The 143,826-nt window shown below is 48.6% G+C and overlaps 1 protein-coding gene across 1 annotated transcript; it reads left to right on the top strand.

The window, feature by feature from the left end:
• Positions 1-71,478: 71,478 nt before the first annotated feature.
• On the top strand, positions 71,479-118,755 carry LOC130475851 (carcinoembryonic antigen-related cell adhesion molecule 1-like). Its single transcript, XM_056847747.1, has 11 exons — positions 71,479-71,563; positions 77,369-77,722; positions 91,440-91,706; positions 96,128-96,385; positions 100,496-100,771; positions 101,055-101,312; positions 110,646-110,909; positions 112,946-113,066; positions 116,291-116,343; positions 117,742-117,773; positions 118,633-118,755. The coding sequence occupies exons 1-11, from the start codon at positions 71,479-71,481 to the stop codon at positions 118,753-118,755; spliced, it is 2,091 nt and encodes a 696-aa protein (XP_056703725.1).
• Positions 118,756-143,826: the final 25,071 nt, after the last annotated feature.

The following is a 143,826-nucleotide window of genomic DNA, read 5'->3' as shown; positions in this document are numbered from 1 at the left end:
AATGTTTACATATGATCCCTTATTTCCACCACAGAGCTCAGAATGAAATAAATGGAACGGTTCTGTTTTAGTTTCATCACAGTGATTGAAGCTAGGAAAGGCCAAGGGCATTGGCACTAGCCAGGTGACCTTCATAATAGCTGTGTAGGGATTTGAACCCAGCTGTTCCCTACTGCTTCAAATATTTGGATTGTTTTGGCAAGGAAGGAAGTTGTATTAATTTGTGGGGCTGGCCCCTGGATTAGGGACCATTTCTGGCCATTGAAGAGGCAGGCATTCAATAGGTGAAGCTTTTCCATCAGGGAGATGCAATCATGATAAAAGCTTTGTTTGATTTCTGCCTGTCAGACTGCTGTTAAAGGTACAGTGTCTCTGATCACAAAACAGGGATCCTTCTCATATGGTTGGTAAGCAAGGAGACAAAAAAAAAAAAGGCTTTTGAGAGGTTTTCCACTGCTGTGTTTTGATTCTCTCCCCAGACGCTGCAAGTACAATGTGGAAGCCAGGATGTGTACCACGATTTGAGAAAACCACATCCTCCTCCTCCTGGGTCTTCCTCCTGGCCTTACATCCCCTCCTGATGGTCTTGTATGGTTCAGATATTCCCTCCAGTCTCCATCCATTGACACTAGAGACCCGCATCCTCCATCCTTCCAGAACATCTGAGCTGGACTCTATATTCAAAGAAGTCTCACAAAGGATGGGAAAACCTGAGACAGGTGCATGATGGGAATATCTCCTTGCAGCATCCAAGGAGGAAGGGGCCAAGTCTGGCCATCCTGGTGCAAGATTCACATGCGGGCCACAAAATTTTCCTGGTTTACAAAGGGATACCAGGGTGTGTTGCCAAAGAATGGAAAACTTTCTACAGGAGCTTGCAGGTGCCCAGACAACCACTAGAGGGCAATATAATCAGAAACTGCTCTTACTACGAACCAGGTGTGGTGTTTCCCTTGAACTCTTACTTCAGTGTGAGCCGCAGCCGCAGAACGCGGCTTTCGTTATGATGTGGTTTGTTTTCCTCGTGTGCCATTCATGGAATGCAGAACCGAGTAAATGATTTACTACTGCGGTGCTCCCGTTTGGTTCCTCGGGCTAGAAAGCCGGGGAATGCAACAGCAATAAATAAGTATAACCCAATAACTCTACAGTCTGTTATTTGAAGGCATCTAATCTGGTCAGATCTCAGAAGCTAAGCAGGGTCGGCCCTGGTTAACATACCAGGGTTGTGACAGGGAGGCAGGCAATGGCAAACCACCTCCCAACATCTCATGCCTTGAAAACCCCAGGAGGGTTCGCCATAAGTCAGCTGTGACTTGAGGGCGCGTATGCACATGTGCGTCAGCTTTGGGGAGGCAGATGTGACACGTGGTGACAGACATGCACACATGTTCCCCGTGGCCTGACTCCTTCCCTGGGTGTCTTCTGAGCCTCTCTGCTGGACTCTTCTCACCTCTTGGCACAGGGGTCGGGTTCACTTTGCAGCACAAAGTCCCATGTGTGAATGGACGGGCCATGGTTCCCAGGCAAAGCGTGCACTTTGCGTGGAGGAAGTCCCCAGTTCAACACTGGGCAGTTCCAGTTGGGAAAGGGTCTGAGAGCTGGGGGCTTGAAAGTCGCTGGGGAAGCTTCACGCCTTTCCTGCTCCCCTGCAGACACCCCACAGAGTCCCCCCCTTCCCAAGCATTTAGCTCCACCTTACTTGGGGTTTGGGGGGGGAGGGGAGCACAACTTGCCCGGCAGGCTGCAGTGAATTCCCGCCCCTCGAGAAGGGAAGGGCTCTCGGTCCAATGGGGGCTCTCAGCAGATGCAGCAAGAAGCCAGGAGAGGGATCAACGGGACCCAGGCATCCGGGACTGTGCTGCTGAGTGAGGGAGGTAAACGGGAGCGGTGGCCCTAGCTGGCAAGAGCGATCAGGGTCCTGGAAGGGGGAGGGAGATGCACTGGTAGGGAAATAGAATCATAGAGTTGGAAGGGACCACCAGGGTCATCTAGTCCAACCCCTCGCACAATGCAGGAAATTCACAACTACCTCCACCCCCAGTGACCCCCACTCCGTGCCCAGAAGATGCCCAAGATGCCCCCCTTTCATCATCTGCTTAAGGTTATAGAATCAGCATTGCTGACAGATGGCCATCTAACCTCTTCTTAAAAACCTCCAAGGAAGGAGCCCTTACCACCCCCCGAGGAAGCCTGTTCCACTGAGGTATTGCTCTAACTGTTAGAAAATTCTTCCTAATGTCTAGATGGAAACTCTTTTGATTTAATTTCAACCCTTTGTTTCTGGGGCAACAGAAAACCACTCGGCACCCTACTTCAGCTTTTGCCTCGCTTTGTGTAGTGTTGGGGGAGCGTCTGCGGTTTTGCCCTTGACTACTCCGGAATTAGGGCTGTTGAAAAAAAAATTCGATATAGTTTGGATTCGGCTGAATTCGGCCCGTGTGGATTCGGGATATGCCGAAGTCTGAACTCCCCTGCTTCAGGTCCGTGCAATTCGGCGCAAATTCAAAGTTCAGGGGAAAAAATCGGCCAAATAAAGCCATTAAAAACACAACTGTACCTTTCCGCTGCTCCAGGGGGGGCATTTTGGGGGGTAGAGGTCCCAACCTTTCAGCGGAGCTTCAAAGGACCCTTCTTGCAAGACCCCCCAAGTTTTGTAAAGATTGGGTCGGGGGGCTGAGATATGGGCCCCGAAAGGGGTCTCCCCCACCCTTAATGTGCATCTCTGAGCAGAGCTTGCTGCCCACGCACAAAGCTCCCAGCCCCGACAACAGCTGAGAGCAAGGGCGGGGCAGGTGCTAAGAAGTTTGCAAAGCAACACAACTGCAAAGCAACACTGCAAAGCAACACAACTGCAAAGCAACACCTTTGCAAACATGCAAAGCAACACCTGACACCTGGGAGTTTGCAAACCATGGAAAGGGACAGAGGCAGCTAGCTATGCATAATGAGCAGGAGGGGGTGGAATTTCCCCTTTTGCATGGGACTCAGGACCAGGGAAATGCATTCTTTAAGTCACCATTTGAAAACCAGTTTTGAGCAAGCATCAAAATAGACCTAACCGATCGTATGAATGAGGGAAAACCTGAGGACACACAACTGAAGCCCCCCCTCAAACCAGGGAGAGAGAGACTCGAGGGGGCACCCCCCCCAGGCAGAATGGGCGAAAGCCCCCTTTGGCTCCCCACCCACCCACAGAAACTGCTCCCTCCCCCCCCACACACACACAGGAGAAAAATTATAGATTAAAGCCCCCAAAGGGGTCTTACTGTGGCTGTCTTCTGTTCCATCAGGAGGGGCTGGGAGGAGTGGGTAATCCAATATGATTCTATTTAAGCACGGGAGGTTTGCCTTGGATTTGCCTCTGGAGATGCATACAAGATCGGTGTGAGGAACTGTAATGCTTCTTTTCTGTGTGTTTGTTTTTGCTCGTATAAGCAGCAAGGCAGACCTTTGCTAACTTTGGTTCAGGCTGTTGGTGTTGTAAACCCTAAGCAGGCCCCAAGCTGGAATGTCACGCTGACTCCCATTCCCTCCCCACCTCCTATTCCCTCCTGCTTCCCCTGACCTTGGCTTCCGTAGATTGCATTAACGAGCTTCTTGAGAACTTTTGATGTTCATGTATGAGGCATAGTCTGACGCTGTTATCTCATCGTTCTCAAAACATGAAACCGACATCTGCTGTGTAGAATTGTTTATAATCTTACCCTTTTGGAAATGTTAGCACTTGCAACTTTGACCCTGTGGGGCCTAGTCATACCTGAAGCTTTCCAATAAACTTACCTGTTTCTGAATGGTCGTCTGAGCAAGTGATTTTATGGAAACTGCCCAGGGAGGCTGGAAAGCCTCACAATCGGGTAATCCATTCATCCCAATAGGGAAAAGGGGAAAGCCCATATCTCGGGACCCCTTGACCCAATGTTTACAAAACTTGGAGGGTCTCTTAAGAAGGCTTGTCTGAAGCTATGCTGAAAGTTTGGGGGCTGTATCCCCAAAAATGCACCCCCTGCAGCCACAGAAAGAGAAAAGGGGGAGCCCATATTTCTGCCCCCACTGAACCCATCTTTACAAAACTTGGGGGGTCACTTAAGAAGGCTCGTCTGAAGCTATGCTGAAAGTTTGGGGGCTGCACCCCCAAAAAAGCACCCGCTGCAGCCATAGAAATGGAAAAGGGGGGAGGGAAAAGGGGTGGAGCCCATATCTCAGGGGGCCCTGACCCAATGTTTACGAAACTTGGGGGGTCTCTTAAGAAGGCTCTGTGAGAGATCCCCTCTCTCTGAGTTTACTTCTCCAAATCAAATGTTCAGACGTTGATAAAGAAACAAAGGATTTATTGAAGACATCAGGAGATGAGACAGGCACAGGTAGCAAGTTGCAAGTGAGGGGCTACTCGGGTTTACAGAATATATTGACTCCAGGGCACTGGGGCACTGGGGTTCACACTTATTGTTATGGGAAGTTACAAGCTTGGCATAATACAAAACATCAGACGAGTCCCAGGAGGTCTGGTGAAGCTATCACACTTCCAAGGCCGCATCGGCCTGAGGGAGTACTGACAGGAAGAACAGCGGGGGGGAAGATACTTGGGGCAATCAGGCCTGGCGCCTGAGACCAGAAGGTGTGAACTGCTTTTACGAGTTCACTGATAGGCAGGTGATGGGAAGCAGAGACACATAAACAGAGACCCTCACATTCTGCCCCCCTTAAGGCCCCCTCCGGGGTCCTCGAGAGGGCGAGGCTTATCGGGATAAGCGAGGTGGAATTCTCGGACTAAGCGAGGGGCCGCCATGTGGGGTGCGGCCACCCATTCGTCGTGAGCGGACCCAAGGTTTTTCCAACGAACAAAGTAAAACAGTTTCCCCTTCTTCCATTTGGAATCTAAAACCTTGGATATTTCCAGATGGGTGTCCCCTCCTACCACAGTAGGAATCTCATGGTCGGGAGGGGGGTGGAACTGGGGAGCTGCCACATAAGGTTTGAGGAGACTTATATGAAAGACGGGATGGACTCCCTTGAGGGTCTTTGGGAGTTTCAGTTCCACGGTAACCTCATTGATCACTCTGGTAATGGGGAAAGGTCCCACGTAACGGTCGCTCAGTTTTTTGCAGGGACGAAGAGAGCGGAGGTTTTTGGTGGATAGATACACTTGCTCCCCCACCTTTAGCTCCCATCCCGGAGACCGGTGTTTGTCTGCCTGTTCCTTGTACTTGCTTTTTGCCTTCTCAAGATTTTTGAGCAGCCATGGCCAGGTAGATTTAACTGCCTGAATCCACTCCTGAAGATCAGGGGCGGCTTGGAGCTCTGGCGTGACGGGGGCGGAACCGAAAGGACCGAATTCCGTCCCGTATATTACTTGGAAGGGACTAAAGCCGGTAGAGGAATGAGGCGCATTGTTGTACGCATATTCGGCGAATGGCAGCAGGTCGACCCAGTCGTCCTGGTGGAAATTTACATAGCAACGCAAATAACATTCTACCACCGCGTTTACTCGTTCCGTTTGACCATCCGTCTGAGGGTGATAGGCGGAAGATAGACCCTGTTCCTCCACCCCCATGAGCTTTAGGAAGGCTCGCCAGAATTTGGCAACAAACTGGACCCCCCGGTCGGAGAGGACCTTCCTCGGAATCGAGTGTAGCCTGAGGACATGTGTAATGAATAGTTTAGCCAAGCCCTGGGCTGAAGGAAGGCCTGCACATGGAACGAAATGGACCTGTTTGGAAAAAAGGTCCGTGATTACCCAGAGAACCGTTTTCCCCCGACTAGGAGGTAGGTCGGTGATAAAATCCATGGCGATGACTTCCCAGGGGCGGGAGGGGTTCTCCAGCGGTTTGAGAAGCCCTGGGGGTTTTCCCATCCGTTTCTTAGCTGTGGCGCAAGTGGGGCAGCTGCGCACATACAGCTCCACATCAGCTCTCATACCGGGCCACCAGAACTGCCTCCGTACCAGGTGAAGTGTTTTTATGAAACCAAAATGACCTGCCAACCTGGCACCATGTACAAGTCCCAATACCTCTTTGCGAAGGGAGGATGGGACATACAGTTTTCCCCCTTGCATCCACCAAGTGTTGGTTCGTTCCAGGCCAGTAGGGAGGAGATGGTGCTCCTCCTCCTGTAAGGAAGCGTCCCGGAGCCGCTTTTGGAAGGCTTCCGGGATACCCTTGAGCATAGGGGGGGGTCTCTGGTCGATGGGCTTGGGACCGGGTAGTGACGGCTAAGCTTGGGACCTCCCCACGCTGCTCGGGAGTGAACAGGGAGTCAACAGGGCGATCGAAATCGTTGCGATACTGGGGAAGTCGTGACAAAGCGTCGGCTAGGGCATTTTCCTTGCCCGGGACATGTTTGAGAGTGAACCGGAATTTAGCGAAAAATTGGGCCCACCGAATTTGTTTGGCGTTGAGCTTTCTAGCTCCCTTGAGAGCCTCAAGATTCTTGTGATCGGTACACACTTCAAACGGCAGTTCGGCACCTTCTAAGAAGTGTCTCCATATGGTGAGGGCATGTTTGACCGCCGCCGCTTCCTTCTCCCAAATAGCCCAGTTGATTTCGGACTGGGAAAACTTTTTGGAGAAGTAGGCGCATGGTCTCAACCGCCCCCCTTCGTCCCTCTGCAATAGGGCCCCGCCCATGGCCACATCCGAGGCATCCACCTGCACCACGAACGGCTTGGTGCAATCTGGGTGAGCCAAAACGGGTTCGGATGAAAAAAGCTGTTTTAAACGTTCAAAAGCTTGCTGGCACTGGGGGGACCATTGCAAACGGGCTGAGGGTAGCGCGGCGCTGGCCCCCCTGTCCTTGGTACGTAACAGGGCAGTGAGGGGAAGCGCAACCTGGGCAAAGTTAGGAATGAAGTTCCGGTAAAAGTTGGTGAACCCCAAAAACTGCTGAAGCTGGCGGCGAGTAGTGGGGGGTTCCCAATCCCGCACCGCCTGGACCTTAGCGGGGTCCATTTCTAACCCTTGGTGGGAAATCACGTACCCAAGAAAAGTAATGGAAGGTTGGTGGAACTCACATTTGGACACCTTAGCATACAGTTTGTGCTCCCGCAACCGCTGGAGCACTTCTCGCACTAGGCGCACATGTTCTTCCATGGTTTCAGAGTAAATAAGTATGTCATCGAGAAATACCACCACCCCCCGAAACAGCAAATCATGCAAAACCTCATTAATTAATTGCATAAACACACTGGGAGCCCCCGAAAGTCCGAATGGCATGACTAGGTACTCAAACATTCCAAAACAGCTGGAAAAGGCTGTTTTGAATTCGTCTCCTTCTTTAATGCGAATGCGGTGGTATGCTTCCACTAAGTCCAGTTTGGTGAAGATTCGGCCCTCCTTTAATTGTGCTAGAAGGTCGGGAATAAGAGGGAGAGGGTAAGCGTTAGACTGGGTAACGGCGTTTAGCCTACGAAAGTCAATACACAGTCTTAAATCTCCCGTCTTTTTCTTCACAAAGAAGGCCGGGGCCGAATAAGGAGCCTTGGAAGGGCGTATGAAACCTCTCGCCAAGTTGGCATCCAGATAGTCCCGTAACACCGCCTTTTCACTAGGGCTCATGGGGTAGACTTTCCCCTTTGACAGTTTGCCTTCCCCCACTATTTCGATGGCACAGTCCGTTTCTCTGTGGGGGGGTAACTCGTCACATTCCCTAACATCAAAGACGTCCGCAAACTGCGAGTATTCGGTGGGTAGTTGAGGAGGAACGGTGGCTGGGGGGGGAAACCCTACTACCGCGGCTGCCGGAGTCCGGACCACCCATTCCTTATCATGTAACCCACAGGGACTTTCGGGAAACGAGAGCACCCGTTTAACCCAGTCGATGGAAGGGTTGTGTCCCCGTAGCCAATTCATCCCTAATACCACAGGGGTAACAATAGGGGCAATGGTAAAATACAAGCGTTCCCAATGTTCTCCCACGGACATAATCACGGCTGCAGTTCTGTGGGTCACCGGGCCCCGTTTAAAATCACTCCCGTCCATTTGGGAAAAGCGGAGGGGTCCCGGAAGCCGCTTGCGCCGGACCCCCAGTTTCTTGGCAGTTTCCTCGCTAATCATGGTGCGGGCACACCCCGAGTCAACCAAGGCGGGGAATTCTAAACTGGGACCCCCTTTCGGTAGGGATAGGTGAACACGCACATACACATTGTCCTCTTGGGCGCTTACCATCGGTGGAGCTCCTTGCACAACGACAGGGGCGGTCTGCTGCGGAGCCCCCTCTACAGCAGACCGACGGCGTTTTTTGCCGGCTGTTCCCACTCCTCCTCCTCGCTGGAAGAGGGGGAAGGAGTGGTGGCGGTTGGGGACCCGTCCGAATCAAAAGTAGCATTTGTAATCCGGGACCCCGTTGGGCCGGTAGAAGTGGAGGCCCCGTCCTGGGGGCGCGCATGGAGAGCGGAGGGTGCGCCGGAGCGTCGGCCCGGTGGTCCGCTCCTGCGGCGGGGCTGGTCCTCGGCAGCCGCCTTCTGCGGTTCGGTCGGGGCTTGGCGTGGGGGGTTGGGACGGCCCGCACGAGAGGGGCATTGCGACGCAAAGTGTCCCTTACCTCCGCAGGTCAGGCAGACACCGGTCTCAAATCGCTTGCGGCGTTCAGCAGCTGAGGGAACCCCGCTGCCCCCCAGTCGGAAATCTCGGCCCCGGTCGCTTCGGGGTCTTGGGTCTCGTCCGATGCGTTGTTTGGACAAGGTCAGGAGTTGTTTGCGATTCTCTATGTCGGCAGCGTGACGAACCCAACCTTCCACGTCCGGGGGGTTCCCTTGCATGAAGGCCCAATGTTGGAGGTCTGGGTTGAGACCCTCCCTGAAACACTGTACCAAAGTGGCTTCACTCCAGTCTAGGATCCGGCTGGCCAGAGACTGGAACTCACTTGCATACTGCGCCACCGACTTAGTCCCTTGGCGCAGTTGCATCAGGGAGGCTTTAGCCCGCTCACCCAGAGTCGGGTCCTCAAAGCGGTTGCGGAGTGCTATCATAAACTCGTCCAGTGTTCGCAGTACCGGCGAGCGGAGTTCATACTGCAACACCATCCAGGCGGCCGCCTCCCCTTGCAGTAGGGAAGCCACGTACTGCACTCGGGACTCCTCGGAAGTGAAGGTTCGGCCCTGTTCTCGCATAAAAATGTCCACTTGGACCATGAAAAAGGTCAACTGGTCCCCTGAACCGTCATACGTGACTTTCAGGTCCCGACGGGACGGGAGGCTAGGAGGCGCGGGAGGGGCTGCCGGTGCTCCGTCCGGGGGGTTGCCGGCAGGCGGTTGCACTTTCAGCGCGTCCAGGGCCGCTGCCATCTCACCCATCACAAGCCGCATGGACTCCATCTGTTCCTGCATGGCTTGGCGATCCTCCTGCCACTGCCTGCGTTCCTCTTCCATCAGGGCCTCCTTGCGCGCCGGGTCCCCTTCAAGTCCCGTGCTGGGGAAGGCCAAACGGCGATCCTTCGCCGCGGTTCGGGAGAGAGACCAACCCTTGGGGGAGTCCAGCCAATTGTTAAAAAGTCCTCGGGGACGTCCGTCCCGGCCTTGGTCGGGGATGGGATCCCTAGGCTTCTTTGGCTTGGCACCCTCCTCCTTGGGGTCCGGTTTCTCCGGTACCACCGGTCCGTCCGGTGCGTCAGGGGTAGTAGGGGTGTTTTCCTCGTCGCCTGGCATTCTGTCCCAAAAGGTACAGCAGCAGTTCGAGAGGCAAAGACTTGCAACTTAATGTGAGAGATCCCCTCTCTCTGAGTTTACTTCTCCAAATCAAATGTTCAGACGTTGATAAAGAAACAAAGGATTTATTGAAGACATCAGGAGATGAGACAGGCACAGGTAGCAAGTTGCAAGTGAGGGGCTACTCGGGTTTACAGAATATATTGACTCCAGGGCACTGGGGCACTGGGGTTCACACTTATTGTTATGGGAAGTTACAAGCTTGGCATAATACAAAACATCAGACGAGTCCCAGGAGGTCTGGTGAAGCTATCACACTTCCAAGGCCGCATCGGCCTGAGGGAGTACTGACAGGAAGAACAGCGGGGGGGAAGATACTTGGGGCAATCAGGCCTGGCGCCTGAGACCAGAAGGTGTGAACTGCTTTTACGAGTTCACTGATAGGCAGGTGATGGGAAGCAGAGACACATAAACAGAGACCCATCCTCCCTTCGCAAAGAGGTATTGGGACTTGTACATGGTGCCAGGTTGGCAGGTCATTTTGGTTTCATAAAAACACTTCACCTGGTACGGAGGCAGTTCTGGTGGCCCGGTATGAGAGCTGATGTGGAGCTGTATGTGCGCAGCTGCCCCATTTCAGCTCCTCTGAAAGTTTGGGATCTCTACCCCCAAAAATGCACCCCCTGCAGCCACAGAAAGGAGCGAATGTGCACAAGCACCCCCCCACGAGGATTTCTCTCTCTCACTCTCTCTCCCCGGCCGGGCCGCGCAGCAGCTGATTCCTCCAGTACTCAATCCTGACTGATTGGCCAGAAGAAGACCCAGCTTGGCCACCGATTGGCCGGGGGAGGAGAATGCTGCTTACTGATGCCCCGAATTTGCCGAATTTATTCGTGAACTCCCGAACTCGCTGAATTTGGCCCCCCCGTTTTCCCGCCATTTTTGAGTTCGGTTCGTCCCGAACTAAAAACCGCCGAATCAGGGAAAATTCGGCTGTTTTTCAGTTTGGGCCGAACCGAATCGACAGCCCTATCCAGAATAACTATCTCTCTCCCGTTCCTAACGTGGATCAGAATTTCCATTTGCCTTGACAGAATGGGATGCACCATTTCATTGGCAAGGTTTTAACTGCCAGCATAGGATTGGGGCTATGGTAGCGTTACCAATGCGGGGTTGGGAAATTCCTGGAGATTTGGGGGTGGAGCCTAGGGAGGGGGCCTCAGTGGGTTATTATGCCAGAGAGCCCCTCCCTTCAAAGGTCTCCTCATTGATTTTGGTAGGGGTAGGTTTTGGTAGGGGGAAACATAAAGTCTGGTTTCTTGTTGGTTTCATACCCCACTCAGAAGAAACCGGCAGCTGGTATTTAAAATAAACCTGGCAAAACAAAATAAGACCCTGGCCATGAATCTGACTGCCCACTCCATCTTTAATCTGTTGGTCACCTGTCACAATTTCATAATGGGGCTTCCCCCTCCCCCTTTGATGGAAAAGATTTTCATTGGACATCTGCCTCAAATTTGAAAGGTGGGGCCTGTCTGAAAATAGGGTCTAGGATTGGGTGGCCCGCATGTGGGTTTTGCGCCAGAATGGCCAGACTGTGCCCCTTCCTCCTTGGATGCTGCAAGGAGATATTCCCATGATATACCTGTCTCAGGCTTTCCCATCCTTTGTGGGACTTCCTTAGAGTCCAGCTCAGATGTTTAAAACAGGGGATAGGAGTTCCAGAAAGATGGAGGATGCGGGTCTCTAGTATCAGTGGATGGAGACCAGAAGGAATATCTGGACCATATGAGACCGTCAGGAGGGGATGGATGGCCAGCCATTTGCTCCAGGGGAACTAACCTCTGGCATCTGGAAATCAGTTGTAATTCCGGGAGATCTCTAGACCCCACCTGGAGGTTGGCAATCCTACTTCGACTACTAGAGCCTTCCTGGTGTGAGTCTTCATCCCCCCTCCCCCTGGTCAATGCTGCATTCCATCTACCAGTCCATAAAATAACAATCTTTTCCATCTCTTTTTCACCCAAGCCTCTAACTTCACCCTCTCTTCCCTAGAAAGGAGCACCAAATCCGGAAAGGAACACAAGAGCACAAATCCAAATTCTCCCGTGCCCAAAGGCACCTAAATTCTCCAACCAGAACAAGTGATGCGGGTTTCTTTCTCCAATTTTTCTCCAGTTCTACTCTGCTTTAAAATCCTTCCCCTAAATACTGGTCCAGCAACTCCAGATCATTCTAAAAATTTGGGTGGGGGGGCACTAGAGTTTTACTCAATGCAAGTTGTAGAGGTCATATCACATCAGAGCTGTTGCCTTGGCTGACACTTCATTTCCAGCCTGCTGTACCGAGTGCTGGTTCTTCTCTTTAAATGCCCTGGGGACCAGGGTACTCCAAAAATCCCCTTCTGTCATATCAACCTGCCTGCCTCAAGACCTGCATCACACTGCTCAGTAGCCCCCTCTGTGGACGTGAGGTGGATAGCAATCAGCCGTGGCACCTCAATTGCGGAATATGCTCCACAAAGATAGGGCGAAAACGCCCGGTCGCTTTATCCTCCTTTAATCCCTGTTTCAGCCAGGATTCAGCCTGGATCGAATGCATGCGTTTCGCCTAATGTGCGTTCGATCCTGGCTAAAACAGGGATTAAAGGAGGATAAAGGGCGAAAACGCATGGTCGTTTTATCCTCCTTTAATCCCTGTTTCAGCCAGGATTCATCCAGGATCCAACGCATGCGTTTCGCCTAATGTGCATTCGATCCTGGCTAAAACAGGGATTAAAGGAGGATAAAGCGGCCATGCGTTTTCGCCCAAAGACACAAAGTGAAGTTTTTTTCCCCAAATTACCGAGATCTTTTATTAGCTGCACCCAAATGGCCTAACAGAAGCATTTGACATCCTGATGTATCCGGATATATTGGAGTGTTGGGGGAGGGGAGCCCTCCTGCTGCCCTTTGACAATGTTGTGGTTTTACTGTTTGTGTTTTAAATAGCATTGCAAGTGCGGCATTATTGTTTTTTAAAATACTTTGTTTATCCGTGTCATTATTTTTGTTCTGCGTTAATTTTGTTCTTAATTAATTGGTTATCGGATTGTTCTAGTAATTTCATTATTTGGGTCACTCTTCTGCCCTCTCTCTCCTGATGGTATTTCTGGCCCTGGCAGAACCGCCCCATGGGCCAGGAAGGACCCGGCGCTTTTGCCCAGGGGACCTGGACCTCTCGAAGAGCCTTTTTAAAGGGTTTGTAACAGTTTCGTGAACCCTCGTCGAGCCCCGCCGCCTCTCCACCCGGCTGACCAGTTCCTGGGGGCCCGAGCCGCAGGACGTGGAAGGAAGGGCGGCTCTTGCAGCTCGGATGTTCCCAAAGCGGACCGTTCAAAACGCGTCTTTCTCGTCGGAAGCCAAGCCCGCGTCAGACACGCGTCTCTCGTCCTCCGCTCATCCCCACGTACTGCCTGTTCGTTCGCCTCCCCCCCGGCCAGACCCGACCCTCCGGCTCATCTTCCTCCTGAGTAGACCTTGCCAAGTTCTCGTGTTTTGCGACACCTTTCCCCCTCGGAATGGAGAAAGCCAGCCCCGAGGCCGGGAGGGGAGGGCGCAGCCTCTGGCCTCGGCTCTGCGGGCTCGCGGCGCGGTCCTTGGGCAAGGGAGGCCTCTCTCGCGCGGGGCTCCTCGCGGTCGCGCCCAGCGCTCCCTCCTGCCCGCCCGCCCCTGCCCTGCCCCGCGGCAATCCCCGGCGGGCAGCCGCGCCCTTGCGGCGGCCCGGGCGCTGTGCCGGCGGCTCGGCTGGCCTGCTCTCGGGGGCTGCCGTGGGGCCCGGCGAGGAGAGGCTCGCCGCCTCCTGCCCACGGCCCACCCCGCCGGCTCGGGGCTCCGTGGGGCGCTGGCACGGAGAGACGAGCCGAGGCAGGCAGGGAGCCAGGCGTCGGGCGGAGCGGGCCGGCCGCTTGCCGGGATGGGGAGGCGGCAGGAGGAGAGCCGGGGCCCCGCCGCGCGGAGGAACCCCTGGTCGGCAGCGCTCCTCGCAGGTAAGACGGGTCGGAAGCCTAGGGGAGCAGGAGGCGCTTACCCAGGGGGGGGGGAGGGGGGCGGCCCTCGACGGGCCTTTGATCCCCCAAAGGAAGCACGAAGGAATTTGCGTCCCACCCCCAAAGTTTTGCAGCCCTTCTTCTTCGGGCTCCGCTCCCAGCTTTCCTCTGCCTAGGCTTTACTGTGACGCCAGCTATGGTCCTGAGGACTAGAAACCTGCCTCAATTAGGTGAATTCTGCAGGGGGCCGCAGTTATCGCCTAAGAAGAAACCTGCTGGTCTATTTTAGTCCAGCATCCTGTTTGCCTAGGGTTGCCAGCTCCAGGTTGGGAAATACCTGGAGATTTGGGGGGTGGGGCCTGAGGAAGGCAGGGTTTGGGGAAGGGAGGATCTTCAGTGCCATAGAGCCCAATTGCCAAAGCAGCCATTTTCTCCAAGGGAACTGATCTCTAGCCTGGAGATCAGTTGTAATAGCGGGCAATCTGCAGCCACCACTGGAGGTTGGCGACCTTATGTTTGCTAAAGTGATGATCCAAATGAACACACGTGAACACAGGAAGCTGCCTTATACTGAATCAGACCCTTGGTCCCTCAAAGTCAGTCTTGTCTGCTCAGACTGGCAGGGGCTCCCAGAGTCTCAGGTGGAGGTCTTTCACATCAATTACTGCCTGGTCCTTTTAACTGGAGATACCAGGGATTGAGCCAGGGACCTTCTGCATTCATAGCAGATGCTCTGCTACTGAGCCACAGCCCCTCTCCAGTATGCCTCAGGGAAGCCCACAAGTAGGGCAGGTGGGCTACTTTCTAGTAGCTGGGAGAGATTCACTGGAGTATCTCTGTAGATGGAGATTCCATTCAGCCAATCCTTCATAATCCACAATTTATCTCCTCCATGAGTTTGTCTGGTCTGTGTGCAAATATGAGAGCCATTGCCATATCTAGAAATGAATTGTGGAAAACCCTGTCCCTACTCCCACTCACCTGCTTCCATGTGTGATCCCTAGTTCGCAATTAGGGTTGCCAGCCTCCCGGTGGGGCCTGGAGCTCTCCCATAATTACAACTGGTCCCTGGGCTATGGAGACCAGTTCCCCTACTGGAAATAACTGCTTTGGAGGGCATCATATCTCTGCTGAGATCCCTCACCTCCCCCAAATTTCACTTTTCCCAAGTACTGCCCCAAATCTCCAGGAATTGGCAACCCTAGTTGCTATTCTTCCAGATCTATCATAGCCATGAAAGTGAGCTAGTTTCCACTAAAAAGCTGTGGGCAAAGCAGGCCACAGAATGAGGCACGAAAACTTGAGCAGGTGCTTCTCAGGTTGAACTTCTCCTGCCCTTCCTGGAACCCCAAACCTGTTGAGCAGGAAGCTGATGCCTGGACACGCCCTGAATTAAAGTCCTGGTCTCATGAGCCTGTCAGGATGTTGCATTTGTGGTTTTGGTTCCCTCATCATCATCGTCCCTTTTTAAAGAGTTGAGAAATAAAAAAAAAACTCATTTAGGAAGTGGAAGGAGGGCCTTATAACCAAAGGGCCTTATAACCAAACAAATAGCTAGTGCTTGTAGGGAGAGTATGAGCTTAGGCTAGTGAGAAATGCTAAACGCAACAAAAAGGGTTCTTTTCCTATGTTCAGAGTAAGAAAAAGAACAAGGACAAGATAAGCCCATTGCGGGGACCGGAAAGTGAAATTGTAACAGGAGATGATGAACTCAATTCCTATTTTCCTCAGTCTTTTCTTGTGAGGGAAGCAGTGCTCAACATGGTATTTGATGAGGGAAGGGATTTGAAGCCTAGGATTGGCATTGGGGTTGTGCACAAACACCTAGTTTCTTTAAATGAAACAAAGTCCCCAGGGCCAGATGAATTGCATCCAAGGGTACTTAAAGAACTTGCAGATGAAATTTCTGAGCCTCTGTCCATTGTTTTTGAGAATTCTTGGAGAACAGCTGAGGTGCCAGAAGACTGGAGGTGGGAAAATGTTGTCTCCATCTTCAAGAAGGGGGAAAAGGAGGATCCGGGTGACTACCAACCCATCAGTTTGACTTCTATACTGGAAAAAGTTTTTTAACAAATCATCAGTCAGTCCTTGAGCATTTAGAAAAGATGGATCTGATTACTAAGAGCCAGCACGGTTCCCCCCCCCCCATCTTTTGTTGTTGTTTCTCAAGGACAAGTCATGTCAGACTAATCTTATCTCCTTTTTTGAGAAAGTTACTACCTTGCTGGATCAGGGGAATGCAGTAGACATAGTTTATCAAGATTTCAGTAAGGCTTTTGATAAGGTTCCCCATAATATTCTTGGTGACAAATTGGGGAAATTTGATTTAGATCCTGTTACTGTTAGGTAGATCTGTAATTGGTTGACAGATTGCACCCAAAATGTGCTAGTTAATGGTTCCTCATCCACTTGGAGAGGAGTGACTAGTGTAGTGCCTCAGGGATCTGTCCTGGGCCCTGCGTTGTTCAATATCTTTATAAATGATTTGGATGAAGGAATAGAGGGGATGCTTATTAAATCTGCAGATGAAACTAAATTGTGAGGAGTAGCAAACATGGTAGCAAATACAGTAGAAGACAGTGTTAGGATACAGGATGATCTTGACAGGCTGGAGAATTGGCTAAAACCAATAAAATGTATTTCAATAGAGATAAATGTAAAGTTCTGCATTTAGGTAGAAAAAATCAAAAAACGTGTCTGAGCAGTAGCGTGTGTGAAAAGGATCTTGGGGTCTTAGTAGACCGAACACTGAACATGAGACAGCAGCGCGTGATGCGGTAGCTAAAAAGGCAAATACAATCTTGGGCTGCATCAACAGAAGTATAGTGTCTAGATCACGTGAAGCAATGGTATCACTTTGCTCTGGTTAGACCTCACCTAGAGTACTGTGTTCAGTTTTGGGCACCGCAATTTAAGAAAGATGTAGACAAGCTGGAACATATCCAGAGGAGGGCAATGAAGATGGTAAGGGGTCTGGAGACCAAGTCCTATGAGGAAAGGTTGAAGGAGCTGGGTATGTTTAGCCTGAAGAGGAGAAGACAGAGAGCGGATATGATAACCATCTTCAAGTACTTGAAGGGCTGTCATATAGAGGATGGTGCCGAGTTGTTTTCTGTTGCCCCAGAAAGTCGGACCAGAACCAACGGGTTAAAATTAAATCAAAAGAGTTTCTGTCTTGACATTAGGAAGAATTTTCTAACAGTTAGAGCAGTTCCTCAGTGGAACAGGCTTCCTCAGGAGGTGGTATGTGCTCCTTCCCTGGAGGTTTTTAAGCAGAGGCTAGATGTCCATCTGTCAGCAATGCTGATTCTGTGACCTTGGGCAGTTCATAAGAGGGAGGGCATCTTGGGCATCTTCTAGGCATGGAGTAGGGGTCACTGGGGGTGTGTGTGGGAGGTGGTTGTGAAGTTCCTGCATTGTGCAGGGGGTTGAACTAGATGACCCTGGTGGTCCCTTCCAACTCTATCATTCCATCATCTGCTGTATGTGGCCAGGGGCTCTGTGAGCAGGGCAGTCAAATCGGGACACCCTCTGCTGTCAGCGGTCACTTCCAAGCTGTCCTCTCATTTCCTCTTCCTGCTTCTGGGTGCAATGTTTGGGTGTGGCCAGAGGTACCGGCTGAGGGGCGGATGCCGATTTGACTGCCCTCAACTTTTAGCCCTTTGCCTTCCCTGAGGCCTTGGACAAGCTGGCCAATTGGAGGGACCTAGGGTGCCGTGAGGCCCTTCAGCAAACAAAGCAAGGAATAAATGTTCTAAGGAATTTGAAGAAAAACCAGATAGATATTTCATGGCTGGGATCTGCATGGATTTGCGTTGTTTGTGCTGCTGGGTGAGAGCATTTGGAGACTTTTTTTTTTTTTTGCTGTCAAGTCATAGCCAACCTACGGTGACCCCGTAGCGTTTTCAAGGCAAGGGGCATTCAGAGGTGGTTTGTCATTGCCTGCCTCTGTGCCACGACCCTGTGGTTGCTTGGTGGTCTCCCATCCATGTACTCACCAGGGGGCCAATCCTGCTTAGCTTCCAAGATCTGATGAGATGGGGCTAGCCTGAGCCGTCCAGGTCAGGGCAGAGACATTTTAAATGCCTTGCAAAAAGTGTGTCTGTGGCATCGACACGCAGAGGCCTTCCGAATGTTTGCCGGTTATACCTAAAAGTCAACAGAAGCAGACTTTTGAGTCTCATGATCTCCAAGGCACTACCAAATTCAACTCTAGCCGTTCTACAGGCAGATGTTGAATCATCGCTACTTCATGCCGAGAAAGTTTGGTTCCTCTTTCAAGAAGGGAATTTCCTCTTTTGTTTCCTTACCTTTGGGTAGAAATTGCACCAATCTTAAGCTAATCCTATGGGGAAGCCTTACATTCAGGGATAGGGTAAGGTCTTGTGCAAAGAAGCTGTAACACTTCAGAGAGGAGGTAGGGGAGGATATATGGTTGAATGCCCTGCATGTACAGAACTGGCTGTCAAAGAAGAGAGCATGATGCTAATTTTCTAGATGCAGGTAATTTATTTTATGTTTTGTATGGATGCAGTCAGGGGAGCCCTCCCCCCTTGGCAGCTTGAATCTCTTTTTAAACTCTCTTTGGGGGAGGATAGTCTGAATAAGACCAGGTGTGTATTCTTTGATCATCTGCAGGCCCATCTGAGAGATCATCATGCTTGTGGTGCGCTTGCTTGTCAGAACAGATCTCAAAGTGCTCTCTTCTCCCCTTCACTCTGCAGCCTCCATCCTGAGTTCTGGCTTCCTGCTAACCCAAGGCCAGGACATTCCTGTTACGCTGGACCCATCGTGGCCAGTAGAAGGACAGGACGTCACTCTGACTCCAGGAGGAGTATCCAACTTTATTTTATGCATCTGGTTTCGAGGAGTAAACGCTGAGGCAAACCGGATCTTTACGTGTAGTCCATCAAGTCCTGAGCCGCAGAACGGTCCAGGCTTTATTGGGCGGGAAACTGCAGGTCCAAACTGTTCCCTGCACATCAGGAATCTGATGCTGAATGACACTGGAATATATATAGTGTCGAAGTTTGCAAGTGGTGGTTTTACAACGGGGCAAGTGCATATAGAAGTCTCAGATATGGTTTGTTCACTACTTCTTTTTTAAAAAAAATATTAAACAAAAAATATACAGATGGTTAATTAGGAAACTGGGGCAAGTAAATGCATAATCTATATAAAGGGAGCTGTTAATAAGTACAGCAAAAATGAACTATCTGACTACACACAACTATCTAAAAAAATCTAATGGCAATATCTAACTACAAAGCAAAACAGAAACTAATACAACAACAAGCAACAAAACTCTAATCACAGCATCCTAAGAAATAAATTATGGTACTCAACTTAAAACAATGAGTACAAAGTTCGACAATCAACAGCTAAAATAACAAGGGGGATCCAGTGATTTCAACATATATACAAAGTGTTGCGGGTGAGAGAATCTCAACAATTGAGGTCATCTAGCAGAACAACTGGTTCTGAAATCATCCCCCACGAGTCCATGAGAGCCAGGTGGATAAATGCCTCCCCTTCTTGTATACAAGAGGCCAGTCCTTGGGAAAGGTTTGTTCTCTCCTTCTTATCTCTTATATTTAATCCCGTAACTCATTCAGATCAGTCTCCCCTGCTCAGTTCAAGGAACGAAGGAGGCCAGATAAACCTGATATGGCATGGGTACAAACATTTCCCAGAATTTTCCAGATTCTGGCTAAAACGGCATCTGTAAAATGTGGGCAAAACGCTCTGGGTGAGCTAGCCACACTGAAACCCCCAACCTGTCAAAAAATGCATCTTGATAAGAACAGAAGTTGAAAGGAGGGATGTGTATTATAACTACTTAAATAGGAAGGAAACATGCAAGATTCTTCTCTAACCACTGCCACCGCCACTTGCGCACTTTGTTTTCTTTTGGGGTAGCATGCAAGTTGTCTACGGTCTTGTCTCGACCTGGGGGAAGTGTTCCCAAAGGGGTCAGATGCTGCTAAAGGGAGTAGGGGTGCAGGGGTACCTGCTGTGTCTTTGACGTCTCCTTTCTTGGAATTTCTTGGGAATTGGAAAGTAAGCCCTGTAGCCTCTATTTAATGCCGCTTCTAATTCAATGGTGCACCACGTTCCTGTGAGGCATCTGCCCTTGTCATTGTGGTTACATGTTTCCTGCTTATTAGTTTTGGCAGAACTCCTGCAGAGTGTGAAACATAGCTTCCTGCCAACCCTGGAAGGCAGAACAGGGAAAAAGAGACCTTGGGGCAGATATACCTTCACTTTAGTAAACCCAAAATATTCTGTCAGGGGGGCAAAATTGTAATGAATAATCACGGGGTGCCCCAGAGGGTAAGTTTTCCTTGATTCACAAAGAGGTACAAGGTTGTGAAATCAAAATAGTGTATCTGTTCCCCCTCCTCTGCTTTGTAGTAAAGGGTGATGGCATTGGTTCTGCCCCCATACAGTGCCTCTCTTGGGACCAGAGGTTCAGGGAACTGTGCCTCTTTAAGAAAGGTACCCATGGACACATCCATGGCTTTTAAATTATTCCATTAACGTTCCCAAATGGCCCTTACCTCAAAAAAAACCCCCCCCATCTTTTAAGCTGGTCACTCCACTGCCTGGTGGCATTGTGAAGATTTCTGAATGCTTTCCCTAACGATTTATTAATTCTATCGGTGTATAACATAGGTCATCAACATACTGATATTCTCCATTCTTCAGTCTTGAAAATAGGCAGGGTTCTGCTTTCCCTTGATGTTGTAGCAGCGTAGTTAATTTTTCACTCCACGCACTTGCTGCCTGCAGCCCATAAATACTTCTTTCAGGTTTGCACACAAGATTCTATTTTCCTTTTCCCTGAAAACCATCTGGTTGTTCCATGTAGATCTCCTCAGACAAATCTCCATTGAGAAATGCTGTTTTAATGTCCAGATGTTCAACGTGTAGTTCTCTTGATGCTGCTATACTGAGTAATGTCCTGATGGAGGTGTACTTGACAACAGGTGCAAACATTTCAGTAAAGTCAGTCCCAGGTTTCTGTGTAAACCCTTTTGCCACAAGACACATTTTGTATTTCTCATCTTTTCCATCAGTATTGTGTTTAGCTTTGAACACCCATTTGCATCCAATAGCTTTTCTCCCAGGTGGTAGTTTGGTAAGTGTCCATGTTTGATTTTTCTGCAATGATTCAAACTCTGCTGCTTTTATCCATATGTCCTTTTCATGTGTAGATAGTTCAATCATCTCTTTCCAGCTTGAAGGTTCATTTACACATTGCACATTGGTATAGAGAGAATGTCTCTTTGGTGCCATTGCTTTATTGCTTCTCTTTCATTGTGTAAGCATACGGGCCACCTAAACTCCCGGACTGGACATGGCAACCTGATATGCAGGCACATGACTACTGTTCCAGCCGTGCACCCGCCCCAAACGCTACTGGGACGGCCGCAGCGCACTCTGTTGAAACTGACACGGTCGCTCCTGTGCGCTCCGTGCAGCCGGCAGCTAGGAAGCAGAGGCAAGGGCAACCTCCAGTGAACCTGAGAGACTCCATGTTCTTGTTCGTCCTGTTCCAGCCGCCATTTCATGGAAAGCAGACAGCCACGTAGTCAGTGCCAATACCCCCCTCCCACTGCAACATCAGCAGCGTAATGGGCAATCAGCAGCGATCCTGATAACAGCGATGAGTCGTTCCTCCCGCTATGCAGCAGCGATCCCCAGATGTTAGCAGAGATCGCGCCTATTGTTCAAGAACATTAAGCACTTCAGCAAGGATCTCCCGGTTCCTCCTGGGTTGTGCAAGCCATTGGAATCAGAATAGATTTCTAAATTCTCACTACCCCACCCCGGCAGCCAAAGATTAATCCTTTTGTTACCTTTTGTCACCTGGGAACCTAGGAGGGGTAATCCCATCACCCCGCCCCCAGAAAAACAGTATATCTGGGGTGCCCACTGCCCATAATGTTACCTTAGGTCTTTCCTGGCATACTTGCCGTTACTCCTTTGGTCTGGTTTTGCGCAGCTTGACCACGCTCCCTCCCGCCTCGCTGGCCGAATCTACGGGAACCCCTTGCCCCCGCCTTTGCTCTTATTTTCTGCTATCCTAGTCTACTGGAACTTGGACAACTCCTCATCTGGAAAAGGTGCAGTATTTCCCAATCAGCATCCTCCTGCCACGTTGGCATCCGTCCTTATTCTATTACCTTTTATTTCTTAGAATCTCTGTATGTTTGTGTTGCATCATTGAATGAAAGAAACGACATAAACTCTCTTAATTCGGAATCCGTTGTCTTTATTCTTAAGGTCACAGTTAATGGGCTCTGGTATAGTTGGTTGATCTCGCTATATAAATATTAAAGTTACCGATCTGCTCAGCTAATTCCCCATTCAAAGAGTATTTCGGGTAACAATTGCCTCACAGTAGTCTCTGAGCGAAAACGCATGGTCGCTTTATCCTCCTTTAATCCCTGTTTCAGCCAGGATTCATCCAGGATCCAACGCATGCGTTTCGCCTAATGTGCGTTCGATCCTGGCTAAAACAGGGATTAAAGGAGGATGAAGCGACCGTGCGTTTTTGCCCTCTGTTTCCTCAAGGCCCAGTTTCTCCTGCTTCCCTTTCTGATTGAAGGGTCTCTCTCTGATCAACGGTCCAGGCAGGCAGCCATCCAGCCATATCTGTAAAAGAGACTTCTTCAGTTTCAGGGCTAGTTTGCACCGTGGGCTCCATTTGCTTGGAATCTTAGAGTATATTGCTTTCATCTGTGTGTACCACATTGCACACTTTAACTAAAAAGGTTTTAGAATCTATAACTCGGTAGCCTCTCCCACTTGGGGCATATCCAACAATGATTCCCTCTTCAGCTCTGGGGTCTAATTTTCCCCTTCTTTCCTTGGGTACATGGGCAAAGACTTTAGATCCAAATGCCTTTAAATGTTTTAAACCTGGCTTCTTCCCATCCCATAATTCAAATGGGGTTTTTCCTGTTGCTTTGCAGGGAACTCTATTAAGGTACACAGCTGTGTTCACTACTTCTGCCTAGCAGGGGTCAGGTAAACCAGATTGGACTAGCAGGCAGCATGCCATCACTTGTATACGTCTATTGAGACATTCTATAGACCCATTTTGCTGAGGGCAATATACTACACTCTTATTGTGATCGATTCCCTCTTGCTCCAAGAAACTTTGGAACTCTCTGCTGCAATATTCAGTCCCATTATCAATTAACAACACCTCTGAGGCCTTGTTAAACTTGTTTTTCACAGCTGCAGCATACACTTTACATTTTTCCAAAACTTGATTCTTAGATTTGATAAGATATACATATGCAAAGTGACTTCCAGCATCCATTAAAGTCAATACATATTTGTTTCCTCCAGTTGAAGCACTGAAAGGCCCAATCGGATTTTTCATGGGAGAAACAGCGCACTTCTCTGCGCTGCTTCGTCTGCTGCCGCTCATGACTCACCACTCCAAATCCGCCTAATCCCGCCCACTCTTCCCATGATCCTGTGTGTGTTTGTGTGTTTGGGGGGGGGGGCATATTGAAAGCGGCAAATCCAAGCCAAAACTCCCGTCACCCTTCTGAAGAGGGGCAGCCAGTCTGCTTTGGGTCTCCCTCCTGCCGGTGCTGTCCTGCCCGTAAAAGCAGTGGTTCAGACCTTTGCTGGAATATTGGTTCAGGCTTTAACTGCAGTGTTCTCTGTGTAGGCCTCTGTTGGAATGTCCCGCTCGCTCTCCTCTCCTCGTTCCCCCCTCCCTCCTGACCTTGGCTTCTACAGGATTTTGCTAACGAGATTCCTGATGTCTTTGATGTCTGTTCCCTAGCCTAGCCTGGTACTGTTATCGTTTCGTTCCCAAAACATGTAACTGACACCTGCAATGTAGTACTGTTTATAATCTTGCTGTCAGCCCTTGGCCCAAATCTGAACCAAAAACCACTCAGAGACAGTCAGGTCCAAAGTAGCTGGTTTTTACTGGTCAAAATGGGTTAACAGAGCATGAAGAAAAGGTGTTAGCAATGAGGCCCGCTGGCCTAGGCTTGGTAATATAAAGCATGGAAAAAAGGTTAGAGATTACAGAACACAAACAGCGCTGTGATTCCCACAGCTTCAAACGGGTTAGGAATTCATAACAATCCTTGGGTCTGGTCAGTGGGAAGTGAAACTCACAGAGATACCTACTGAGAAACAGAAACCGAGATACAGGCCTGACACTTGCCCTTTTGTAATAATCAGCACTTGCAGCTCGGACCGTGTAAGGGACTAGTTATACCTGATGCTTCTCAATAAACTTACCTGCTTCTGGATGGTCGTCTGAGCGAGTGATTTTATGGGAATTGCCCAGGGTGGCTGGAAAGCCTTACAGGTGCAATCCTATGTGTGTGTGTGTTTGGGGGGGGGCATCCTGAAAGCGGCAAATCCAAGCCAAAACTCCCGTCACCCTTCTGAAGAGGGGCAGCCAGTCTGCTTTGGGTCTCCCTCCAGCTGGTGCGATCCTATGTGTGTGTGTGTTTGGGGGGGGGGGCATCCTGAAAGCGGCAAATCCAAGCCAAAACTCCCGTCACCCTTCTGAAGAGGGGCAGCCAGTCTGCTTTGGGTCTCCCTCCAGCTGGTGCGATCCTATGTGTGTGTGTGTTTGGGGGGGGGCATCCTGAAAGCGGCAAATCCAAGCCAAAACTCCCGTCACCCTTCTGAAGAGGGGCAGCCAGTCTGCTTTGGGTCTCCCTCCTGCCGGTGCGATGCTGTGTGTGTGTGTTGGGGGTGGGCATCCTGAGAGCGGCAACTCCCCCAGCCAATCACCGTTCTTGGGGGAGGAGAAAGGAGACGTCACAGGGAGCGAAGCAAACATTTTTTCATGGGCATCCGAGAAACAAAACGCGCTTCTACTGGAAAGTACAGCTCAGAAGTGGTTTTGTTTGCCGCTGACATAACGCAGCTTTTCTACCTCTATCAGGGAAAAGCCGGATCTGGAGTGAATAACCAAAATTTGACTCCGACGCAAATCAGCGTCGAAACAGCAGCAAATCTCCGTGAAGAATACCCCTCTGACATCTTTTAAAGCTTGGTGCTGTACCTTTTACTTTCAAACAAATCTCACAACACTTTCTCACATGGTTACATTCAGACACCTTAATGCCACAATCTTTAAGTAGCTTCTGCATGGACTGGAGGCTTGTATGTCCAAGTCTTATATGCCATGCGTGTTCACAATTTGAATGAGAGTTTTTAATTTGTTTAGTCTGATAGACTCTCTCTTCAGTATTCTTTGGGTAGTAAAATGCCCAATTTCCCCTCTTATCTCAACATCTGCTTCAGGGTGGTAAATACTAAACGCCTTGCCTTCCAGCAGAAAACGATTCCCACTGTCCAATATCCTTCTCACTGATAACAAGTTTTCATTAGGTTTAGGTGCAAACATACAATCTCTCAGATAAAGCTCAGTCACGTTTCCATCTGTGTCTAAAACTTGGAGTTTCACAGTCCCTGCTCCCTCAACACACACCAGGGACCCATCTGCTTGGAGTAAGCTCTGCTTTCTCTCTTTATTCAACTCCACAAAACAATTCTCATCAAAACAAACATGAGAGCAGCTTCCTGAGTCTAAAAGCCATAAGGTCTTTTCATTTGAATTGTTAGCACTAACCATATAAGAAAATTTCTGATGGGGTTTGCCTTCATGCTTTCCTGTAGCAATTTTTTGGGATTCATGTATCCTTCCATTCCCTTATTTGTCAGAGTCAGTTTTAGCCTTGCAAACATGGCCTTTTCCAATGTCTCTGTTTCCATGCTTCAGCTTTTGTACAGACATTTCTGCAGATATTTCTCTAAAATTCCTCTTTGTATATGAAGCTTTTAAAAAGTTCAAAGTATATGAAATATCAATTTCATCTCTTGTCTCCAAAACAGCAATCTGAATAGCATATGAACTAGGTAAACTATTCAGAAAGGTAGCATTTATTTCTTTATCTGATATTGTTTCTCCTGCGGCTTGCAGTTGTTGCACCAATTCCATCAGGGCATTTAGATGTTGCACCTAGATCTGCGCCCTTCTTGCAGTGTAAATACAATTTCCTCCTTAAAAGTTGTGTATGCAAGGATTTCTTGCAATATTTTTCTTCCAATTTCGTCCATAAATCTTTTGCAGAATTACTTGAATTTACAAGAGATGATTCAGTCTCACTTAGGGAAGTGACTAGAATGAAGTATGCTTTACAGTCAGCTTCCAGAAAAGTGTCAGGCTCTCTGTCAACCCCGGAATGAAACAAGATGGTTTCCCCCATGGACAAAATGGAGTTTTTTGCACTCCGTCCCTTCCCCCGTTTCCCTCCCAAGATCTACACCTCAATGGAGATTCGCCCGGGAAATCGCCGACCTGATACCGGGTCCCGCAAAACAATGAAGATCGGCCAGTTAACACGCGCGTTTATTTTCTGTATGCGTTTGCTTAAGTACTTGCCGGTAGTTAAATTCTGTATTGTTTCTTTGTTTCTCAAACCTATTCTTCCCTATTGTATCTGCCCTATATATGTATCACTATTCCCCCATGCCTGTATTCTAGCCTTAAGTCTTTTACCTGCTGAAAGCACTGACTTTCTGTAATAAACTTTTAACTCGCTGTACCGTCTGGAAAAAGTTATTGCCAGGAACGCATTGGATTACTGAGGCCTGACAAAAAGCCTCTTTCTCTGGATCTGATGTTTAATTGTATGCTTCACCTTCTGAATTTTCAAAGCTCATTGCACTATTTTCCTCCACATCAGATAATTGGTTTCAGCTAGCTTTGGGATATTGGGAAAACTCACAGCTGTTTGTGCTATGGCCATACTTGCATTTAGTTTTGGCACATAGTTTGAATTTGCTGTGATCCGCTGCTTCCTTCTCCTCGGCACATATCACTGCAAAAAGATCCCTTTTGTCCATCCTCTGCACGAGCACAAGTCTCTGACATAAGGCTCTGGGGGAAAAAGGTCTTCCTTGCTTTTTGTTGGTTATTATACATTATTATACATTATATTTAGTAAATAATCACAGACACTAATGTTAGCTTAAACATAAAGATTTATTCTTTAACTAACAAACTAGACATAACTCCTACATGATGGAAAACTAAAACAACTGAAACTAGATATAACACAACATCAGTTAAACTCCCCTCTTCTAGAATCAGCTGCTTTACTCGGGGGCCCTATTAGCTACATGCAAATCTAGCAGTTTACTAACAAAGAAGCAGTGAACTCTCTCATGACTGTGGATGCTGGGGAAACCAAAAAGTTGGCTTAGCAAGTATTTGTTACCCTTGCGCTCACTATGACCACCCCAGCAGGCTCACAGTTACGAGGACAGTCAAAGAGTGGCAAAGCAAAGGGTTTGACCTTTCTTTTTTGTGTCCAGAAAAGCTGTCCCCACCAATTCTGTGGCCTGCAGAGTTCTTTGTGCAAGAACACGCGAACGTCACCTTAAACTGTACCACCTCTGAACACTCCAGTGTCAACATCTCCTGGTTCAAAGACGGGAAATCCATTCCAGTACCTTCTGAGCAGAATCGAGTCCTCACCTTTCCTGACATCAGCAAAGACGATGAGGGGACCTATACATGTGAGGCCAGGAACCGTGCCAACAGCGCCATGAGCAACCCTAGTAAAATAGTCGTGGACTGTGAGTAAACCCACTAGTCTGATTATGCTGATGTCCTTACCTCTTGCTGTCCAGCCTTGGCAAGGAGGGGCGGAAATTATTTCTAATGAGGATTCTCCTTGGTTTCCATAAGGAGGGATACTGGGGTTCAAACTCACCTGAAGGCCACAATCGTCCTATTCCCTAACCCTCGGGGTGTGTGTGTGTGTGTGTGTGTGTGTGTGTGTGTGTGTGTGTGAAGTGCCATCAAGTCGCAGCCAACTTATGGCGACCCCTTTTTGGGGTTTTCAGGGCAAGAGACTAACAGAGGTGGTTTGCCAGTGCCTTCCTCTGCACAGCAACCCTGGTATTCCTTGGTGGTCTCCATCCAAATACTAACCAGGGATGACCCTGCTTAGCTTCTGAGATCTGACAAGATCAGGCTAGCCTGGGCCAACCCTTGGTTTACTTTAACTTTATTTTTGTAAAATATTTATACCCTGCCTTCTCTCTCTCAACGGGTCTAACAAACTGGCAAAAGCTGCAGCTCGCAGATATCCTAAGTTACTAACAAGTTAAAACCCCAATATACAATTAAGCACTGTTAAAAGGCAATACAGGTGAAACAGGCCAAGATGATTTATGGTATTTGTTCAGGGAGTGTATGAAGGTAGATTGCGCTGGCACCTGTGTGCTGCAGGAAAGGCATGCTTCTGGGTCCTCGGGTGTGTCTTCTTCTGTGCTAATCCAGCACGTATCCCAAAACTGTTGAAAACAGCTTCCGACTCTGTCCTCCCAGTGACCCCAAGTTCAAGCTGAGCTCTCTTCCAGACCCACTAGCTTCTTTGCATGGCCTGGATAATGTGCCTGTGGAATGGGGGTGGAACAGCTCTGCTTAAATATTCCTCCACTCTCTCCTTCCCAGGGCCTTGATTCTACCTTCTTTTCCTTCCAGATGGTGGTCCAGGTGAGTTGACTCAAAAAGGAACCATAGTGCAGAATCTAGCTTCTGAATTGGCTCTACTGTACACTACACATTCCGCCCTGAGTTTCAGGGTCTTTTCAGTAGCACCCAGCAGAACGAGGTAGGTGGCAGTTTTTGATCCCAGGAAAATGAAGGGAATTGCACCTATAAAGTTTCCAACCCCTTCAGCAACTTGGCCCATGTGAAGCTGACAGAACACGGTGAGTCCCCAAGACCAGCAAGGCCATATTTTGCCTTTGATTCTGCCATTACTCGAGTCCCCGTTGGATGTAACTGTGCTGGGATATTCTGGGAAGGCACGAAAGTAGCGTGGGAATATGCTGCTGACTTTTGGTGGCACGGCAGCATAATCTGCTTGGCAGGCCCTTGCTTCTGTGCTCTGGTCGTCTGTGCAGAAATCCAGGACATAAGAACAGAAAGGCAGCCCTGCTGGATCAGTCCAGCGGGCCCGTCTGAACACAGCAGCCATCTGGACACAGCAGCAGTTATTCCGGAGAGCCAACAACGGGGTACAGAGGCCTGGCACTGCCTCCTAGTGCTGGTATTCAGAGGTTGACTGCCTCTGAACATGGAGGTTCCCTTTAGTCACCATGTCCAGTTGGATGTACAAAAACAGATCCTGTTTGCCTTTGCCTAGGCCGTTTACTACTGGTTTTTAATTGCATCCTCAAGTTCCTAAAACAATGCTTACCTGTTGCAGAATTCCACTCCACTTTGAGTGCAGGAGCCATTTCAGGAATCGTTCTTGGGTCCTTGGCTATAGTGACTTTGGCAGGAACTCTGCTCTACTGCTTTTTCCGTAAGTAAGAACCTGAGAGCCTGGGACTGAAGTATTAAATTATACTTTTTAGTCCTTCTTTTGTGAACTTTGGTCTGCTGCGTTTCTTTTGCTGCAAAGGCAGGATTTAATTTTTTAAAGGTTAGCCCTGCCATGCAATCCTTAGCAGAGTTAAACCATTGACTTCAAAGGACTTATAAGGATGTAACACTGACCTTGATAGCCCAGGCTAAACCAATCTCACTATATCTTGGAAGCTAAGCAGGGTTGACCCTGGTTAGAATATCAATGGGAGACCACCAAGGAAGCTCTAGGGGTTCTACGTGGAGCTGGAAAATGGCAAACCACCTCTGGATGTCTCTTGCCTTGAAAACCCTATGGGGTTGCCATAAGTCAGCTGCGACTTGAAGGCACTTTCCACCATTGATGCTACTTAGAACAAGCACTGTTTGTCTACTAGGGCAGGAGATGAATGTTTAAGATGGACTTCTGAGTGTTCTGTCCCTTCCTCAGGTGCTCAAAGTCAGAAGGGTATTAATTCCAAAGAGGTGAATCCAACTTCTCCAGTATATGAAAATATGCACACTCCTGTACAGGTGAGACCTTGAGTGAATGATGGGAGCTATTGAACATGTTCTTTTCAACACTAAGGCTCAATTTGTTTGTTTATTTAGCATATTTAAACACGATAGCGGTGAGGCAAATGCACTTGGCTGTGGGACTTTGAAAGCTCATGGCTTCTAATTTAAATTGGGTTGCTAGTTGCTCAAAACAGCCGCGTCTGTACCTGATTTGCATGGGAATCTGCCCATTTTTTAAAAGATGCCGTGTATGCACTAGGTCCCACAGCTGAGTGCATTTGCCTCACATCTCATTTCAGTTAGACCTTGATGGGGTCTTCTTATATTAAGTAGAGACCCAGATCTGGGCCCAGTGAATGTACAGTGTAGATTGGGGTCCCCAACGCTTTTGAGCCTGTGAGCACCTTTGGAATTCTGACACAGTGTGGTGGGCGGAGCCACTAATGCCTGCTGCAGGAGGTGGAGCCAGCCGCAAAATGGCTATCGTAGCGTACCTTCAGGCCCATTGTGAAGATCCTTCTGCTGTGGTGGCAGCTGCTGCCAAAGCAACATTTTTTGAAAAATCTGCACAGCCAGTCAGAAGCCTTGCTGAGCAAAAGTCTCACCTGTCACTGCCCAGTTTTTCTAAAAACACTTGGTGGGCACCAGGAAAGGTGTTAGCGGTCACTAGGGTTGCCAAGTCCTCCCTGGCCACCGGCAGGGGATGGGGGATAGGGTTGCCAGATCCAGGTTGAGAAACTCCTGGAGATTTGAGGATTAGGGTTGCCAACCCTTAGGTGGTGGCTGGAGATCTCCTGCTATTACAACGGATTTCCAGCTGATAGAGACCAGTTCTCCTGGAGAAAACGGAGCCTTGTTTACTCACCGTGACGGCTCCTTCTGTTCTGGGACGAAGGGCATCTTGTCAATCATGGGTATTATCGTCACGTGCCCAGGGAGGCAGGACCACAAAGCTTTCTGACTTCCTGTCTCCCTGGGCGGGAAGCCCAGTTTACGTACTCGCCGAGCTAAAGAGACAGGTAAGCATATACGGAAAAAACATACAGCGAATAATAGCACGCCGTTAAAAAACAGTAAGTATGAACTCCGTTATAACTGGGAAAACAGAAGAGAAGGCAAAAGGAAGACCCCTTGAACAACAGGCATGATGGCGGACATAGGGAGCATCTTGTACTGTAATTAAACTACTTTATCTCCGACCCATCTAGCATACCCTCTAAACAGATAAGAATCAAATGAAGGGCGAGTCTTGGATCCTAATGGGCGGTCAAGATGCCCTTCGTCCCAGAACAGAAGGAGCCGTCACGGTGAGTAAACAAGGCTCCGTTCTCAGTTCTGGGCGAAGGGCATCTTGTCAATCATGGGATGTCCAAGAGCTAGATGACCGGGTTGGAATTAGGATGAATCCAAGACTCGCTGTAGAACCCTTCTGCCGAAGGCAGCATCAGCAGAAGCCATGGAATCAATCCTATAGTGTTTGATGAATGTAGAGGCTGTCGACCAGGTGGCCGCCCTACATATCTCATCCAGAGAGGCCTGTCTACTGAAGTCAGCGGACGTGGCCGTGCTGTGCACAGAGTGCGCGGTGATTCCAGCCGGAAGAGGTATCCTACTAGCCCTATAGGCCTCTATGATGCATTGTCTCACTGCGGAACTGATTGCAGAGGGAGACATTCCCCCCCCCCCTTGGAAGGACTGAATAAGGAGATGAATAAAGCTTCCGACTTCCTAATGGAGGCAGTACTCTTGAGATACACTTTCAATAATCTCCTTAAGTCTAGGTGATGCCACTTCTTTTCCTTTGGTTGGGAAGGGCTCGGGCAAAAGGAAGGTAAATGGATTTCCTGAGATCGGTGAAAGATGGAATTCACCTTGGGAATAAAAGTAGGATCTGGTCTCAAGACCACCTTGTCCCTATGAAATATGCAGAATCCCTCACCACATGAAAGAGCACTCAGCTCGGAAACTCGACGAGCTGAGGTAACTGCTGTGAGGAATATAGTTTTGAGTCTCAGCAATCGTAAAGGGATCTCTCTGATTGGTTCGAATGGATGACGGGTCAGTGCAGCTAGAACCACGTTCAACCGCCACGTGGGAAAACGGTGAACTGTTGGCGGGTTAGTTTGTCCTACACCCTTGAGGAAGGTTATGACGTGGGGATGTTTTGACAGAGGGGAGCCCCCCTCCGTTGACAACACGGTGGACAGAGCTGCCACCTGTCTACGAAGAGTGGCGACCTTAAGACCCATCTGAACGCCCTCTTGGAGGAACTGTAGGATGGAAGGAATGCCCGGGGAGAGTGGATCTAATCGCTTGCGTTTGCACCATAGCACAAAGGCTCGCCAGGAGGTGTTATAGATTCTCCTGGTGGATGGCTTTCTGGCCTCTATCATTGTGTCCACCACCTCTGTAGTGTAACCCCTCTTTAAGAGGGACCTCCTCTCACGTGGTTAAGCGCAGCCATTGAGGTTCTGGGTGCCATAACGGGCCCTGAATGAGCAGGTCCGGGATGTTCAGGAGTTCCCAAGGAGCCTGTATCGAGAGTTCTCTCAGGCTGGGGAACCATGGTCTTCTTGGCCACATGGGAGCAATGAGGATTACCGTGGCTTGCTCCTTTCTGATCTTTCTTATCACCCTCTGAAGGATGGGGATGGGAGGAAAGGCGAACAGGATCCCCCTGGGCCATGGGGCCAGAAGGGCATCCATGTCCTCCGCCTCCGGGTGAAAATAACGGGTTAGAAATCTCGGAAGCAGGTGGTTGGATGCCGAGGCAAACAGGTCTACCTGAGGTTGGCCGAATCTCTCTATCACCTGTTGGAAAACCGACCAGTTGAGGGACCACTCGCCCTCGTCCAACACCTGACGACTCAACCAGTCGGCTTGAATGTTGAGTACCCCACTTACGTGCTCTGCGGTGAGCGACAGCAGGTTTCTTTCGGCCCAAGACAGGATGGATTCCGCCTCTCTGTGGAGTCTGGATGACCTCGACCCCCCCTGCTTGTTCAGATAGGCTTTGGCCGACGTGTTGTCTGTTTGGACCAAGACATGCCTGTGTAGGAGAAGAAGCTCGAAATGCCTTAGAGCCAATCGAATTGCTCTTAGTTCTAAGAGATTTATGTGCAACCTTTTCTCTGCCTGAGACCAGGTCCCCTGGATTATGTGATTCTGGCAAGTTGCGCCCCAACCCTCCAGGCTTGCATCTGTATAAATCTGAGTTTGTTCTTCCGTCAGGAAATGCAGCCCTTTGCTGAGGTTGCTGAACTTGCTCCACCACAGGAGTGAGCGTCGGAAGTCTATGGGGAGAGGAATGGTCCTGTCCCTGCTCTGCGTAATAAGGGCCTGGTATGGCTGCAACAGCACCTGCAGTGGCCTGGAGTGGAACCTGGCCCATGGTACCGAGCTGAGGCATGCTACCATCTTGCCCAGCAGCTTGGCTAATGTCATAATCTTTCCCCGAGTGGAACTGATGGTGGAATGCACCATGGACTAGATCTTGGTGATCTTGTCCCGGGGCAGAAACACTCGGTTCTGGTGAGTGTCTATGATGACCCCCAGATGTTCTAACCTTTGCGTGGGGGTCAGGTGACACTTTTCTGTGTTCACAAGGAATCCGTGTTTCGTTAGGACATCGATTACCCTGGACGTGTGAGCAGTGGCTTCCTCTCTAGACTTCGAGCAGATTAGCAAATCGTCCAGATAGGGGAAGACAGTTATCCCCTCCTGACACAGAAGTGCCACCAACGTCACTAAGATTTTCGAGAAGACTCGTGGGGCGGAAGTAAGCCCGAAGGGGAGCGCCCTGAATTGGAAATGGGATTTGTTGTAGCAGAACCTGAGGAATCTCCAATGGGAGGTGTGAATTGGAACATGAAGGTATGCTTCCTTCAGATCTAGGGAGGTTAGGAATTGATCTATCTGCAGGGACTCCAGTATGGATTGGAGGGTTTCCATCCGAAATTTCCTGTACCTGACCCTTCTGTTTAGGTGTTTCAGGTCCAAGATAGCTCGCCAGTTCCCATTTTTATTGGGGACTGTAAAGAAGATGGAATATACCCCCCTGCCCTGTTCCTCCCGAGGGACTGGTTCTATGGCCTGGATCTGTTGTAGGTGACAAATGGCCTGTAGCATTCTTTGGTGCTTCTCTAATCGAATTGATCTCGGTGAGTTTAGAAATTTGTCTTTTGGGAGGCTGGTGAACTCTATCAGGTATCCCGAGGAAATGATCTGAGATACCCATGCGTCTGTGTAGGAGCGCTCCCACACCTGGTGAAACTGCAGGAGCCTGCCCCCCACCTCTAGCGACTTGGCATCACTGCTTGGGATTTTTGTTGAACTTGTCCCCTCTGTTACCAGGGAACTGCTGCTGATGGCCCTGAGAGGGACGAAAAAATCTGCCACCTCCTCTACGAAAGGAACCCCTGCTACTGTTGTTCCAGGTTCCCCTACGCTGGTCGTGTCTATAGGGTGCTAATGTGTGAGAAGATCTAAAGTTGGGGAAAGAAGAGGTCTTCCCATCCTTATTGTAGGATTTGGGAAGAACCTTCTTTTTGTCTTTATTCTCTATTAAGATCTTTTCTAGTCTTTCCCCAAAGAGTTTCCCCTCAGTGTAAGGGTAAGACATGGTTAAGGTTTTATTCTTGGTCTCATTTTGCCATGGGTGTATCCAGAGAGCCCTTCTGATGGCAATGTTTGATGAAGCGGCCCGGGCTGCAAAGGACATAGCGTCCAGAGAAGCATCTGCCATGAAGGCCGAAGCCTTGAGTAGTCTGTTAAGACCTTCAGACAGCTTCTGATTATCTCCAGTATACAGCTGTAAGATCTTTCTGAGCCACACAATGGAGGCTCGTGCCATAAGGGAGGTAGCTGCAGAGGCCTGGATGGCCAGAGTGAAGGCCTCGTGGACCTTTTTGGAAAGGGTCTCTGCCTTTCTGTCTATTGGATCTCTTATGGTCCCCATGCCATCCTCTGATAGGAGGTCTGGGGAGTGAACCACTGCAACTGGTGCGTCTATGAGAGAGGGGTTTGAAAGAGACTCATGGCCTGAGGCACCATAGTATAGAGCTTCTTAACACTAGCAGGAAATTGCCTGTTAGCAAGAGGCTTGTCAAACTCCGTCTGAACCTGAGTTTCAAAAAACTCCGGAAAAGGGATTTCCCAGACACGAGACTTTGTGCTGGGGAAGAACTCCCTGGCTCCCTTTTTCTTGGCCTTGGAAGTAGCCTCACTAGCCGGGACTGGGTCTTCGTTGAGATCCAAGGCTATTAGTGCTTTATTAAGCAAACCCTGGAAGTCCTCGGCCAGAAAGAGGCGAGGGTGTTGCTCCTCTAAGAGGACTGGTGTGTCCTCATCGGATTCGAACTCCCCTTCTTCCCTGCTTTCATTATCAGAAGTTGGTGATAAATGCTCTTCCTGAAGCAAAGGTTGGGCTTTTAGAGCCGCCTTAGTGCGCCACTGCGTTCCTGACTGGTTGTGCTTAACCCCTTGCCCCTGTAGGGAAAGGGCAGCAGGTTGAGAATGGGAAGGGTCAGTGCCTTGGATGATGGGGGCGAGTGAATTTCTAAATGCCTCCATCATCTGCGCCTGCTTATCCAGAACCCCATTAAAAAGATTAAGCATCTCCCGTCTGGTTACAGGGGCCTCCGAATCCGCTATTAATACGTTACCACCCCGACGAGATTCAGATCCGTTTGGATCATCGATCCTCCTAGGGCTCGCCTGGGCCGTCGCTGCATCGGGCGCCATTTTGTGAGCTTCGCTCTGTCCGGCGCCATTTTGAGGCAGCTCGTCTGAGCGCGCCTTTTTTGTAGCCGACGGTCCCTCCGTTCCGTGGCTCCCGGGGCCGCCGCTTCGGCCGCCAGCGGTTTCCCTGCGACAGCGCCCTGCCGAAATGACGAGGGCCGAGTCGCGGTCCTCCTCGGACAAAAGGTCCGAGTCTGAGTCTCTCCTGCCGTCCGCCATCTTGCCTAACGAGGCGAAGTGGGGTCAGAGAGATGAGGGAAAGAATGCAGGGGGAGGAGGGGGCTGGCAAGGATCCCAACGGAGCGAAGGAGGCACACAGGAGGGAGGAGGCGAACAACAAAGGGCCAAAAGACAGACTTGAGGTAGAAAGGGGTGAGGAGAAAAAACTCTTCCAGAAACGGAGCTCAAAGACTACACTGCCACCCTGATCAAGGCAGGATGGAAACTGGGCTTCCCACTCAGGGAGACAGGAAGTCGGAAAGCTTTGTGGTCCTGCCTCCCTGGGCACGTGACGATAATACCCATGATTGACAAGATGCCCTTCGCCCAGAACTGAGAATGGCCGCTTTGGCAATTGGGCTCTCTGGCATTGAAGATCCTCCCCTCCCCAAACCCCACCCTCCTCAGGCTCAGTCCATTTAAGATTTATTCCTGCATCTCTATCTAGTACATATTTCTGAAATAATTTCAATTAAGAAATTGCGGGGGTGGGGGAGAGAATAGATGAGCCGCTGATTTGTAATGCATAAATGACCTTCTGCTTCTTCTTTGTTGGACCCAGGGCATGCCAAAGAATTCTTCAGAAGTCAACATCACATATGAGGTAAGTGAAGGCAACTCAGGCTTCATTCTCAGAAAAGGTATACGACGCAAAAAGAGCCCTGGAATCTGTCTCGGAGGAAGGCTGCGGACATGGGGGGGGGGGGGATGATCCACATGCTGTGCAGAGGAAGCCCAGCTTGGCCTGTGGTAGGAAAGATGCTGATTTCCAAATGTTTTCTGGTATTCGGTTCTCTTTCATCTTCACTCTCTGCTTTCTAGCAGGAATGGCAGGAACCCTATTAGCAGGGTCAGGGTGGCCAACCCTGGGTTGGGAAATTCCTGGAGATTTGGGGGTGGATCTGGGGAAGGGAGGCGTTTGGGGAGGGATCTCAGCAGGGTATAAAACCACTCTTCAAAGTAGCCATTTCCTCCAGGGGAGCTGATCTCTGTTTTCTGGAGGTCAGTTGTAACTCATCTCAACTTTCTTTCCAGGAGCTGCAGCATGGAAACCAGCCTGTGTATGATCAGCTGAGGTGGTAACAGAAGGGACTTTCCGACTTGACTGGAAGTTGACACACCGGCCCAAGCCTTTCAACCAGCTTATCAGTTATAGGGAGCAGACAGGCCATGAGGCCGTCCTTTGGGAACTCCACGTCCACATCCTGAGCCAGCGAGCCAGCCTCAGTACCCAAGATGCTCCAATGGTTGATGGAAAATACTTATAGAGATGGAAACAAAGGCATGAGATCTAAGAGGGAGCGAGGCTCTGCAGCCGAGTGGGGGCCTTCCACATGAAGATTGCCCTTGGTTCAGCAATTCCTCTGGTTTTCTTGTCTAAAGAACCTCAGGGGTCCCAGCAAGGTGACATTTCTGGTGTCCTCAAGGGCTAGATTAATGGTTTGGTGCGGCCTCTTCTGCCTGCTCCATCAATGGCCAAATGATTTCTGCAGGGCCAGTCCAAATTATTTTGCCACCCTGAATACGACTGCCAACTCTGGGATAGAAAATACCTTGAGATTTTGGGGGCAGAGCCTGTGGAGGGTAGAGTGTGGGAGGGGAGGGACCTCAGCCGGGTGAAAAAGCAATGAGCTCCCCCCCCCCTTCAAAGCAGCTATTTTCTCCAGGGGAACTGATCTCTGTGGTCTGGAGGTTGGCAACCCTAATCCCAAATTGGGTACACCTATCCCCTCCCGGACCTGCGTATCACTGGCTGGGCCCAAGCCAAGACTCAGTGGCACAGCTTGGCTTGGCCCTGTGTCTGTCCAGCGTTGTGCTGGCCCAGAAGGTAACTTTGCTTGCCTCCTGTGCTGATGGCTGGACAAGAAAAGCGCTGAGCCCTCTGCAGTACATCAGCAGCCTCCTCCGAATTGCCCCTCGGACCATTTGTTTGGGCAGTTCAGCTGGGAAACTGGCCCTGGGTTTGTGTGCCCGATAGACGGACAGGTGTCTTGGAGCTAATGGCTAAAGTTCGAGGGAACTTGAGGGTCCTGTAATCTTTGCCCATATTATTTTATTTTGATAAGCGCTGCAGTCATCATTGAGTTGCTTGCATCCTCTGGATCCCACCAACTGTTGAATTCAACCAAGGCAAGAGACCTCATCCAGTGTACCTTAAAATACCACCTTGCTCTTCTGACCCACTGTTTCCTCATCCCATTACACTTATTCCACTGCATTAACTTCCAGTTGCCCAAAACATAAACATTAAGCAAAACACTCCTCTTGCATTGATTTTCCACTACCTGCTGGTACAATTAAAATATACTTCTGTTTCCACCATTTCTGTGTCTTTCATTCTGCAGGGAAGGGCCCAGTTTAGTGTTGCCAACCTCCAGGTAATAGCAAAAGATCTCCTGCTATTACAACTGATCTCCTGCTGATAGAGAGCAGTTCACCTGGAAAAAATGGCAGCTTTGGCCATTGGACTCTATGGCATTGAAGTCCCTCCCCAAACCCTGTCCTCCTCAGGCTCTGCCCCCAAAATCTCCCACTGATGGCGAAGAGGGACCTGGCAACCCTAGCCCAGTTGGAGGTACTACAGTGTCCCAAGAACTAGAGAGGGGATAAAATGTTTTCTCACAAAGTAAGAGAAGCAGAGTTTGGGCATCGTAAGTTAAGGGCAGAGCCCAAGGAAATCATTTAGACTGCAATTCACAAAAACTGCCAAGAAGATAGTTTCAGAGGGTAGCCATGTTGGTCTGCGGTAGAACAGCTAGATTTGAGTACAGTAGCACCAAAGAGACCAACAAGATTTTCGGTGTTCGAGCTTTTGAGAGTCAAAGCTCCCCAGTATCTGACAAAGAGAGTTTTGACCCAGAAAAGCTTATACCCAAAAAAATCTTGTTGGCCCTAAGGTGCTACTGGACTTGAACTAGCTGAAAAACTGTGACTGAAGGTAAACAACGGCAGCCATTTTGTGACTGGTTCCATCTCCTGTAGCAGCCATTTTCTGGCTACACCCACCACACTGTCAGAATTCCAACACTCAAAAAAGGTTGAGGACCCCTGCTGTAGCCCACCAAACTTTATGCTGGAATAAATCTCTCCAGAGACCATCTAGAGGTGGCTGGTTTGTCTTGACAGTGCTAGAAGGATCCTTCCCCCCCCCCTTTTTTCTTTTTTTAGTTTGCCTCAGAATATGCCCACAGGAATGGAAGGTCATCTGCAGAGGATAATCTTGTGGCTACTTAAAAGGCAAACCGTTTTTAATTTTTGTATAAGATTTTGTGGGCTGTAGACCCATCTCTCCAATGTAGAGGAGGCCTTGTGATGCTACTCAAAAATCATGAGGTGTTTTACAAGCGCTCCAAAACTGCAACAGAGAGACAACAGATCTTCTGATTTCATAGAATCATAGAGTTGGAAGGGGCCACGAGGGTCACCTAGTCCAACCCCCTGCACAATGCAGGACATTCAAAACTACCTGCCCCACACACCTAGTGACCCCTACTCCATGCCCAGAAGATGGCAAAACAAACAAAAAAACAAAACCCTCCAGGATCCCTGGCTAGAGAGCCAGATATTTTTTTCCAGAGATTATTCCTTGACATGAGACCACAAAAAATCCCCACAGTTGTTCTCAAACTGTGGGTCAGGACTCAAAAGTTGTTCTCAGATGGGTCAGGAGGCCTGCAGGGGAGAGACAAGAGGAAGAGCTGGGAGGAGCGGTTCTAGAAGATTGGAGGGTTTGTTTCTGCATAATGTGTGAACTGGCCATGAAATATACCCCCAATTTAATTGTGTGTGTGCATGTGCACATTGCAGATGTGTACATGCTGGCAAGCCTAGTAGAAATACTAGGCTTGCCAGCTCTGGGCTGGGAAATACCTGGAGATTTTGGAGGTGGAGCCTGAGGAGGGTCGGGTTTTGGGGAGGGAACACAGTGGGTTATAATGCTATAGAGTCCATCCTTCAAAGCAGCCATTTTCTCCAGGTAGACTATTGCCTGGAGATCTGTTGTAATCTCAGGAGATCTCCAACCACCACCTGGAGCTTGACATCCCTAACGCACACACCCAATTTTATAAACTCTAAATATATATTTTAAACGGTTCAGTGTTAATGCATGTGAGAAATGCATTTCTCAGGTGACAGAGGAGGGTGTGATGACTGGGTACCATGAGCTGATTCGGACCTTTGCGTTCCTTCCTGTTTGAAATTGTTTGCAGAAGCTAGGAAGGCGTTTTTAAAAGAATTATCTGTAATTGACATGAATTAAAAAGAAGTTGTTGCCAGCCAAAAAGGAAAGGGCGCAGAGCAGATTTTGCGGGAAATGTGACAGTCCAAACTGACGAATGCAAAAACGTTATAGAAATGCATATTCGTTTCTTGAGGCAAACTCTTCTGATAATGTGTGAAAGAAAGGCGGTTGTGAAGTGCAAGATTTGAGGAATAATCCTTTAATTTTTTTCCCTTCGTAATTTTACTTTCTGAAAAGACCCATGTTCCGTTGTATAATAAGGTCCTGTTCTTCAGGAAATAGCTCTCAAAGGTCAGTCTCTGACTTAAAAACAAAAACCGCCGATGTCCACGTCTCCATTTACGCCTCTTTGATTGTGGTTGGGGGGGGGGCGCCGGGGGGGGGGTCCTGCCACAGGTTTGTGTTTGTGTGACAAGAACACGGGGGTCCAGGCGGACCCGAGACCCGGCCACAAAAACGTCGCGGTCTGCGAGGCCGGTGGGGTTTAGGGAGACCCCCACCCACCCCAGCGAGGCGCGGGGGGGGGGGCAGGCGTTCCGCGGGGGGGGGGACGGAACGGCAGGGACGGAGGGGGGAGGGGCCCAGGCGTCCGGCCCACCAGCCTGGCCCCCGCAGCGGACCCCCGCCATGGGGAGGCGTCTGGAGCGGCTGGGCCGGGGGCCCCGGGGGTGGCCAGCCGCGCTCCTCGGAGGTGAGGGGGAGGCGGGACCCCGCGAGGGGCGGAGAGACCCCACGGGGCAGCCCAGGGCCGCCCCTCGCCCACGGCCGGGCGGAGAGCCCGGCCCCCCCGCGCCCCCCCGCAGGGCGCCCTCCGCCCCACGCACCGGCCTCCGTCGAGGCGGCTCTCCTCAGGCGGGGAGCGGCCCGGGGGGGGGGTCCCGCCACACACCCCGCCCCCCCTCTCGAAACCCAGCTGCTGGGGGACGGGGGGCCCGCCAAAGCCGGGTTCCCTCCTTCGGGACCCCCGCTGAGGGCCCCTGAGACACTGGGAGGGAGGGAGGAGCCCCTCCCCCCCCCCGCTGGCCTCTGCCTATCTCCCTTTAATCCCCCCCCTCCATCAGACCCGGGGAAGCCCCCTTGATTACTCCGGAGCAGTTACTCCGGAGATATTTCCACCAATCTCCTGCTGTGACTTTTTTTTTTTTTTAAAGAGGGTTAACTAATTCTCGTTAAACGAATCTGGGTAATCCTCGGACAGTGTCTTTCTGTAGGGGCTGGGGGAAAATATTTATTTAAATAATGTTTAAATACCTGGCACTTTCTCCTAAAAGAACCCTCTCTCCCAGATGTTGTTTAGGTGTCAAACATTCTCTGGTGTTGAATTCCAGTTTTGTGGGAAGAAACAACCCCAAGGATGCCCCCGGGTACCCATATTTGGGTGTCAAGGACAAACTGGAATGAAGGAGTTTCCCAAACCGGGACATCTTGACTCCAGCTCTGCTTATCAGGGGAAGAAGGAGGGGGAGATAGCATTAAAATTCTGTAAATCAATTGCTCAGCAATGCAAAGCCCGCAAGACGCTGATGAGGAACCAGCCCCTCTGCTTTCTGTCTGGAAACAGCTGCAACTTTTGCTTACATGTTCTTAGGCTGGCCAACGGGTATAATGATCTGATTCCACCAATCTTCTTCATAAGGCCATCCTGAGAATATAGACCCAAGTGTTGGCTTCTCTGTTGCTATTACATAGTGAAGACCCCCCTCTCTCCTTCCCCCACCCCATGCAGCCATTCTGACTTCTTGCTTCCCGCTGATTGAAGACACCACCACCAAAATTTCCATCACACGGAAACCATCCCAGCTGATCGAAGGAGGGAACGTCACTCTGACTCCCGGAGGACAGCCCGACTTTAGGTTCTGCTTCTGGAATCGAAACTATATCGAAGGAGAAAACTGGATATTTATGTATTTCCCACCCCCCGATCCGCTGCAGGAGAACGGCCCAGGCTACACCGAGCGGGAGACGGCAGATCCAAAGTGTTCCTTGCACATCCGAAACTTGACTCTGCAGGACTCCGGATCTTACACAGTCGGAAAGGAAGGGAGAGGTTTTGATTCTGAAATGGGGACAGTGTATATAAAAGTCTCTGGTACCATTTGTTTAATTGTTTTTTAGCTTCCCAGTATCGAAACCCTTTCACACCATCCAAGGCAAACTTCCTCTGCTCAGCTTCGGCACAGAGTCCGGAGCATTTCCCCTAAGGGTCAAATAAATCTGGTCTGCAACACAACCCTTCCAAAGAACAGTCTTCCTGAAGACCCCTTTTTCTTACCCACTGAGAAATGAGAGATTCCTCTGGAATTAATGGATTCCATAAAGTTCACAGCAGCCTGAACAGCCTGGTCTAATGAAGCTAGAGCTAAGCAGGGTCAGCCTTGGTTAGTACTTGGATGGAAGACCACCAAGGAAGACCAGGGTTGCTATGCAGAAGAAGGCAAAGGCGAACCACCTCTGCTCATCTCTTGCCCATGAGTCAAGTGCAATTTGATGGCAAAAAACAAAACAAAATACAACCCATATTAAGGATGAGTTTCCTCTTCCACCGCTCTTCAACATCATTAGTGTCAGGAAAGGGGGCATCTGGATGAGGGTTTTGGGCAAGCTGATGGGGGTGGAAGATTCTGAGCCTTGTGCAGGTGGAACTCGAAGGAGGGATCACTCTGGATCCAGGGGATCCCCTGTGATGTCAGAGAGGGCAGTTTGGCAGGGAATGGTTGTGCTCACTCAGTTTGGCTCTGGGTTCAATACAGGGGGCAGGCTTGGTCTCATTGAGGGAACTGGCATTGGGTATAGGAGGGAATAAATGCAGACGGGGTGTGTGCATAGCCTGTGAGAAGGATCCATTCGCACAACCAGATGGGAGCCACAAGAATGTGGATGGTGGGGAGCCATGGACAACGTGGCATGCGCTGAAGCCCGCTGTGCTATTGCCGCACTGTGCACATGGGACAGGGAGTAATAACTGATGTAAGTCTCATGTTCAGTTTGTAGGCCACTGCACCTTTAATACTGAAGCACGTGGCATTCTGGGGGAAATGGAAGTGGCAGTTAGAGATGGCCATTAGCAGAGTGACGTGATCTTGGTTCTGAAAAGTTTTAGTCAATGTTAAGCAAGCTCTTAAGAAATAAAAGTCAGCATTTCCTACACATCCTGCCTTTCCCCCTTGATTGGGGAAAGTGACCCTAAACTGATCACCCCACAGGCAACCTGCCAAAGGTCAGTCAGAGCCAAGGTGGAGCACCACACGTGGGCCGGTTTGCAAGCTCAGTGGAGCAGTCACAAAGGTGCTTTGTTGCCTGAGATATTCTGCATGGCTCCTTTAAACCTGGGGTCCCCGGCCTTTTTGGCCCGGCAGGCACCTTTGGAATTCTGGCATGGCGCGGTGGGCGCAGCCACGAAATGGCTGCCTAAGGAGGTAGAACCAGTCACAAAATAGCTGCTGCAGCTTACCTTCAGTCACACAGTGAACATCCTTGTGTTGTGGTGGCAGCAATGTTTTTAAAAATCTGCACAGTCTATGGGGGTTACCGCACTTTGTATTCCCAGCGATGTATTAAGAGTTTGAAAATGTTGTAAAAAACATTGCTTTAAAAGGGTTTTTGGATACCACAGCTTATAAATGGTTGGAAGACATCTTCACAGCTAAAGGGGCCAAACAAAGTGTGAACAGTATTTTTAATAACGTTTTCAAACTCTTAATACATCGGTGGGAATACATAGAAAGTGCGAACAGTATTTTTTATAACATTTTCAAACTCTTAATGCATCGCTGGGAATACAAAGTGCGGTAACAGCCAATCAGAAACCCTGCCGGGCAAAAGCCCCACCTGCTCCTGCCCACTTTCTGAAAACACTTGGTGAGTGCCAGGAAAGGGGTCAGCAGGCACCGTGGCGCCCACGAGAACCACATTGGAGACCCGTTTTAAAAACGTGTTTAAATTTAAATAAATTTGCATATTAAATACATAAAATCAATTGGAGAAAGGCTTGCTGCTTTGGAAGAGAGGCGCGAGAGGAATATAACTCCAGCATTCCCGAGCCCTGAAAAGACGCTTTTCTGTTTCAGCCCGTCATGTTTTGGACAAGCGAGTGATTGCTGGGATCGTAATCGGGGCCGTGGGTGGTGCTGTGCTGATCGGAGGCCTGCTTTACTACGCTTTCCGTGAGTAAGAGTTCGGGGCCTGGTGGTTCTGTTAGTAGTACTGTAATGGGGAGCTTTTATCACACACCACCTGCCAAAAATTGCAGGAGAGCCCTGTGTGTGTGTCTGCGTGACCAGGCATGTGTGTGTGAGTGTGTGACCGAGCCATTCTCTTTAAGAACCAGAGAGAGGTGTTCATTCTAGTGTATTAGTCTGAGACCGCGTTACCGAGTCTGACCACCGGAGGCCCGCGTGCTAGAGAAGAGTGTTTTTTAAGAAAACACCATTTTTTATTTTTTATGAGAAAAAAAGGGTGGAGAAGTCTGTGCTAAAAGAGTGCTTATGCAGACATTATGTTAAAAGGGCTGAGCGTTTTTTCCCCCCAATCGTAGGGTGTGTAAAGCCCCTCCGAGTGGTTTTTCAACCCCTTGCCACCTCCAGGTAGGAGATTCCCAAACAAGTGGTTTTTTTTTTAACTAGGAGGGGCAATAAGCAGGATTGTGTAAAACAAAAGCTTACAGAGAGAGCGGGTGTAACGCTGCAGGAAAAGTTAAAACCCCCACAGCCCATTCCTACAGAAAGAAAAAGTTAAAAAGCCGCGCCCCAGAGACTAGTCCCACGGGGAGAGACATCTTCTCTCTCCTATCTACCCAACACCCCCAGCCCCTAGACAGAGAAACCAGCCACCCAGCCACGTTTAGCACAGAGAGCCAAAAAGGATCTTAAGAGAGAGAGAGAGAGAGAGAGAGAATAGGTATATCGCTTTGCTTTTTTAACAGTTCTCACCAGCAGAGCTCTCACGACAGAAAAGAAAGCAAGAAACCGTCTGCCCCCAGCCTATGCAACGAAGGGGAGGGGCTGGTATTTTGGAAAACCCTCCGTTCTAACACCTGATCTGGCTTTAAGAATTTGATAGGCTAGTCCAGGGGGGGGGGGAGTGGTATCCCCTCCCCACATCCGAGCAGCCAGAGATTGCGAGATTGTGACTACAAACGGCAAAAAAAGCTCTCTGTACAGGGAGTAAGCAGGCAGGAGGGTTTCCCCCAGAGTCTGGGGGGGTTCTACATCTCCGGTAAGCTCAGAGTGTGCTGTTTAGCCCCTGCAGGCTGGCAGGCAAAAACAACAAACTTTTCCCCCCTCCTTGCATAAGCTCCTGCAGCTTCCCCCCCCCCCCCAGAAAACAAGCAAGCTACTTTCTAAGCCCTAGTTTCTGGCCATCGCAGGCAAAGTCTGAAAAAAAGATCTTAAGAGAGAGAGAGAGAGAGAGAGAGAGGCAGGCTCTGTCCTTATCTTGCACCTTCTATGGCAAGAACAGCAGGGAGCCTGAAACGGGGCCCCTCTGGAGAAACTTCCCCCCGGCAGGCAGTCAGGAAAGAGCGCAGAGAAGCTGACAAACCAGTTTTACCACTCAGCAGACACACGGAGAGGGGGAGGGGAGTTTTTTACAGAACACCCCCGGTAGTGCAGAAAAGCGTCGTTTGAACAGAGAGAGAGAGAGAGAGAGAAATCAGCACACAAGCAAAACACTCCCACAGACACCCAGCCACCCCCCAGCCCCTGAGAGAGACCGAGCAGTGGGCTGGCTTTTGCCCGCTTGTGTGGCTTTTTAAAAAAACACCTCACGCAGAGGGGAGACCATCCCCCAACCTCACTGAACCCCCCCCCCCCGGCAGGCAGTCAGGAAAGTTTACAGAGAAAACTACCTTTTTCTCAAACTTTTTAAAGTTGTTTTTTGGGGGTCTGACCCCTGTTTACTAGTGCTCTGGTGTTTAACGACCTTACCCCTCCAGAGCATTCACGGCAGAAAGAAAAGTTAAAAGGCGCGCTCCTCCAGCCGTCTATACAACAAAGAGGGGCGGAGACTGCTCCCTACCCACCTGGTACAGCTTTAAGAGAATAGGATTGGAGGATGGCTAAAACATGTGGGAGAGTGGTGAGAGAAAGGAGGGGGAGAGTGGATGGAGAAAGGAGGGGGAGGAGGGACTGATCACCCCCCCCACACACACACACACACACACACACACCACACCCCAGACAGGTCAAAAACCAGCCAGAACAACTACGTTAAAAATGTGTGTGTGTGTGTGTGTGTGTGTGTTTGATTTCTCTCAGGGCACACAGGCACGCTTATCTCAAGGACAACCGACTTCCTGTTTTTTAGCAGTGAGCTGGAGAAAAAACTAAGCCAGCCGTCAGTTCCCTTCTCCCTTCCCACTCAAACCCCCCTGCTCTTTTTAAAAGTTGTTTTTTCTTTACTCCTTTACAAACAAGACGAAACAGGGGCTGGATGACTCCTGTTTGCTTAGAACGTAAGAAAGACCCTGCTGGATCAGACCCAGGCCCACCCAGACCGGCAGTCTGTTCACATGCTGACCCAACAGAGCGGGCAGGGATGCAGACGTGAAAGTAAACTTTCTTAAACTTTTTTTCCCCTTTTAGCCGTAGGCAGGAGGGGCTCCCACACGTGAACAAAGCATACACAAATACCCCCTCTGTATCTGCCCCCACGGGGCACTTCACGCCAACCACTTCACGCCAACCTTGCAGGGCGGGCCTTTCTGACCCAACTCGTAGAGAGAACCGGCCGGAGCGCCGAGCTTCGCCACGGTGGTCAGGGACGGCGAGCCTGGCCGCCCTGCCGATTTTTGTGGCGTTCCGAGCGGGTTTAGCCAACGACCACAGGGGGACGCTCTCCCCGCACATGTGTCAGCGGGAGGGGGGCGTGTGACCTATCCCCGCGTGCGTCCGGTTGAGGGGGTGTCGGATCTGTGACCCCCGCGGGTCTGCGGGGTGGCAGGGAGGAAGGGGGCGCAAAAAGCGCCCCCTATCGAAAACACAACACACGAGAGTCTGACACGGGGCGGGAGGCGCGGCTCGGGGTGAGAGGGCCTCCGAAGCGCGCGGGGGCGGAGCGGGGTTAAAAAGGGAGGGAGGTGAGGCGGTCCTTCTGTTTTTTCCGAACACAGCATGGACACGCGGTGGAAGCATCCTTTCTCGGCCATCTTGGCGGGTCCTAGCAACTGCGGTAAATCGTACTTTATTAAAAACCTGCTAACCCACGCCCGCTCGACGCTTTCTGTCTTCCCCGAGAACATAGTCTGGTTTTTTTCCTGCCGCCAACCCCTGTACGACGAATTACAAGCCAAGTTCCCCCTGATCAAGTTTGTGGAGGGGCTCCCCGCGAGCTTGCACGACGAGGAACTGCTGCCTCCCGAGAAGAGAAACCTGATTATTCTGGACGACCTGATGGGGGCGGCTTCGGGCAGCTCGGAAATCGAAAATGCTTTCACCCAATACGTGCATCATAAAAACATGAGCGTCATTTACATAGTCCAGAACCTCTTCACGCAGGGGAAGTCGGCGCGCACCATCAGTCTGAACGCCAAGTACATGGTTTTATTTAAAAACCCTCGCGATAAACAACAGATTGTCACCCTGGCCCGGCAGATGTACCCGGGAAAAGCAAACTTTTTCATGGAGGCCTTTGAGGATGCGACCTCCGAACCCTACGGCTACCTCATCGTCGATCTGAACGCTACAACGCCCGAGGCCTACCGGCTCAGAACCGGTTTTTTCCCCCCTGCCCTCCCCGCCAGCTATGTTCTTAAAAAAAAATCAGGAAATGGGGGCGCCAAAAGACGCTGACGGCGGCTCCTTGGCGCATTTGAAGGAAAGGCGGGGTGGTGAAAACGCACGCTGTGAGAGATCCCCCTCTCTGAGTTTGCTTCTCCAAATCAGTTGCTCAGACGTTGATACCGAAACAATAGATTTATTGAAGCCTTCAGGAGATGAGACAGGCACAGGTAGAAAGTTGCAAGTGAGGGGCTATACGGGTTTACAGAATATATTGACTCCAGGGCACTGGGGCACTGGGGTTCACACTTATTGTTATGGGAAGTTACAAGCTTGGCATAATACAAAACATCAGACGGATCCCAGGAAGTCTGGTGCGGCTATCACACTTCCAAGGCCGCACCGGCCTGAGGGAGTACTGGCAGGAAGAACGGCGGGGGGGGAAGATACATGGGCCATCAGGCCTGGCGCCTGAGACCAGAAGGTGTGAACTGCTTTTACGAGTTCACTGATAACACCGCAGGTGATGGAAAGCAGAGACACAAAGACAGAGACCCTCACATTCTGCCCCCCTTAAGGCCCCCCTCCGAGAGGACGAGGCTTATCGGGATAAGCGAGGTGGAATTCTCGGACCAAGCGAGGGGCTGCCATGTGGGGTGCGGCCACCCATTCGTCATGAGCGGAGCCAAGGTTTTTCCAGCGAACAAAGTAAAACAGTTTCCCTTTCTTCCATTTGGAATTTAAAACCTTGGATATTTCCAAATGGGTATCCCCTCCTACTACGGTAGGAATCTCATGAGCGGGAGGGGGGTGGAACTGGGGAGCTGCTACATAAGGTTTGAGGAGGCTTATATGGAAGACTGGATGAACTCCCTTGAGGGTCTCAAGATTCTTGTGATCTGTGCACACTTCGAACGGCAGCTCGGCCCCCTCCAAGAAGTGTCTCCATATGGTAAGGGCATGTTTGACCGCTGCTGCCTCCTTCTCCCAAATGGCCCAGTTGATTTCGGACTGGGAAAACTTCTTGGAGAAGTAGGCGCACGGCCTCAACCGTCCCCCCTCATCCCTCTGCAATAGGGCCCCGCCCATGGCTACATCCGAGGCATCCACCTGCACCACGAAGGGCTTGGTGCAATCCGGGTGAGCCAAAACGGGTTCGGATGAAAAAAGTAGCTTTAAACGTTCAAAAGCTTGCTGGCACTGGGGAGACCATTGCAGACGGGCTGAGGGGAGTGCGGCGCTAGCCCCCCTGTCCTTGGTACGCAACAGGGCAGTGAGGGGAAGCGCAACTTGGGCAAAGTTGGGAATGAAATTCCGGTAAAAGTTGGCAAACCCCAAAAACTGTTGAAGTTGGCGGCGGGTAGTGGGGGTTTCCCAGTCCAGCACCGCCTGGACCTTGGCGGGGTCCATTTCCAACCCTTGGTGGGAAATCACATACCCCAGAAATGTAATAGAGGGTTGGTGGAATTCACACTTGGACACCTTAGCATACAGTTTGTGCTCCCGCATAAAAATGTCTACTTGGACCATAAAAAAGGTCAACTGGTCTCCCGACCCGTCATACGTGACTTTCAGGTCCCGACGGGCCGGGGGGGGCAGGGGTTACGGGCGGAACTACCGGCGCCCCGTCTGGAGGAGCACCGGCTGGAGGTTGCAACTTCAGCGCATCTAGGGCCGTGGCCATCTCACCCATTACGCGTTGCATGGTCTCCATCTGCTCCTGCATAGCCCGGCGGTCTTCCTGCCACTGCTTTCGTTCTTCCTCCATGAGGGCCTCTTTGCGGGCCGGGTCCCCTTCGAGTCCCGTGCTGGGGAAGGCCAACCGGCGATCCTTCGCCGCAGTCCGCGAGAGCGACCAGCCCTTGGGAGAGTCCAGCCAATAAGTAAGCCCCCGGGGACGTTCGTCCCGATCTTGGTCGGGGGCGCGACCCTTCGGCTTCTTTGGCTTGGCTCCCTCCTCCTTCGGATCCGGCTTCTCCGGCTCGTCCGGATCCTTGGGGGCATCGGGGATAGGGGTGGTGTCCTCGTCGGCTGACATTCTGTCCAAAGCGGTACAGCTGCAGTCCGAGAGGCAAGGACTTGCAACTTAATGTGAGAGATCCCCCTCTCTGAGTTTGCTTCTCCAAATCAGTTGCTCAGACGTTGATACCGAAACAATAGATTTATTGAAGCCTTCAGGAGATGAGACAGGCACAGGTAGAAAGTTGCAAGTGAGGGGCTATACGGGTTTACAGAATATATTGACTCCAGGGCACTGGGGCACTGGGGTTCACACTTATTGTTATGGGAAGTTACAAGCTTGGCATAATACAAAACATCAGACGGATCCCAGGAAGTCTGGTGCGGCTATCACACTTCCAAGGCCGCACCGGCCTGAGGGAGTACTGGCAGGAAGAACGGCGGGGGGGGAAGATACATGGGCCATCAGGCCTGGCGCCTGAGACCAGAAGGTGTGAACTGCTTTTACGAGTTCACTGATAACACCGCAGGTGATGGAAAGCAGAGACACAAAGACAGAGACCCTCACACACGCGCCGGCATGTCGGCCTGCCTCAAGAGGAACGGGGACCTTTTGAAAGTGGTCTCCCGGTCTTCTCCCCGGCTCAGGAAAGCTATTCTGGGGCTGGCTCCCGACGACTTTGTCAAGGCCGTGGCGGAGATCGCCCTGAACGTCTTGAAAGGGATCATACAGCTGGCCCCGCGTCAGAAAGCGGTGCTGAGGAAAAAGCGCGGGGTCATCAAGGCTCTGAGCAGTTCTAAAACGCCACTGCGTCAAAAAAGACGGCTGGTGAGGCAGACGGGGGGCTTTATCGGGTCTCTCTTGGGTTTCGCGTTGCCTCTGATCGCCGGGCTATTAACGCGTAGCTGATGGAGCATGCGGAGAAAATGTACTTGGTCCCCAGTCACCAGTTACAGCGTTTAAACGTGGGGGGGCCCAGGGACGAAGAGAACATCCGCACCGCCGTCGTGCATTCTCTGGACAGAGAGATGAAAGCGGTTCTCGACCGGCGGGACCTGTCCGAGCGTGAAAAGGCGCGGCTCTACGGATCCCTGCTCCAGAAATATCTAGGGCACGTCAGAGCGGGGGAGGAAGAAAAAACACAACTGAACCTTTATTTCCCCCCGCCGCCCGAGACGCCGCCCGGCCCCGAGCCCGAGCCCCCCCAAAAGACCGACGGCGTGGCGGCGGAACTGCTGGAGAACCTCCCAGCCCGGTACAGAGCGGGGGCCCACGTCCTGCTGAAGAAACTGGGGCAGAACAGCAAGACGGCCACCTGGGATCAGAAAGGAACTTTTGTTTATAAAAGCAAGCCAGTGGCCGGCACCAACCTGTTTGACCTCGTCAGGACGGTGACCCAGAACCACGCCCCACCCACCACCAGCCTGCCGACGGGCATGGATCTGTTTCTGAGAGCTCTGGCCGAGCTGAACGTGCCGACGACCGTGGCCGGGAACTCAACCATCAGGACGATGTTGGATTCGCTGAAAAGGTCCCCCCCAACCCCGGCTTCGAAGAAGGCCCCTCTCGTATCGACTAAGAAACGAACGGTCACTCCCCTCTATACCCCTTCTAAAAAGAAAAATGGGAAAGAACGGCCTCTATGGCTGACCGTTTAATAAAATCTTTTTTAAAAAAACCCAACCGTCATCACGGTCTCTTTTTTATTTGAAAACAAAACACGCACGCCAGGCTTCGTTTTTTTAAAAAAACACTTTATTATTATTAGAACCGGCAAGAAACACAGGCCTGAACAGGCGCGTACGTGCTTTGTAAAGTTCTCCTCCTCCTGCGGGGGGTTATTTTTTTCACAAAATTCACAACCAGCCGGTCGTTTTGCAGGGGGTCGACCGAATACATCTCCACCACGGAATCGAAGGGCTCTCCACGGCAGCGCTGATGGAGGAAAAACAGGCAGTGGTGCCCGCAGGTGGCGGACGTCAGGCTTTGGAGGCCGTGCCGCTGGAAGCGGATCTCCTCCGCGTTTCTTTTCAGAAAAGCCATGATGTTTCGTGGGAAGAGGGGGCTGGAGGGGGGGTTGCCGTAAGAGTCAAAAAACTCGCCGCGGCGGCGGTCGGGGAGATGGATGGCTAGCCAGTGTTCGCCCGGTAGAGTGTGGGGGTGGGTGTTGACCACTAGAGAGACGGGTCGGCGGAGCAGTCTTTTAGCCGGCAGCCGGTCGCAAGGGAAGACCCCCGCGAAGGATTTTCGCGTGTGAGGGTCGGCCAGCAAGGCCCTCGTCAGCTGCAGCGTGTCCATGCTACATGTAGTCAAAGAGGACGTTGCGGTTGTGGTTGATCTCGACCACGTTATCGAACACCCCGTACACGATCAGGTTGACCGTGTGGGCCAGAGCGTCGGCGAAGCGGATTTCGGCCCTCAGGTTCCCCGTCTTGATCAGAGAGTAATGGTCGGAGCACTCCTGATCGGGCGTCAGGTCGAAGGCAAACAACGTGTACCCCTTCGCGAACCCGTCCCTGTTGATCAGGAGAGGCCGGTCCTGCAGATGCTTCCCGGCCGTCTGCACCAGGTTCATGTATTCCCTGACGCAGTTCCCGTTCGGAAAGTCGGGCTGGAAGGGTTTGGCGGGGAGCAAGTGCCCGCCAAACCCTTCCAGCCCGACTTTCCGAACGGGAACTGCGTCAGGGAATACATGAACCTGGTGCAGACGGCCGGGAAGCATCTGCAGGACCGGCCTCTCCTGATCAACAGGGACGGGTTCGCGAAGGGGTACACGTTGTTTGCCTTCGACCTGACGCCCGATCAGGAGTGCTCCGACCATTACTCTCTGATCAAGACGGGGAACCTGAGGGCCGAAATCCGCTTCGCCGACGCTCTGGCCCACACGGTCAACCTGATCGTGTACGGGGTGTTCGATAACGTGGTCGAGATCAACCACAACCGCAACGTCCTCTTTGACTACATGTAGCATGGACACGCTGCAGCTGACGAGGGCCTTGCTGGCCGACCCTCACACGCGAAAATCCTTCGCGGGGGTCTTCCCTTGCGACCGGCTGCCGGCTAAAAGACTGCTCCGCCGACCCGTCTCTCTAGTGGTCAACACCCACCCCCACACTCTACCGGGCGAACACTGGCTAGCCATCCATCTCCCCGACCGCCGCCGCGGCGAGTTTTTTGACTCTTACGGCAACCCCCCCTCCAGCCCCCTCTTCCCACGAAACATCATGGCTTTTCTGAAAAGAAACGCGGAGGAGATCCGCTTCCAGCGGCACGGCCTCCAAAGCCTGACGTCCGCCACCTGCGGGCACCACTGCCTGTTTTTCCTCCATCAGCGCTGCCGTGGAGAGCCCTTCGATTCCGTGGTGGAGATGTATTCGGTCGACCCCCTGCAAAACGACCGGCTGGTTGTGAATTTTGTGAAAAAAATAACCCCCCGCAGGAGGAGGAGAACTTTACAAAGCACGTACGCGCCTGTTCAGGCCTGTGTTTCTTGCCGGTTCTAATAATAATAAAGTGTTTTTTTAAAAAAACGAAGCCTGGCGTGCGTGTTTTGTTTTCAAATAAAAAAGAGACCGTGATGACGGTTGGGTTTTTTTAAAAAAGATTTTATTAAACGGTCAGCCATAGAGGCCGTTCTTTCCCATTTTTCTTTTTAGAAGGGGTATAGAGGGGAGTGACCGTTCGTTTCTTAGTCGATACGAGAGGGGCCTTCTTCGAAGCCGGGGTTGGGGGGGACCTTTTCAGCGAATCCAACATCGTCCTGATGGTTGAGTTCCCGGCCACGGTCGTCGGCACGTTCAGCTCGGCCAGAGCTCTCAGAAACAGATCCATGCCCGTCGGCAGGCTGGTGGTGGGTGGGGCGTGGTTCTGGGTCACCGTCCTGACGAGGTCAAACAGGTTGGTGCCGGCCACTGGCTTGCTTTTATAAACAAAAGTTCCTTTCTGATCCCAGGTGGCCGTCTTGCTGTTCTGCCCCAGTTTCTTCAGCAGGACGTGGGCCCCCGCTCTGTACCGGGCTGGGAGGTTCTCCAGCAGTTCCGCCTCCACGCCGTCGGTCTTTTGGGGGGGCTCGGGCTCGGGGCCGGGCGGCGTCTCGGGCGGCGGGGGGAAATAAAGGTTCAGTTGTGTTTTTTCTTCCTCCCCCGCTCTGACGTGCCCTAGATATTTCTGGAGCAGGGATCCGTAGAGCCGCGCCTTTTCACGCTCGGACAGGTCCCGCCGGTCGAGAACCGCTTTCATCTCTCTGTCCAGAGAATGCACGACGGCGGTGCGGATGTTCTCTTCGTCCCTGGGCCCCCCCACGTTTAAACGCTGTAACTGGTGACTGGGGACCAAGTACATTTTCTCCGCATGCTCCATCAGCTACGCGTTAATAGCCCGGCGATCAGAGGCAACGCGAAACCCAAGAGAGACCCGATAAAGCCCCCCGTCTGCCTCACCAGCCGTCTTTTTTGACGCAGTGGCGTTTTAGAACTGCTCAGAGCCTTGATGACCCCGCGCTTTTTCCTCAGCACCGCTTTCTGACGCGGGGCCAGCTGTATGATCCCTTTCAAGACGTTCAGGGCGATCTCCGCCACGGCCTTGACAAAGTCGTCGGGAGCCAGCCCCAGAATAGCTTTCCTGAGCCGGGGAGAAGACCGGGAGACCACTTTCAAAAGGTCCCCGTTCCTCTTGAGGCAGGCCGACATGCCGGCGCGTGCGTTTTCACCACCCCGCCTTTCCTTCAAATGCGCCAAGGAGCCGCCGTCAGCGTCTTTTGGCGCCCCCATTTCCTGATTTTTTTTTAAGAACATAGCTGGCGGGGAGGGCAGGGGGGAAAAAACCGGTTCTGAGCCGGTAGGCCTCGGGCGTTGTAGCGTTCAGATCGACGATGAGGTAGCCGTAGGGTTCGGAGGTCGCATCCTCAAAGGCCTCCATGAAAAAGTTTGCTTTTCCCGGGTACATCTGCCGGGCCAGGGTGACAATCTGTTGTTTATCGCGAGGGTTTTTAAATAAAACCATGTACTTGGCGTTCAGACTGATGGTGCGCGCCGACTTCCCCTGCGTGAAGAGGTTCTGGACTATGTAAATGACGCTCATGTTTTTATGATGCACGTATTGGGTGAAAGCATTTTCGATTTCCGAGCTGCCCGAAGCCGCCCCCATCAGGTCGTCCAGAATAATCAGGTTTCTCTTCTCGGGAGGCAGCAGTTCCTCGTCGTGCAAGCTCGCGGGGAGCCCCTCCACAAACTTGATCAGGGGGAACTTGGCTTGTAATTCGTCGTACAGGGGTTGGCGGCAGGAAAAAAACCAGACTATGTTCTCGGGGAAGACAGAAAGCGTCGAGCGGGCGTGGGTTAGCAGGTTTTTAATAAAGTACGATTTACCGCAGTTGCTAGGACCCGCCAAGATGGCCGAGAAAGGATGCTTCCACCGCGTGTCCATGCTGTGTTCGGAAAAAACAGAAGGACCGCCTCACCTCCCTCCCTTTTTAACCCCGCTCCGCCCCCCGCGCGCTTCGGAGGCCCTCTCACCCCGAGCCGCGCCTCCCGCCCCGTGTCAGACTCTCGTGTGTTGTGTTTTCGATAGGGGGCGCTTTTTGCGCCCCCTTCCTCCCTGCCACCCCGCAGACCCGCGGGGGTCACAGATCCGACACCCCCTCAACCGGACGCACGCGGGGATAGGTCACACGCCCCCCTCCCGCTGACACATGTGCGGGGAGAGCGTCCCCCTGTGGTCGTTGGCTAAACCCGCTCGGAACGCCACAAAAATCGGCAGGGCGGCCAGGCTCGCCGTCCCTGACCACCGTGGCGAAGCTCGGCGCTCCGGCCGGTTCTCTCTACGAGTTGGGTCAGAAAGGCCCGCCCTGCAAGGTTGGCGTGAAGTGGTTGGCGTGAAGTGCCCCGTGGGGGCAGATACAGAGGGGGTATTTGTGTATGCTTTGTTCACGTGTGGGAGCCCCTCCTGCCTACGGCTAAAAGGGGAAAAAAAGTTTAAGAAAGTTTACTTTCACGTCTGCATCCCTGCCCGCTCTGTTGGGTCAGCATGTGAACAGACTGCCGGTCTGGGTGGGCCTGGGTCTGATCCAGCAGGGTCTTTCTTACGTTCTAAGCAAACAGGAGTCATCCAGCCCCTGTTTCGTCTTGTTTGTAAAGGAGTAAAGAAAAAACAACTTTTAAAAAGAGCAGGGGGGTTTGAGTGGGAAGGGAGAAGGGAACTGACGGCTGGCTTAGTTTTTTCTCCAGCTCACTGCTAAAAAACAGGAAGTCGGTTGTCCTTGAGATAAGCGTGCCTGTGTGCCCTGAGAGAAATCAAACACACACACACACACACACACACACACACATTTTTAACGTAGTTGTTCTGGCTGGTTTTTGACCTGTCTGGGGTGTGGTGTGTGTGTGTGTGTGTGTGTGTGGGGGGGTGATCAGTCCCTCCTCCCCCTCCTTTCTCCATCCACTCTCCCCCTCCTTTCTCTCACCACTCTCCCACATGTTTTAGCCATCCTCCAATCCTATTCTCTTAAAGCTGTACCAGGTGGGTAGGGAGCAGTCTCCGCCCCTCTTTGTTGTATAGACGGCTGGAGGAGCGCGCCTTTTAACTTTTCTTTCTGCCGTGAATGCTCTGGAGGGGTAAGGTCGTTAAACACCAGAGCACTAGTAAACGGGTCAGACCCCCAAAAAACAACTTTAAAAAGTTTGAGAAAAAGGTAGTTTTCTCTGTAAACTTTCCTGACTGCCTGCCGGGGGGGGGGGTTCAGTGAGGTTGGGGGATGGTCTCCCCTCTGCGTGAGGTGTTTTTTTAAAAAGCCACACAAGCGGGCAAAAGCCAGCCCACTGCTCGGTCTCTCTCAGGGGCTGGGGGGTGGCTGGGTGTCTGTGGGAGTGTTTTGCTTGTGTGCTGATTTCTCTCTCTCTCTCTCTCTCTGTTCAAACGACGCTTTTCTGCACTACCGGGGGTGTTCTGTAAAAAACTCCCCTCCCCCTCTCCGTGTGTCTGCTGAGTGGTAAAACTGGTTTGTCAGCTTCTCTGCGCTCTTTCCTGACTGCCTGCCGGGGGGAAGTTTCTCCAGAGGGGCCCCGTTTCAGGCTCCCTGCTGTTCTTGCCATAGAAGGTGCAAGATAAGGACAGAGCCTGCCTCTCTCTCTCTCTCTCTCTCTCTCTTAAGATCTTTTTTTCAGACTTTGCCTGCGATGGCCAGAAACTAGGGCTTAGAAAGTAGCTTGCTTGTTTTCTGGGGGGGGGGGGAAGCTGCAGGAGCTTATGCAAGGAGGGGGGAAAAGTTTGTTGTTTTTGCCTGCCAGCCTGCAGGGGCTAAACAGCACACTCTGAGCTTACCGGAGATGTAGAACCCCCCCAGACTCTGGGGGAAACCCTCCTGCCTGCTTACTCCCTGTACAGAGAGCTTTTTTTGCCGTTTGTAGTCACAATCTCGCAATCTCTGGCTGCTCGGATGTGGGGAGGGGATACCACTCCCCCCCCCCTGGACTAGCCTATCAAATTCTTAAAGCCAGATCAGGTGTTAGAACGGAGGGTTTTCCAAAATACCAGCCCCTCCCCTTCGTTGCATAGGCTGGGGGCAGACGGTTTCTTGCTTTCTTTTCTGTCATGAGAGCTCTGCTGGTGAGAACTGTTAAAAAAGCAAAGCGATATACCTATTCTCTCTCTCTCTCTCTCTCTCTCTTAAGATCCTTTTTGGCTCTCTGTGCTAAACGTGGCTGGGTGGCTGGTTTCTCTGTCTAGGGGCTGGGGGTGTTGGGTAGATAGGAGAGAGAAGATGTCTCTCCCCGTGGGACTAGTCTCTGGGGCGCGGCTTTTTAACTTTTTCTTTCTGTAGGAATGGGCTGTGGGGGTTTTAACTTTTCCTGCAGCGTTACACCCGCTCTCTCTGTAAGCTTTTGTTTTACACAATCCTGCTTATTGCCCCTCCTAGTTAAAAAAAAAACCACTTGTTTGGGAATCTCCTACCTGGAGGTGGCAAGGGGTTGAAAAACCACTCGGAGGGGCTTTACACACCCTACGATTGGGGGGAAAAAACGCTCAGCCCTTTTAACATAATGTCTGCATAAGCACTCTTTTAGCACAGACTTCTCCACCCTTTTTTTCTCATAAAAAATAAAAAATGGTGTTTTCTTAAAAAACACTCTTCTCTAGCACGCGGGCCTCCGGTGGTCAGACTCGGTAACGCGGTCTCAGACTAATACACTAGAATGAACACCTCTCTCTGGTTCTTAAAGAGAATGGCTCGGTCACACACTCACACACACATGCCTGGTCACGCAGACACACACACAGGGCTCTCCTGCAATTTTTGGCAGGTGGTGTGTGATAAAAGCTCCCCATTACAGTACTACTCTGTTCCTGCCTTACAAGACAGGAACGGCAACTGGGGCAGGAAGGAGATCAGAGGGTGTGGATCCCACCGTCTTTTCCACTGGCAAAAGAGAGAAGAGGGAGCCTTGGATCCTTCTGACCACTGAAAAGGGCATGTTGAGGACTCTGGGACTTGCATGAAGACAAGCCACAGAGGGCAGAGTGGCTACAATAAGGAGTGGAAATGGAAGAGGTTGAGTGGGAAAAGCTGGTCGGATCTAAGCCTGAGATTCCTCGTTGAGATGGGATGGGTCTTCCGGCTGTCCATGCGCCATTTTATTTCTTTATTTAAAACATTCATTACCCTCCTTTCTTCCTCACAGAGTGCAAGGCTTACCATATAGATAAAGTACATAAAATAGAATTTTTTAAAAAACAAACCAAAAATTTAAAGTCACACTCTTAAGAGTGCTAGTAAATTAATCAAATGCAATCCTAAATAAAACCATCTTCAGCTGTCTCCTAAAGATCAAGAGAGGGGGCCTGATGCGCCTCCCTGGGGAGGTTGTTCCATAATAGTGGGGCTGCCACTGAAAAGGCCTTCTTTCATGTACTCCCCAGCCAACCTTCCTTGATGGATGGGACAGTCAGGAGGGCCTCTCCCTGTGATCTTAACATCTGGGCAGGAATGTACAGGAAAAGTCTATCCTTCAGATACTCCAGTTTCAAACCATGTAGGGCTTTTATAAGGTAAATTGGGCTCGGAAGCAGATCACCTTAACAACACCTTAAATTGGGCTCAGAAGCAGATCAGTAGCCAGTGTAATGGCTGTAGTATTGGGGTCACATGGTCCCAATAGCTGTTCCCCATCCAACCGTCCAGTCACAGCATTCTGCACTAGCTGTCGCTTCCAAACAGTCTTCAAGGGTTTGGAAGAGCGCATTGCAGTAGTCCAGGCTAGATGTAACTAAAGTGTTGATCACTGTGGCTACATCTGACTGACTCAAGAACGGATGCAGCCGATGTATCAGTCAACGCTGGGCAAAAGCACTCCCAACTGGAGCAGGTAAACAAAAAAGCCGTGGCCACCTGAAACTGGCTCCCTGGTTTTTGCCTGCTGTTTTCTTTCCCCCTTTAGGTCTCTGGGCTGTCAAAGTGTCCAAGAGGGTGTCAAAGTCTTCCGTGCTCTCATCACCTTCAGGAAAGGTGCCAGTGGTGAGTGAGTTTCTACTGTGGGGGGGATAAATGCTGCTTTTGAAGTGTCGGTACAAAAATAGGGGCTGCTAGAGAGGAGGAGGAGGAAGAAGAGGAGGAGGAGAAGAGTTGGTTTGTATATGCCGACTTTCTCTACCACTTAAGGGAGACTCAAACCGGCTTACAATCACCTTCCCTTCCCCACAGCAGACACCCTGTGAGGTAGGTGAGGCTGAGAGAGCTCTAACAGAGCTGTAACTTGCCCAAGGTTGCCCAGCTGGCTTAATGTGTAGGAGTGGGGAAACAAATCCAGTTCACCAGATTAGCCTCCGCCACTCATGTGGAGGAGTGAGGAATCAAACCCCCACCGCTCCAACCACTATACCACGCTGGCTCCCAGAATAGGGCCAGGCCCCAGAGAATTTGCTCAGTAGATAAGACAGAAAAAGGGTGCCAGGAAAGGTTTGTGTGTGTAAAGTGCCATCAAGCAGCAGGAGACTAACAGAGGAGGTTTGCCATTGCCTTCCTCTGCATAGTAATCCTAGTATTCCTGGGTGGTCTGCCATCTAAGTACTAACCAGGGTCTACCTTGCTTAGCTTCTGAGATCTGATGAGATCAGGCTAGCCTGGGCCATCTGTCAGGGTCCAGGTCCAGGCCAAGGAAAGGTTTAGGGATTGAGAACTGGGCAATGCGGCGACTCAGGGATTTCTAGGGATGCCACCAAAGTTCCTTCTCCTTCGGGCTAAGCTTAGGGAGACACACAAGTCTTGTTTTCAAAGAAAGGTAAACCTTACTTTGTCAGTGGTCACATTTGTGGGACCTGAACTTCTTTTTCTGTTACATCAGGTCTGAAATTGTCAATATAAGCCGGGACGGAATTTTTTTATACTTACCAGCCCTTGACAGTAATGGAAAAGAAATTGTTGCGGCTGAAAAAAAAGTGGGGGGGAGAAGAAGAGGAATATTTTGCAAGCGATGAGAATGACCACACCGAGACTTTTTAGCATAGATATTGGCTGATTTTATTTTTTAAGAATGTTTACCACCCTGCTTTTCCTCTTAGCTCAGAGGTTCTCTGGATTGTTTGGAAATATATACTCTGTGCTTTCAGCAACCAGCTGTGTACTGGAATAAGGCAACTTGTTGTTTTTTTTGGGGGGAGAATATAAAGCAGAAAGTGGTTCTGTACAAGCTCGGATGATTTGTGTTTGAGCTTTTTTCTAAAGCAATACAGCCCCTGGCAATTAACTTCTTGTTTGGAAATAAATGTCATAGGGAAGCTTCTGGAACTTTGCATTGTTTTTGAACTCCTAGTTGGTATAATTTAATGTACAAATGTAATCCTGCCATTCCAGTGTCTCTAATTTCACGGGGTGGAACCCTGCTACAAGACCAATTGTGGGGGACTCAGTTTTCTTAGTACCATGGAACACAGAGGCTAGGCAGGCAGGGTGGCTGGCAGGTTATTTGGGAAGCAATCCAAGAACACTACAAAGAGGAGCTGAGTCTGTTGCAGAATACGGGTCTTCTTGTTCTTGGGTACCCACAAAAGTTTGCAAAATGAACATGGTCAGTTTCCTGAAACACCATATGAGTTATCTTAAATGTATATCTTGACGATAACATTTCAGTTATGCATACCCAGGTATCCAATCCACACCCCAAACCGGCAGAAAAAGATAAGATCTGTATCTCAAGGCGTACTAATGCTGGTCTGTTGTGTTCTTCTTGGTTGCTTCAATGCCATCTCTGCAAAATTAAGAAAAGCCAGACTTTCAAAGACTCATTCCATCCCCAACTATCTCATACATCACACACACACACACAAGTCTTTATTGGCATATATATCTGATACATCTATATCCAAGGTCCAATTTGGGCCAATCCATTGCAAAGTGAGGCGGCTGCTTTAAGCAGAGGGTATAGGGCAGGGGGGAAAGGGCTCGGATTGAACGGGATGCATAGGGAAGGAGTCCGACAGAAAAGCCAACAGGAGCTGACAGGAGCTGAGAAGCATCCGGTTCAGGCAAACTCAGTGCACACGGACAAAGGGAAAATTGCTTCAGATTGCCCACATGGGAATTACTTAGACATGAAACGGGATGGGGGGAAAGTGCTGGATAGCCACTTAAAGATGCCCCAAAGCACATGCCAGACAAGTCGAAAGAGAGAAACAGTGTGGAGGTATTTCTATGCTAATGCTAGAAGCCTCCAAGCAAAAATATAGATATATTGAGCATTACAGAAACCTGGTGGAGGGGGGTGTAAGCCCTTGGCCCAATCGAACCACAAACCTCATCAGAGACAGTCAGGTTCAAAGAAGCTGGTTTTTACTGGTCAAAAAGGTTAACAGAGCATAAAGAAAAGGGTGACAGCAATGAGGCTTGCTGGCTTGAACTTGGTAATATAAAAGCATAGAAAAAGGCAAGAGATTACAAATCACAAACAGAGCTGAGTTCCCAGAGCTTCAAACGGAGTTAGGTATGCACAACAATCCTTGAGTCTGGTCAATGGGAAAACGAAAGTAAATAAATCAACTGAGATACAGGCCTGACATTCTGCCCCCCTTAAGGCCCCCTCCCATCTTGCAAGGGGGACGGCTTGTCCGGGTAGGCGGAGTGAAAGGCGTTTACTAAGTGTGGGGTGGAGACATCTTGTGCACGCATCCACTCGTCGTAGGCAGGGGGGAAGTGCCTCCAGCGAATTAGGTACTGCAGGGATCCATGCCATATACGGGAATCCAGGATTTTTGACACTTCAAAATGCTCCTCCCCCCCCCCACCATCACGGGCTGCTCGGGAGGCGGTTCTGGGTGCCACTCCGAGGAGGCGACATGAGGCTTGAGGCTGACATGGGTGGATACGTCTCAGGGTTTTGGGGAGAGTTAGTTCCACAGTAACAGGGTTAATGATCCAGACAATGGGATATGGTCCAATGTACTTGGCACTGAGTTTGTGGCAAGGTCAAGTGGATCGCAGGTTTTTAGTGGAAAGATACACCAATTCACCAACCTGGAAATCCTTACTGGGGGAACGATGCTTATCTGCCTGCACCTTATATTTGCGCTTGGCTCTATCTAGGTTGCTGCAAAGCCAGGGCCATGTGGTGCGGAGGGCATGTGCCCAAGAGGCTACATTGGGATCCCCCTCCCCCTCTGGTACCTCTACAGGGGCAACAGGACCGAAGTCCTGACCGTACACAGCATAGAAAGGGCTGAACCCTGAAGATTGATGGACAGCATTATTGTAAGCATATTCTGCAAAAGGCAACAGTTCTACCCAGTCATCTTGGTGGTAATTGACATAACAACGTAAATAACATTCCAGTACAGCATTAACACGTTCAGTTTGCCCATCCGTCTGGGGATGGTAAGCACTCGACAATCCCTGCTCCACCCCCACCAACTTGAGGAAAGCCTTCCAAAATTTAGCCACGAAATTACTTCCGCGGTCGCAGATTATCTTGCGTGGGAACGAATGAAGACGGAAAACATGTGACACAAAGAGGCGGGCCAACTTGGGGGCGGAGGGAATACCCGCACACGGAACCAAATGTACCTGTTTGGAAAATAAGTCAGTAACAACCCATAGTACAGTTTTGCCCCCGCTAAGGGGGAGATCCGTCATGAAATCCATGGCAATTACTTCCCAGGGCTTGCTGGGAATTTCCAGCGGTTGCAGCAGCCCTGGGGGTTTGCCTTGAGACCGTTTGACTGTGGCACAAATAGGGCAGCTGCGAACGAAGGAGTCCACATCAGAACGCATTCCCCCCCACCAAAACTGTCTGCGTAACAAGTGAAGGGTTTTCAGGAACCCAAAGTGTCCCACAGTTTTAGCTCCATGGGCTAATTGCAGGACTTCTCTTCGAAGTATCTTAGGCACGTATAATTTCGAGTCTTTGTACCAACAACCACCTTGCTCAAGTACACCTTGGGGCAGGGTCTGGGCAGTGCGTTCGGCTAAGCACTGAGCCCGAAGGGAGTCCAGGAAGGAGTTGGAGATAATCACCCCCCCTCCTTTCGCGGGAGAGGGTGAACCAGGAGCTGGTGGTGATGGAGGGGGGGGAGAAACTGGTTGCTGCGGGGCGCGGGTACAGACGGCGCAAGGGGGGCTGGCGAGGGAGCCTGCTGGTTAGGGCTGGACACTTTGTCGTCCACTGCGCGATTTCCATGCTGGGGTCGAGTTTGGGACCGGGTCTGCACGGCCAGCATGGGCAGGGCCCCTCTGTGCGCCGGGGTGAATGAAGCTTCCACTAAGTCCAATTTGGAGAAAACGCGTCCCTCCTGTAATTGTCCCAAAATATCTGAAATCAATGGTATGGGGTAAGCGTTGGCTTGGGTAACTGCATTAAGCTTTCGGAAGTCAATGCAGAAACGCAGGTCACCCTCCTTTTTCCGGACAAAGAACGCCGGGGCAGAGTTGGGAGCGTTCAATTGCCGAATGAACCCTCGAGCAAGATTTTTATCCAAAAAGTCACGTAACACAGCGCGTTCGGAAACGCTCATGGGGTAAATCTTGCTCTTAGTCAGTGTGCAGTCTTTTACCACCTCAATTGCACAGTCTGTGGTACGGTGGGGGGACAAGGCATCGCATTCTTTAATATCGAAGACATCTGCAAAGTCTCTGTATGCTTCGGGCAAAGGCGTTGGCGATGAGGCATCGGAGGTTAACGCCGGAGTGGGTGGAGGCATCACTGCGACTTCCTGTCGGTGCTGTTCGCACTTGGGATTGGCAAAGGTAATAGTGTCCATTTCCCAGTCTATATAGGGACTATGACCTTTAAGCCAATTAATCCCTAGGACAACTTCGAACCGGATGGGGGCTATGGTAAATCTATTTGTTCCCAATGAGAACCAATACCCATCGCTACTCCCCGTGTGCGATGATCGACTGGTCCCCCTTAAAATGGCTCCCATCCATCTGGGCGAATTGGACGGGAGCTGGTAAAGCCTTGGACTTGACTTTGAGGATTGCAAACGTGGCCTCACTAATTAAGGTGCGTCCGCAGCCAGAGTCAATAAGTGCCTTGACAGGCAGTTGGGGACCCCCTTTATAGTGTTGCAACACTGCGTCCACATAAACAGTGGTTTCCACTTCACTCACCTTGACGGGAGCTTTGGGGTTAGCAGGAGATTCTGCAGAGGTCTGTGGAGACGCTCCACTCACCACAGACCGAATCCGTTTTTTGACAGATCAAGAGGGGTTTCCAGGTTTAGAGCTGGAGCATTCCATTGGTTATCCTCGTCAGGAGAAGGAGAGTTGTCCCCCATTGGGGCACTTGTAATCCGGGACCCTGCGGGGTCGCTTGGTGCAGAAAGGTTAGCCGATTCCTCAACGTGAAGTGCAGAGGGTGTGGGTCGTCCTGGCGCTGCGCTGCGGGTGGCCGCGGTGCCTCTGTGTTGAGGTCTCCCTTGAGCTCGGGGTGGCATGCTGGGGCGAGTGGCCTCCGGGCGTTGAGGACAAGCCGCTGCAAAATGGCCCAATTCTCCGCAAACAAGGCAAGCCCCCCTCTGGAAACTCGTTTTGCGATCCAGAGGTGGCCGCGTAGGTTTACGTAGGCTGGAAAGCGGCGCTTTCGGTGGGGGGTTTTGGGCGCTCTTATCCCTGTTTCTCTGTCGGACCAGGGAAATGAAACGTCGGCGGCTCTCAAACTCCTCAGCTAGCAAAATCCAATCTTCTAGGGTCTCGGGATCACCCCGCATATACGACCAGTTCAGAATGTCAGGGTGTAAGGCTTCCCTGAAATAATGAATAAGGGTGGCCTCAGGCCAGTCCACAATCTTACTTGCCAGTCTCTGGAATTCATCCGCAAATTCCTGGACTGGAGAGGAGCCCTGTCTGAGTTGTAACAGTTCTGCTTTGGCTCGTTCTCCCATAAAGGGGTCCTCAAACCGTCTCCACAAGGCAAACATGAAATTGTTGAGGGAGCGGATAGATCGGGATCTAGTGTCAAATTGGAGGACCATCCAGTCAGCTGCTTTCCCTGTCAATAAGGAAGCTACGAAACGGACTCGGCTGTTTTCTGTGGGAAAGTATTGCCCCTGTTCTCTCATGTAACTATCCACTTGATGCAGGAAACAGGGTAAAGTCTCGAGCGAACCATCATAGGTCGTTTTCAGCCCCGTTACCCGGGGATCAAACCCACCGGGCCCAAGGCGAACCTCACAGGGGTCTAGCCACTGTCGAATCACTCGGAGAGCGCTCTCCTCGCTCCCATCCGAGTGGCAGGCGAACCCTCTGGGGCTCCAGCCTGACGGAAGAAAGAAAGTGGATTGCTGTCACAATGTAAGCCCTTGGCCCAAACCACATCAGAGACAGTCAGGTCCAAAGAAGCTGGTTTTTACTAGTCAAAAAGGTTAACAGAGCATAAAGAAAAGGGTGACAGCAATGAGGCTTGCTGGCTTGAACTTGGTAATATAAAAGCATAGAAAAAGGCAAGAGATTACAAATCACAAACAGAGCTGAGTTCCCAGAGCTTTAAACGGAGTTCGGTATGCACAACAATCCTTGAGTCTGGTCAGTGGGAAAACGAAAGTAAACAAATCAACTGAGATACAGGCCTGACAGGGGGAGAACCAGTGGGATATGGTCATCCCTGGTTTCAAACTGTATAGAAATGACAGGGGAAGGCGTATTGGAGGGGGTGTTGCTATATATATCAAGGAAGGCATAGTGTCTAATAAGCTAGAGACATAAAAAGGGCAGACTCATCCACAGAATCCTTATGGGTGACGATTCCGGGCCCCAAAGGTGATTTAGTACTGGGGACGTTCTATCAGCCCCCTGACCAAATGGCTCAGGGTGATCTTGAGATGGAGAATGAAATTAGGGAAGCATGTAAAGGTAATGAAGTAGTAATAATGGAAGACTTTAACTTCCCTCACATTGATTGGATAAATGTATGCTCCAGTCAAACCAAAGAGATAAAAATTTTAGACATCCTAAATGACTGTGCCCTCGAACAGTTGGTCATAGACCCAACCAGAGGGGAGGCGATCCTGGATTTAATACTCTGTGGTGCTGCCAGTGATTTAGTGCGGGATGTGGATGTAGTTGAGCCAGTTAGCAATAGTGATCACAATGGCATCAAATTTAATTTATATGTAAGAGGGAAAGTGACTGGAAAATCTCACGCAATTAGCTTTGACTTTAAAAGAGGGAACTTCTCTAAAATGAGAAAACTGGTAAAGAGGAAGTTGAAAGGAACAGTTAGGAGGGTTAAATCTTTGGAAAAGGCTTGGGGGTTACACAAGTCCACATTACTAGAGGCTCAGCTAGCTTGTATACTGCAGGTCAGGAAAGGTAGTACTAAGTCCAAGAGGTCACCACCATGGCTAACGGGTAAGATGAAAGAAGCAATTAGAGAAAAAAAGTCTTCCTTCAGAGACTGGAAGGTTTGCCCAAACGAGGCGAACAGAAAAAAACACAAACTTGCACAAAAGAAATGCAAGCAGATAATTAAGAGGTGCAAAAAAAGATTTTGAGGGGCATATCGCTAAACACATCAGAACAAACAATAAGAAATTCTTTAAGTATATTAGGAGTAGGAAACCAGCTAGGGAAGCAGTTTGACCACTGCATGACAATGGGGGGAAAGGAAGTCTAAGGGAGGCTAAAGCGATTGCTGAAAAACTGAATGAATTCTTCTCATCTGTCTTCACTGTTGAAGATACAGGGCAGATTCCTTCTCCTGAACAGAGATTTTGGAGAAGGGAGAATGAGGAACTGAGGCAAATAGTGGTAACAAAGCAGGAAGACCTAGAACGTCTAGACAAACTGCAAACTAAGAAGTCACAGGCACCAGACGGTATTCATCCTAGAGTTCTTCAAGAACTCAAATGGGAAATTGCTGAACTTCTAACAAAGCTATGTAATATGTCCCTTCAATCAGCCTCTGTACTAGAGGACTGGAGAATGGCCAATGTAACACCCATCGATAAAAAAGGTTCCAGGGGGGACCCAGGAAATTACAGGCCAATTAGCTTAACGTCTGTTCTGGATAAATTGATGGAAAGCATTATTAAAGATAAAATTGTCAAGCATATAGAAGGGTAAGGTCTGCTGAGCAAAACCCAACATGGCTTCTGTAAAGGTAGGTCCTATTAGAGTTTTTTTAAGCGAAAATGAGCATGTGGACTGGAATGAGCCTGTGGACATTGTGTATTTGGATTTCCAAAAAGCTGTTGACAAAGTCCCCCACCAAAGACTGCTAAGCAAACTTCTTAGTCATGGGATAAGAGGATAAGTCCGCTTATGGATTGAGAGCTGGCTAAAAAAATAGGAAGCAGAGAGTAGGAATCAATGGTCAGTTCTCACAATGGTGGGATGTGAGCAGTGGGGTCCCTCAGGGATCTGTGTTGGGACCAGTGCTTTTCAATCTGTACAGTTGGGGTTAAACAGTGAAGCAGCCAAGTTTGCAGATGACACCAACTTATTTCGGGTGGTTAAAACAAAATCGGACTGTGAAGAGCTCCAGAAGGATCTCTACATACTGGAAGAATGGGCATTAAAATGGCAAATGAGATTCAATGTGAATAAGTGTAAAGTGATGCATATTGGGGCAAAAAATCCCAACTTCACATATACACTGATGGGACCTGTGCTGGCAGCGACAGACCAAGAAAGGGATCTTGGGGTGGTAGTGGATAGCTCAGTGAAGATGTCAACCCAGTGTGCGGCTGCTGTAAAAAAGGCAAATTCCATGCTGGCCATAATTAGACGAGGAATTGAGAATAAAACTGCTGGTATCATACTGCACTTGTACAAATCTATGGTGAGACCACACTTGTAATACTGTGTACAGTTCTGGGCACCACACCTAAAAAAGGATATTACAGAGCTTGAGAAGGTGCAGAAAAGAGCAACCAAAATGATTAGGGGACTAGAGCAACTATCCTATGGGGAGTGGTTGGGACGCTTAGGGCTGTTTAGCTTAGAAAGAAGGCGGTTATGGGGTCTATAGATAGAGGTCTAAAATTATGCATGGTTTGGAGAGAGTGCACAGGGAGAAGTTTTTCTCCCTCTCCCATAATACTAGAACGCGAGGTCATCTGTTGAAGCTGGAGGGTGACAGATTCAAAACAGAAAAAAGGAAGTATTTTTTCACAACACATATTTGAATTGTGGAACTCCCTGCTCCAGCATGTGGTGATGGCTGCCAACTTGGAAGGCTTTAAGAGGGGAGTGGACATATTCATGGAAGAAAGGGGTATTCATGGCTATTAGTTAAAATGGATACTAGTCATGCTGCATACCTAGTATCAGAGTATCTCTAGTATCAGAGGAACATGCCTATTATATTAGGTGCTGTGGAACACAGGCAGGATGGTGCTGCTGCAGTCATCTTGCTTGTGGGCTTCCCAGAGGCACCTGGTTGGCCACTGTGTGAACAGACTGCAGGACTTGATGGGTCTGGGTCTGATCCAGCAGGGCCTTTCTTATGTTCTTATGTTATCCACCGGGCAGTTCTCCTGCGCAAATCCCGTGCCTGCCAGCGCAAAACCAAAAGGGGAGCGGTGCAGAGGTGACCTTTTATAGGAGGTTTGTCCCCAATTTTAGTGGCCTGGCATCAGTTCCCTTCTAACTGACTTGTGTAAGAAAAATGTTCCAGTCAAAGTGCAGTCATCAGAGTGTCAGAGGGGCGTTTGAGCTTCTTAAAGAAAAACTTGCTCAGGCCCCAATTCTTAAGCCTCCTAATTATACTAAACCAGTGGTTCCCAACCTTTTTTTGACCAGGGACCACTAGGACTTTTTTGTTCGGCGCAGGGACCCCAAGGTTCAAAATAAAAATTCCAAGAATTTGAAAATAAACTTTAATCATAACTGTTAGTTAAACACATTAAACTTAAAATTTGAATATATATTTTTATAATAGAGAACTTTTAACTGAAAATATTAATTTACTATGGGTTTATAACTTTATTTCATGGACCTTAATTTAGTTTTCGCGGATCCCTGGGGGTCTGCGGACCCCTGGTTGGGAACCAGTGTACGAAACCTTTCTTGTCAAGAAGGATGCAAGCCAAACTGGCATAGGAGCTGTTCTGATGCAAAATGGCACAGATGATTGTCTCCACCCTGTGGTGTATTTGAGCTGCAAGCTGCTTCCCAGGGAGCAGAAATACAGCGTTATAGAGCAAGAGGCTTTGGGGGTGGTCGGGGATTGAATAAGTTGAAAACTTAAGAGGGACACATTTCTACCTTGAGACAGACCACAGCCCAACAACATTTATTCATAGAATGAAGGAGACTAACTCCAGAATTTTGAGGTGGGCTTTGTCCCTACAAGATCTATCTTTTGAAGTTACTCACATCAGAGGGACAGATAATATTTTGGCAGATTCCCTGTCAAGGTGTTATATTGATTCATAAGAAGTTCATCCATATTGTTATGAGTTTGATCTCTGATATGAATCATTGTGATTTGTATTTTATATTCAATCCCGCAGGATCACCACTGATGCAACCGTTACTTCACATCTCAGAAATTATGGTTACTGAAAGCTCCTTGAATGTTACACTAGAGGGCTGCATTGTCCTACACATCAAAGCAAGCTAAATTCTTAACACAATCTTAATAACACTTTTAAAAACCCATACTGATGTGGGGGGACCAGCAGTAGTTGGACTAGCTAAAAAGTGTCTGCAGCCACCCATGCAGCAGAATAAGGCAGGGGGCGGAGAGGGACCAGGCAAGTCCCTGACCCACATGTTTGAGCCCATATACAAATAGGCCTCATCCCCACTCCCAAAGAACATGAACTCAACAGGCGCAAGACGTGGCCACTTCAGCCTTCGGATCAATGAATACCCTTAGGCAACTCCGTCTCTTAGCCTGGCCTACCCCACAGGGTTGTTGTGAGGAGAAAATGAGATCGTTCAAAATGCACTACTTTGAGATCCTCGCAGGAAGGGCAGGATATCTACTGGATTTCTCTCCCTTTTGTTCCAAGACATGGCTATAGCACAAGTCCCAGCTTGGCTGCTGCTCTTTCGCAGGGCTCCCCTATGTTGGTTCACAGAGCATCTGCGCTCATTCTGAATCGTGCATTTAATATTCAGAAAACAATTTTGCCTGCTTGCAGTCCGTGGTTCTGTACCTAGAGAACCGTGTTCGGTAATGGGTGGATGCTGTCGTTGCCTGCAACTGTCCTGTTGATTTTCCCCCTCTCCAGTCGGCATCTCATCCCACTGCCTGTTTGTGGGAAGAAGGTTCTAGCTGGGAGGGTGAGGGTGCCGGGCGAATGGCAGACTCCCTCGGCAGGGGTACAACCCGTGGGCTGTTGGGGAGTGTGTGTGACCCATCTCTGTCCCAACCTGATGCTTGCTGAGTGATCCCTGGGCCCGTCACTGTCACTCCATCTGGCCTACCTGACAGGGTGGTTGTGGGGCTCAAGGGGGAACAATACATGGTGTCCTGAGCTTACTGGAGGAAGGGTGGAATTAAAAATGTATTAGCTAGATTGAGAGTAGGAAGATTGGACAAAGGGTGCAGCAATTTTGGAGGAGGTTTGAGCCCCAGACACCTGACCCTTTAGAAAGAAAACACCTCCTTCACGCCATCCCTGGACTTTTCCTTCCCCCCCCCCCCAATGCCGTCGATCACTGTCCCTCTGCCCCATCACTAAATAGTAGGGTTGCCATCTCTGGGTGAAAAAAATCCTGGAGATGTTGGGTGGAGCGAGGGGAGCGTGGAATTTGGGAGGGGGAGACACCTCAGTGGGGCATAATACAATATAGTCTGCCCTCCAAAGCAGCCATTTCCTCCCAGGAGCCGAGCTCTGTAGTCTGGAGATAAGGTGTCATTCTGGGAGATCTCCAGTTCCCCCCCCCCCCGAGGTTGGGAACCCTGCGGAACACCTAACCCTCGGCCATAGTAAGAGGCAGGCAGAGTGAGGCGGCTGCTTCAAGCAGAGAGTGTAAGGCAGGGGGAGAGGCGATGAATGGACGGGGGGCAGAGGGAAGGAGTCCCATCCCCCGGGCCAAAAGCAAAAGGGGAGCGGGGCGGGGGGTGTGACGTTCCGTGCCCGTCCGCCGGGGGCGCTCTCTCGGGCCCCCTGCCCCGCTCTCCCACCCACCCACCCACCCACGGAGCCCCGCGGCCGGCTGGCGAGGGGAGGCGCCGCTCTGCAGGGACCCGGGCCGGCGGACGGCGCTGCCGCGGGCTTCGGGGAGGAAGGAAGGAAGGAAGGACGGACGGGGCTCCCGGTGGGTGGTCTTGGCTTCCCCCGCTTTCGCTCCGCCTAGGGCCGGACGCCCGGGCTCCGCTCCCACTTTCTCCGCCTGCCGGGAAGCGCCCCCCTAGCCCCCCCTCCAGCCCCCCCCTCCAGCCCCGTCCTTCCCCGCAGCCCCGCCTCGCAGCGCCGCCGTCCCGTTACCTGGAGGGGAGGGGCGGGGAGGGGCGGGGGAAGCCGCAGGCGAGGCCGGCCCCCGGGGGAGGGGACAGCCCGCACAGCCCCGCACAGCCCGGCGGCCAGCGGCGGTCGGGGAGCCAGGCGGGCGGCTGATGGGGAGGCGTCGGGCGGAGGGGCCGCGGCCCGCTGGGGGGTCGCCCGGGCGGAGGCGCTCCTGGCACGCGGCGCTGCTGGCAGGTGAGAGCGCGCGCACCGGCGCCGGGGCAGGGGTGACCCCACCGGAGTCAGCCTCGGGGCGGTGGGGAGGGGGTGGCGGGCAGGGGCCGCAGTTCTGCGCGCCGCCGATCTTGTTTGGGAGGGCAGGAAGGGACTCCCTCCCTCCCTCCCTCCCTCCCTCCCGTCTTCTCCCGGGATGCCTTCGGCCCCACGGAACCGAGCTCGGCCTCTCGGGATCCCCCTTCACCACTGAGGAGGAGAAGCCTGGCCTGGCCCCCTTTGCAGGAATCTTACACTGTGGTGCGCTTGAGGACAGTGGGGCACAATGGATACCCGGGGGGGCGTCAGCCCTGCTGCTGTGGAGTCGGGTGTGCCCGAGGGACCTTCCTCTGGCTGGGCACCCCTCAGGAGGCTGAACAGAGGCGAATGAAATACTCCAGTGGCCCAAAGCCAGGCTTTTTCCGAGGGGTTTCACTGGGCTGCCAAGCTTACAGCTTGACTTCGGAAGAAACAACCAATCTCTGGACCAAACTAGTATGAATTTCGGAAGAGCCATGATTGATGGACTCATTTATTGAGTGCATTTCTACACCCCCTCTTGACCTGTTCTAGACGGCTGACGCATAAGAACGATACAATAAAATCATGTAAAAAAAAACGTAGTGTAAGAATGACAGATAGTGGAAAAGGTTGGGGGCTTAAAACTGGCACAAAACAACATTCAGTTGCCTAAAATGGCACCCATAAAACAGTCTGCAGAGCATAAAAGCAGTTTTAAAAGATGGGGGGACCCCACCCCCACACACCGGCTGACAAGAAAGGTTTTGGCCTGGCAGCTAAACAGAGGGCCCAAGTGGGCACCAGGTAAGTCTCACAGGAGTGGGCGTTCCAGAGGAAAATGCCATTGCAGGAAAAGAGCTCTCTTGTCTTTAAAGGTGTAACGGCAACGGGGTGGGGACCTTCTATCAAAGGTTTGGCATGGGGTGTAAGGAGCTTAACCCTTTTCTCCGGGGCCATTTTCCTAACCTCAGTCCCCCCTCCCCCATTTCCAGTCTGATTGGAAGCAGAAGTATTTGTGTGTGAAGCAAATGTCATGGCCAAACTGCTAACCTCTCCCTCCACTGCAGTATCATGGCTCCAGTTCAAATGAGGACACCGGGAGCTGCTTTTAAAACTAACACAAAGAGGGGAGGGGGAGAAATCTGTTGATGCAGCTCCCTCAGTCATGTCTGGATTGGCCCTTAGCTGATGGAGTGGTACCCACTTGCAGGTCTTAATGCTTTCACTCCTTCATTTGATCCAGCAAAGGAGACCCTTGAACTGAAGCCACCTTCTGCCTCTGGAACCAAGATGGGTGTCCCTTTATCCTCAATGGCACTGTGTTTCTCCTCCAAGTCCCATTGAGTAGGGTTGCCAACTCCAAGTTGGGACATTCCTGGAGGTTTGGGGGCTGAACCTGGGGAGGGCCGAGTTTGAAGCAGGGAGTTTCAGATGGTAGCCATGTTGGTCCGCAGTAGATCAGCTAGTTTCAAGTCCAGTAGCATTTCAGAGACCAACAAAAGTTTCAAGGTACAGGTTGAGCATCCCTTATCCAGATTGCTTGGGCCCAGAAGTGGTCCATATTTTGGATCTTTCCTATATTGGAATATTTTGGATTTTTTGCATATACATAGGGAGACAGCTTGGGGATGGGACCCAAATTCATTTATGTTTTATATATATACTTCAAACACATAGCCTGAGTGTAATTTTAAACAATATTTTTAATCATTTTGTGTACATTGAACCATCCAAAAGCAAAGGTGTCACTATCTCCCCAGAATACCCCTATCAGCTATTAAACAAGAGCAACAATAAACTAACTAACAGCGGCAGGCTTTCAGTCTCCACCTACGATGCAGTCTGTACACTGGGTTTTATTTTTTTAGGTGAGAGGAAACATTGAAAGCAGGCAGTACAGATCTACCTGCATGCCTGCTCGAAGAGTCCGGCTTTCGGATCAGTCCAGATATGGGATGTCCGGATAAGGGATACTCAACCTGCATAAGCTTTCAAGAGTCAAAGCTCCCTTCATCTGTCTCTGCTTTCCAAAGCAGCCATTACCTCCAGAGGAACTGACTTCTGTAGGCTGGAGAGCAGTTGTCATTTCAGAACTCCAGCCCCAACCTGGAGGTTGAAGAACAAAAACCAGCACACAATTCAATGCAATACAAAACAACTATGTTAAAAGTGTAAAGTGCACAGTGAATACTTATCTAAACACACAACAACAAAATATACAATATGTACAGTTGCAATTTCAAGATGTCATATGATGAATGCAAAGGGTTCTTCTATTAAGGTAAGTATTCTTAAATGTTCTTATAAATGTCTTTATCTTTTCAAAAGTATTGCAGAGGAGAGTGGAACGGTCCACATATAAGACAGCTGAAGAAGAGATGCACGGACGTGTCATCTAGATCATCCACGTTTCGCCAAAGGCTTCATCAGCCATAGGAATAAAGTCACAATTAACATGGGACAAACTCCTCCAGATAATAATTTCTAAAGGCCAGCTGGCTCTTGCTCAAATCAAAAAGTTTTTGATTTGTGACAAACCATGAACTTTTTGATTTGAGCAAGAGCCAGCTGGCCTTTAGAAATTATTATCTGGAGGAGTTCGTCCCGTGTTAATTGTGACTTTATTCCTATGGCTGATGAAGCCTTTGGCGAAATGTGGATGATGATCTAGACGACACGTCCATGCATCTCTTCTTCGGCTGTCTTATATGTGGACCGTTCCACTCTCCTCTGCAATACTTTTGAAAAGATAAAGACATTTATAAGAACATTTAAGAATACTTACCTTTATAGAAGAACCCTTTGCATTCATCATATGATATCTTGAAATTGCAACTGTACATACTGTATATTTTGTTGATGTGTGTTTAGATAAGTATTCACTGTGCACTTTACACTTGTAACATAGTTGTTTTGTATTGCATTGAATTGTGTGCTGGTTTTTGTTCTTCAACAATAACTCACAGCACAGAGCCTTTTTGTTCTGGTGGTTTATACCAACCTGGAGGTTGGCAACTCCAGCTGTTGGACTGTGTCTTGCTCTAGTTGGGGATATGTCAGCCTGTCTGGGGCCACCAATATTCATACATACATGCTGTGGTCTGAAGTAAGAGATAAGGCCGAATCCTTATTTTGGTCCCAACCCCATCACAATTTAGGAATCCTGTTTGGAAGAAATCACATTTGTATACATCTAGCCAAATTCCTTCAGCAAATGAGCTGAAATCCCCCCTCCTTTCAATTCATTTTGGCTAAGATAGATCCTAAGAATCACAGGAGTGTGTCTGCAGAAAATTTCTGTCCCAGTTCAATGTGTGGAATGGGCTCATCTTATTTCTCCAAAGACAAGAATCCTACACCCAACACTGGAGATGGTGTATCTAAAACTGCTACGGAGTATCTATTTATTTGCAGAAGACCATTTGAGACATAAAGCTCTTCTTCAGAGATGTTTTCTTTGGTCCAATTATTTCAGAGCCACTGTGAGGTAAAAAGTGTGGTGTAAATAAAGTAAATCTATAATTATAATATTAAAAGACTATATGTACCTCTCCATCTGTCTTGGGAAGGCATAGCTCATCGAGAATAATAAAAGATTAGCAATTATGGCAAATTGGATGTACTTCTGAATGCACATAAAAATTCACAATCCAGTGGAGATGCAGTCGCTCCACAATGCAATTCGTAGAATGGGTGACATATTTGGATGCTAGGGTTGCCAACTTCTTGGGAAATTCCTGGAGATTTGGAGCAGTATCTGGGGAGGGTAGAGGGAGCTCAGCAGGGATGTGATGCCATAGGGCCCACCCTCTAAAGCTGCCATTTTCTCCAGGGGGACTGTAGATAGATCCTAAGGATCTCTGAAGATCTGGAGATCCGGTGTTATTCTGGGATAACACCAGAGTTTGGCAACCCTATTGAGTGCACATTTTGAAAGTGCATTCCTGTCTCATTCTGAAGCAATGAGTCTAGTACCAATTTATTTTAAAATGTCTTGTTTTGTTTTCTGATGAGTTATGCCTGCCGTAAAAACATAGGCATGCCCCCTACATACTCACTGCAAGATATGACCACCTCTCATGTAGTTCCTGCTTCTCATGTGTCAAAGCTGCTGGCGGACACAGTTGTGGAGGGTCTTGCTATATCCCAGGCTAGTCCAGTCTCATCAGATCTCAGAAGCCAAGCAAGGGTCAGCCCTGGTTAGTACTTGGATGGGACACCACCAAGGAAGTCCAGGGTTGATGCACAGAGGCAGGCAATGGCAAACCACCTGTTTGTCTCTGCTCTGACCTGGATGGCCCCGGTTAGCCCAATCTCATCAGACCTCGGAAGCCAAGCAGGGTTGGCCCTTGTTAGTTTTTGGATGGGCGCCCACCAAGGAAATCCAGGGTTGCACAGGGTTGCTGTGCAGAGGCAGGCAATGGCAAACCACCTCTGAACACCTCTTGCCTTGAAAACTCCATGAGGGATCACCATAAGTCAGTGCCGACTTGATGCCAGAAATCCCAAAAACACTGCTATAAATTTGGTCCTGTTTTGAGAAGGAGACTTTCCTGCTTCTGCACTTTGTCAGACCAAATTATCCAGCGGCACAGACTTTTTCTGTCATTTTAATATCCCTTTGGATATTCTGGCAGTGTGGAATCTGTGGATTTTTACCCTATGAATTCCTGCTTGGAAGAAGTCTCTTGTTTACGTCCCAGTTTGATGTTTGTCAAGACATTAGCTTAACTTTTCCTTTTATAATTGATCGTTCTCTTCACCACTATTTTTGCTATGTCTGCATGATTAATTCTGGCATTTAAGCTGTTTATTTGCTCAGGATGAGCACAAACTGGGTGTTTTGTTTTATTCATTTATTTAAAACATTTCTATCCTGCCATCTTGGACTTGGCGGCAAACAGTGTAGCAACCCCTTTGCAAAGACCAAAGTAATAATCCAATTAACAAAATTAAAACAGATTGCACAGAATTTGCCAATTGAAAAGTATTCAGGCTTAAAACAGGACGTATTTGAGCACTTCATGGTTTCAGAGGTCTTCAGTTGGTGTGATTATCTACAATCAGGGTAATTGTACTAACTGGAGTTAGTACAAACCAGGATGAGAATCAGCACTATTTAGATTCCTGGGTTTGTGGGCAAGAAAAACTCAATTTCGTCCAGATGACTGTATTTTGATGTCACAACAAATTGCAGTTAAGATTTGAAGGCTTCTGAGACCTGGAAGTCTTGATTTGTGCTCTGTGTGAAAGGATAGGGAGGGAGCTTCACTCTTTGCATGCACAAGCCCTGGATTTTTGGCAATGTTTATCTGTCACTTTGTTGCTCCAGTTTTTTTAAGATTAGCAAAGAAGATGAATTATTGATCAATCCCTAGAATGGCATATTCCTTCAAGCCCAATGTTTCCCTAGAAACTAAAATGACTAAACGGAGGCTAATGTACTTTGGTCACATTATGAAAAGACCAGAGTCACTGGAAAAGACAATAATGCTGGGAAACGCTGAAGGCAGCAGGAACAGCATGAGATGGATTGACGCAATAAAGGAAGCCACAAGCCTCAGTTTGCAAGAACTGAACAAGGCTGTTAATGATGGGACATTTCAGAGATCATTAATTCATAGGTTCGCCATAAGTTGGAAGTGACTTGACACCATTCAACATACACATAAGGTCTTCCTGAGAGCATAATCCCAAATCTGGTTGACTCTGTTGTTGTTGCCTAGTGAAGGATTCTTTCTCTCCCCACCCCCCTTCTCCACGCAGCCGCCATCCTGAGTTCTGGCTTCCTGCTAACCCAAGCCCAGGACATTCCTGTTACGCCGAACCCATCGTGGCCAGTAGAAGGACAGGACGTCACTCTGACTCCAGGAGGAGTATCCAACTTTATTTTATGCAGCTGGTTTCGAGGAGTAAACGCTGAGGCAAACCGGATCTTTACGTGTAGTCCATCAAGTCCTGATCCGCAGAACGGTCCAGGCTTTATTGGGCGGGAAACTGCAGGTCCAAACTGTTCCCTGCACATCAGGAATCTGATGCTGAATGACACTGGAATCTATATAGTGTCGAAGTTTGCAAGTGGTGGTTTTACAACGGGGCAAGTGCATATAGAAGTCTCAGGTATGGTTTGTTCACTACTTCTTTTTTTAAAAAAAATATTAAACAAAAACTATACAGATGGTTAATTAGGAAACTAGGGCAAGTAAATGCATAATCTATATAAAGGGAGCTGTTAATAAGTACAGCAAAAATGAACTGATTACACACAACTATCTAAAAAAATCTAATGGCAATATCTAACTACAAAGCAAAACAGAAACTAATACAACAACAAGCAACAAAACTCTAATCACAGCATTCTAAGAAATAAATTATGGTACTCAAATTAAAACAATGAGTACAAAATGTGACAATCAACAGCTAAAATAACAAGGGGGATCCAGTGATTTCAACATATATACAAAGTGTTGCTGGTGAGAGAATATCAACAATTGAGGTCCTCTAGCAGAACAACTGGTTCTGAAATCATCCCCCACGAGTCCATGAGAGCCAGGTGGATAAATGCCTCCCCTTCTTGTATACAAGAGGCCAGTCCTTGGGAAAGGTTTGTTCTCTCCTTCTTATCTCTCATATATTTAATCCCATAACTCATTCAGATTAGTCTCCCCTGCTCAGTTCAAGGAACGAAGGAGGCCAGATAAACCTGATATGGCATGGGTACAAACATTTCCAAGAATTTTCCAGATTCTGGCTAAAACGGCATCTGTAAAATGTGGGCAAAACACTTTGGGTGAGCTAGGCGACCTCTTGATGGCTGAAAAAGGCATGCATAATCAAAAGGAAGCCCCAAAGCAATCGGCGGGGGTGACCGTGGGGAAATGTCCCTGCATAAAAGGCCTATGAAGCTTTCCCAAAAAGTGGGGTGAAAATATATGCTGCCCATTATAGCTATGATGTAGCGAAGTCTGGTAGAGACAGAGGCAACCCTACTATAAGGCAACTGCTACATATGACAGTAGTTTGGAGAACCATTAAGGGTTCAAGCTGGGAGATAGATCCCCCAGAAAGTACTCCCACAACAAACATATGGAAATGAATGTAAGCACTTGGTCCCTTAGGATTCCCAAAAGCCACACCAGGAGACTAGTAGTCCAAAAGAGTTGGTTTATTGGTAACACGGGTAAGCAGAGCTTAGAAATCAAAAGGCAACAATGAAGGGAAATGGCATTGCACTTGATTATATGAGAACACTACAAAAGCAGGCACAGTACAGTCTCATGAGATAATACCAAACAGCTTAGAAGCACCGAGTCTCCCCCAAGTCTCCTCGACCCTGGGAAGCAAAGCGAAGCTAGCGGTTTAGATAAGCAACCTTGGAATCCGAGCCGAAACAAAAGTTCAAAGGCAGCCAAGGCAGCCAGAGTTCAAAGACAACCTGACAATGAATGGGAGTTGTGTAAGAGAATAATCCCTATGAAACTTGTTCATTTAAACATTTGCATAGGAGAAATTCCTTATCAGTTGAGCCTTATGTTTAATCTTTGAAGAATATGTCAGTTGGATTTTCTCCCTCAGGTCTAGAGCTGACCTTAGGAAACAGAAGTTCTGTATTTATATCCTAAAGTGATCGTAGTACAGTATGGTGGCTTGGCACGGGGAGGAATGTGTGTGGACATTTAGATTGTGAGCGACAGGTACCAATGCCCTTGTGTATAACTGTTGCTGTGATCCACAGGTCAGCTGCATCCATCTGTCTTGCTGGGAGGTTCTGTTTTTTTTTTTTTTTTTTTTTTTTTTTTGGTGTTTGTATTGGCATGAACTGGATTCTGACATGCTGAAAGTCTGTGTGTTTGGGAGTGAGTTTCTGTGCAATGCCCAATGGTGATGTGGGGGTCTCTAAACAGGAAAAAAAAGTGCTTTCATACGCTGTGGGAAAACGTACATATGTGAACCAGTCCTTTGGGAATTTTGCCACTGGCTGCACATTACTTGATTTCTCAGTGCTGGGTGACGTGTAGCTAAATGTGTAAACCGGTCAAGATTCAAAATGTATTTGAAGTGATAAAAAAGTTCTCTCTGTGATATCTGTTAACTCACTCACATATGCAAGTCAACGAGTGAGAAACACACTTGTCTAAACTAGATCAAAACATTCTTGGGTTAGGGTGTGCATCTGAACTTTGGTTGTATTGTTTGATGGCTGCTACACTTGAGAGTTGCTTATCTGTTCAAGTTGACAGGGGTGTTTCTGTAATCAACAATCATTTTATTAATTTATTGGCCATATGTCCTCACTGACTCTGGCAGGTGAAGGCAGGTTATTTTCCTTCCTCTCCATCAGTGCTTCCCTGATTTCAGCCAGCAGTATGGTGATCACATCTTACAGTTATCATGAGATCCTCCAGAGATGTGTTATTTCTCCATGTCTTGGACTATGATCTACCTCTCATTTTTGTTCCCATAAGACCTCTGCTTGCCAATGATAACATTCTTTTTCTTCCACCTACAGACTTGCTGACCAAGCCTAGTGTGTCTGCCTTCCCAACTCCCTTCCCCATAGAGTCCATTGATTCTGTTAATCTAACCTGTGTGACCACCTCCAAAGAAGCCTCTGTCAGCTGGTTTTACAATGGAGAGCCCCTCGGAAGTAGCCCTCGGATCCAAGTATCCAGGGATAACCGGACTGTTGCCATCATTGGCGCAATCCGTAATGATACTGGAGAGTATCAGTGCGAAGTGACTAACCTGGCCTCCAGTAACATAAGCAAGCCCTTATATGTTGCTGTGATCTGTGAGTATCTTAGTCTCACCATCTTCGGCCTGTCCTGTCAGGGTGACTTCCTTCTTCTCTGTACTGTTGTTGTATCCTGTCCCATCTACACCTCTGCAGGTGTGTCAGTTCCTTTCTTTTTTTTTAAATCCCCTTTTCTTTTTGATCATTATGATCTCTCTGTGTTTACTGGCTCTAGAAAAACATCCCTCTCTTCTATGGTGCTTGGTGAGACTGTGAAAATACATTCAGACTGAACCGGTGATATCTAAATATTATTTCTGTATCTTTGAGAACTTGGTCCTCATTATTGAAGCCTTGGCTTTGTCATCATCTGTGGACCTTAAGGGAAGTCTCTTGCTTTTTCTCTGGCTCCATTTTCCTGAGCTTCATTTGAGGAGAAGGATTCATAACTAGCTGAGGGGTGAACAACTGATATAACAGTGCCTGCTTCCTCCTAGGTGTATCTGTGCAGACTCTCAAGTGAGGTTCTAAAGCGGGTTGGCCGTCTCCAACTTGGGAAATTCCTGGAGATTTGAGGGCAGAGCCTGAGGAGGGCAGAGTTTGGAGAAAGGAGGGGGCTCGGTAGATGTCATAGTCTCCACCCCATAAAGCTGACATTTTCTCCAGAGGAACTGATCTCTGTAGTCTGGAAATCACTTGTAATTCCCAGAGATCCTCAGTCCCCACCTGGTGTTTGGCAACCCTACCTTTAAGGGTTTACATTTGGGCTTCTACAGTGCAAATGAGTAGTCAGATTTTTTTTATAAAATGCACTGCTCTAAAGGCTTGTAGAATCCAGTCCCAAGAGGCAGTATCTTATCTAGGATGCAAGGGCCCACTTTGACTGATGGGTGACATTAGTCCTAAACCGCTATTTCTGTATAGAGCCCACTAGATTTATGCTACAATCCTGTGTAAACTTTCTTGTAAGTCCTATTGAATTGAGTAAGGTTTACTTCTGAGTAAACATGCATAAGGGCCAAACTAGACATGTTTGTTGGGTCTGGGTTTCCCGCTGCTAGGCTGTTAAAAAATAAAGGACAGCCAATTTGGGCTCGGGATGCCACCAGAGGGGGAGGCAGGTTTCCTGCCCCCCCCCCATTTGCATGCACCAAAACTGCTTCCGGTTCCCAGGACCCTTTAAAAACAAACACATATAGTTTGGCCCCTGGTTTGCACTGTCAAGGGGAATTTAGAAGTTAATAATTGTGTCTTTAAAGCTCTTGACTTGAAGACCCTTTCCCCAAGGAAGTTCAGGGTTGATCAAGTGGAGGACAAAGAACTTGGTCAAACACACACACACACACCCCTCCCTCAAACAGTTGATCTTTGTTGTGGTGTTTTCTGAGGGCACCATAAGAAGTTGGAATGGTTTGTTAGGGCGGGCAAAAGAGGCATTAATTTTCTTTATTTATAGGTTTTATGTGCTTCCCTTCTACGAAAGGGTACTCATTCCTAATGACTTGGGAAGAGCATAATATTCTAACATCAAATAACGATAGGGTTGCCGGTCCCTCCTCACCACTAGCAGGAGGTTTTTGGGTCGGAGCCTGAGGAGGGCGGGGTTTGGGGAGGGGAGGGTCTTCAACGCCATAGAGGCCAATGGCCAAAGTGGCCATTTTCTCCAGGGGAACTGATCTATGTCGGCAGGAGATAAGTTGTAATAGCGGGAGATCTCCTGCTAGTACCTGGAGGTTTAAGAATAAGCCCTCAATGAAGGAAAAAAACTTCAGTAACGCGACCTCAATATGCTTACTCCATTTTATATATAATGGGCTTCTTCAGAATGTATTGTACATATGTCAATTGACGTATGAGTCTTACTGGGTGAACTGCAAAGTTGCGGTTGGATATAATGTACAATACATTCTGAAGAAGCCTTCGAAACAAGATAGAACCGGGATCTTGTCAAATTGTAGTGGGGTGGCATCCCCTCAATTAATCAGTGCACCTCGCAGTGCACTCACATACCGACGTGACACGTAGGGTCCGAGTTATCGCGCCGGAGTTGTTCCAACACAAAGTACACTTTTTGCATATATGCTATGTTACAGTTTAGGTCAATAGCTAAGGAATTTGGACTTAAATTATAGCCCATTATAACGACAAACAGAGCTGGGATCACAATATAAGGACAGGGTTATTCAACGTCAATAAATCACCTTATGAATGGAATAAGAACGACGGAAGATCACAGTTGAATTCCTTGTTCTGCATGTGATACATCAATCACCAGAACTTTCTACAGGTTTTTTAGTGCAGCTTCATACTAAGCTGGGCTTGATATAACATCTGTTGGATTTTTGTAACATTGTTTGTACATTTTAGTCCTGTTCTTACTTGTTCTAAACAGCATAAACGAGGGATTGTGTTAATAATGAGTATTTAAAAATATAAAACTGAGTAAGCATATTGTGGTCGTGTTATTGAAGTTTTTTTCCTTCATTGAGGGCTTATTCTTAAATATTCATATCAGTATGCTCTATTTTTTGCTAAGTACCTGGAGGTTGGCAACCCTAAAGAACAAAGATTTGCAGTTTGTTCACTAAAAGCACAGGGTAACACAGTGGGTTAGGCAGAGAACCATAAAACAATGGCAATTTAAAAACATGTCAAGGGACCCTCTGACTTGGGGATTTTCAGGGCAAATCATGTTTGTGTTCCTGCCTGCTTGGAGTTCCTATTATGAGAGGGTTTGAAACATGTTCTAATTATCTGACCTTGCCTGCCCACTGAAAGATATAACAAACAAGGAAGCGGAGGGAGAATTACAATAAACTAACCTGGGGAGGGCGGGAGGCCAGAGAGTTAAACTAAGCACATTGTTTTCCAAGCATGTTTAGAAAGCCCTGTCCCCACCATGCACATGCACAGGGCTAGCAAACCGTTGAGAAACAAGGCGGCCTGAGCCATCTGGGGCCGGCAGAAACAGGAGTGTCCCAAAGGTGCCACGACAAGGCATGCCAAGTGAGAGGGGGAAAACAGAGGACTTCGGCCTGGTCTCAGGGTGGCGCAGAGAGGCCTGAGCTGGATCTCCCCTCACACCCTTTTTGTTTTTCTTTCCTCCTCCGTTAGTCATTAACTTGACAGCCGTTTTTATTTGGTGACGTCAGGCACAGATTGCTGGCACCAGGGCCTGTTGGGTTTCTTGGAGAAAAGGGCACCTCGCCAGCCGGTAGGATGGCACCCGGCGGGCGGGGGGGGGGGGCTGAGTTGCTAACAGCTGGCAGAAGCTGCCCGGGACAGGACTTCCAGAACGCAGCTCTGAGAATGAAGCAGAGACACGGGGAAGAACCAGCCGGGGTTTCAGGAAAGCACAGCGCTGTCCCCCTCTTTAACCACAATAACAATCTGCATTCTGAGCTTAAAACGCCCCGTCAATTAAGATGACATCAAAGGGGCCCATTGTAGCCAGTGTATAGTCCCAGTTACCTGGCTGTTTACCTTCATTTTAATTGTATTAATTATTAAGCACAAGAGCTGGAAAAACAAGTCCGATTTGTTTTAACGGTCATTATGGTTCCTTCTCCAGACAGTGACTTCAGTTTTACTGGTTCTGACTAATGAAATAAAACTACCAGGCATTATTTTTCTGCCCTTAAAAAAAAAGAAAGAAAGAAAGAAAGAAAGAAAGAAAGAAAGAAAGAAAGAAAGAAAGAAAGAAAGAAAGAAAGAAAGAAAGAAAGAGGAAAAAATATTGTAACTTTTAGCTGCCATCAGAAGCCCTGGCTCTTTGCCAAACAGAGATTTTCGAAATTGTAGTCAGGAATGGTTGTACGCAATTCTGCGATTTCAAAAATATGGGAGAACGCTTCTCAGAATCAGGTTTCTCTTTATTATGAACCGTGCTCTTAAGTATGAACAATCCACAATGTAAAAAAACAAAACATGGGTAGCCAGGCTGGCCTAAGCAGTACAGGCAGCAGAATTCATTACACAGAAAGTGATTAAAATATGAAATTCACTGCCAGAGGATGCAGTGATGGCCACAGGCATAGACAGCTTTAAAAGGGTATTAGATAGATTCATGGAGGAGTGGTCTATTAGTGGCTACTAGCCATGGTGAGTAAAGGGAACCTCCACATTCAGAGGCAGTTTACCTCTGAATAGCAGTACCAGGAGGCAACATCAGGGAAGGCCTGGGCCTCTATGCCTTGTTGCTAGCCCTCCAGAGGAACTGGTCAGCCACTGTGTGAGACGGGATGCTGGACTACATGAGCCATGGGTCTGATCCAGCAGGGCTCTTCTGATGTTCTTAATAACTAGTCTTAAAGACTAATCAGGAAAATCCTGGTATGGGGAGAAAACATGTCTGTGCCATGTTTCAAAATAATACGTGGGGGTCCAAATACTACCCTTCACTTCACCCACCTGTCCATCATTCCATACCTATGAATAGAATGAATTTCAGTTCTTTCCCTGCCATTCATTCTGCGATTACAGAGGAAGGAGTCTGCAATTGGATAAGAAATAAAATCCCCCCATACCCAGCTGGGAAAAATCAAGAGTAACAAAGGCAAAATTAATTTTGGCCAGGGCAGCAAATAACCTGAGCTGACCCTGATAGGTAGCATTCCTGTACTGTACGAGCAGATGCAGATTTATGCGTACATGCCTGTTCTGCAAAGTCTATTCCATATGCATGTATATTCCAGTAGAATAAGTACAGGAGCATCTGATATTAGCAGGAGCTAGGAAATTAAAACATATTCATAGCCCAGTTTTCATATTCTGGAGCTGAATCCCAGCGTGGCAGACAAAATCTGATCTGATTCAAGTTGTAGCTTGAATGAAACTCTTGTGCCACTTCTTTGGAGATCCCAGTTTTCTCAGCCCTCCTCTGCTTGATTTTATCATCTCCCCATACCTGGCTTAGTGGAAGAGTACCTTCTTTTCATGTAGAAGATCCTAGGTTCAAGCCCTGACAACTCCGGTAGCAAAGGATCAAGTAGCAGATGATGTGAAAAGCTTACGACCCTGGAGAACCACAGCCAGTCAGAGCAAACAAGACTGACCTTGATAAACAGCAGAATAAGGCAGTTTTGTGGGTGCAGACCATACAGAGGAGGCAGGGTTGCCAACATCCAGGTGGGGACTGGAAATTTCCTGGAATTACAACTGATATCCAGATGACCAAGATCAGTTCTCCTGGAGAAAATGGCAGCTTTGGAAGGTGGACTCTATGGCATTATACCCTGCTAAGGTCTCCAGACTCTGCCCTTACCAGGCTCTACTCCCATCTCCAGGAATTTCAAAACCCAGAGCTGACAATCCTAAAAGGAGATGGTATGGAGGAAAAAATGATTCAGCAAAGAAGCAATAACAGATACATAATAAACTTGCAGCTACAATTAGTCTGTATATTTTCTAAGAAAAAGATAGTTATCCGAGCATCTTCAAAATATGATTCGGAAGTCCTCCAAGATGTCTTATCTAGGAAGGAACTGAGAGATTGGGGATAGAAGAGTATCTCAGAAATGTTCTTCTCTCAGGGTTCTATCTACCTACCAGCTCTGGAACACAGAGCTCTTGGGCTTTCTGTCTTTCTACTCCATCTCAGTCTGGTGAAGGGATCTTTTATGGCGTGACGGGGAAGGGGCGGAGGTCTGAATCATTTCCAGCTCAAATCCCAACATGCTAGCTTTGTGTATCTGCCCCAGATGGACCTGAAACCCCTGAGATCCAACCAACTGAACCTTTTTACAACCAGTATTCTGAAATCAAACTCTCCTGCTATGCTGATACATTCCCCGATGCACATTATATTTGGTTCCTCAACGGGGAGGAACGTGGCACAACATCAGAATTGCTCATCCCAGATGCTACCCCAGAGGATTCTGGGAATTATATCTGCCAAGCATGGAACGTACTTTCTCGCCAGAAGAGCAGTGCCACCTTAGAGATTGAGGTGACGGGTGAGTAACCAGAGAGTAGCCTGGAATTGCTCTCTCTTGCCAGCACGTCTGTGAAATCTCATGATCTTCCTGTGACATTTCTCCAGCTGGCCTTCCGTTTGCTGGTTTTGTCACACTGTCTCTTTGGACTGCCTTTCTTGATGAAGCCTTCCATTCACATGTATATCTGGATCTTCAAAAATTAGCTTCTCTGTCATGCTGGGATACTATAGCGCCTTTCATTCAGTGGCTGATGCGGTTCCATTTCCTTTGCGTTTCATTTTGCTACGCTTTCTCCATCAAGTCTGCATTCAGACCAGCGTTAATTTTGTCTCAGTTTTGCCCTTCCCCAGTCTTCACATGTTTCCCATAAACAAACATCTCCCTCTCTCAGAACTGAAGGCTTATTTATTAATTCTCCCCCCCCCCCCATAGAATTCCACTGAATTTGGACATTTGCACCCAAGCCTGCCCTAATAGATCTGGTGCAATAGGTCTAAAAAAGTAGGGGAGAGGAAGTATTTGAGACAGGACAATGAAGAATGAAATAAGCAGAAGAAATTTGTAAGATAGGTTTGGTGAAATGGGCTTACACATTCAACCTAATTTTTTAAGGCCTTGATCATGGAGGATTTCATAATGTTTCAGTGGAATCCTAGAGTGTTGTCCTGAACTGATGACATCACTTCCAGGCTCATGCCTGAAGCGATGGCACTCCATTGGAGCAGCAGTGATTCCCCCTACTGCAGCTTGGGGCCGGCCAGTGACAGTGGGAGACACGGCAGCCCTATGAGGAGGAATGATAACAGCACAAGATTTCTGCCAGATTATTCACATACAGTTTCAATGTGTTAGACCGTGATGGGATCAGTGTAGACTGGTCTTCCTTCTTCCCTAGAAATGTACTGGATAGCTCAAAAAATTGCTCATCTCACAGCCAGCAGGTTAAGATATATTAATCCCCTAAACTCTGTTAAGTTTAAGAGGCCCCATAGCATTACCACTTCTGTGGTAATTGAACCATCTGAAGTAATTTTTAGAGGTCCCTCATCCAGGGGTCCCCAACCTTTTTGAGTCTGTGGGCACCCGTGGAATTGCACACAGTGCAATAGCCACAGCCACAAATTGGCTGCCACAGGAGATGGAGACAGCCGCAGAATGCCTGCTGTAGCTTACCTTCAGTCACACAAGGAAGATCCTTGTGCTGTGATGGCAGCTGCTGCTAAAGCAAAGTCTTGAAAAAGCTGCACAGCCAATGAAATCTCCAGTGGCTAATCAGAAGACTTGCTGGCCAAAAGCCCCACTTCGCCCACTCACTTTCTAAAAACACTTGGCGGACAATAGAAAAGGTGTAAGTGGGCACCATGTTGGGGATCCCTGCTGTAAACCATAGCTTACTTACCGAGTGTATAAGTCTAGTGTATAAGTCTAGCTCTGTGTATAAGTCTAGCTCTGGCTTGTTCAGATGCACCATGGTGGAACATATTCTGTGTTTACTACTCTGGATCAGTAGAGAATGTAACTGATTAATCACTTATGAATTTTCCCACACCTTCTTTCCCCTGTCTCTGGTCTGTCCTTTGCATCCACTTCCCTATATCCCAAGTCACAAACTGTCAACCATCAGTCAACCACTGGACCACTTCTGCGCTTTAGTGTTTTCCCAGGAATGGCTTGTTTGTTTTTATGGTCCTAATTTTCTCTAGGAGCTCTTTCCACCTCTCTGATGACCATGAGAGGAACACGCTGGGTCCCTTCATTATTCTTGTTATGAGTACTATGCTAGTTTGACTTGACTGTCTTTCCCACTGGGGTTTCTTTTTTTTGTTTCCCTTTTTTATTTTTTATTTTTTTTGGACAGATGGTTCTCATAGCTGGTCACCAAATCCTGTTCCTGATTTTTTTTCCCTGGTGATCTTTTGCACCTTTCTGTCTCTGCCAATTGCCCAATTCTCTCAATATTGGTTCCGCCCTCCTTGGCGTCTTCAAAGGATGATGGTGTTGCATTGCAAACAAACATGGAATTCTTTTGCAACTTTTCTGTCCCAACAGGTGTTGTATCTAATGTCACCATCAAGGGCCCTTCTACAGCGGTAGAGTACCACACCGTCCAATTGAGTTGCAGCTCTCTAGGTAGTCATGTTTCTTACTACTGGTTTAAGGAAAAGCAGCTGGTGGAAGCAGGAGGTCGTGTCCATCTGTCAGACAACAACGATACCCTCACGTTCACCATTAGCGAGAGGAACGACACTGCCATCTACATTTGTCAAGGGGTCAACAACTTCTCTTCCCAGTTCAGTGAGCCTCACTGGCTGGAAATTTTCTGTAAGTCTAGTCTGGCTATCCGGTGATGACTCTGAGGAGAGATCATTCTGCCTCAGCCACATGTTTGCTGTCTATCTGCCTCTTACACGTTTGCCCCCCATTTCGTCTAAGGAACTCATGAACACATGGTTCTTTCTTTCCCTTTTTATCCTCACACAGATCTTGTGATAAATGTTAGGCTGAAACAGAGAGTGACTGGCTACCCACCAAGGTTCATGGCCGAGAGGTAGGGTTGCCAACCCCCAGGTACTAGCTGGAGAGCTCCTGCTATTACAACTGACCTCCAGCCAATAGATATCAGTTCACCTGGAGAAAATGGCCGCTTTGGTGATTGGACTCTATGGCATTGAAGTCCCTCTCCTCCCCAAACCCTGCCCTCCTCAGGCTCCGCCCCCCAAATCACCAGGTTTTCCCCAACCTGGAGCTGGCAACCCTACAGAGAGGGGCTAGCCTCCCTCTCAGGATGGCAGTCTTTGGGCTATCATCTGGATATATTGAATGCACCAGATGAGTAAGACGGAAGGGGTTTCACCTCTCCCTTTGTGCTGTAACACTGGAGTGGCCCATAGGTCTAGGGAGTGAAAACATTCCATGCGGGAAATTCCTGTACTGAATATAAATGTAAGTCCAGTTGCTGATAGATAAACATACAGGCTATTTGCCTTTCTGACTAAGCCGATTGGCTCTTGCCCACTGTGGCTAAGCCCAGCAAAGGTTGTAGAGATGAAAGATAACCTGGATGAATTAAAAACACACACACTACAAGCATTTATTTTCACTGCATTGTGTTCATTGATAAGTCCGCTAGAATCATCTCCATCCCTAGGTAGTTTTACTCTTCTTCAGATGATGGATACCAATGGAAAGGCTAGAGGGTGTGTATTGGCTCACCTCTGACACCCATCCTAAAAGTGCAGCCAGAGATCTAGCAGTAGGATATCATCCTGTTCCCAAAAAAACATCCCAGAGGAAGCATGTTTCTTGGACACTGAATTCCTGAAATTTGTCACCATGTGATTATGGCTACTCCTGGTCAGGAACTGAAAAATAGTTGAGTCAAATGTGCTAGGTGCTGTAACCTTTGACACTGACAGTGGGTGATGTAGTTCCAACTACTGCCAGGACAGTCTAACCTGTTTCAACATGTAGCTTTCCTTTGTTTGCTCCAGACGGGCCTGATAGCCCTGTCATTGAACCCCCAAAGTCAGTTTATGAAGAGGGTTCCACCCTCAACCTCTCCTGCTTGGCTGACTCCAACCCACCTGCAAATTATTCTTGGTGGTATCATGATCAACTACTGGAAGACCAGAAGGATTCTCAGCTGCTGATCCAGGATCTCTTGGTGAGCAGTGCCGGGAATTATACTTGTAATGCCACCAATGTCTACACTACTTACTCCAATGCCACCAGCCTCGAGATCAGTATCCTGGGTGAGTAACCGAAGCTTGACATCCCAGGACAACTTGCCTTCCTGTGTTGCTGATATACTGACTACCGGGACAGCATGCTTAATCTCTAAAGTCAGGCTTGGTTGGCCTCACTCGGTAGTGTTGCCATTTTGGTTTCTTGTGTTCTTGGGGTCTTCTTTTCCAAACCAAACATGGGTGATTGTGATCAGACCACCTGTTATTTCAGTACGAGAATTCTTCCCAAGATGGACTTTATGGTTGGACTTTCCTACTCTGGTATTTCACCGTCTCCGCACCCAGTGGGATGTTCCTCTTTTTATCTGCTTTGATTATGGTTCCAAACCCGTGTTTCTCAGTGGTATCAGTCAGATGCTAAGTGGTTGCCTTTCCACCCACTCCATCACTTCAGTTGGGCATTCCTTTTTCCTGACTGTCTCTCTATTCAATTTATAATGACAATGACTTCACTTCAGTTCCTGGTGTACTACAAAGCTTCCATTCTTCAGGTCAAATTTAGTTGTTCTGGTCTTGCCTCACTCAACCATTGTTATGAAGTTCTGTCTCTTCTGGACTTGTAGGGCACACTATTGTTTCCGGCCAATCAGGAATAATCAGTGCACATGGTGTGCGAGTTCCTGGCATCGATTCTCCTTTGTGTGTCCTCCTTCACTGAGCCCTTTCTTTCTAAAGCTGTGATGGTCATCATGTTCTTCTAGTTGGTTGGCTTCTGGTTAAAAAACTATGCCCAGACAGTTGACATTCAATTGGATGAAGCAGCTCCTGTGGTTTCTTTCCCTTCCTTTTGCTTGTTTGCCTCACCTTTGCTTCCTTCTGGTTTTTACCCCGAACATCTCCCTCCTTCATAGATGAGCTACTCTGTCCCAAAACCTCTCCACTGCTTTGCACAGAATCTACAGGGAAAAAACCATTCAGGGAGGAGCAAACTCTGTTATTTCTTTCCCTATTGCCAAGTCTTCCAGGGTCATCACACCAGTTCCATTACGACCATCGGCTCTGTCTTCCATGGTGCATGAACTACTTGTGGAAGCATTTATGACCAGCAGCTGTCTTCCTTGGTTTTTCATCATCAACTTCCTTGTCTTGCCCTGTTATCCAATGCCACTTTAACTTTCTTTCTCTACTGAACATCTGTCTTACATCAAGAAATTTGTGTATCCCAATGGTGATGATCACATTATGATGAAGACTTCCTCTCCAGTTCTTCCTGTCCATCGGTTTCTGAAAGATTTGATTTTAGTGAGGTCCCATAAATGAATGAATGGCATGTCACTTCTTCTGCTTCTTAAATGGCAGCTGGAGATTGGAACACGGAAGTCAAGAATGAATTAAGAACCATGAGGTGGTCCAATTTATCTTATTAATCACCAATAACTCCCATCCCTCCCCACTGCCTTCCCTCTTTTATTTCTCTGCAGAACGTGTGTCTAATGTTACCATCATCAGTCACCCCACCAAGGCCATTGAAAGCCAGTTCACCATGCTGAGCTGTTCTGCTGAAGGCACCAATGTTTCCTACATCTGGTCAAAAGGGAACCAGATACTGCAGTCATCAGGGCACATCTCTGTGAGTAACAGCAGTCTCACATTCAGCTCAACCAGCCGGAATGACACAGGAAACTACACCTGCTATGGACATAATAGTTTCTCCAACTCAAGCACCACCTACCTGCTGGATGTCTTCTGTAAGTTTTCCTTTGTCACTGAGGGAGGGTTTAAAACAGGAGTGTCAAACATATGGCCCGGGGGCCAGATCTGGCCCCTTGAGAGCTCTTATCTGGCCCACAAACCAGCCGAGGCAGCCACCCCCACCCCCTGCTCCCGATCTGGGCTGGCGAGGCATGGCCCGGCCCAACACAATGACATTTATGTCATATCCAGCTCTCATAACAAATGAGTTTGACACCCCTGGTTTAAAACATCCTAGGAGCACAACGTATATGGAATGGGCTCAAGCCCTGGAGAGTGCAGGTTTATAAATTATGTATATGGTTAGCTTTTAAAAGAACAGTAATATAGACATTCACAAAGAGGCGGGAGAATAGCCACCCTAAGCTCCGTAGGAGGAAAGGTGGCTGACAAAAATTTTAAATAACTAAATAAAAATTGAAGACTCTTTCTCCTTTGAGTTCATTCACCCAGTGTGACCAGTTGGGAATCATACCTCCCAAATAATCGCCAATTCATTTCTTGCTTTTAAGCAAACAAAAAATTATTTTAATAAGGAAAAATAGTCATTCTTATATAAATTACACTGATTGTCAACCACAATGAACAATCATTAAACTAGTATCTTATAAATGCATTAATTCATATTTTCAAATATCAACACTTAAAAATGGTATGATTAGAATATCTGTTCCAACTTCATAAAACCTGATTCCAGTTTTAATAACCAACCTTGTCAATTTTTTCCCTGCCATCTCTGAGTCTAGCTCAGTGTAGAAACGTGATCATGGTACTGCATGAATCTTTTTATCTGGTCTTTTAACCCACAACCCTTGCAACCTTTCTGCATAGCCAGTTCCTTTCTAGTGGTTGTGATAAAAGTTGTTGGCAGTTTTTTGGTGATTAAAGCAAACATCTTCTGTGTGTCTCAGTGTAAATCTTGGTGGGAATACTGGTATTATATATAAAATTATGGTTGTAACAGACGCTGCCATCTTCCTCCAACTAGGTTGGATTTTTGCATCTCTTTTTATTTTTTCTGCTGACTTATGGCAACCCCATAGGGTTTTCCAGGCAGGAGACATTCAGAGATGGTTTGCCATTGCCTGCCTCTGTGTCACACCCCTGATATTCCTTGGAGATCTCCCATCCAAATACTTTCCAGAGTTGAGGCTGAGAATGTGTGACTGGCCCAAGGTCACCCAGCAAGCTTCCATGGCAGAGTGGGGATTCGAACCTGGGTCTCCCAGATCCTAGTTCGACACCTTAACCACTACTGCATGTTATATTCATGGCAGTAGAGACTGAACATCACCAACAAAAGTCTGGTTTGGCTGTATTAAATTTACTGATTCAGACTAGTGTGAGACTGTAAAGCTGTAGATATCTAATTGCCTCAACAAAAATCGCAGGTGTCTAATTGTCTTCTCAAAGAGCACATTCCAAATTTCATCTGATAACTCCCCATTACTGTTCAGACTCCATTTATTTGTGACCCTTCATACAGAATTTTACCTTTTAACTCTTGTAACAATAGTGCAGTACATACCCATGCTGTCCAAATATGTAGGATTACAAATGCCAGGCCTGAAAATATTGAAATGGGGGGTGTCATTTATTTCTTATGGTGTCACACACATCCTGACGCTGCAGTCACTCCCTATTCCCCTTTTCCCCAAAACTCCAGCTGTTTCCCAGAATTGTGAATTACCCTGTAAAGACCTTATCCTAGATTCATCCTAGAGAGCTAGCATGGTGCAGTGCTTAAGAGTGTTGGACTAGCGTCTGAGAGACTCCATGTTTGAATCTCCACTCTGCCATGAAAGTTTGTGGGGTGACCTTGGGCAAGTCACACACTCTCATCCTAACCTATCTTGCAGTAGTAGAAAAGAGCAAGAGTCCAGTAGCACCTTAAAGACTAACAAAAATATTTTCTGGCAGGGTATGAGCTTTTGTGAGCCACAGCTCACTTCAGATAGGTATCTGAAGAAGTGAGCTGTGGCTCACGAAAGTTCATACCCTGCCAAAAAATATTTTTGTTAGTCTTTAAGGTGCTACTGGACTCTTGCTCTTTTCTACTACTGCAGACAGACTAACACGGCTACCCACTGTGAACTATCTTGCAGGGTTGTTGTGCAGATAAAATATAGAAGGGAAGAATGTTGTAAGCTACTTTGGCTCCCCTTTGGGAAGAAAAGTGTAAATAAATGAAATCATTAAAAAAAGTATAATTGGAGATAGCTGAGCTTTCCCCCAATTCTGCAATGTGTGCGTACAGTGCCTTCAAGTCGCAGCCGACCTATGGCGACCCCTTTTGGGGTTTTCATGGCAAGAGACTAACAGAGGTGGTCTGCCAGTGCTTCCTCTGCACAACAACCCTGGTATTCCTTGGTGGTCTCCCATCCAAATACTAACCAGGGCTGACCCTGCTTTGCTTCTGAGATCTGACTAGATCAGGCTAGCCTGGGCCATCCAGGTATTATATATCTTTGTTTTGTTTTTGTCTTGTTTTAAAGCTTTTTTGATGGCCCCTCCAATCCATATTCTTCCGGCTGGCTCAAGAGAGTTACCTTATTCTAAAAAGCAAGTTGTCAAAGCCATTATGTGTGCTACTGATAATATTTTGGGGACATTCATTCCCTGCTCCTGTTTTTCATATGTTATACATCATCCTTGGTTACCACCATTTATAAACTTCTAATTAAATTTTCCCATTTCAACAATATAACAACAGGATATCATTTAAAAAATAAATAACGGATATCATTTAAAAAATTGTAACAGTTCTGGAAGATCTGTATTTACTAAACCAACTTTTGTTGCCCACGATAAATTTAGTCTGTAGCTCCATTTCTAATCAAAGGAATATAATTGAGTTCAAATGTGTGTGTGTGTGTATAAAGTGCCATCAAGTCGCAGCTGATTTATGGCGACCCCTTTTGGGGTTTTCATGGCAAGAGACTAACAGAGGTGGTTTGCCAGTGCCTTCCTCTGCACAGCAACCCTGGTATTCCTTGGTGGCCTGTTGTTATATTGTTGAAATGGGAAAATTTAATTAGAAGTTTATAAATGGTGGTAACCAAGGATGATGTATAACATATCCAAATACTAACCAGGGCTGACCCTGCTTAGCTTCTGAGATCTGACGAGATCAGGCTAGCCTGGGCCATCCAGGTCAGGGCTGAGTTCAAATACCTTCTTCATAATCTGATGAACGCCTAAGTATTTTATAGTTTTTCTACATGGGCATCAGACACTGGCTATCACACGATGCAATGCTATATTTTCAGAGCGTGTTTCATTCCATTTATAGTTGGGATATTTGTCCATAACTTTGAATAACCTTTAACGCTTCCTTAAGAGAAGTAACTGGGTCTGTTAATGTGGGAGCTGTGTCATTAGTATTCAACTTCAGACCCCCAAAAACATTATATGGTCCTAATAACACTTCAGTGACTAATACAAACAAGATTGGTAAGAGGTGTATGCCGACCTTGGCCGTCTCCCCAAATGTGCTCTCACTCTGGATCTGGATTGCCAAAAATCTCTAATTTTACCAGATTGTAGTGACCATCCCCTTATACAATTTTCCTGAGAGCTACAATTCCATCTCAGCCCTTACAATAGATGGAAGATCGTTGTAGTGTCTCTTATTCTGGTTTTGCAATCCTGCACTGGATCCCAAATGGGAGAGTCAGTTCTGAAGTCACTGAAGGACTGAATTTAAGAGATCTGCATTGCATTGACCAGTGAGAGATTGATTCCATTGCTCAGCTATGACATGCAGTCTAAATTGCTCCCAATTAATTCAATTTAGCTCATATCCCACCCTTTCCCCAAGGTGTTTCAATGCTAGCAGATAAAACAGGTTTCTAAAAAGAAAATTAAAATGCTCCCCCATCTCCAAATCTCCTTATCTTGCTTAATTTCCTTTGAAAATCTCCTCTGCTTCCTGTTTTTGCTCTCTGTGGCATCAGTCAATAATGAACCTTAAAAAACAAAAAGATTACAATAATTGTAGCTTCAAAGGTCTTCCAGCTAGTTTGAAACAAGTAATGGCTTCCTTCACAGAACCGTGACTATTGCAGTTTTGGAAGGATTCTTTCCTGCTGATCCACTTTGTTTATCAAAACAATGGGTGGCTTGGGAATAAAACGGATTTGAAATTTGGAGTGTAGACACGCCCTAAGTAAATGGATGTGGAGAGAGCAGCTTAAAATCTTTCTAGATGGGATGTCTGAACAGAGACTTCCATGTGCAATCCTGCTTCTTTTGATGTCAAGAGAGGCCACGATCCAGTGCCAAAACACACCGATATGTGCTAGTCCAACCTTACAGTGCATTTAGTGGAAGATGGCAAAAAGTCTCTAGGTCGTCGTCCCCCAGCTGAAAATTATTTGCCTTCCCCCAACGTATGACTCTCCTGTATTTGCTCCAGATGGGCCTGATGTGCCGGTAATCAGCCCTCAGCAGCACCATTATGCGGAGGGCTCCAACCTCACTCTCCGCTGCTACGCTGACTCCCATCCACCACCACAATACACTTGGTACTTTAACGAGGTTGAACGTCCCGAGAAGAGCCCCCAGCTTTCGATAACTAGTCTGTCCTTTGACGAGGCTGGGAATTACAGCTGCAATGCTTCCAACACTGAGACTGTCCTTTCCAACTACACAAGTTTGGAGATCAAGGTGTTGGGTGAGTATTCACAGGATGGGTCCCTCAATATCTCTGTCACCGGGGCCACTGAGGGCCAAAATACATGCGTTTGGAGAGAAACCAAATGGTGGAGCTGAATGTTCTTTGAGGCAACTTACCCATCAGGACAGGAACCTAGATGAGTTGCATCCCTTGCTTAAGAGTATGATCAGGGAGATTAGGTATGATTAGCGATGGCCACAAGCATAGACAGCTTTAGAGAGCCAGCGTGGTGTAGACTGTAGAGCAGGGGTGTCAGACATAAGGCCCGGGGGCCGGATGCGGCCCCTTGAGCGCTCTTATCTGGCCCGCGAGCCAGCCACCCCCCCACTCTCAATCTGGGCTGGGGAGGCATGGCTCGGCCCCCACCAAGTGACATTTATCTCATATCCAGCCCTCGTAACAAATGAGTTCGACACCCCTGCTGTAGAGGTTAAGAGTGGTGGACTCTAATCAGGAGAGTCGGGTTTGATTCCCCAGTTTTCCACATGAGCGGCAGACTCATCTGGTGAACTGGGTTGGTTTCCCAGCTCCTCCACCTGCAGCCTGCTGGGTGACCTTGGGTTAGTCACAGTTCTCTCCAAACTCTCTCAGCTCCACCGACCTCACAAGGTGCCTGTTGTGGGGAAGGGAAGGAGATTGTAAGCCACTTTCATTCTCCTTAAAAGGTAGAGAAAGTTAGCATATAAAAACCAACTCTTCTTTTCCTTCTTAAAAGGGGATTAGATAGATTTGTGGAGGGTAGGTCTATCCATGGCTGCTAGCCATGGTGACTAAAGGGAGCCTTCACATTCAGAGGCAGTCAACCTCTGAATATCAGTGCCATGGGGCAACATCAAGAGAAGGCCTCAGCCTCTAGGCACTCTGGGGTAACTGGTTGGCCACTGTGTGATCCAGGATGCTGGACTAGATGGACCACTGGTCTCATCCAGCAGGGCTCTTCTTATGTCCTTATGAGAGGGTGGTCCTTCAACAAAGATGTTGGGGGTGTTAGAACATGTTCAAGATCTTGAGGCATCAAATAGTGCAGGGAGTTCCACTGGTATGGCTTCAGACGAAGATTATCAGGTCTCTCGGACGTATGATCCAAGAGTCCCCATTGATATCCTGGGTGTTTTGGTGATTCCATCCAGAGCCCAATAGAAAGGAGATGCGAGAAAGCCAAGTGCAATTTTAGTGTGCATCTTTGCACTTGATTAAATTGGGCCATCTTGCCCACAGAGAGGCTGCTCCACCATTTAAATGTACCCTGTGATCACACACAATGTCATACAGGTCTGTTTTTCTTACCTGCCTGCCCATTATGTTTAAATTGGGCCTTTTCTGGCCTGGAGCAATTTTTGAGTATGAGCAGCAAAGCATCTGGGGCTGGTTTCTCAGGCTGAGAATTCCTGAGCCTGGGTTCCTGGCTGTTTTGGAGACCTTCTATGGTTGTGAGTAGAGAGAGATTTGTCACATTCTGTGTGCTTTAGGTTTCGGTCTTTTATGCATGGCTGTTTCCCTCACTATCACCCCTACAACGACTTTGGGTCTTTGTGTTGATTATGCATGCCATTTCTGTCGCCTTACTCTCCCCCTGCCTTTCCCTCCTTTTGCCCGCGTTTTCAAATTCATGATAAAACGTATCTGAAAACATGAGCAAAATGCAGGGGGAAAGCGAGGTGACCTCTGATTGTCAGAAATGGCATGCATAATCAACACAAAGACCTGAAGTCATAGGACGGCGAGGGAAACAGCCATGCATAAAAGACCTTCCTCTTTTTTTCCCCTCTGCACTCCTGACAATCCAATTTCATTTCTGCCATTATTTGACCTCTCTTGCTTTGTCTCACTTATGTAACCCCCCCCCCCTCCGTTTACAAGCACACACAAAAAGCCAAGCCAACCCAGCCTGGAAGACAAACATCTTTCAATTTCCTGCTCAAGCCTTCGCCTTCTGAGTTATCCATCGGATAGTAAAGCCATTGTTTGGTTTCCAGCTGTGGCCAAACATAGAATGCCACAAGATGGATGGCCAACCCCTCTCACCATTATGTGGCATCCAGTCCTCCAGGCATTTAAGCCATTGTGGCTAGTAGCCCCATTGTCTCCAGTTGCCTAAAGCTTTTCAAAATTGTCTAAGCTATTGACCAAGCTGTTATCTAAGCTATTGGGGTCAGGAAGCAATTTTCCTCCAGGCTGGATTGGCCAGGGATCCTGGAGGGTTCCCCCCTTCTTCTGGGCATGAAGCAGGGCTCACTGGGGATGGGAGGGGGGAGGTAGTTGTGAATTACCTGCATTGTACAGGGGGTTGGACTAGATGGCCCTGGTGGTCCCTTCCAACTCTGTGATCCTATGACCATTGTAGGCATCTCACCTTATATCTGTGTTGACTCTCCAGCTAATGCTCCTCTTGCCTGTCCCTGTCTCTTATTGTAGTGACTGAACGTCTAATTTAGAGATTCCCCTATATTTGACAGAGAACTGCTAGTTGAGTACTCACACTCAGATCATATGACCCTAGGTCTAGAACAAGTTTGGTACTCATTGCTGTTCATATTAATTGAGTTGTGTGGGCCAGGAATATCCTGATTGTAACAAATGAAAAGGAGTATCCTGTCCTTTGCTACTATTTTTGGACATTTTTGGCCATACTAGAGCAGGGGTCCCCAATGTGGTGCCCTTGAAAACCATGGTACCTGCCAGCCCTTTTCCTGGCCCTGTGAAGTGTTTTTAAAAAGTGGTCAAGGCCAGGTGGGGCTTTTGCCCAGGAGGGCTTCTGACTGGCCATTGGAAATCTGTTGAAGAGTTACTATTAGAGTTATGCATAACCTCACTCCCTGATATAGTGTGGTTGGCTCCGCCTCATGTGGCAGCCATTTTGTAGTCGGCTGCACATCCTGCGGCAGCTATTTTGTAGTTGGATCCATCTCCTGCAGCAGCCATTTTGTGGTTGCACCCACCACCCTGTTTCAGGTGCTTGCAGGCTCAAAATGTTGGGGGGCCCAATCTAGAGCATAAACCAATTCATGTGTATTCAAGAGCATGATTTCTGGTGTGTCCAAGCCACAAAGATATAAGTAGCCCATGCATACCATTAGGGTGCTGGCACAGCCAACCAATCTGAAGGAACTGTTTGTGACACAAATGGCTTAGGACATACAGCTTTCTTGTGGGAATCCAAGGAAGTGAAAAAAGGGAAGAAATCCCACAGTTTATCTTACAAACAAACCAGCTTTCCTATACCAACTCTTTTTCTCACACTTTTGTGGCCTTTTTATCCAGAATGGATGTCTTTTGTCATTTACTTATGCCTGCCGAGCAATTTCTTCACTCTGCAAAAGCTAAACCCTGTTGTGTGCATGTTCTGACAGCAAATCTATACATGTGGTGAATATCTTTATACCTGTCCTGTTTACTGTCCCACGGGACCCTTTCATGTGTCCCAAGCCTTCATCTGATATCAACAGCTGCTGTTCAGTTTTCCATCCTCAGGCGCTGCATCATTTTCTATCCACCCAACAGTCTCGATTCCTTCTTGTGCTTCTCTTCCAGTGTTAATTACTGGGTGCCCTGCCCACACCCATCAGAAGCTTCATGGCTACGAGTCAGAATCATCAATGGGATGTATCTTCTTTGGTACTGCATTGTGTTGGCAAACTCTTTGTATGGCTTCCGTTTTTTTTTCCCCTGGGGATTTTCTTCTATTCTCACACTGGAGCAGAATCTTGAACATTTAGACCACCCTTTCTGAAGTTTGGTGTTCACAGCCTCTTATTCCACTGTCTTTTCTTCTGAACGGTTACAGTTTCTTTCCAGGATTCACCCAAAAATGAAATATCTGTCTTCTCCATGAAACATCTGTCTCTCTGTGTCCCAAGTCAGGAACTCCAACACTTGTTGGTCAAAGCTTCTTCTGTAGTTTTATAAGTTCTTTCCTTCTTTTCTGTCAGTGAGAACAAACTATATAATGTAACGTGATCTTTCAGTTTCCAGAAAGTTCCAAGGGAACAGAAGTCCCTGAGGCAAGATGTGTCGTACTTTCCAACACAGAAAGAAAGAAAAATATTAATCTGCCATACTGCCCCTTGATAATTTCTCCCCCTCCCTTCCCCAATTCTTTCCCTACAGAGGAAGTTTTTAATGTAAGCATTGAAGGTCGTTCTGAAACCACTGAGAATGGTTCAGTGACCCTCAGTTGCAGCTCTAAGGGCAGTGAGGTCTCATACACGTGGTTTAAAGAGAGCCTGACTTTGGAGGACGGAGGCCACATCTCTCTCCAGGGCCCTAATCACGAAAACCTCACGTTGAGCCCAGTCCGACGGTCTGATGCAGGTTCCTACACTTGCCGTGGGATTAACAACGTCAGTGAAGACACCAGCAACCCCTTCCTACTGAACGTGTTTTGTAAGTGTGGCACCGTCTTACTTCCTTAACCCTTCTTGGTGTTTCTTTGGCTCTTCTTGAAGTCTGCGGCATCCCCAATACTCAGTATCTATCCTAGAATTGCCATGTTTCTAGATTCAATATATCCCATCTGGAAGAGGAACACTTCCCCCTTTAATGCTGGATCTTTTACCTGCAGCCGCCTCTTATGGCTGTGGAGAGATACTGAATGTTGGAGGAAAGGGGCTGCATTCTTGATTCTCCTGGGCTTTCCCACCTTGTGACTCTCCTGTGTTTGCTCCAGATGGGCCAGATGACCCCATAATCAGCCCTCCGAAGCATTATTATGTAGAGGGCTCCAACCTCAACCTCACCTGCCGAGCTGACTCCAATCCAGTTGCTCAATACACTTGGTTCTTTAATGAAACGAAAGAAGTTGGGAACGGCAACGTGCTCTTGATCCCTGACCTGTCTTTTGACGAGTCTGGGAATTATACCTGCAATGCCACTAATGATATGACTAACATACCCAGCGCTGCAATGTGGGAGATCCAAGTGCTAGGTAAGTATCAGTAGGGTTGGTGCCATAAACTGTTGCTGAGTGTCGAAGGCACGTTGGTTTTGGTAGAAGCAACAGTGAGGCTAGATTTTCCAATTAGGTAAAGTACCCGATAATGTAGGATTTATGAGACACACCAAAGGGGAGCTAAAACACGATGTTCCCTTTGGCTTGCAAGTCGGGAATAGGATACTTGCTCCAGTTCCTGTCCTTAGGGTCACACAGCAGAGATGGATGTGTTCCAAACAAAATCCATGTTTTAGTAAGGAGATAAAGGAATGGGAGCAATTGGTTTCAGGACAATGTAGCTCAGGCAGTCTAAAATACTAACAAACAGAACTAACTGAGCAGAGGCTCCACCCCATGAGACGTGATCAACACACACAAATATCAGAGGGGGAGAAGCAGACTGCTCCATTGTAATGTGTACAGTGAATGCATTGCACGAAAAGAAGAACAGTGGCACCTTAAAGACCAACCAAATTTGTTTCATCATAAGCTTTCGTTAAGTCAGAGATGCATTTGAGGAAGTGAGCTCTGGCTCACTGATGCTTCTGCTGGAATAAATTTGTTGAGTCTTTAAGGTGGCACGGGACCTCTGATTTTGCTGTGGCTGCCTCTGTGGAATTATTATCAAAGGGATAACTTAACACATTTCAGAGTAGGTTGTAAGATAAGGTGAGCAAGAACTTAAAGCAAGGTGGGCTGCCACCCAGCTGGGAGGATTTCTGATTTGTTAAACCCGTACGAAGGCCTCAGCACCAAGAGAGAGCTAACCCTGTGAGCCACGTGGGCATGAAAGGGCATGACAGAAACATCAAAGACATTGTCATTTTCTGTGTGGAAAGCACAGGAAATGAGGTGACAAAGAATGAAGCCCAGCCCTACGTAAATAGTTCCTCTCACATCATCTTCTCCCTCACAATAGTTATTTTCTGCCTCTCCCATTTTCTATCTTCTGGATCCTTCCATGTTTCCCAAACCTAGAATCGATACTGACTGTGTCACTTACCACACGGTTATGTGTGTGGGGGCCATTAGTGATATCGCTATGTTCAGGCTAAATTATTAACTTCTCCCTCAGTGGTTCCTCACTCTCTGATGTTACATTTGTCCTCACAGCGGCTACCTGTATAACTGTCCCATTTCCTATTTCTGGTCCTTTCCCCATAACTGTCCTGAATCCCAGCTTCTTCATCTGCCATTAAATTTGGCATTAGACCACATTCTGTCAGTCCAGCAGACTTCATTCCTTCATCGGTATGTCTTCCAGTGCTCGTTTCCCGTGGTCCATGGTTCTCTTTTTTTTTTTTTTCCAAAATCATTTCATATTCCATTATACATATCCATTAATTAATTATATTGTAACAGTGTTTTCTTATCTTATCAAATGTATATTTCTTTAACTTCCCCTCTCCCCTCCTCTGTCTCTTTATTATCATTGTTGCTCTCTTTGTAATTATTGTCTAATTCTATTATAACAAATCATCCATATCCCCTACAACAGATCAGAATTAGATCAAAATAAATTTCTTAATATCACAGTTAAGTTCATTCAAACAGTAATTTGTCCATGCCTCCCATTCAGTTGCAAATTCATTATCGTCTTTTTGATTTATTGATGCTGTAAGTTTTGCCATTTCAACTAGTTCCATCATTTTTTCTATCCACTCAGATTTATTTGGTATCTCAGCCATTTTCCATCTCCTAGCATATACCAATCTGGTGGCTGTGGTGGCGTACATCAAGAAAGATCTCTGGGTCACTATGGTATCTGGTATTATACTTAACAGCATCATTTCTGGTGTCTTGGGAATATTTTGTTATAATATCAACCTTAATTCATTGTAAATCATATCCCAAAAGTTCTTAGCCTTCTCACAAAGCCACCAAATATGATGAAATGAACCCACTTCTTCTTGACATTTCCAACAATTTGGTGACATATTTCCATACATTTTGGCTAATTTCTTTGGTGTTAAATACCATCTGTAGATCATTTTATATATGTTCTCTCTCAATGATTGAGAACAGATATTTTTCATGTCTTTTGACCAGAGTCTTTCCCATTTATGCAGATGAATATCATGTCCCAGAGTTTGCGCCCAAGTTATCATTGTTGGTTTAACAAGGTTTTGTTCTGTATACAAAGTCAATAACATCTTATACATTTTTGATATTAAATGTTCATTATTATCCAACAACATTCACTGAAAAAGTGATTTATCTTTTACAAAACCTAACTTCATATCTTGCGTAAATACAGATTGTAATTGATAATATTGAAGCCAAGTTATATATTCCTTCATTTCTCCATATTCTTTAAGGGCACATTTATTATCCTTCCATACTAATAAATCTTGGTAAATAAGAAATTGTGCTGGTCTCAGTGGTCTCAATATCAACATCTCTTGCGTGGAGATCCATAGTGGTGTTCTGGGTTCCAAAAGATGTTTATATTTTAGCCAAGTTTTTATTAATGAGGATTTAACCAAATGATGCTGCAAGCCCTTATGTATTTTTAATTTGTCATACCATAAGTAACCGTGCCATCCGTATCTATTGTCAAAGCCTTCCAGGTCCAAAAGTCTATTGTTTTTCAATTGTATCCAATTTTTTAGCCACACTAATACTGATGCTTCCGCATAAAGTTTAAAATTTGGCAAAGCAAATCCTCCTCTTTCTTTAGTGTCAACCAAGTATTTATAGGCAATTCTAGGTCCGTGGTCCATGGTTCTTTCTCCCGTACAAAGCAATCGCCTGCTACCAAAGGCTGTAAATTGGGACCTGTTGTGAGATGTATCTTCTTTGACATTTCACTGCCTTGACCATCTCCTTTTCTTTGCTTTCTTCCCAAGATTCTGTCCCCCCATGCACACCATCTTATGCCTTCAGACTGGATTTGATTCTTGATTTCAGCCTCTTAGTGGATCTTCCACTCAAAACTCCAAATTTCTTCCCTCACTATATTGTCGAAGGCTTTCATGGTCAGAGTTCATCAGTTCTTGTAGGTTATCCGGGCTGTGTCTTGGTATTTTCTTTCCTGACGTTTCACCAGCAGCTGTGGCAGGCATCTTCAGAGGAGTAACACTGAAGGACAGTGTCTCTCAGTGTCAAAGTGTGTTGGAAGAGTAATATATACAATCAGAAGGGGGCTGGGTTTGAGCTGAGTCATTGTCCTTCCCTCACGGTTCATATTTTGGATACTCTGTAATAAGTAGGAAAATGGGTTATGGAAGGAATCGGTCCATATTTTTTCAGAGGGCTGAACCTTGCATCTGGTCATGCGTCATTTCTGCCTTTGGTTTCAAAAACATGCCCTCAAGTTCACAACCTAAAGCCTTGGTGGACAACTATTTGCCCGTTAACCAAAGACACTACCCATCTACGTGCTTTTGCCATTGTGGTTGTGCGAGTGGGAACTCCCGGGGCAGTCGTAGTGACTCTGGGGCCCTTGGGAACAGTTGATGACTGGGACCCAGAGTCACTGCCACCCCCCACCAGCCCCCCTAGTGGGGCCAAGCAAGAGCAGCCCTCGCCCCATGTGGGGTGGGAGGGAGGTGTCATCAGAAGCCGGATGCCTGAAACTCTGATGGGGAGGCATGAGCAGTGGCAGTGGAAGCCTGCTGTTTTTCTTCTCCCTCCATCAGGCAGGTGGGGCCCAGGGCAGCTCCCATTGGCTTCCCATGCATAATGCTCAGGGGAAGGATGCAAGCATTCATGCTTCGTTTCTATTTATTGGGAGAATCGCAGTTTTGAAAAATCTGTGCACAAAATGCCCTGCTGTTGAGGTGGGATGAGGATGAAGAATATCTGCTGTGTATCTGCGTAGCCACCAGCTCTGTCCCTGCTTCTGATGGAGCTCACTGTATCTGAGGATTAGGTATGGCTGGGTCAGTCAATTGCTTCTGGCCCAGGAACGTGGCGGAATTCTTTGTCCTCTGAGAGGCTGCCTGATACATCTCTGCATGAGTCACTGTTTTGGATACACCTCCTTTCAATCAGTATTTCAAACAGAAACATGAACTGGTGTCTTCTCCTGAGGGCCCAGAGTTCTTGCTCTTATACATCTGAGTAAGAGCAAACTGTTTTGGGCGTCTGAGTAAAGCAAACTGTTTCAGCAGTCCTGAAACATGGCTTTAAGAGAATTTGTGCTGTTTGAGATGGCTTTGTGCGCATCCAGTCAACTAGTATATGAGGTATGTAAGAGGTCTTGCATTAGGGGACAGAAGGAAATGGGTGGCTCTGTGTATCAGGGCAGAGAGTTCCTGTTTCAATAAAATGCAGCTGAAATACTAGAAGAGGAAACAGAAGCTACTCGAATCATTCAGGGGTTGTGTCTTTGCTGTCAACTTGTTGTGACTAAACTCCAATCATCCCTTTGTGCAAACAAATGAGATTGGACTGTATGAACAAAAAGGGTAGTTACTGGCCGGGCTGTCTACATGCCACATTTTTGTGAGAGTGCAGAAATGGTACACTGTGTATTATTGATTACAGAAACCAGCAATCTAAGGATCTCAGTTTTCATTTTTTGTTTTTAATTAACAATCAAGTTTTTGATCACTATGCTTATGAGAATCAGATTGAGAAATGGCTGCTGAAAATTCAGAAGCCTGAAAAATTGTTGAATAGGTTTTCCAGGGACTGGGACTTGCTATTCTCCATGATCGGCCATATATCTTGTGGCAAAACAACAAACCCTGCAGAATAAATTCAGAAAATGAGATAAGATTGGACAGGTTTGCATAATTTGCTCACAGAGTGCAGAATTCTTGGTGCAGAATGGGAATTGCTCGTTACAGAATGTTAATTTAATTTAGCATGGGTGCATCAGTGCTGAATGTGAGATAATTGTGTGCTAAGGGGTTATAGGAAGCCTTTAAGTCAGGGGTCCCTGTGGGTGCCGTGGTATTCACCAACACCTTTTTAGTGGTGCCCACCAAGTGTTTTTTGGAAGATGGGTGGGGCCATGTGGGGCTTTTGCCCAGTAAGACTTCTGATTGGCCATTGAGTTGGTTTTATTATCTCTCTCCCCCTCTATCCCAGTGAATTTTTAAAGTTATCCCTCTTCTCCCCATCCTTGGACTTCCTCTGTGTGGATGGCTCAACCTCATGTGGCAGCCATGTTGTGATTGTGCCCACCACCCTGTGTCAGAATTCCAACTCTAAAAAGTGGGGACCTAGGGTGGTAGCTGGGGATCTGGGATTACAACTGATCTCCAAGCATCAGAAACCAGTTCACCTGGAGAAAATTGCCACTTTGGAAGGTGGACTCTATGGCATTACACCCCAGTGAAGTCCCCTCCCAAACCCCACCCTCCTCAGGCTCCATCCCCAAAATCTGCAGGTATTTCCCAACCTGGAGCTGGCAATCCTATGGGGACCTCTGCTTTAAGTGGCTGGGCTGTGGGTAGGGTTGCCAACCAACAGGTGGGGCCTGGAGATCTCCTGCTATTACACTTGATCTCCAGACAATAGAGATCAGTTGCCCTGGAGAAAATGGCTACTTTGGAGGGTGGACTCTATAGCATTATGTTTGCTCACCTCCCCAAACCCCACCCTCCCTGGCTGAACTGAGTAGCTGGCTAGGCTGAGACATGGTGGGGTTTATCGCCCAAAGCTGCTTTCTCCAGTTTGCTGTTTGTTCTGTCATTTCTCTCCTGGGATTTGCAACTCCATTCTGTTTGCCTTTGCCTGTCACTCCACTCCTTTACCTACTATGCAATGAGCCATCTGTGAACTCAGAGCTGGCTGCTGGGACTGATTTTTCTCTTGGCTTCTTTACCTGGAACGCATCTCCAACGGCTAAAGTCATTCTTTTGTGTGCAGCATTGCTGATCTGGTGCCAGTGGGGGAAATCATGTACTTGTCCCACCACATATGTAGATCTGGATGACATGGTCCATTAGGAACCAATTTAATGTGTCACAGAACTAAACCAGCCCTAGCATTAGGCAGAGACAAGCATCGGCTTCATGCAGCAGTGTTTGGTGGCCATGAAAGAATGGCTGGTTAGCAAATTAGTTATTACTGTGTGGCTTTGGGGTGCAGAGGGCACCACCTGGGTTTCCCACCACAGGGTTTCCAACCTCAAGGTGGGGCCTGGAGTTCACCTGGAATTACAATTGATCTCCAGATTTCAGAGGTCAGTTCCCCTGGAGGATGTGGTGCCTTCAGAGGGCAGGCTCTCTCGTATACAGTAGAATTGAAGAAAAAGAAGTGTTGGTTTTTATATGCCGACTTTCTCTATCTTAAGGAGAATCAAACTGGCTTACAATCTCCTTCCCTTCCCCTCCCCACAACAGATACCTTGAAAGGTAGGTGGGGCTGAGAAAGTTCAGAGAGAACTGTGACTAGTCCAAGGTCACCCAGATGGCTTCATGTGTAGGAGTGGGGAAACCAGCCTGGTTCACCAGATTAGAGTCTGCCGTCCATGTGGAGGAGTGGGGAATCAAATCCAGTTCTCCAGATCAGAGTCTGCCTCTCTTAAACAATACACCACACTGTTTCTAGGAGAAACAGAGGTCCTAAAGTAGTATCACATCTTCTCTGAGTGCTGCACCAAACCTGACCTTCCCCAGATGCTGCCCCCAAACCTCCAGGAATTTCCTAAGCTGGAGTTGACAGCTCTGTTTAGGAACCAGAATCGTGTCCTAAGGTAGGCTGGGAAGGTAACTGAGCTGAATCCAGGCAAAGCTGGAGCCGGTCAGTGCCTAGATGGGAGAGCGCATCTCCCTGAGTTCTGAGTGGGATGTAAATTTAGCAAGTCTCTTGTGCCAAGATTGTACTAGCAAAAACTGGCACATGTAGGAAGAGGTCTTGTTTTTAGAATGTGTTTGTTTATACTGAGCATTTCTATCCTGGTGGACTCGCAGCCAAATTTTGAGTTTGCAGGCTGCTTGCATTCATTGTGCAAATGAAAACCTAAAGCATAGAAATACAAATGGTTAATAAAAACTCTGTTGACCTTTCAAGTGGGTGATTTTTAGACTGGTTTTAACTGTGCTGCTTGGACTGGGGTCCTGTTTGTAAGCCGCCTGGGGCTCAACAGAAAACAAAACAATTTTAAACAAAAATGAATATTAAAAACTTGGCAAAGCCATCCGGAAAAGATTAAAACAGCAGGTGGAGTAGAATCAGGGATCAAGGTTTTTGTAGCCTTGGCAGCTTTGGACTGTAAGAGGGGAAATAGTATTTTTGAATGCTCCCCACAAAGGCAAATAATACCCAAAAAAAAACTTTCCCACAGAAGACTAGCATGATAGGAGTAGGGTTGCCAGCCTCCTGGTGGGGCCTGGAGATCTCCTAGAATTACAACTAATCTCCAGGCGACAGAGAACGGTTCCCCTGGAGAAAATGGCTGTTTTGGAGGGTGGACTCTTTGGCATAGAGGGATCTCCATGGTGGCTTATGCAGAATGATAAAATAAAATCAATTGGCTTTTATCTCCAGGATGATGTGGTGCGGCTTTTCACCACAAACCCCAGTTCCTCCTCCCGACCTCACTGTGTTATTCACATGGCTTCAGCACAGCCACTTCCTGTCTGCTTTGCTACATTTCCTTACTGTGTCAACAAAACCGAATCCCATGAAATGAGAAAGAGCCTGGTGGTTTCTGACTCACCCTGAGGGCTATCTTTGCCACCTAGGACAGCAGCTGTGTATGTCTGAGGCAACGTGCACAGAGCCCCCCCCGTCTGTTGTTGTAGCTTTGGTCGTGTGCTAAGTTTTCCACAGCAACTATAACTGTCTTTCAATTCTGCCTTGGTGGCTCCCATGGAAAGAACCTTGGAAATGTATCTCAACACCTCCTCTCCTCTGCTCTCTCCTCTCCCCTCTTCATCTCTCTTCTCAGTAATTTGCAAAACACATCAGTCTTACTAAGGCCAATATTTCGTTTGTTGCTATGGGTTTGCTACCTTGTCAGTAGGGCTGCCAGTCTCCAGGTGAAACCTGGAGTCCTCCTGGAACTACAACTGATCTCAAGCCTACAGAGATCAGTTCCCCTGGAGGACAGGGCAGCAGTGGAGGGTGGACTCGATGGTATCGCATCCCTTTCTGAGCTTCCTCCCTTCCCCAAACTCTGCCCTCCCCAGGGTCCACCCCCAAATATCCAGGAACTTCCTAACCTGGAGTTGGCAACCCTACTCCTCAGTCACCAAAATATATTTAGTTGCCTTTTGACCCAGTGAGGTGTCACAGTGGCTAAAAAAAATTCTTAAGGGTAGCTGACATTAATCTCTGCCCCATGGGCCAGAATCCCTTGTAAAGTTCTCTTCTACAAGGTCTGCAGACAAAACAAACAAATCTTGACTGTTACCGTTGATGGTATAAACTGGGCCATGTATACACCTGAGTAAGCAGCATCTTGCCTTTTCCTTGCATAATATGTCTCAGTAAATATGTACTTTCCCTCAGGAGTTGGCATCTGACTCCATAGAATAATAGGTGACATTCACAATCCAGGGACTGAGCTGTAAGGGGTTTAAAAGTGGGTAAAATTTTGTTCAGCAAGCAGACACTAAAAACCTCACTTTTCCAAAGAGCCTCTAAAATATTTGCAGTTGATACCACTTCATTTCTTTTTTTGCAAAGTGTTCTCCCTCTCTCTCTCTCAGTCTGCATTTCTCTATCTCAACTGCTCATTTGAAAAACTGTGACACCTCCCAGTGAATTCCTTGCCAATGGCTCCTAAAACGAGGGAATCCTTAGGAGACAATGTGGTCCCCCCCTCCCCAGAAATGTAAGCCTCTTCCTGACCCCACCACCCTAGTATACCCTGACTAGAAAATAATATCGTAATATAATGCACCTAGCACATACACAGCCCTGACCTGGATGGCCCAAGCTAGCCTGATCTTGTCAGATCTCAAAAGCTAAGCAGGGTCGGCCCTGGTTAATAATTGGGTGGGATTGGGGAACCACCAAAGAATGCCAGGGTCGCTAGGCAGAGGAAGGCAATGGCAAACCACCTCTGTAAGTCACTTGCCTTGAAAACCCTATGGGATCGCCATAAATCAGCTGCAACTTGACAACACTTTACACATACACAAACCCTTTGTAGTGTTGTGTGTACAACAAATAGAGCAGGGGTGTTCAGGAAACCAGTGATGGTGGCAACATGGCATTCCCAGAATGGCTAGAGTTGAACAATGTCAAGTTGTGCTTTCAAAACTGTATGATTGACTGCCCTTTTGAAAGTTGGAACTCTCTAACGAGTCTCCAGGGGTAGTGAACGGACAGAGGTAGTGAAATCCTATCTTAAGGGGTGGCCTAAAGGTAGTGCTCCTTAACTGATCACCTGTGACCACCTTCTTTCTTTTTTGTGTCCAGAAAAGCTGTCCCCACCAATTTTGTGGCCTACAGATTTATCTGTGAAAGAACACACGAACGTCACCTTAAACTGTAACACTTCTGAACACTCCAGTGTCAACATCTCCTGGTTCAAGGATGGGAAACCCATCCCAGTACTTTCCGAGCAGATCCGAGTCCTCACCTTTCCTGACATCAGCAAAGACGATGAGGGGACCTATACATGTGAGGCCGGGAACCGTGCCAACAGCGCCAAGAGCAACCCTAGTAAAATAGCCGTGGACTGTGAGTAAACCCACTAGTCTGATTATGCTGATGTCCTTACCTCTTGCTGTCCAGCCTTGGCAAGGAGGGGCGGAAATGATTTCTAATGTGGATTCTCCTCGGTTTCCATAAGGACGGATACTGGGGCTCAAACTCACCTGGAGGCTAAACCCCCTCTTCCCTAACCCTTGATTTACTTTAATTTTATTTTTGTAAAATATTTATACCCCACCTTCTCTCTCTTGAGGGGTCTAGCAAACCAGCAAAAGCTGCAGCTCACAGATGTCCTTAGTGACTGACAAGTTAAAACCCCAATATACAATTAAGCACTGTTAAAAGGCAATACAGGTAAAACAGGCCAAGGCATTTTATGGTATTTGTTCAGGGAGTGTATGAAGTTAGAGTGCACTGGCACTTTTGTGGTGCAGGAAAGGGGTCCTCGGGTGTGCCTTCTTCTGTGCTAATCCAGCACGTGTACCAAAACTGTTGAAAACAGCTTCCGGCTCTGTCCTCCCGGTGACCCAAGTTCAGACTGAGCTGTCTTCTAGACCCACTAGCTTCTTTGCATGGCCTGGATAATGTGCCTGTGGAATGGGGGTGGAACAGGCTGAGGGGCAGAACATCCGGTTGGCATCCGGTTGGCTGTTCAGATTAGACCCGGCCAGCAGTGCTAACTGTGTGCCAGCTAACCCACGTCCTCCCCCCTGGCTCGCCATCAACTGGTGGCAGTGCCAGAGGAGGCAGCTAGTGAGTCGGTCCTGACCAGTGTTGTGACTGAAAGTTCTGAGCCTTTCAGTCCTAGCAAAGCTAGGAGAGCCACTGGGGCTGGGCTGTCCGGGCAGCAGCCTGCCAGGGGCTTCCCTGTAAGTTAAATACCCAGCCCACCCCGGTGAGTCTCCCAAGATTTGCAACCTATCCTGTGTCACCTTTGGTTCCGCTGCTGTTTTGGAATGCCCAATTTCCTGCTAAATTTGGTTACAGAAACAAGATTTCTAAGTTCAGAGGCTAGCTGTGTCAGTCTGCAGCAGAACAGCTCAATTTGAGTCCAGTAGTACCTTAGAGACCAACAAGATTTTCATAGTATGAGCTTTCGAGAATCCAAGCTCCCTTCCTCAGATTTATAGGCAAGGATATAATCAACTTGGGCAGGGGAAGATTGTAGTCTTGTTTTAGATTTGGCATAAGAGTGCAGCATGCCTCCCTGTTTTAATTCAGGATAAAGGTGGGTGTTGGCTATTGGAAGTTTGGGAAGTGCTGAGATATGGGGGACTCTCCGGCTTACAACCTGGCAACCTGTGTTTTTCCCCATATTTCTCTTGCCCAAAATGGCCACCATCTCATGATTACATGACCGCAGTCAGTAAAATGGAGTTGCAATCAATCCCCTCTTCTTGTGCAAGCGTGTGCTGGAAGTAGGGTTGCCAGCCTCCAGGTGGGGCCTGAAGATCTCCCAGAATCACAAGTGATCTCCAGAATATAGAGATCAGTTCCTGTGGAGGAAACGGCAGCTTTGGAGGGTGACCTTGATGAAATCCCAAATGGCCAGGAATTTCGCAAGCTGGAGTTGGCAACCCTAGGAAGGCTCCAGACGTTGGTGAAGAGAGCCCAGGCTTTCCTTGGAGCAGCCCCAGTTCATAGGTCCTTCTGAGTGAACACAAATGCCCCACCTGGGTGACTTTTTTTTTATTGCCTTGCCAGAGTACAATTAAATCAAGCCCAAATCAAAGCCACAGGGAAGTTTGGGGTAGGATGGCAACTCTCTCTTTCTCTCTCTCTTGCTCCCCCTGTTCTTGCTCCTTTGGTAGCAGTCTCTCCAGAATAAATACTAATAGGTGAAGCTTTTACCATCCCTTATCCTTCTACAAGGAAAATCTTCACTTGCGGGATATCTGTTAAATCCTGAAGAGCAGAGCCAGCTTAAAAACCCAGGACCAACCTTGGCTTAGGTTCCAGAAGAAGGAACTTTGCTGGGGGGGGGGGGGTTATCCTGGGTCCTCTGTGGGATGAAATGAGTTTGGGAGATGGCACTCACAGAGCTTCCTTTCCTTCTTTTCCAGCTCCGTTTGTGGACCCAGGCCTCTCTGCAGGGGCCATAGTCGGGATTGTCATTGGGTGCCTTGTCGGAGTTGTGCTCATTGTCGCTGTGCTGTATTTTGTGTTAAAGAAGACCACCTTGGGGTAAGTAGCCCAGACGGGTCGCCTTTGGATCGGGGGCCCCGCCCCGGACTTCGCCGTTTCCCGCATTCGCCAAGGCCTTCCTGCTCTGATCACTGGGTTCGGTTTGCCCTCTTTGCTCACTCTCAGAGCTCAAGGCTGTGCCACTGGGTGTCTTTCCTGTCTCTCTGCCCTGGGTTGGAATCCTGCTCCACATGTCTCTTGGAAATGCTCAGGATCCTGCAGTGTATCCCTCCTACTGAAGCACGCAGACACTAACTCGTGTTGCAGTATTCAGCGTGTGGAAGAGGAAGCATCTCCCACACTCATAATGATTTGACAGAAGAAGCTGCATTTGTTTAAATTCTCCGCTGGGGTGATGCGTGGCTCAATGGTCTAGGGCTGCCAACCTCCAGGTACTAGCTGGAGATCTCCTGTGATTAAAACTGATCTCCAGGCGATAGAGATCAGCTCACCTGGAGAAAATGGCCGCTCTGGCAATTGGACTCTATGGCATTGGACTCTTAAGTCCCTCCCCTCCCCAAACCCCGCCCTCCTCAGGCTCTGCCCCCAAAACCTGGCACCCTATAAGTGGCAGAGCATCTGCTTTGTATACAGAAATCCCAAGTTTGATCCCTGGCATCTCCAGTTTAAAAAGGATCAGATAGTAGGAACCTGCTCAACCTGAGACCCTGGAGAACTGCTACCTGCAGGTAGATGTTACTGTCCTTAGAAGTTCAAGTGTCTGACTCTGTACAAGGCAGCTTCCTGTGTTCACAGGGACATTATTAAACAGAGCTGTATGAAATAAGGGTGTGAATAATTCAAAAATCTATCAGACAAAGTATTTAAAAACCAATATTAAGTACTGTTTATTTTTTAAAAGATAATTGTAGTACTATAATTTCAGAGGGTAGCTGTGTTGGTTTGCAGTAGAACAACTAGATATAAGACCAGTAGCACATTATTTATTTTATTTATTTATTTTAAAAATTTATACCCCGCTTTCTGTCCCAACCAAGGCCAGGTTCAGAGCAGCTTAGAATCATCAAAATACAACACATAACATATAAAACCAATTCAAGAAAACTAACACAGGATTAAAATTAACCAACAACCAATTGGCGCCTATTTGCACACTGGCCCATAATTAGCCCGGAGACAGCTATCAGGGACCCCCATCCCCGGTTTCAGTAGATGAAACAGAAAAAAATGGGTGGGAGGGGGATAACATATCATGGCTGCCCTCAACCACAGGCTTGCTGGAACATTTCGGTCTTACATGCTCTGCGGAACTGTGTTAAATCAGGGCCCTGGTCTGACTGGAGGGGGAGTTCCACCAGGCCGGGGAGAGGGCAGAAAAAGCCCTGGCCCTGGTTGAGGACACCTGGATACTCTTCAGGCCAGGGACCACCAATAAGTTATTATTCGCCGAGCGTAATGCTCCTTTGGGGGCATACCAGGAGAGACGGTCCTGTAGATACGAAAGTCGCAGACCAATTAGGGCCAGCACCTTGAACCTGATCGGGTACCTCCACCTGGAGCCAGTGCAGTTGTTGGAACATTGGTGGCATATGAGCTCTTGGCAGGGTCCCAGTTAGGACCCTCACAGCTGCAGCATTCTGCACCCCCTGGGGTTTCCGGATCAGTCTCAGGGGCAGCCCTAGGTAGAGCAAGTTACAGTAATCTAGGCTGGAGGTGACCATTGCATGGATCACTGTGGCCAGATTACAGGCCAACAAGATTTTTGTCTTTGACACTTGAAAGCTCATACCGTGAAAAACGTGCTTGTCTCTAAGAAGCTAAAAAAAAAAAAAAAAGGTAAAGGGTCCCCTGTGCAAGCACCGGGTCATTCCTGACCCATGGGGTGACGTCACATCCCGACGTTTCCTAGGCAGACTTTGTTTACGGGGTGGTTTGCCAATGCCTTCCCCAGTCATCTTCCCTTTACCCCCAGCACGCTGGGTACTCATTTTACCAAACTCGGAAGGATGGAAGGCTGAGTCAACCTTGAGCCGGCTACCTGAAACCAACTTCCGTTGGGATCGAACTCAGGTCGTGAGCAGAGCTTGGACTGCAGTACTGCAGATTACCACTCTGCGCCACGGGGCTCAAAGCTACTGGACTCAAAATTAGTTGTAATACTATAATAATGAAAATCAATTTAAATTCTTATGTAATGTTTACCGAATTAAAATAATTTTGAAATATCGATAACATTTAAGGCAGTATTATTAACATTAAACACTGTAAGGCAACAACAGTAATAGCTCAACGAATTCTAAATCTTATAACTGAATTTTTCTAGAACACTCTGGACGTACATGGAGCATTACTTTTCAGAAGGGGATCTAAGGAGCTTGTGGGCTGTTCAGGGAAAGCATGGCAGACAAACACCTCCAAAAGAGAGGTTCATCGCTACTGGCTTTCCCTGCAGTGCTGAACCTCACTGAAGCCCCTAGATGGGACCTAAGACACAAACTCACTGGGGCCCATATGGCTGATTAGTCCCCGATCGGTACACAGGGCCATAGCCACAATGGGGCAAAAAGGGGTAGTGTGTAAGCTCTAGCCCTGCGCTCCATCCCTCAAACAGAATTCAGCAGACGGCAAATCCACGAAAGCAGTTTTATTGGGTTGAATCGACAGGTTACAGAAGCCATATTCAGAAGGATTCTAGTAAGGTTCAGAGGCAAGATACACAGCATATATGGAAGAGCGAAAGTAGATAACAGGTTGTCTAAGCAACCCCCCTCCAAGACAGGAAGGAGTACTTGGCACACTACGGACTCTAAACACGGGGCATGGCCCGACCTTGGGCAGAATCACACAACAGCACCTGCAAGCAGCACAATCGCATACCATCCTCATGACCTGCTCCTGACACAGTGCCCAGTCAAAAAAATTGCCATGCCCCTCCAACAAGGAGAGGGAGGAGCTGCCCCTGTTCCCTTCTTGATTGAGCATCAAAACAACTGCTACCCCTCCAAATATATCCCAGAACCCCCTGCAGTGCACAGGGGTCCCACAGCAGGCGTTCGGGGGGCTCTCTCAGGAGAGTAGTTGACTGGATCTGAAAACCATCAGTGGGGGCTGTTTCATGGGTGGAAGGAGGGTGGGGCTGGGAGCAGGTGGAGTTGTGTTGTTTTCGAAGACCGCTCAGCAGTACAGGGGTAGGGTTTGCTGGCTGTGTTGGGGGAGAGACCCCTGCTTGCCATAGGGTCACACGGTGTCTGCTGTTTACCTAGGAGGATGGAGCAGCACTCATCCAATGGAAACATACCCTCTGCACCCGGCCAAAGTAAGTATCAGCCCTGCGGGCTGGGCCGGGGCCTGTGTGAAGCACGTGGCTTGTTCTGTCCTGCTGATGCCTCCCACAAAGCTGGCCTGTCATTTGGAAGGGGGGGGGGCTGTCCCATGTGCCCCTCGATGGGGCCCTCTCCACCCAGTAGGATGGTTTCCTCAACATTTTTGAGCCTGTGGGCACCTTCGGAATTTCGAGAGGGGGTGCTGAGCGCCACTCCCAAAATGGCTGCCTCAGGAGGCGGAGCCAAATAGAATATCTCCCTCCTCATGTCTCCTGTCGAAGAACAAGATACTGAAGAGGGAGTGGGACCACACACTGATGCAAGGAAAGCCCAGGTGCTTTGCAAGTCTGCCTCATTCTCCCGTGGGAAACGCTCTCATGTGAGTGAGGACCGCCAGTGACAAGCCCGGCCTTGCAGTGGCCCCACCCACTTTCTGAAAGGCTTGGCGGGTGCCAGGGGAAGTACTGGCGGTTGCCACTGCGCCCATGGGCACCACATTGGGGAACCCTGCAGTAGGAGACTATCCCATCCCCAACCCAAGTGCATCATGGGAAGCTCCAATTTCGCTTTTAGCACCGGACTCTCCCACTGCTCCGTCTGCCATTTCCAAGAGCCCTGATGGTGCTACCGGGATCTCAGAAGCTGCTCTTCTCTGTGGAGTGTGTCGGTGCCTGCCCCTGCCCTTTCGCCCACTCCCTCCCCCACCCCCAAAGCCTTCATCCTCTTACAGCTCCGAAACAGCCTGGTGGTAGGGAAAGCAGGGGAAACACAACAGGGATTTGTGAAAAACGGAGCAGGAACTCTCCAGCGAGGGAAGGCCTCCTCCAAGCCCAGGAAAGTCAGCGGGGCTAAAACAGGGGATGAGTCAAGGAGGGGCCCTCCTTCCCCAAGCTCACCCCCACCCCACTCATCGAGTTGACTGTTCCTTCCACAGTTCACTGTATTGATATCAAGAGCAGATGATCAAATCTTGGCTCTGAGTAGGATCCTGGGCCCTTAAGAGTGGCATAAAAGCGAGAACTTTACCTATTGTGGCTTTTTTTCTCCATCACTGTGGTGTAGAGCTGGGAGAAGCAGCACACACCCTCCTGTGCCACTCTTAAAGGCCTTTCCCAGGTCCAACAACCCCTAAAGTCAAGGGAAGGATCCTAAAAAAGAGGTTGTTGGGGTTTTTTTGTTCCATGGTGCGTTGGCTTGCTCATCCTGTTCACGCCCCTCCCTTTGTTTGCTAACCTCATGGGCGTTTTCCCTTTTGATTGGGAGCGATTCCCCAACGAGGGAAAGTTGGGTTTTTCCGTGCTTCCTGCTTGTCTCTGTGGGGGCTTGGGTTCAAGCTCTGTTGTACATTCACGTTTCTTGACTGTCTTTCTCTGTCCTGTCTGTCATTTCAGACCAGGGCGTCACTGACACGAAACCCATGGCGGTAAGGATGGACTATTATGATCCGTAAAGTATCCAGAGCCTGGGCCTGGGTGGCCCAGGCTAGCCCAATCTCGTCAGATATCGGAAGCTAAGCAGGGTCGGCCCTGGTTAGCACTTGGATGGGAGACCACCAAAAAAGCCCAGGGCTTCTATGCAGAGGCAGGCGAGGGCAAACCACCTCTGTTCAGCTGCGACTTGACGGCACTTCCCACCATCCGGCCTCCACCCCTCTGCTCCTAACTCTAGATGGGGAGTGGGGTCTGGTGGTTAAAGCAGATCAGACTGGAGGTTTGGGGGATTCTGGAGTCCATTTCCAGTCTGGAGAAGTAAGTAGGACCTAGTTAGGGTTGCCAACTATTTTACCGGCTCCAGCTCCTGTGACTTCAGGAGCAGCTTGATTCGTGGGTGATACCGGTTCCTGGCATTTCATGAAAAGGTTTACGTGCTGATTTCTGTAGGTCAGACTGCCCTTAAAGGCAGGAGACCAGGTCAATACAGGAGTTGTTCTTCTAATCCGTCGGTACGCCTAGACCTGCTGGATTCTGACTAATGTGTAGCCCTTACTGACAACCAAAGTACACTGGGGTCAGCTCTCTGACTCCAGAGTACATTGACTGTCTCTGACACCAAGCGTGGATATCTGGGTCAATGGTAATCTGTAACCATTTTTCTGGAATTTAAATCACTGGTTCTCACGGAGGGAGGTGGGCCTCCCTCAGGGGGTTGCCTGGAGACACGCAAGCTTCGTCCGGACCCTTACCCCTCCCGATTTTGGAAGTCTCCCAGTTGCAACCAGGGTTGCCTCCTTATTTTATTTTTTTAAAGTTCCTCCTCTTACTTCTGCTTCTGGTCTTTTATAGGGCGAAGAGGACATACAGTATACCACACTAGCCTTCAACTCCAACAGTCCTTCTCAGCCAAGCCTGGGTCCCACCGTTCCGTTGGAGAGCAGTACAATTTACTCAGTAATCAAAAAGAAATGATTGGGCGATAAATTTCCACCCGTGGTCTCCTTAGACCCAAACACACACACCTCTTTTATGCCTTCCCACCCACCCACGCTTTCTCCTATGTGGACTCTTGGAGAGGGAAAGCACTGCTTCTTGTGGGGAAGGGAAAATCACATATGCGGACACACACACACACCGCTTTGATTCTCCTTTCAGCCTTCGCCCAGCCCCCACGGCTGAGAATAAAAAAGGAAGCTTCTGTCCACGCCCAGCTGCTGTTGTAATGGAAAGGCTGGAAACGGAGCCCAGCGATGAAAAGCAGGCCTTGGGTTTCCCCCTGCCAGGAGCTGTGTGCATCCCAATGAAGGTTGTTTCAGGTGGGGGACGGGGGGAAGCTTCTCTCTGTGCCACCCCACTGCTTTTGTGGCAGTTCCTGGCACTGCCCCAATCTCTCCCGCTTTCTGCTATCTCTTGGGCTGGGCGTTGCCAGGCAGCTTTGGATTCACCTCCCTCGGGCCTGCTTCTGTTTGCCAAAAGCACCGCTTCTGAATTCCCAGCGCTGGCTGTGGTTGCGAGGAAAGCACTCGATACCGGGGGAGTCCGAAAAGGCGGCAAGCTTTCTGGGCTGTCAGTGCACTCACAGATCGACACCAACAGCCATCTTCCTGCCTGTGTTCAGCTGGAGTGGAAAAGAGGCTGGTTTCAGACACAGACTGTTGCTCCGCCATCCCCAGCTGCACCTTTCCCTTCTCAGCTAACAGTTTTGCTTAGCTACTGTAAATCTGACGCAGTCTCAGGGGTGGATGTGGACTCTCCGGGTGTGTGGGCTCCCTCTCTGGTTTTGGGAAGGCAGCAAGACTGAACTGGGCTAAAAGCAAAAGGGTCAGCAGCAGCAAAAACGTGGGCCATGCTGATTGTCTAGCTTTCTGCTAGACAAGGCCCCTGGTCTGCTCCATCTCCCTGATTAACCCCCCACCTTCCCAGACTGGACTGCAGCTGAATGGCAGAAGCAACGCAGTCTGGCTGCAGAGCAGATTAAAAACCGTTCCACATGTGAGACCAAGCACAAGAAGATGAGAAAATAGTGGGGGGGGGGGGCAGAGTTTTTTCCCCCTCTCCAGTTTTCCCTGCAAAGTGGTATTCTAACAGGCACAGCAGGAAGGCTAAAAGATTTCAAGGTGCCAGCTCTGATTCCGTTCTGGGTCAAGAAGCAGGGGGTGCCTTCAAGGTAGACATTTGGGTTGTTAAAAAAATGTGGGTTGGCTGGTTGGGGGGGGGAGATAGTGGCTCCCAGTGGTTAAAGCACAATGGCTAGGGTGGGGAAAATTAAATTGATTGCCAGTGGGAAATCAGGGTATGTGGGAGTCACAGTTCTCTTTCCTTCTCTCCCTCCCATAAAAGGAATGCTGGAATGAGCAGCACAGCGCAGGCTGCTCTACTACATTAAGTGATGCGCAGTCAGAGCAATGAACAGCCGAGGCCTGTTTTGGGGGTTTTTGCTTCAAAAATCAGCAGTTGCTCTGCAACCAGCCAGCCAGCTTCAACTGAATAGGGCTCGATTTGCTAAATGCCACCGGCATTAGTTTGAGCCCAAGCTTGGCTCCTTAAGAGCACTGGGAGGAACAGAGCAGAACCTCTCTGCACCCGCTGCTCGCTCCTTATGCCAGTGTTCTCTGGCGTCTGTCCCTGCTTTTCCAAGAGCTAACCTTTGACCAGGAAATCAGGATGCCCTGGGGCGCGACAACTTCTTGTACATTCTGGGCCCCACTAATTGCTGGGCGTGGCTGGTAAAGGCAGCCTGTGCTCACACTAGGCTTTGGGACCGAAGGACAATCGTCAATGGGGCAGTGTTCCCAGCATGCGTGCCTTGCATGGCCCCAATGCTCACATTAACTCCTTCGTTGCCCCATCTTAAGGAGGCTGCCAGCCATCTGAAAGAAAGGGAAGTGCCAAAGGGACTCCTTTCACTGCATGGGGTGGGTGCAGCCTGAAGAAGAGCTGATATTTTGCATGCCTGGAGGGGGGAAGGAGGACAGGGATGCTTCTTTCATGAAGGTTTTGTGCAGGGCTTACAGGGAGAGAGAGGCACTTTGTCAGCTGGGATGCGAGTGGTTGTAATTGTGAAAAATTGAGCCATTTCTCTGGCATTTGTACAACATTATTTGATCAACAAATTATGTTTTTAATAAAAAATGGACTAACAATGAAGAAAAAGCTTGTGTGATTTGTGGCGAGGGGCTGGGGGGGATTTGTAGGGTTGCCAGCAAATCAGGGAGAGAATATATCTGTGCTGTTATGGATGGCCCAGGCTAGCTCAGGCCTCCTCAGATCTCGGAAGTTAAGAAGGGTCAGCTCTGGGGGGTTACTGCACTTTGTATTCCCAGCGATGTATTAAGAGTTTGAAAATGTTATAAAACACACCGCTTTAAAAGGGGTTTTGGATACCACGGCTTATAAATGGTTGGAAGACATCTTCACAGCTAAAGGGGCCAAACAAAGTGCGAACAGTATTTTTTCATAACGTTTTCAAACTCTTAATACATTGGTGGGAATACAAGTGCGGTAACCCTCCTGGTTAGTATTTGGATGGGAGACCACCAAAGAGGACAAGGGTCAGAGCCAGAGTCTGGCAGTGGCAAAACCACCTCTGTTCATCACTTTCCTTGAAAACCCTACAGGACCACCATAAGGTGGCTGTGAAGAAGAAGAAGAAGAGTTGGTTTTTATACCCCGATTTTCTCTACCTTTTTAAGGAGAATCAAACCAGCTTACAATCTCCCTTCCCTTCCTCTCCCCGCAACAGACACCTTGTGAGGTAAGTGGGACTGAGAGAGTCTGGAGAGAACTGTGACTAGCCCAAAGTCACCCAGCAGGCTTCATGTGGAGGAGTGGGGAAACCAACATGGTTTACCAAATTATAGTCCGCTGCTCATGTGGAGGAGTGGGAAATCAAACCCAGTTCTCTAGATTAGTCTGCCGCTGTTAACCACTACGCCACGCTATACTTGACAGCACTTTCCTCCACCACCTGTGCTTGTGCCTTTTCACCATCACTCGGTTCTGCTGCTGAATTCAGCAGAAGATTTTTCTGGCACAGCAGGAAGAAGGATCGCCTGCCGATGTCTGCCTCTTCTGTTTAAAAACACAGGAGAAGCAGGGAGCGGTCATAGAGTTGGCAACCCCAGCTGGGATTGTACCCTTGGCCAAAAGCCACGCCTGGAAGAAGACAATGGAGGCCAGGCAGGTCCACCAGGTTTTTCACCCAGCATGACACCCCACAGCCCAGCTCAGGATGTCAAGTTTTGAACCGGTGCTTGTTTGCTTATCCCATTAGGAGCCCTTTTATCTGCGGCAGGGATCATGTTTGGCTGCCAGCCGTTAAAAGCAACATCTGCTAATTTTGTTGCATATGAAACCTCTGATCAGGGGTCCGGAGGTGAGCCGGACATTTGGTCTTCTAGCCAGCTGGCAACCTACAGCCCACAACCTGTGAAGGGGAGAGCCCCTGCGAAGCAATAAACCTTTGCATGCTGCTTGGGATCAAAAAACTAAAACAGAGGACAATTGTGTGTGAGGGGGGGAGGGGCATTCTCAAGCACCTTCCGGGGGGGGGGCTGCATCGGGTGAGCCCCTTCCTTCATAACTCATAATCCAAACACAAGAGTTTATAGGCTGGGGGGCCACCTGCACAGGGTAACCAGTTCAGGGTTGGGGAATACCTGGAGATTTCGGGGGTGGAACCTGAGGAGGGCAGGGCTTAGGGAGGGGAGGGACTTCAGTGAGGTATAATGCCATACAGCAGGGGCATCAAATATACAGCCCGAGGGCCGGATCCAGCCCCTTGAGAACTCTTATCTGGCCCACAAGCCAGCTGAGGCAGCCACCCTACTCCCGATCTGGGCTGGCGAAGCCTGGCCTGGCCCAACCAGGTAGCATGTCACAGCCAGCCCTGTTAATTCACTTCGACGCCCCTGCCATAGAGTGCACCTTACAAAGCAGCCATTTTCTCCAGGGGAACTGATCTCTGTCGTAATCCCAGGACAGCTCCAGCCATCACCTGGAGGCTGGCAACCTAAATCTGCTGCTAGCCACCCAGGGTTTTAGTCCTTAATACACTGATTACACATTGCACTGGCTGTTCCTTTTCTTTTCCTTGTGGCTCTTTCAGATGTTGCAGGCCCAAGTTCAATGGACCAGCTTTTGCCATTTCTGGATCTCTGTGACTAATTTCAACCCATCATTTATCTGTTAAAGACATGGGGCTTCTGCCAGCAAACCTAAGTTTCCAGCCTCCAGATGACGTCTGGAGATCTCCTGGAATTACAACTGACCTCCAGATTACAGAGATCAGTTCTCCTGGAGAAAATGGATGCTTTGGAGGGTGTGTTGTATTACACCCCTGCTGAGCTCCCTCTTCTCCCCAAACGGCATCCTTTCCAGGCTCTGCCCCCAAGTCTCCAGGAATTTCCCAAATTGGCAGCCCCCCACTTCACAGACTGGGGTCATGCCCTTTGCTTGGTGATGTATCCCCAGGTCACCCCAGTGCCCAGATTCTCCCCTCCTGACTTGCTTTTGTGCAAATACCAAGAGGAGGAGGAGGAGGTTTTTATATGCCGACTTTCTCTACCTTTTAAGAAGAATCAGACCGGCTTACAATCTCCTTCCCTTCCTCTCCCCACAACTGACACCTTGTGAGGTAGGTGGGGCTGAGAGAGTCCGGAGGGAACTGTGACTGGCCCAAGGTGACCCAGCAGGCTTCATGTGGAAGTAGGGAAACCAACCCACAGTTCACCAGATTAGAGTCCTCGGCTCTTAACCACTGCACCACGCATACTTTGTTTCTGGTCACCCTCAGATTGGCTCTCTTCTTGTGGGCCTGGCTAGGCATTTAGCAGAAGGTGCTTTCTCCCACATGTTTATCTCCACACCAGGAAAGTCACCTTCTTCGTGTTGTTTGTTTCCAAGTAGCAACAGTCGTTGTGAAAGTTGAGCCATTCTAAAACCTGATGATCTTTGACGGCGGCAGCAGGGCTCCTGTTTACATTCTCTTTTGCCCAGACAGGACTCCTTGTACCTAAAAAGCTGCCCCACTGCATCGTCTGCTAGGAACAGAAAAGCTGCATTTCCCGGTCTTTGATTTCTGGTTTTGTCTCGCCCTTTCCTGGAGCTGAGCTGTACTTAATGGCTCTTCCAAGCCTCAGATTTCCTGTCCCTAATAACAGTTCCTCATCTGCAAAGCCCATGGGAGAACTGAGGTAAAAAAAGTCAAAACCTTGGCTAAAGTTGGCAGTCTCTGCTTCATCCCCCCCCCCCCCCGCTTTATTTGCATGGCAGCTGGTCGTGGAATTCATATATGACATGTTGATTCCTTGATCCTTATATCCCCTTGAGGGGTTTTAAAACAGCTTTCAGGACTGTGATATTGGGGGTGGGGGATTTGTCAGTTTTCTCTAACAAGGGTCAAATGAGAAGAGGATAATTATTTGGCGAGAAAAAGATACGGTTGCCCACCTCCAGGTGATGTCCTGGTGGGGTTGCCCACCTCGAGGTGGTAGCTGGAGATCTGGGATTACAACTGATCTCCAGGCAACCGAGATTCAGTTCCCTTGGATAAAATGGCTGCTTTGGAAGTGGGACTCTATGGCATTGTTTCCTATTGAAGACCCTCCTCTCCCTAAATCCCACCCTCTTCAGTATCCACCCCCAGAATCTCCAGGTATTTCCCAACCCGGAGCTGGCAATCCTCGGCTCTGGAGATCTCCTGGAATTACCATTTATTTCCAAATGACAAAGATGAGTTGCCCTGGAGAAAATGGCTGCTTTGGAGGGTGGACTGTATGGCATCATACCTAGGGTTGCCAGGTCCCTCTTCACCACCAGTGGGAGGTTTTGGGGGCGAAGCCTGAGGAGGGCGGGGTCTGGGGAGGGGGAGGGACTTCAATGCCATAGAGTCCAATGGCCAAAGCGGCCATTTTCTCCAGGGGAACTGATCTCTATCGGCCGGAGATCAGTTGTAATAGCAGGAGATCTCCAGCTAGTACCTGGTGGTTGGCAACCCTAATTATACCCCACTGAGGTCCCTCCCTTCCCCAAACCCTGTCCTCCCCAGGCTTCGCCTCTAAGTCTCCAGGAATTTCCCAAACCACAGTTGGCAACCCAAGGTAAATAGAAAGGGTTGAACTGAGTGAGAGACCCTCCTTTTGTCCTTGAAACAGCAGTTTCTGCAGCTGTACTCTGTTAAAAAAAATACTCCCCCTCCCCCAGCAAGATCAGGGAACTACATGCACTGTATATACTTCCACCTTGGTTGATGCAAATCATCAGAATGAGGAAACAGCATTTGACTACTGGTCTACAGAGGGCTAGGTACGGTAACAAATATTTCTCATAAACCGGACACATTTGACAAGAATTTTTTTGGGCTGATGGGTTCCAGTGGTGGCAGAAAATCAGCAGTCCCATCCCCCCCCCCCCCATCACTGCAGTGAAAAACCACACACACCAGTTAAATTTCTCTTCTATTCATGCCTCGGAGAGGAGGCTGAGTGGCGGTTACTGACAGTGCAGGAAAATAGCCCCTGCCTGAGCTGTCAACAGCAGATATTGCTAGGGTTGCCAGCCTCCAGGTGGTGGCTGGAGATCTCCTGCTATTACATATGATCTCCAGGCAATCAGGATCAGTTCCCCTGGATAAAATGGCCACTTTGGAAGGTGGACTCTATGGCATTAGGCCCCATTGAGGTCCCTCCCCTCCCCAAGCCCCACCCTCCTCAGGCTCCACTCCCCCCAAATCTCCAGGTATTTCCTAACCTGGAGCTGGTAACCCTGGATATTGCATGCAGATAAGTCAAGCATTATCAGCTGGTAATGCCTGTGGCTGATCTGTCAATTAAGCTAAGGTTGCCAATCTCCAGGTGGTAGCTAGAGATCTGGGTTTAAAGCTCATCTCCAGGTGACAGAGATCGGTTCCCCTGGAGAAAATGGCCACTTTGGAAGGTGGACACTATGACATTATACCCTGCTGAAATCCCTCTCCTCCCCAAACATTATGACATTATACCCTGCTGAAATCCCTCTCCTCCGCCCTCCTCAGGCTTCATCATCCCCCCCCCCCCAATCTCCAGGTATTTCCCAACCCGGCGGAGCTGGCAACCCTGATAAGCGCACAGAAACAGGGATCAGTGGAAAGAGTTGGCAATCCCCATCTGGCTACAGGCATATCTGTCAGCCAGGATTCTACTGCTGCTAAGCAGGCAGTAAGTAATGTGCCCATTTTGCAAGCTGCTTTAGAATCTCTTAAGGCTGCAGTCCACAAACGGTGGGTCAAGATCCAAAAGCAGTCCTCTGCACTCTCACAGGTTGGCTGTGACTGTAGGGTTGCCACCTCTGGGTTGGGGAATTCCTGGAGATTTGGAGGTGGAGCTTGGTTAGGGTTGCCAGCCTCCAGGTACTAGCTGGAGATCTCCTGCTATTACAACTGATCTCCAGCAGATAGAGATCAGTACACCTGGAGAAAATGGCCACTTTGGCAATTGGACTCTATGGCACTGAAGCCCCTCCCCTCCCCAAATCCCGTCCTCCTCAGGCTCCACCCCAAAAACCTCCTGCCAGTGGCGAAAAGGGACCTGGCAACTCTAAGCCTGGTGATGGTGACGAGGGGAGGGACCTCAGCAGGGTCTAATGCCTGCCAAAGAGCCCCATTCTCCAAAGCAGCCATTTTCTCCAGGGGAACTGATCTCTGTAGTCTCATCTGGAGGTCCGTTATAACTCCAGGAGATCTCCAGGTCCCACCTGGAAGCTGGCATGCCTAGCTGCAAGGCCAGGAAGGGGGAAGGAGAAGAAGGAGGAACAGGGTTTTCGGGGAGAAATGGTTTGATGGCAAATTTAAGTTCGCCACTGCGTGAAGTGTGGGGAAAGGTCATGAGACGGAGCCCGTTGGTCAGCTATGCTGTATAATTATTAATGTTAAACTTTAAAGAAAAAAGAAATTGTTCAGCATTAATTGATGTGAGATTCTTGTGTTTTATGTTGTGGAGGGGGAAAGCTTCTTCGCAAGGGGAGTCCTGAAAAGTGAGTCCCATTTCAAGGAGTTTCAGGACTGTCTTAATAAATCTGCCTCTCACTGAACCTGTAAAAGGCCAACAGGTGTTTCCCCACTACCTGCCAGTGACTAAGCAGACACCTCTCAGGGCACAGGGTTGCCAACTGCAGGCTGAGGAATTCCTGATGCTTGGGGGGGGTGGAAGCTGGGGAGGGAGAGGGAGGTTCGGGACCTCAGTGGGATATATAATGCATGCAAAAGTCCAGGGTCCATTGGAGGCAATGGAAGGGTGATGAGATGTGTTTGTGGGACTCCCCCTTGGCCGCCTCACCTCCCAGCAAGCCGAGATCAGGTGAAATCCAGCTATTTGCATGTCTATCTATAGTACAGAGCAGCGGCTTTTCATTCTCTGGGGAATGGAAGGTTCCTCAGAGGTTGAGTATGGCATGGGTTCCTCGATCTGAAGATGTGCCCTTCCCCAACGACAGGTTACCAAATGCTCCTGATCTTCAGCAACATGCAGCCACATTCTCAGAACCAAAATAGCCGTGATGGGCTGCCAACTCCAGCTTAGGAAATATCTGGAGAGGGTGGAGTTTGGTGAGAGGGGTTGTAATGCCATAGAGTCCGCCCTCTGACGCTGCCATCTTCTCCAGGAGAACTGATCTCTGTCATCTGGAGATCAGTTCTAATTTCGGGAGATCTCCAGGCCCCACCTGGAGGTTGGCAACCCTTTGCCAAGCCCACAAAACTCAGGGGGGCTGTCAATCCTCCCAGCCTCTGGCATCTCAAGTGGTAAATATTTGATAGGAAGGTGGGAAAGAAGCCACTACTGCCATTACCTCTCTCCCTCTGAGTGGAAGTGGAGATTGGGGCACAGTGAGGTCATCTTGCCTAAACCAACCCCCCCATTCACCCACTGAAGTCAGCACTCGAACCCATCTCTCATTAGTCCTGTTTGCTATCTCATAGCACACATTTGTTTCTGGACAGGATGTTATCAGCTACCTTGTATAGTGCAGTCCTAAGCAGAGTTGTGTGTGCATGCAGTCAAGTCGCAGCTAACGTATGGTGACCCCGTAGGCAAGAGACGTTTGGGGCTGGTTTGCCATTGCCTGCCTCCACATGGGCTGAGAGAGTTCGGAGAGAGCTGTGACTGGCCCAAGGTCACCCAGCAGGCTTCATGTGGAGGAGTGGGAGACTGAACCTGGTTCTCCAGATTAGAGGCCGCCGCTCTTAACCACTGCACCATGCTGGCTCTCCAAGCAGAGTTACACTTCCCTAAACCCTTTGACTTGAATGGACTTAAAAGAGCATAACTGCTTGGATTCCTGCGCATTTGGGCTCCTGCTTCCTCTATCTCTTTCCTTCTTAAGGTTGCCACAGTTCTTGGGAAGGAAGCTTCCACCCCCTTCCCTTCCGCTCTCTTGTCAAATTACCAATGAGAAGTGGTTACAAAGATCATCCCTTTACATAACCTGAAACCCAGAAGGAACGCGGCAGATGGTCAACATGCTGCTATTAAAAGACAGGATATTTAAAAACTAGATTTATTTAAAATACAAGGACATTTGCCATTTAGATTTTGTCGGCTTATGTAGTCTGTGTAAAATTTACCCTTTTACTCTGCCTTTCTCCTCAAGGGAGAGCCACGACGGCTTACTTCACTGTCCTCCATTTTATCCTCACAACAACCCTGTGAGGTAGGTTAGGTGGAAAGTTTGTGACCTCCATGGCAGAGTGGGGATTTAAACCTGAGTCTCCCAGATGCTAGTCCAACCTAGAAGCTCGCTGGGTGACCTGGGGCCAATCACATGCTCTCTGCCTAACCTACCTCACAGGGTTGTTGGGAAGATAAAATGGAGGAGAGGAGAACGATGTAAGCTGCTTTGGGTCTCCACTGGGGAGAAAGGCAGGGTATAAACAAAAACAATAAATGCATAACAGCCCTGCCGGCTAAATTGAACCTCCGTGTACAGAGGCAGTAAGAGCGACTGAAAATTATAGAGGTAAGGGGAAACTGTCAGTGGCCCTGTTCTCATGCACTGGCTGAAATGTAACCATGGTTAGGTTGCCAATCTCCAGGTGGGGGCTGGAGAGCTCCCACTATTACAAATGATCTCCAGGTGATATAAATCAGTTCCTCTGGAGAAAATGGCTGGTTTCGCAGTTGGGCTCTATGGCATTGAAGTCCCTCCCCTCTCCAAACCCCACCCTCCTCTGGCTCCACCCCCAAATGCTCCAGGTATTTCCCAACCTGGAGCTGGCAACCATAGCGGTGCTCCAAGAGGAAGCCGGCAGAGCCACTGGGCCAGCTCTGGCAATCAGCAAGGTGAGGCATGCCCCCTCCGGTCTCAGGGCTGGGGTCCCATTTTCAGATAACAATCTAGACCGGATCCTTCAGCCTAACGTGGCACTTGGTTACAGTATGTTTCTCACCCGACGAGGCTACCAGCAGCATTTGGGGTTTTCGGATCTGAGCACCAAAATAGTCGGCGCTTTGACAAGGTAGCGCAAAGGCAGCTGCGACAGTGGGGGTGGGGTGGGGGTGGGACACAGTTTTAGCAGCATGAACGAAAGCATGGTCTGACCTGTATCTGAGACATCTGCTATGCGTGAGAATTATTTAAAGCAACATGGAAAAGTATATATAAAGGAATCATCTCCTTATCCCCCCTACCCTCTCCAAAAGGGATCTCAACTGCAATTCCTTTCTCTTCCCCCCCACCCCTGTTAATGGTTCTTGACTCTCCTTTCCTCCCACATCCCATAATTGGCACAATAAAAAACAGCATGAAATCATAAATGCATGCAAAAAAATTGGAGGCAATGGAAGGGTGACATGAGATGTGTTTGTGGGACTTCCCCCTTGGCCACCTCACCTCCCAGTAAGCCAAGAAGAGCCATTGTCAGGCTGCTATCTCGGTTTCGTTATTGCCTCTGTCTCTGCGCTGTATTGTCTGGCCCCCAAGGTCGCATACCTAGGCCTGGGAACTCAGCTCCTGGGAAACTGTATTCAGCCTATGCTTGTAATCTCCCGCCTTTTCTGCCTTATATTATCTCCCAGCTAGTGAGTCTCTCATAGCTGTCATTTTATTCGTTTGCACTGTATGCCTATTTGACCAGTAAAAGCCATCTGTTTGGACTCTATATGACTTTGTGGTGATTTCTGGTTCTGTGGGCCAAGGGCTGACATTATGACAGCTATCTCTCTTCACCATTCTACTAGCCAGGCTGGAGCCCAGGGGGGTTCGCCTGCCACTTGGATGGGAGCTGTGCAGCTCTCCAGGTGATCTACTACCCTGGAGCCCTTCTCTGAGGATCCTACTCTGTTACAAGACTTAATCGCTGAACTTTTCCGGACGACCCGAGAGGTTTGCCGCTTGAGGGGACTGGTACAGGAACAGTGGCAATCTCTTACAGGAACTCTCTGGATGTTAACGTCGGAGGATACTGATACTCGCTTAGATCTTCAAGACTTGGATCAATTACTGGACGATGCCCGATTGGCAACTGAGGATTTACAAATATTAACTGGACTTTTGGATAATCTTATTTCTCGAGAAACTCTTTCTACCATGGCGGGAGCCCCGCCGGAGGGTTTTTCCCTGATCCCGGATGCAGCCAGCTGTCAGGCTGAGGCCAAGCGAGTCGCTATTAGCACCGCTCTTCTCCTTGTGGAATGTACAAAGGACACCCCGGTAGCCACCTTGGCTCAAGTTTTGACCTCGACTTTTGGAGCCGAGGCACCCGCACTGGCGGTTCGAGTACAACCTCTGCTGGGCGGGGAACCCGACCCCATACTCTCACTCCTGGAGACAGAACTTTTGCCGCGCATTACGGCAGAGACTGCCCTAAGACTTGAGAACGCCAAAGTTCTTGCGGATCAGCAAGCCGCCGAAGCGGCTAAGGTCGCAAGAGAGAGAGAAGCTGCGGAAGCAGCCAGGGCGGCTGCAGCAAGGATTAGGGATCGGGCGAACGTGGACACGCGCCCCAAGGACAATGTACAAGGGCTATCAGGTCTGTCTTTTTCCCCGGCGTTTGTCCCGTCGCGCGCGACCCAACGCGCACGCCGTTTGGCTGACCGACGTCGAGACTCAGGAGAGTCTGAAGACGAGGATCTATATGGGGATAGCTCTCAATGGGCCACAAGCTTCCGGACCAGTAAACCTCATCTTACTGGTGGCCCAAGTGAGGAGGTTCATCTCTTACGAGCCCAGAATCGGGAGCTCTCCGACCGTGTTGATCAACTCCAGGAACTAATGGAACGTATGCTTCAGGAGAACAGGCAATTACAACAAACCCTGATAGCTCAGAGACAGCCCGTTCCGATACCGGGTCAGGGGGTACCCGTACAGCCACCCGCTAATGTGGCTGCTCCACCCTTGCCTCCTGGAGCTCCTGTTATTCCTCCGCCCGGACCACCCGTGCAACCACCCGCTAATGTGCCTGCTCCACCCTTGCCTCCTGGAGCTCCTGTTGTTCCTCCGCCCGGACCACCCGTGCAACCGGGCCAACCTGCGCCCGGCCCTTGGAAGCAACTCAAATTGAGGACTACGTATGACGGATCTCTCGAGACTTTGCCTTGTTTCTTGCATCAAGTGGACAGTTATATGCGAGAACAAGGACAATTTTTCCCCACGGAAGATAGCCGGGTGTGTTACGTAGCTTCCCTTCTGACAGGTAAAGCGGCTGACTGGATGGTCCTCCAGTTTGACACCCGCTCTCGTGCTATTCGTTCCCTCAACAACTTCATGACTGCCCTGAGAAGGAGGTTTGAGGACCCCTTCCTGGGGGAAAGAGCCAAAACGGAACTCTTACAATTAAAACAAGGCTCTGCTACAGTTCGAGAATTTGCCGATGAATTTCAACGGCTGGCAAGTAAAATTGTAGGTTGGCCCGAGACCACCTGATCCATCATTTCAGGGAAGCCTTGCATCCTGACATTCTGAACTGGTCTTACATGCGGGGCGATCCCGATACCCTCGAAGACTGGATCCTATTAGCCGAGGAAGTGGAAAGCCGCCGACGCTTTATTTCTCTCGTTCGTCAAAAGCACAAGGAAAAAGGCACCCAAAAGCCTCAACCCAAGGCACCACTGCTCGTCCCACGAAATCCCCCACGTCCCCCCCAGGAACGTGAAGCCCGATTTCAGAGGGGTGCCTGTCTTACTTGCGGAGAAATGGGCCACTTTGCAGCCGTTTGCCCGCGCCGCCAGGAATTATTTCGTCCCAGCACGACAACCCGCACCCGAGGTCGTCCACCACGCAGAGGCACCGCGGCCACCCGCAGCGCAGCTCCGGGAAGACCCACACCCTCTGCACTCCATGCCGGGGACCCAGCCTCCCTCCCTACTACCAACGACCCCGCCGAGTCTCGGATTACAAGTGCCCCATTGGGGGACAACTTTCCCTCTTCGGATGAGGAAAATCCTTGGATTTCTCCAGCCTTAAACCTGGAATCTCCCCTCGACTTGTCAAAAAACGGCTCCGGTCTGTGGTGAATGGAGCGTCTCCACAGACCTCTCAGGATCTTCCTATCAAACCGAATGCTCCTACCAAAATCAAAGAAGTGGACTCCACCGTCTACGTGGATGCAGTTTTACAACACCTTAACGGTGGTCCACAACTCCCCGTCAAAGCACTAATTGACTCCGGTTGCTGTCGCACTCTCATAAGCGAAGCCACTTTTGCTGCACTCAGAGCCGACTCTGAGGCTTTACCCGCCCCCGTCCAATTTGCCCAAATGGACGGAAGCCATTTCTAGGGGGGTCCAGTTGATCACCGCACCATAGGGGTGGCAATGGGAATTGGTTCCCACTGGGAACAAATAGACTTCACTATAGCCCCTATCCGATTTGAAGTGGTCTTGGGAATTAACTGGATTAAAGGACATAGTCCCAGTATTGATTGGGAAACAAACACTATCTCCTTCGCTAGTCCCACCTGCGACCAGCATCGGCAGAACTTTGCTCTGCTATATCCGCCCGTTCCAGCATTAACCTCTACTGCCCCAGCACCACCGGTTCTACCTGCTGTATACCGGGACTTTGAAGATGTCTTCGACCTTAGGGAATGTGATGCCTTACCCCCCCACCGGGCCTCAGACTGTGCGATTGAAGTGGTAAAGGACTGCACATTAACCAAGAGTAAGATTTACCCTATGAGCGCTTCCGAGCGCACTGTCCTCCGGGACTTTTTGGACAAAAACCTCGCCAGAGGGTTCATTCGCCCTTCGAATGCCCCAAACTCGGCCCCCGCGTTTTTCGTCCGGAAAAAAGAGGGCGACCTTCGCCTGTGCATTGACTTCAGAAAGCTCAATGCGGTTACCCAGACCAACGCCTATCCTATCCCATTAATATCGGATATTTTGGGACAATTACAGGAAGGCCGTGTGTTCTCTAAATTAGACTTGGTGGAAGCTTACTACCGAGTCCGTATCCGCGAAGGGGATGAGCACCTCACTGCCTTCTCTAGCTGTTTCGGAATGTATGAATTCCTAGTGATGCCGTTCGGATTAAAAGGGGCCCCGGGGGTCTTCATGCAACTCATCAATGAAATCCTACATGACCTTCTATATCGTGGGGTGGTGGTCTATTTAGATGACATTCTCATTTATTCGAAAACTATGAACGAGCATGTGGCTCTGGTCCGGGAAGTTCTGCAACGCCTGCGTGACCATCAACTTTTCGCAAAACTAGCTAAGTGCGAATTTCATCAAAGCAAACTCACGTTTTTGGGATACATCATCTCCCACCAAGGTCTTCGCATGGACCCCGCCAAAGTCCAAGCCGTCCTCGATTGGACTCCCCCCACCAACCGTAAGCAAGTACAACAATTTCTGGGATTTGCAAACTTCTATCGGGGATTCATCCCTAACTTCGCCCAGGTGGCTCTACCCATTACGGACCTACTGAAAACTAAGGGAAAAGTAAGCTCGGCTGCCTTGCCCTCCGCAAAAATCCTATGGACTGAGCAATGCCAAGCCGCTTTTCTGGCCCTCAAACGCCTCTTCACTTCGGAGCCGGTGCTACGGCACCCAGACCCAAATCAAATGTTCATTGTGCAAGTCGATGCTTCTGATGTAGCCATGGGAGGGGCTCTCCTCCAGCAAGGACCGGATGGTCTTCTTCACCCTTGCGCTTACTTTTCAAAAAAATTTGCGCACGCTCAATTAAACTGGCCCATCTGGGAGAAAGAGGCCTCAGCAGTTCATCATGCACTGACTCTATGGCGACAATTCTTGGAAGGGTCTAAAGTCCCCTTTGAGGTTTGGACCGATCACAAAAATCTAGCTGCCCTCACGGGGTCCCATAAGCTATCGGCGAAACAACAACGGTGGGCGGAGTTCTTTGCTCAGTTCCGTTTCACCCTGAAGCACGTCCCTGGGAAGCAGAACGTTCTCGCGGATGCCCTCTCCCGTTTACCACAATATCCGGTAAAACTCGAGAGACCCACCAACTCTCTGTTCACCCCTATGCAACGTGGGGCCCTACCTATGCTGGCTGTGCAAACTCGATCCCAGCATCAGGACGCCTCACCCAACTTACAAGCTCCGCCAGCCCAACCGGCTGCCCAGCCGCCACCGCAACAGACCGGCGTTCCCGCCCTTCCTACCCCTCCGGCCGCCCAGCCGCCTGCAGTCTGCGCGCCGCCGCACGTAAGCACTAGCCCCATAACTGTTTCTAAGATCTCCATGGCCGACGGGGGGGCCCCCTCCAAAGTCCCCATCTCCGAGTCCTTTTTAAATGTCCTTCGGGACCAGTGCCTTTTAGAACGCTCCGCTCATACCCTACCCCCTGGTGTTTTGGAACAGGGAGGCTCCTGGTACAAGGACTCGAAATTGTATGTACCCAAAGCTCTCCGGAAGGACGTTTTACATTTAGCTCATGGAGCCAAAACAGCTGGGCACTTTGGGTTTCTGAAAACCCTTCACTTATTGCGCAGACAGTTCTGGTGGGGGGGAATGCGTTCCGACATTGACTCCTTCATCCGCAGCTGTCCCGTTTGTGCCGCTGCGAAACGATCGCAGGGCAAACCCCCGGGACTGCTACAACCTCTTGAAACGCCCAGCAAACCTTGGGAAGTGATTGCTATGGACTTTATGACTGATCTCCCTCTCAGTGGGGGTAAAACTGTGTTGTGGGTTGTTACTGATTTGTTTTCTAAACAAATACATTTGATTCCATGCGCAGGGATCCCCTCTGCTCAGAAACTGGCCCGCCTCTTCGTGACGCATATCTTTCGTTTACATTCGTTTCCGCGTAAGATAATTTGTGACCGCGGAAGTGGTTTCGTTTCTAAGTTTTGGAAAGCTTTCCTCAAGTTGGTGGGAGTGGAACAAGGGTTGTCTAGTGCATACCATCCTCAAACTGATGGTCAAACTGAACGTGTCAATGCTGTACTTGAATGTTATTTACGCTGTTATGTTAACTACCACCAGGATGACTGGGTGGAACTGTTACCTTTAGCAGAATATGCCTACAATAATGCCATGCATCAATCCACAGGTTTTAGCCCATTTTTTGCTGTATATGGACAAGATTTCAGTCCTATTGCTCCTGCAGATGATGTAGAGGGGGAGGGGAACCCCGACATTGCCTCCTGGGCACACGCCCTCCGTACCACTTGGCCCTGGCTCGTTAGCAACCTCGACCGAGCCAAGCGTAAATACAAAGCGCAAGCTGACAAACATCGCTCCCCCGGGGGTGATCTGCAAGTGGGTGCTTTGGTTTACCTTTCCACCAAAAATCTCCGTTCCACCCGTCCGTGCCATAAGCTCAGTGCTAAATACATTGGCCCTTTCCCCATCACCCGGGTCATAAACCCTGTCACGGTGGAACTGGCTCTCCCCAAGTCCTTGAGGCGTGTGCATCCTGTTTTCCACATTAGCCTCCTCAAACCCCATGTTGCTTCTCCACAGTGGCATCCGGATCCACCTCCTGCGCAACCCATCATGGTGGGGGGGGAGGAACACTTCGAAGTCTCCAAGATCCTTGACTCCCGTGTTCACCATGGCAACCTGCAGTATTTAGTCCGTTGGAAACATTTCCCCCCTGCCTATGATGAATGGGTGCGCGCACGGGATGTCTCCGCCCCCGACCTCGTCAACGCCTTTCACATTGCTTACCCGGATAAGCCAGCCCCCTTGCGAACTGGGAGGGGGCCTTGAGGGGAGCAGAATGTCAGGCTGCTATCTCGGTTTCGTTATTGCCTCTGTCTCTGCGCTGTATTGTCTGGCCCCCAAGGTCGCATACCTAGGCCTGGGAACTCAGCTCCTGGGAAACTGTATTCAGCCTATGCTTGTAATCTCCCGCCTTTTCTGCCTTATATTATCTCCCAGCTAGTGAGTCTCTCATAGCTGTCATTTTATTCGTTTGCACTGTATGCCTATTTGACCAGTAAAAGCCATCTGTTTGGACTCTATATGACTTTGTGGTGATTTCTGGTTCTGTGGGCCAAGGGCTGACAGCCATTTTTCAGGCAAACCAAAACAGAGGTGAAATCCAGCTATTTGCATGTCTATCTATAGTACAGAGGCTTTTCAAGCTGTTCTCTGGGGAATGGAAGGTTCTTCAGATGTTGAGCATGGGTTCCTTGATCTGAAGATGAGCTTCCCCAAACAACAGGTTACCAAATGCTCCTGATCTTCTGCAACATCCAGTCACATTCTCAGAACCAATAGTAGGGTTGCCTACCTCCAGGTACTAATCAAAAAACGGCTTGCAAGTGCTAAGTAGGGAGTGTGGAAATCAAGAAAGTAGCACAAGACAATTCTTTCTATAATAAGAAGACCAAACAAATATGAGCCCAAATTCTCAATCCTTATTCAGTCTACATAAATAATTTCATAAAGTGCATGAGTGAACCATGGGAACAATACTCAGTCCTTATAGAGTCCGCATGAATAATTTCATAAAGTGCATCAGTAGGTCGCAAAAGCAAGATGAAGGGCAATGGAAATCCGGTATAATTCCATTTCGTGCAGTCTTTTTCAAGCCTTCAATCTTTTTGTGCACTATTCAGTCAATGCACATAGGAGTGTACCCTTTCTTGTATCTGGACGGCAAAGTAAGACGTCTTACTTTGCCGTCCAGATACAAGGAAAGGGTACACTCCTATATTGATTGAGATATAAGGATTGAGAATTTGGGCTCATATTTGTATTGTAAAGCCCTTATTGAAAGTTGGGGTCTTAATTACCTATGTGATACTTTTTTGCTCCAGAATTTTGTTCTTTGTATGTTTCCAATACATATTCTTAATAGCATTAATTGCTACAGTTTGGTCTTCTTATTATAGAAAGAATTGTCTTGTGCTACTTTCTTGATTTCCAACCTCCAGGTACTAGCTGGGGATCTCCTGCTCTTACAACTGATTTCCAGCTAATAGAGATCCATTCACCTGGAGAAAATGGCCGCTTTGGCATATTGGGCTCTATAGCATTGAAGTCCCTCCCCTCCCCAAATCCCACCCACCTCAGGCTCTGCCCCAAACACCTCCAGGTATTTTCAAACTTGGAGCTGGCAACCCTAAGAGGGAGCTCAGTGTGGGTGTGATGCCCTAGAGCAGGGGTGTTAAACTCATTTGTAACGAGGGTCAGAGATGACCTAAATGTCACTTGGTTGGGCCGTGCTTCACCAGCCCAGATCAAGAGTGGGGGAGACGGCTGCCTTGGCTGACTCACGGGATGGATAAGAGCTCCCAAGGGGCCGGATTCAACCCGCAGGCCTTATGTTTGACTCCCCACAATAGAGTCCGCCCTCTGAAGCTGCAATTTCCTGCAAGGAAACTGAGTTCTGTCATCTGGAGATCAGTTGTAATTCCAGGAGATCACCAGGCCCAGCCTAGAGTTTGGCAACCATAAGAGGGCTTCACCATTGGACCAAGGCTATTATGCTGTGTGTGTGAGTGTGTGTGTGTGGGTCATTTCCCCACCTTTGTCATTTCCCTGATTTCTCTTCCCCCTGGCTGCTTTTTGTGTGCTAAGTGCCATCAAGTCTCTTCCGACTCATGGCGACCCCATGAATCAATGTCCTCCAAAACATCCTATCTTTAACAGCGTTGCTCAGGTCTTGCAAATTGAGGGCTGTGGCTTCCTTTATAGAGTCAATCCATCTCTTGTTGGGTCTTCCTCTTTTCCTGCTGCCTTCAACTTTTCCTAGCATGATTGTCTTTTCCAGTGACTCTTGTCTTCTCATAACGTGTCTCAGTTTAGTTGTTTTAGCTTCTAGGGTCAGTTCAGGATTGATTTGATCTATAACCCATTGATTTGTTGCATTTTTTTGGCAGGCCATGGTATCTGTAACACTCTCCTCCAACACCACATTTCAAAGGAATCTACTTTCTTCCTATCAGCTTTCTTCATTGTCCAGCTTTCACACCCATACATAGTAATAGGGAATATGATGGCATGAATTAACTTGATCTTGGTTGCCAGTGACACATCCTTACACTTCAGAATCTTTTCTAGCTCCTTCATGGCTGCCCTTCCCAGTCTCAATCTCCTTCTGATGTCTTGGGTGCAGTCTCCCTTTTGGTTGATGATGGAGCCAAGGAATAGAAAGTCTTGAACAATTTCAGTTACCTCATTGTCAACCTTTGTCAACATTGTCAATTTTCACTCTACCTTCATCTAAATCTAATCCAGCTTTCCCAATGATATATTCTGCATACATATTGAAGACATAAGGAGATAAAATACATCCTTGTCTCACACCTTTGCCAATTGGAAACCATTCTGTTTCTCCATATTCTGCCCTAACCAGGGCCTCTTGTCCAGAGTACAGGTTGTGCATCAAAATGATCAGATGTTTTGGCACACCCATTTCCTTTAAAACCGGCCATAGCTTTTCGTGATCCACACAGTCAAAAGCTTTGCTGTAATATATGAAACACAAGCTGATTTCCTTCTGAAATTCTCTCATATGCTCCAGTAACCAACGTATATTTGCAATATGATCTCTAGTGCCTCTTCCTTTTCTGAATCCAGCTTGAACATCAGGCATTTCTCGTTCCATATATGGTAACAGTGATGTAAGATTTTGAGCATCACTTTACTTGCTTTTTACCCCAATAGATAAGGTACTATATAATCCTTAACATTTTACCAGGCAAAAACCATTGGGGAGGGGGGACATTTTTAATTGGGGGAAAGGCCCAGGAGGAAAGGTTAAACTTGGGGGGGAGGAAGTAAACTTACTTTATATTACTGAATGTTTGTATTTGGCCTAGCCTAAGTCTAACAAGCCACTACGTTTTATGGACCATTTTATTGAGAATAAACTATGTGAGAATTAAGGAGCCAATCTACAGCAATCTTCGGCACAAGAGATCAACCAAGGACCACTAGAAGAAAGCCTGTTTGCAGCTTTGAAACTACAATTTAACATAACTGATAATTGACATGTGGATTAATAATAATAGAGTGTCTGCATCCCAAACGTTGATTGTTGGGCGTCTTCTATTACATATGAGCTCTCTTAGTACATCGTAAACATGCAAGGAGCACCCTGCGGAATTGTTTTAGTGCACTGGCATAAAACTATGCACAGTTCAAACTTAGATTACTGTTTCTGGTGGGTAACCGTGTTAGACTACAGTAGAACCGAACAATTTGAGTCCAGCAGCACTTTAGAGATCAACCAGATTTCCAGGGTATAAACTTCCAAGAGTCAATGTTGCCTCTGTCAGATACAAGTAGGATTACTGGCAACTCTACTACCCCTCTCATTCCCCTTTTGGTGAAACATTTCTAAGAAGCTTTTTGGTCCCATAAAAATCTTTGTCTGCTTATTCTAGCATCCCACCTACCCCTCCAATATACATTAACATAAAGTTTTTGATTTTATTTTTAAAAAGTGCCATATAGGGTTTTGTGCTGAGCCACATTTGGCTCTAGAGCCATCGTTTGCACACCCCTTTCCTTCTACAACATCGTGGCACCAAACTTTGACACATGTGGCTACCATTTGCTTTTAAAACATCCAATCATGTATCTTCCACCATCCTGTTTAATGGCACCCTACGACACACTCTCACTTCATCAAGGTCACCCTAGTGCTCCCAGGGATACTGGGTCATGTGCCCCAGAATCCTTTACAGTTCAGACTGCCATAGAGTTGCTTGTCAGGGGTCAAAGCTCAGAATTAAGACATCTGCTTTTTACTATGTTGTGAGAACAGCAAATGTAATCTGTGCTTAACCAAGAACTGCTTGTTTGCAAAATATTTCTGGAACATCCAGGGCAAAACATAGACCAGTACAACAGAATAACAAGCACTATTTGGTTAGTTCACTTTTTGGCTTGGCTGGCTCCTCCGGAGTCCTTGAGATGACTGCAGCAGCAGTTACTGCCTGAAAGCTTCTTGACTCATGGTTTATGATTACATTACAAAGTTTACAATACAAAGTTAACTTCATTTTGAAGCTGTTGTTTAACATTCGTGGATCCAAGCAAAAGATCCTTGGAACTGGAAGGCAATGAAAGAGCAAAGACTCTTAGGAAATTGTCACAGAAGTAAAACTCCCAGGTTACTTTGGAGGAAATCATAATCATGAAGTCCAATTGGAAATGGGTTTAAAAGGCATGGTGGGAAATGAGACCTGACCTAGATGGCCCAGGCTAGCCCCATCTTATCAGATCTCGGAAGCTAAGCAGGGTCAGCCCTGGACAGTACTTGAATGGGAGACCAACAAGGAAGACCAGGGTCACTACGCAGAGGCAGGCAGGGGCAAAACCACCTCTGCTTGTCTCTGGCCCTGACCTGGGTGGCCCAGGCTAGCTCCATCTCATCAGATCTCGGAAGCTAAGCAGGGTCAACCCTGGTTAGTTCCCCGCTCCTCTACATGAAGCCTGCTGGGTGACCCTGGGCCAGTCACAGTTCTCTCCAAATGCTCTCAGTCCCACCTATAAGGTTGCCAACCTCCAGGTGGTGGCTGGAGATCTCCCGCTATTACAACTGATCTCCAGGTGACAGAAATCAGTACCTCTGGAGAAAATGGCCGGTTTGGCAGTTGGACTCTATGGCACTGAAGTCCCTCCCCTCTCCAACCCCCCCCCCAAATCTCCAGGCATTTCCGAACATGGAGCTGGCAACCCCTACCCACTTACCTCACAAGGTGTCTGTTGTAATGGCCCATTATCAACTCTCCCTTTGGGATGGCATCTCACCCTGCTTGGAGATGCTACTGGAGGACAAGTGCAAACTAGCAAAACTGTTAGCCCTAGAAGCATCAAAACTCTCCAAACATTCAATCTCCTCTGCAAAGCATTTGGATGACCGTGCAGCTCGAAGCCTCGCCATGGCCACCTCCACCACCCTTTCCCGTGAGGCACATGCCAGGATCGAAGACCTGCCCTTCGATGGCATAGAGCCCTTCAGAGCTAATACTGATGAAGTCCTCAATAAAATGAGGAAAGAAAAACTCACCACCAAGACACTAGGGGGAATTCCCTCCACACCTTCCAACTTGAGACCTAAACCCTACTTCAGGTAGGGTTGCCGGCTCTGCGTTAGGACATACCTGGATATTTTGTGGGTGGAGCTTGGGGAGGGTGGGGTTTGAGGAGGGGCGGGACCTCAGCAGGGCATAATGCCATACAGTCCACCCTCCAAAGCAGCTGCTTCTTCTAGGGGAACTGATCTTGACCGCCTGGAGATCAACTGTAATAGCAGGAGATCTCCAGGAGCCACCTGGAGGTTGGCAACCCTTACTTTAGGCCATACTGCTTGTTGGCCAGAGGGAGAGGAGAGGACTTCAAACTTTTGGGTGAAGCTACTTCCAGGGGCCCTCCTATACACCCATGGTCCAAAAAGATGCTCTAGACCCAGAGGCTAAGGCAAGACCTCAGTTGCCCAAATCTAACCAGCCTTCCCAGCAGGACATTTGACCATCACCGCCCATGCCCAGCTCAGCGTCCAGAGGACTTGGCATCCAACTAGTTAACCTGGTGAGATTTCACCCAGGACCAATGGGTCATAACCATCATGACAAAAGGCCATGCCTGAGAATTCGTCTCTCTTCCAACTTACATCCCCCTTTGTCCAACCCCCACCCCCATGCCCCATTCACAGAGCTCCGAGCAGAAGTCCCAAGCCCTGCTCAACAAAAAAAGCAATAGCAGAAGTGCCAGCAAAAGACCAACCACTCAGGGTTCTACTCCAGCACTTTCTGGACAAAAAAAGGGGGGGATGAGACCAATATTAGACCTGAGAGGTCTAAACAAGTTCCTGTTAATTAAAAAAAGCTCAGAGCGTTATCAATTCCCGATGTCCTTTGTTGTGTCTGGGTTCATGGTTCATAACATTAGAGTTGCTGGATGCATATTTCCATGTTCAAATAAGACCAGATCATCAGAAGTCCCTCCGCATTTAATGTGGTTCCCGCAACTTCTAATACAAGGACTTCCCCTTCGATCCAGCTTCTGTGCCCATAGTATTTACCAAGGTGGTAGCATTGGTAGTAGCTTACCTAAGGAGTCTGGGATGAGAGATGTACCCATACCTTTGATGCCCTGGGCCTTCCCCTCTAGGGTTGCCAGGTTGCTCGCTCTCACATTCGCAATAGAACCCTCGAAGCCCCGATGGTCCAACATTACATCGATAAAGGCCATAACAATGGTGATATGACATTTTTTGTTATTTGGCGATACGAAAAACAGAGATTCAAACAGGTCGATGTTGATAGGTTACTCCTTCAACAAGAGGCTAAGTTTGTACACATTTAATACATTATATCCAAATGGATTGAATACTTCTTGGGATCTTTCATGTTATATCTAATGACTTGATTTAGATGTATATCCCTTTGTCTGATGCCGCTATCCTGACTCTTACAATGAGCAAACCCCAGCTGTTGCTAATTTTTAATGTTATTTCTAGTCTCCCCACTTTGCACCTTCAGAGATATTACCGTATCTCATACCAACATGTGAACTAGCTACATAGCAGACCATATGAGAGTAGTTATATTTATGCATTTTTATGAGAATCATATGAATTCGACATTGATATTTATTAAGACTGTGCATGTTAGATATTCATAAATATTATGTTCCCCATGTTTGTTAGTGTGTCTTGAGGAAGATTTTTAAATCGAAACAGGAAGAATACCGAATCCATGTAACTTGATACAGGTCAAGGGAACCTTGTACTCTTGATACAGATCAAGGGAACCATAGCGTCCAAGCACGAAAACTATACAACACGTCGTTACTATAACGCCAACGGCTTTCCAGGAAGACCAGCTTCGCCAGCTGATTTGGTCTCCATGTACTTCTCTACACTTGGACTTTACACTTTGGGATTCTCTATGTAGTGTTTACTCTACACGCATAGTGTTTTGTACATTTCGTATATTGTGCTTTTGTATAATTCTACATTTCTCAACAACGCTCACTATTTTGCATATATACGGGGTATTTTTTCTTCTCGGCTGTTATTTGTACACTAGCTTGCTTGGACTGGCAGGCAATTGCCTGCCAATCCATCAACTGGCTTGGAGCGGGGGTCGCATGCGTGGTCACATGCAATACGATTATGTAACTTCCAGGTTTACCTTCGGAAGCACCACATCATGAAGGGACACTTTGAGTGCTAAAGCATCCCGCCGTGATGCGGTGCTTCCAGGGTAAACCTGGGATTGTCGCCCCGCCCCCAAAATCTCCCATCGGAGAAGAGGGGGGACCTGGCAACCTTATGCCCCTCACAGGGGACCCCCATTTTGATCCCTTACGCATGTACATCTTAGCATGGGCCTAGAAATGAAAAATGGAGTCTGGATTAAACTGATATATCAAAATGACAGGGAGTTCTGCTGAGCGGCACGCAAGGAATGCGAAAACAGCTCCTCCGTTAATCATAGGCAAGCCATCTCTGGTGGGGGTCAGCCAAAGGGCCCTTTCCCCAAGGACCTAAGGGGTCCCCTCCCTGATAATTTGGCCTTAATTAACAACCTGAATAATCAAGGCAATGAGCCATCCCCAGCTATTTCCTCCTTATCTTAAGGACTAGACAGGAAGATCTCTCCCCCTACTCCCCCATGTAAAATACTCAGCCATCA

The sequence above is a fragment of the Euleptes europaea genome, chromosome 3, assembly GCF_029931775.1.
Source record: "Euleptes europaea isolate rEulEur1 chromosome 3, rEulEur1.hap1, whole genome shotgun sequence".
Lineage (NCBI taxonomy): Eukaryota > Metazoa > Chordata > Lepidosauria > Squamata > Sphaerodactylidae > Euleptes > Euleptes europaea.
This window is presented reverse-complemented; position numbering and strand designations above follow the sequence as displayed.

Coding starts and splice junctions, on each gene's coding strand:
- LOC130475851 (XM_056847747.1), top strand. CDS start 71,479: ATGGGGAGGCGTCGGGCGGAGGGGCCGCGGCCCGCTGGGGGGTCGCCC. Junction 96,386..100,495: donor TTTGGAGATCAAGGTGTTGG/GTGAGTATTCAC, acceptor CTTTCCCTACAG/AGGAAGTTTTTAATGTAAGC. Junction 100,772..101,054: donor CTTCCTACTGAACGTGTTTT/GTAAGTGTGGCA, acceptor TGTTTGCTCCAG/ATGGGCCAGATGACCCCATA.